At 34.9% G+C, this 144,179-nt stretch overlaps 1 pseudogene; it reads right to left on the minus strand.

The window, feature by feature from the left end:
- Positions 1-33,070: 33,070 nt before the first annotated feature.
- On the minus strand, positions 33,071-110,015 carry LOC134761093 (uncharacterized; annotated as a pseudogene).
- Positions 110,016-144,179: the final 34,164 nt, after the last annotated feature.

A 144,179-nucleotide genomic window follows, 5' to 3' on the forward strand; every position in this document is an offset into this window, starting at 1 on the left:
TAGAACTTAAAGTATAATACAAAATTAAATAATTAAAAATTAAAAAAACATCACTTTGCACTGTGTCTGATGGTTCTATAAGGTTGGTGCAAAAGTAAATGTCGTTTTTGCCATTACTTTTCAGGCCAAAAAAAGCAACTACTTTTGCACCAACCTAATAGATTGTCTCTACATAATGGTTTTCATATTAATGGTCTAAATTTCATTTTTCATTATTACAACATAAAATAATATCAAAATTATAATTTTAAGGCTTTTACATTTGTGGAAATATATATTTTTATTCTATCAGTTATTTTATTTGTGTTTATGTCAAAACGTCTAATAGGTAGAGGTAACTCTTTTTATTTTCCTTAGGTAAGAATTTTGCCTTATGAGAATCTGTGAATCAATTGTTCTAATTTCCCCTTTCTCATATTTTGACAGAGTTAGCCGAATACCTACCATTTATATGAAGCTTGCCGTGAATAATCAACATCCTTTGAATAATCCAATTAGTCTGTCTTCTCTATTCGTTTTAGAATAGTTTTTTTCCAATAATCAACATTTTTATTGTTATTTCATTGACACTCAACAGATACAAAGACAAAATAAACAGAAGATCTGTAAACACTTTTTCCCACCCTTGGAAAGTAGATGCAGTATTTTTCATGTATAGGTTGTAAATTCAAATTGGAGGTTGCCCTGGAAGGTAAGAAGAAGTTGAAGCATTTTCAAAAATAAAGTTTGTTATTGAGCCTTGTGTCTAAAAGTATTTAAGTGCAGAATATCATCATTAGTGGTAGTACTATTATTTTAATATGTGCTAGCAACAACAACAATACATTTCCATAAGCTTAAATCTGCCCTTAGTTATTGTATTAGTCAGCTGGGGCTGTCATAGCAAAATACCATAGACTGGGTGGCTTAAATAACACAAATCTGTATGTATACAGTTTTAGAGCCTGGAAGTCCAAGATCAAGGTGCTAACAGGGTTGGTTTCTAGTAAGGCCTTTCTATTTGATTTATAAGCTGCCTTCTTGCTACCTCCTCATATGAACTTTTCTCTCTACGCATGGAAAGAGAGATCTGGTATCTTCTCCTCCTTAGAATGATGCCATTTCTATAAGATTAGGGTCCACTGTATGACCTAATTTAAAATTAATTATTAATATCTCCTCAAAGGCCCTATCTCTAAACACAGTAACATTGGGGGTAGGCCAACCCTTAATTAGTGAATACCTTGCTGCAAAATTTATTTTAAATCAATGTTGTACTGTTAAACAAGACCAAAATAGAAAACAAAGTTTAATTTATCAAATGTATCGTGTTAAGTCACCTAATTTAGTAGAGTCAATAAGAGTCTGTAATTTCTGACACTGTATTAGGGAAATGAGACTTCAGTTTGTTCTAAGGACAACAATCAGTTGAGAGGAGCCCCATAAACAATCCAAACCTTGGTCAAAAGTGACTGTGTGGCATACATCCATCCTAAGTGGGCATCCTTAGAACTACCTCTGGTTCTCTGGCTTTGAGAAGGATATTAGTATGGGACCCTAGGCAGCTGATCAGAGGCCCCGTGATATTTGGCCCTGTAATAAGATATACCCTTCCTATGTGGAGGAGTTGAGGTAGTTAGTACAATTTCTTTTTTTTTTCTTGTTTGTAGAACTTATAAGTCACATTTTCCCTATTTTAACTGCCTCGTATTAAAGGATGCTTAATTTGACATCACGGTATGAGTGTGCTAGGAGGAATAGAACTAAGAACTCTGCAACCCACTTTACAATAGCCCATATGTCTGCTACTACAATAAATCGACATGGACAGAGATACACAGGAGTGGATTTTGTAGATAGAGCTATGAGGCTTGGTTCTACTGCTCACTACTTGTGTTATCTCAGTTCTATATCTGTAAAAACAGAATATCATTACATCCACCTGATTAAATTGAGGATTAGAAATAATGTCCAAAGTACAGTAGGTTGACAAAGACAATAATGGTTGTTATTATCCTTTATGTGGTATTATTGTGAATCAGAGTATCATTTTAGAATTGTACTCTAGACTAGAATTTTGAGGGTAAGCGATGTGCTTAAGTATTTTTCATTCTACATTAGTCTTGTTATGATCTTATTCAACTTGATAAATACAGTAATCACGCAAAAACAAACTAAAAAATTCCTAACACATTGGTTTTCTTTCTGCATGCTTCATCAATTGTATTTTAGGTGACATTACTGCTTTTTTTTTTTTTTTTTTTTTTTAAGACAGAGTCTCACTCTGTGTTGCCCAGGCTGGAGTGCAGTGGCACTATCTCAGCTCACTGCAACCCCCGCCTCCTGGGTTCAAGCTATTCTCATGCCTCAGCCTCCCAAGAATCTAGGATTACAGGCGCCTGTCACCATGCCTGACTGATTTTTGCTTGCATTTTGTATAGGTGATTCTAGGCCCTGGAAAAAGGAATAGGACCCTACGGTAGTTGAAGAAAGTATTCTGAGACAGAGAATAAAAGATAGCCCTATTGTAAAATTTGGTTTAAAAGGAATTAACAAGTAATCACATGACAAAATATAATGAGTCACTATTGACTATTGAATCTAATATGTGAATAAAAATGCTCTTTATCTCAGGATCAAGCATCAGGTTTCAACTGTCATTAGAGTTAGCGTGGCAAGTGGATGAGAACCAGGATTAAAATGTTTATATGTTATTTCGTTCCTAATACTAAAGAATACATATCCTAATCTTTAAATTAATCCTTCTTAAGTATTTGTGGTTTACTTGATTCTTTCCCCCTAAGTCATTCTTTATCTTTTAATGGAAGATGATGAAATAGCAGTAATTGGCTAATGAGTTTAAGTGCTGTGTTAGCAGTGAAAAGTTTTGGCTGCCTTAAGGGCTCCTCCTGAGCATATTATTACATACCCATAGTGATATTCAGGCTGGTTAGCAATTTCAAATGCTTTGCTGAATCTGAAAATTGGTATATAATCCATCACATGCCTTTGTGTATTTTTTATTCCACTTCAGTAAGCCCAAAGCAATTTTTATGAATAGCCAGCTCTAGTGAAATTGTAAAAATGAGTTGAATTTTCTTGGTACTTACCAACTATTACTTTCTTGTCTTTTTACCTAGTTATACAATTCCCCAATTACCCAATATTTTATCTCCTGAAGGCTCTCTCCTGAGGTCAGTGTTTGAAGGCTGACCAGGTCCTAATCTTCTGGACATCACTCTTTTCTCTTTAGTGAAAAGCATGAGCTTTGGATTGAGACAAAACTGGATTTACACAACATTTACACTTACCTGTTATGTGTCCTTGGGCAAGCCTCCATTTACTTCTTTGTGAAATAAGTATATTGTTAGTTCAGTCACAAGGGTTTAGTGTAATGTACTAATATCTGTAAAGGGAACAAGATACCTGAGAAAGAGTAAATTTTTTTTTTTTTTTGAAGTTGGTCCTGTAGAAGCACTTATGGATGGTGGCTCAGCAAACAAGGAGCTCAGCAAAACTTCCTTCCATAGAAACAACCCTAAGTGATGAATATAATAAAATAAAGCATTCATTTAAAATCTCTATAAGTTGTCCTAAGGGCATAAATAATACGGAAACATTTATTCAAGAAAATGTACTAAATCATGGTAAGAACCATGAGGATGTGTGGCAACCTCTTTTCCCATCTCCCATCTCCTGAGGTCTATATGACGGAAGGTCTCCCATAGGCTGTTGCAGCACAAAACACTGAATTATCTTCCTCCAGCTCCCAGTTTAGGGCTATAACATCTCTCCAGAAGATGCAGGCTACCAGTATGCCTTATCTTCCCCAGTTCCACACTGCAGAAATTTCACACCAGGCAAGAAAGGCTGAGTGATATGTAGCTCTCATCATCCATCCAGTTCCTGCTCACAGGGAAGTTCTACTCAAGTAAGGCTGGCTAAGAATACGGGGTCCCCAAAAACCCTTACCCAGCTAACTCATATGGCAGAGACTTGAAGCTGAAGAAGAAAAACTGAGAAGACTACAGGCTACTGCTCCCACCTTGAGGCCTGCTTTTGAGTCAGGGCATTACTTTGAGAGATGGAAGCCACTGTCCATGGACACCACGGCATCTCAGTGGCTCACAGATTCTACCCATGAGAGAGGCAGGCTGTGAGAAAAGAGTTTCATCCCTAAGGGACCTGACTATTTGAAACAGAGTGCCAGGAAGTTCAAGCTTAAGAGTGTTTATGAATAAAAACAAAAACAAAAACAGAAGAAAAAAACAGTGGAGATTATAGTGGTAAACAATTAAGAAGAGACTGGCAGCTACATGATAGCAACACGCAAAACCATAACCAGGTAAAAGTTTAACAGCACAAACTAAGGGAAAAGACAGCTAAGAAAAGCCCCACTGGTGATAGAGCAAGTCTCAAGGTCCAGCCTCAATGACTGTCGTTGCAAAGAAGTCCCAAATTGCTTGGATCATATGTAGAGTATGTTATGCCTCAGGGACTTGTCAAAACAATACTACAATCAAGTAGTAATTAATGGATACTGGATGTGATATCAATGAGGAAGTTTTGCCAGAGGTTATTGAGAAAAGTAGAGTAAAAAACACTGGAAAAAATGTAGTTAAAACCATTGTCTTTTCTAAGGGCAGGAATTTATGGTGACTGTGTGTATGTCCATGTTGGTGCCGTCTGAAAACTGACACTAGAGTCTGCAGACTGCCGGAGAACTAGACTTTAGTGAAATAATGTAGCCAAACAAACACATACATAAACATAATAAATTTTAAAAAATGTATATTGAAGCAAATAACAATAACAAGTCGCTCTGGAGTGGGAGTAGGACCACTTACATAGAATTGTAAAAATTTGAATCTAAAATTTTCATGTTTCAGCACAAAAATAAGAAACCATATATATATGATATACGATATATAATATATATGATTCATAATGTATGATTATGTATTCTATATGATATATATTATGTGATATATATCATATATGATATGTGATATATATCATATATGATATGTGATATATATCATATATGATATGTGATATATATCATATATGATATGTGATATATATCATATATGATATGTGATATATATCATATATATCATATAGAATATATAATCATACATTATGAATCATATATGATATATATACACACATATCATATATATGATTACATATTGTATGTGATATATATCATATATGATTACATATTGTATGTGATATATATCATATATGATTACATATTATATGTGATATATATCATATATATGATTACATATTATATATGATATATGTCATATATATGATTACATATTATGTATGATATATATCATATATATGATTACATATTATGTATGATATATATCATATATATGATTACATATTATGTATGATATATATCATATTATATATAGTATGATATATATCATATATATGATATATAATTTAATGATATATATCATTATATGATTATATATAATGATATATATCATTATATATGATATATATCATGTATATGATTATATATGATATATGATATATGATTATATATGATATATATGTATGTGTATGTGTGTGTGTGTGTATATATATATATGATCCAGGCAGAGGAAAAAAAAGCAGGTAACAAAATAGCCAAAACAATATTGAAAAAGAACAGTTTTGGAGGACTTACTCTTCCAAATTTAACAGTACAAATATACAGTAACCAATACAATGTGGTGCTGGTGTAAGCACAGACATACAGTTCATTGGAACAGAATTAAGAGTACAAAAAGAAATCTTTATACTTATGGTCAACTCCTTTTCAATAAGAGTGGCAAGAAAATTTAGTGCAGAAAAAACAGTTTTTACAACAAAGGATGCTGGAATAACTGGTACTGGAATATCCACATGCAAAATAATAAATTTGGACCACTTCCTTATATACCATCTGCACAAATTAACTCAAAATGCATCAAAAATTTGTGTAAGAGTTAAAACTATACAGTTTTTAGGAAAAAAAATCTAGGAGTAAATCTATATGAACCTGTGTTAGGCAAATCCTACTTATATATGACACCACACATACAAACAAGAAAAGATAAAAATAAATTAGACTTCATTAAATTTGAAATCTTTTTGTGCAGCCAACAATGTCAAGAAAATAAAAAGACAACTCATAAAATGGGGGCAAGTATTTATAAGTCATATAGCTGAAAATAAACTTGTATTTAGAAAACATTTTTAAACTCATATAACTGAATGATAAAAAGATGAATATACCAATTTAAAGTTGGGCAAATATTCTAAATGTATATTTTTCCTAAGAAGACATACAAAACTAAACTAAACTGCATATGAAACTATGTTCAACATCATTAGCCACTAGGGAAATGCAAATCAAAACCCCATTCACACACATTAGGATGTCTATAATGAAAAACACCAAAAAGTATTGTGAATTGTGGAGAAATTCGAACCCTCAATACGTCTCCTTTAGAAAATGGTTTGGCAATTCCTGAAAATGTTTAGCAATTCCTGAAAATGTTTAGTGTAGAGTTAGAACATAATCTAGTAATTTCACCCAAGAGAAATGAAAACATATGTCTGCATGAAAATTTGTACATAAATGTTCATAGCAGCGTTATTCATAATAGCAAAAAAGTGAAACAATCCAAACATCCATAAGCTGATTAATGGTTAAGCAAAATGTGGTATATCCATGAAATGGAATGTTGTTCAGGCCTAACAAGAATGAAGTCCTGATACATGCTCTAACACGCATGAACGTTACAAATATTATGTTCATAAAGAACTAGTCACAAAGGAACATGTATGATAATATTTCATTTATATAAACTATCCAGAATACGAAAATGTACTGAGACAGAAGGTGGAGGCCAAGCGTTGTTGGAAGGGGATAGAAGGTGACTTTTTTTCCCTTTCGTTGATGATGAAAATGTTCTAAGCTTAAATTGTAATGATGGTTGCATAACACTGTAAATATACTAGGAAAAAATTTAAATGCATACATTTTATGGTATATAAATTATATCTTCAAAAAGTCCTAAAGGACTGGTGAGACTGGTGATGCTCTTCTCTAACAATAAACTTGACTTTCATCTATTTTTTCAAAGTCTTTGATAATAAATTACTTCAATCAAGTCTTTTTTTTTTTTTTTTTAAAGAGACAAGGTCTTGGTCTGTCACCCAGGCTGGAGTGCAGTGCTGCTCACTGTAACCTCAAACTCCTGGGTTCAACCTCTCACCTCAGCTTTCTGAGTAGCTAGGACTACAGGCTCGCACCACTACACCTCGCTAATTTTTAAATTTTCTGTAGATACAGGGTCTCACTATGTTGTCCACGCTAGTCTCCAAGTCCTGGCCTCATTGATTCTCCTGCGTAAGCTTCCCAAAGCACTGGGATTACAAGCATGAGCCATTGTGCCCTTCTCAATCAAGTCTTAATATGATAAAGTAACTCTTCATAATAACTCATATGCAAAATACAGAAGACATCTTTTTTTCACTTTACTCTGCATGCAAATGAGAAAAAAAATCTCTGTAAGATAAAATGTAATAAAGTACACAATAATTTTGTTACCAAAGAATACTTACTGATGTATTAAAAAATTCAACACCAAAGTTGATGTGAAAATAGATTGGGTAGTCTATAGGCCTACACATACAGAAGCATAAAAAAATGAAGCGATATACATCAAAATATTAAGTACTGTTATTTTGTTGGTAGGATTACATGTGATTGTTTAATTTTTATTATTTTCTGTATTCATATTTCTACAACTACACATATTCTTTTTTGTAATTAGAAACAATATTATTTTTTGTCAAAAGAGTAAAAAGAAAGATGTAACTTTTTCAAAAAGGTCACATAAGTAATTATTAAAGGTTTTTATAACTTACCTATATGTAAGAAATGATACTAGGTGATATAAAAAATTTAAAGATATATAAAACTGTGGTTAGTCTTCCAGGAATTTATCATTTAGTAAAAAGCCGAGTTCTCTACATAAAGCCACAAAATTTAAACCTAATATATGATTGATTTTACATATGTATAATATATGTCTTATATATGCATATTAGTAGCCACAGTGCTGGGGTAACTTTTTGAGGAGTATCCTTTTCTGACAAGGAGATTCCATGGAAAAGGTGATTTGCATTGTGTCTTTCAACTTGATTATGCTATTAAGTTGTGTAAGGACAGATGTTATTCTTGGCTAAGGGCATAATGTGAATAAATATCCTGAAATTTAAAAACAATAATGATTGGCTGGGTGCAGTGACTCACACCTGTAATCCCGGGACTTTGGGAGGCTGAGGTGGGCAGATCAGGAGGTCAGGAGCTCGAGACCATCCTGGCCAACATGGTGAAACCCTCTGTCTACTAAAATACAAAAAAAAAAAAAAAAAAAAAAAGCTGGATGTAGTGGTGTGCGCCTGTAGTCTTAGCTACTCAGGAGGCTGAGGCAGGGGAATCTCTTGAACCTGGGAGGCAGAAGTTGCAGTGAGCCGAGATCATGCCAATACACTTCAGCCTGGCGACAGATCAAGACTCCGTCTCAAAAAACAAACAAACAAAAACCATAATAATGTTTGAGGTCATAGAATAGAAGGTATAAAGGAGAAGTGACAAAGACTAAGAAATGATGTAGAGGATGAAAAGTGAGGTCGAAGGTGATGTTCTGAATTTATCATGGATTAGTTTTGATGAGTAGAAATTAAATCAGCAGGGAGTATGTAGGAGAACACTCCTGGGAGAAAGATTAAAGAAGAGAAAAGGATTTTCTGAATTTATATGAAGATAGTGACTAGGGCTGGAGCTTACATAGAATGTTAGAAGAAAGCAGTAGGACTTGGTTATCTCAGGAAGGATTTCAAAGTTTAATTCATAGGTGGTGGAGCTCAATCAAAATTTTCAAAGAAAGAGAATAATGATATGAGCAACCATAATGCACTTTAAAAATTTTATATAGAACTAAGCATGTCTTATTTTAATGTGCTATTCATTTATGTTTTCCACCCTTTTTCTGTAAACTTTTGGGATGCAAAGACTATAACTAAGTGGCTTTCAATAAACATTTGCTTAATAAATGGATAGATGAAAGGGAATCTGTAACACAAGCTATTATTTTAAATAAAAGTACGACTATAAAATTAATGTTAAAGAATAAATAGTGCCAGCCTGGGCAATATTATAGTGAGACCTCATCTGTACAAAAAAATTAAAAAATAAAACAATAGCCAAATGTGGTGGTGTGTGGCTGTAGTACCAGCTACTTGGGAAGTGGGAGGATTGCTATAGCTTGGGAAATGGAGGCTGCACTGAGCTGCTGAGATCATGCCACTACACTCCAGCCTGTGGAATAGAATAAGACCCTATCTCAAAAACAAAAAACAAAAAACAAAACAAAACAAAACAAAACAAAAAGAACAAATAGTGAATGACAATAATAAGAACTTAAGTCACTGTAATTAATTCAAGTTACTTCTCTTGGTATTCAAATATAGGCCACTAATTGTGCTTTAGTATACATCAGAATCACCTTATCAAAACACAGATCACTGCTTCACCACCAAATTTTATTATTCAACAGATTTTATTGCCAAAGACATTTTATTACCAAAAAAATTACAGATAATGCCCTTAATCTTGACCTGAGGACATGCTTTGAGAAACCCTGAATTAGAATATTTTCTCCACCATCTTAATCTGGTTATTCTTATTAGGAATTTTTAACAACCACAGACATACAATTTTCTATATACTAGATTTAAAAAAAGCCACATCAGTGATGAATAAATATTTTCATGTGCTGAGAGGTAGTGTAATACAGTGAGAAGAGCATAGATTTTAGTTCAGTACAACTAACGTTGGATTTTGGCTTCATATCTTACTTGTTGTTGGCTTTGAGCAAGTCACTGACCTCTGAGTGGATGGCACATAGTTGTACTCAATCGTAGCACTATAAGAGAGTGGTTAATGGCAAGAGTTTAAAGGTCAAACAGAATTCTTATTATTTTCTCGCTTCCTGTTACATATTCTAGCATGTGACATTGAAAAAATTTAATTTATCTGAACCTCACCTTTCAGATATATAAAAATATTTATCTTATAGTGTTACTGGTAAGGATTATAAAAGATAATATACAAAGAACTTCAAACCTTACTTAACACAAAAGTACTCAATATAGACTAGAATTATTTTTGTTATTCATTATTTAAAGTACTTCCTCTTTGAAAGAAAAAGAAATTTTTACATCAACATTATTCTTGCTTACTGAGCTTTAAAGTTTGTTCGTTTGTTCATTTGTTTATTTCCTTTCTCGTGCACCATATTAGTTGGGAACTTGCTATATGTATTCGTACACAATATTATTTATCTTAAATGGTCCAATACAATAACAGGGTTTTGTTGTTGTTGTTCAACAGGATGGTATAATGTTATATACATTTGGATGTATTACGTGAAAATAAGCAAAGATCAATCAAATCAGAAAAAGCAAAGAGTATTCATTCAGAGCTTGTTCTAGCAAGGGTGTCAGCCATCATGACTTGCATTTTGACAGAGATACAAAGGCAAACGGAGGTGGGAAAATTATAGAGTGAAAGAAAGGGAAGATTTTAAGTATGCCCTGATTGGAGGTTTGGTGTAGGGAAGCTGTAGGTGGGCTAACCAGAAGTGAGGCCTTCTACATGCTTGGCTAGGGGTGCATATTTGACTTTCTCTGATTGGTCCTAAGTTTGAAGCAAAGACAAAAATTAAGGAAGCTGTCTGTTATCAATCAAGTTTTGGCCTTTTTGTGCCAATTGTTCTAAGGATATTGTTTGGCTTCTTGTATTTACTGCTAGAGCTAGCAGTATGAATTTCTACAAGTCTGGCTTATTGATAGCAGGCTAGCTTCTGGGCTGGGTGCAACAGATAATGGCTTGGTTTCCTAGGCTGATTCCTGTAGATTGTTTATTCAGAGTTTTATTTGTATATATAATCTAGCCATCATTCATTTGTACATTCTATTTCTCAGTAAATGGTTTACTTAATAATAGCACCTTTGTATTTTAATAAATGCCTAGGTTGACTTTCTTATCTTTGTAAATATGGTTATTTAAAAGTAACAAGACAGTGGATAATAAAAAAAAAACCAATATATACAAATTAAAACTTATGGTGGGCTGGGTTCCTTAGCTCACGCCTGTAATCTCAGCACTTTGGGAGGCCGAGCTGGGCAGATCACGAGGTCAAGAGACCAAGACCATCCTGGCCAACATGGTGAAACCCTATCTCTACTAAAAATACAAAAATTAGCTGGGCATGGTGGTGTGCGCCTTTAGTCCTAGCTACTTGGGCGGATGGGGCAGGAGAATCACTTGAAACTGGGAGGCGGAGATTGCAGTGAGTCGAGATCGTGCCACTGTACTCCAGCCTGGCGATAGAGCTACACTCAGTCTCAAAACAACAACAACAACAACAACAAACAACAACTTATGGTGAAGGCAATTGGATATACCTTTAAAAAATGGTGAGTTGGTGTTTTGTTGTAATTTCCCTTTCTTTTTTTTATGATGTATGTATGGATACATTTTACACAGGGTTAGTGTAATACAGTGTCAAAAAAATATTTCCTTTGTTTTGTTCTTCTTTTTCATAACATTGTCAAAAACTCACAGAAATTTATTAAGAAATTTTAAAAAATGAGATAAAATCTAGCATATATCAGAAAATACGTGGTATAATTTTTTTTATTATTATAATAATGGTGTTTTTTCCAAACATGTTATACAAATTTGTAGTCATATAATAGCAACGTTTTTTCTAGTAACCTTTTTTTCTGAATTTCAAGAAACCAAAACGAATAAAACTGATTAACCATTTTCAAGAAAAGTTTTAAGTGTACAGAACAGAGTTTCTTTAAAATTCACATATTTAGAATATTATTTTTTAAATTTGTAGCTAATTAGTTGATTTTCACCCATTTCATTGTGAAATTAAGTTATTGCATTGGAGATTATTGGCAATGTCAAGTTTGGTTTAATTTTGCGATCTGTAGAAACATCTCTAATTGACTTCATTTTTAGAATTAAAGTAATTTATTGAAGTTATCTATATCTAAATTTAGCTTGCAAAATTATTTTGAAGTATTAATGCCAAGTTTTCTAAATGTGTCTGTTTTCTTGCTAATTAAAGTTACATATGTTTAAATCTGATTTATCCTTCACTTTGTGACCTATTGAGAAAAAATGAGAGATAAACTGAGTCACTAATATTTTATCATTTTAAGGTCAGACTGTCTAGGTTGGAATTTTGTCTCCAATCTTTACCAACTGTTGACCTTAAAAATGTCACTTAACATACCTATGCTATAATTTTCTTGTCTAAAAACAGGCATAATAATATTACCTATCTCATGCTATTTTTGAAGAGGAAGTTAGTTAATGTAAGCAAAACAATGAGAACAGTGCCTAGTACAAAGTAAGTACTGAATAAATGGTAGCTGTTTTTCTGACATTATCTATTTTACTGAGAAAGATTAATTCAATGAATGGTTATAGTAATTGTCCTGAGTTCCACTTTAAGCACTATACTATTTCCTGGTATTTCAAATATAAGTAATACAAGGATTAGAAACAAATCTCAAGTAATATTTTCACCATAAGGATATTTTTAACAAATTTGTGGGTTCTAGTGTGTTATTTTTATAGTTGTATCAACTCCTCTTCCTGATCCTAATTATTTATTTGAACAAAGATAAGACTCGGAGGTAGTCAGTGTTGTCATGAATGTAGGGACCTCCACGAGATATTCATGAGGGTTCAGAGAAAAGTCCAGATCAGCTCGGGACTGAGAATATCCAACACTGAGAATATAGAGAAATTCAGCATAGCAGCACAGAAAAAGCACTGTATTTGGAATTATAATAACCAGTTTCAAATCTTTTCTGTGACAGATAAATGTATAACATTGACTTAATTTTTATCTTCAGATGTCTTGTAAATTGAAGTAACAACATATATTTCATGAGTATTTTGAATACATAATGAGTTAGTTTTTGAAGAATTGCTATCTGCAAGTTTTGTGGTTGTTTTTATAGAAAAGTAGTTTTTACATATTTTGTTACATAGCAGCAAGAACTATACTTTGGAATGATTTTTTTTTGAAGTTCAGCCTTGCAAAGGAAGGACTTGGATCTTTCTCTGAAATGTACTGAAAACTAAAAACACGTGAAGACTAAACTTATTGCTCCAATAACAATAGAAAATGCCACAATTCCAAAACCAAATATAATAAAATTTGGATAAAACCAAAAAATGATTATAAGATTAGTGTGTGTGTGCGCGCGCATGTGTGTGTGTGTGTGTGTTAACTGATGTTGATTTCCCAGTGAGAAAATGAAAGAAAATGGAACTAAGTACTGTGGTTCTTACACCTAATTCCTGAAATTTAAAAAGAGCAAAAGCAAAAGGAAAATAAAAATGTTTCTTAGTAGTAAAATTTCTCAATGGAAAACAAAAAAAAAAAATGAAATACATGAGTTTCCATGTTTTCAGGAAATTGATGTGAACATGAACTTTCTAAAAGCAAACATTCAGTTCAGATTACTTCATTTTTCTATACAAATTTTGCATTACTTTTGTTTTATCTGTATCCTTGTATATTTTATTTTTTTTATGACTAATTTTCAACATTCTGTATTGTTTACTTATTTATTACATTTTTGCCCTCACCTCGCAGTCCCCACTAAAATGTAATTTACACTGGGCAAGGATCTTAGTTTGTTTTGTTTATTGATATTCCAAGCACTCAGTTAAATAGCAAGTGGTCAATAGATCTCATAAATGAATAGATGGATAAATGAATGAAGTAATAATTTGAAGAAAAAGTATACAAACTAAGTTACTTCTAGAAAAACAGGAGCCAAGAATATTGAAAATTAGTCATAAAAATTAGTAATAAGAATTAATACATTCTTCTATACAAATTTTAACTCAAAATAATTGGAATGACTTATTTGTTCTCGGATATCATCTTCTACTTTTCGCTTTGGTCACATAGTTCCAGCCACACTTGCCTTCTGGTGTTCCCTGACACAGAGTATCCTCCCCTCAGGGCTTCACACTGGCTGTTCCTTCTGCCATTTCTGAGGTGGGTGCTTGATCAACTCTTTCACTTGCTCTCAGTTTTGGCTCAAATATCAGTTTCTCAGAGACCAACCCCAAACCTTCATTGGATTTAATTCCCAACTTCTGGGGCCCCAAGTATGAACATGGCCTCTATCGTACTTGCTATTTTTTGGTCATTCACTGATTGAATTAATGTTATTAACATAATGGAGAGGAGGATAATTAACATAGCCTTTGGGTAAGCATATGTGTGCTGTTATCCTTTCCACATAGATACAAGCTGCTTTTCATTTTTCTTAGAGGAGATGAGGAATGTATTGCTTAATCAACAGCTGCATACCATATACATGAGGCTGCATTAACCTTCTCCATGAATATGCTACATCAGACACAATGTTAGAGTTAAAATTATTACTTGGTTGAGATGAATTAGTCTACTGTTCTTCATTAGGTTTCATATGAGGAGACAGCAGGGGAATATTGGGAACCATCACTATTCCATTCTTGGTTTTTATGGAGGCATTAATCTCTACTGTCTGCCCTATATGCAGTATTTTTTATTTAATATCTTAGCTAAAATAAGGAGGCAGTTTCATAGACCTTTGCTTGTCATGCTTCATTATTATATCTTTTATTTTATTTATAAGCCAATAAGCCAAAGTATGAGTTCTGCCAACTACCAGTATGCTAACTCTGTTTGTATTAATATATTAAAGGGCCAGAAATATAACCACCTATATCTGTGGAAGCAGCAGACCCACTGTGAGCCAGATTCCATTTATTATCTGATTCCTAAACACCTCTAATTTGTTTTTATTTATTTTTGAGGCAGGGTGTTGATCTGTCACCCAGGTTGGAGTGCAGCAGTGAGATCATTGCTCACTGAAGCCTCAACTTCCTGGGCGCAAGTGATCTTTCTTCCTAGGCCTCCCAAGTAGCTGAAACTATGGATGCACACTACCATGTCTGGCAGATTTTTAAATTTTTTTCTTGAGATGAGATCTTGCTGTGTTGCCCAGGCTGGTCTTGAACTCCTGGCCTCAAGTGATCCTCCCACCTTTGCCTCCCAAAGTGCTGGGATTACAGGTGTGAGCCACCACACTCAGCCAACACCCCCAATTTGAATAGCAAGTCACGATGGAACTTTGAGTTCCTGGGTATCAATGTCAAATTTGACCATATGTTCAACTGTCCTAAAAGTGTTTGTGTGTTCCCCATTTTAGTGTATTCAGTCCCCTTTATAAATGGTCACAGGTCACAATGGGAAAGAACTAGGGAAATCATTGCAGTATTAATTTATCATAGTATTCTGAGGGTCTCTTTCTCAATGGAATGCTGGGACCCATTTTCTGTTTTTCACTTAATGAATTCAGCTGTGAGAACTGGATCAATCAGAAATTGGACAATGAATCTTTACATTGCAGTCACCTAAAAATCTGTTATTGATTTCTTTGGTTGTACAAATTGAGGAATACCCTTGTTATCAGTCCATCAATCTTATTCTTAGAAGTGTCTATACCTATCGTCATAGCTCTCTGTTAGCCAGGCCCCCTGACAGTCACTTAAACCTTTAGCTCATTACATTTCAAAGTTAAGCACTGCCACCTGGTCTCTATTATTTTTAGTTGTTATATCTCCCTTGCTTTCAGGAAGTCCAATTCTGTAATAGTACTTCCTACCCTGGGCTACCATCAACTCTAGTCTACAGAGAATTCCCGTCTAGTTTACAGAGAATTGATGTGTCTTTGATGGCATCAAAGAAATGTTAGTGCATAAAATGTCATATGGTCATTGAATTTGGATGTGCAGCAGGGGTGTGGCATGTTGTGCAGAGACATTGTTTGTGAGGGAGACCTGGACAATGTAGGGCATGATGGACTCACACTGGATCCAAGAACAGTGGTCCAGGATGATACTAGAAAGTGTAGCTAAGAAATTTCATAAAGATCAAACAATTCACAAATGACGATCTTTATCTTGATTTGATTTTTGTATAAGGTGAGAGACCTGAAACTATAAAAATTCTGGAAGATAACATCGGAAAAATCCTTCTAGACATTGGCTTAGACAAGGATTTTATGACCAAGAATCCAAAAGCAAATACAATAAAAACAAAGATAAATAGCTGGGACCTAATTAAACTAAAGAAGTTTTTCATGGCAAAAGGAACAGTCAGTAGAGTAAACAGACAATCCACAGAATGGGAAAAATTCTTCACAATTTATACATCTAACAAAGGACTAATAACCAGAATCTACAATGAACTGAAACAGTAAGAAAAAAACAATCTCATCAAAAAGTGGGCTAAGGACATGAGTAGACAATTCTCAAAAGAAGATATTCAAATGGCCAAGAAACATATGTAAAAAAACTCAGCATCACTAGTGATCAGGGAAATGCAAATCAAAAGCAAAAAGCGATACCACTTCACCCTGCAAGAATGGCTATAATCAGAAAATAAAAAAACAGTAGATGCTGACATGGATGCGGTGAACAGGGAACACTTCCACACTGCTGGTGGAAATGTAAACTAGTACGACCACTATGGAAAACAGGGTGGAGATTCCCTAAAGATCTAAAAGTAGAACTACCATTTGATCCAGCAATCCCACTGCTGGGTATCCACCCAGAGGAAAAGATGTAATTATTCGAAAAGGATACTTGCATACACATGTTTATAGAAGCACAATTTACAACTGCAAAATTGTGGAACCAACCTAAATGCCCATCAGTCATGGAGTGAATAAAGAAACTGTGGTATATACATATAATGGAATACTACGCAGCCATGAAAAGGAGTGAATTAACAGCATTTGCAGTGACCTAGCTGAGATTGGACACTATTATTCTAAACAAAGTAACTCAGGAATGGAAATTGAAACATCATATGTTCTCACTGATATGTGGGAGCTAAGGCATGAGGATGCAGAGGCATAAGAATGATGCAGTGGTCTTTGGGGACTTGGGGGGACGAGTGGGAGAGGGGCAAGGGATAGAAGAATACAGGTAGGTGGAGTGTATACTGCTCAGGTGATGGGTGCACCAAAATCTCACAAATCACCACTAAAGAACTTATGTAACCAAATACCACCTGTATCCCAATAACTTATGGAAAAATTTTAAAAAAGATAAAAACAAATGTCAGACCTAAATCTTTAATCTTAAAGTTCAGGTTTCAAATCCCATCTACGCATTAGCAATGCCAGTATGCTCTAGACAATGCAGAGCTTCCTTCTGCAGTAATTATTGTGGACATCCTCTTTCTAAATTATTGACTAATCTAACTGCCAGTGAGTTCTGTTAATTTAGAACTGGATCTGCTTCACAGTAATTTCTAACCTGTAATCCTTGTTTGACTCCCCAGAGCCACACAGAATAACACGATTTGCTTATACTGAATTATATTTCAGGAACTCTGGTATTCGTTATATGTCATGTTTTCCAGATGTTTCCCAATTCTGGAGAAATCACTGTTTGAATAAACATCTGAGAAGGATTTCAGGGCAAAATATTAACGATCCTGCTATAAGATATGCTGCCAGTGACTGTGGTGAGATCAGTCAATGCTCTCCCTGAGCAGGTTCTCATTGTGAACATGTATATCAATTGTGCTTTGCTGTTTCAGATGTGCATATTACTGTTACAAAAGTATAGGTAGGAAGCTTACTATTATAAAAATAGCCACTATTCATTTTAAATTTGAAGGTAATTTTGAAAATGCTATGCCTTTTATGAGTTAGAATAATCAGGCCCAAAAATGTGTTTTCTTTAAAAAAAAAAAAAAAAAAGCTTGAAAAGAGCACATATTTGTGTTTCCAGTCTTCCCTGCAAAAGAGCTAGGAATGACTTTGGGTTCTTCTGTTTTTTTGTTTGTTTGTTTGTTGTTGTTGTTATTCCTAGCATATGAGCTTCTGAATTATATCATGCATCAAGACACTTAAAACCTGTTACAAAGCCTGCTAGTGATGAAATGCAGATGATATTGATTACATAAAATTCACCTCCTAGACAAGGTCTTCAATATGGGAGAGTTCATTGTCAGTGCAGCTCATCTAATTTTATAAATCGTATGTTTGTGTGATTTTTTAATTGAAAATAAAGTGCACCTGGGAATAGTGATGGCATACAGCACCACAGTTTAACTCAGCAAGTATCATCAATATTAATATCATTATTCTCGTTATTGCAATCAATTGATGTACTTACTGAAATATCTTATTTCTACTTAGTGGTTATATAAGTTTGATGGTTTTAGGTCTGCAAATATTGTCATCTGTGGTTATTAGAAAACTTCATTGGTATGTTTGTACCTGTGTGTTTTCACACATAAAATTTATAGGATTGTAATAATCAGTAGATCCTCATTTAGGATCTAGGCTCTAGGCTTCATAAGACAGAAAATTATTTGTTGCTAAGCCAAACACCTTATACAGAAAGTAGAACTAGGAAAATACGAATTTTTAAAATATTACCAAGGATAGCACTAAAAGCCACTCTGACGTATGGGTATCATATTATGTAATAGCTTATTGGAGTCTTTCAAGTGAAATTTCTAATTAAGAATAGATAAGAGCTTATAGAACAAACTTTTCTCCCCTAGAGGATAGGGACATTTCTGCAAAGTGTTTGCTCCAGGTATACGAAAGGCCAACAGAAAGTAGAAGTTTCCTAAAACAGAATGTGTTGTCATGGGGTCGTAATTAAATAGAACAGCTAAATAGGCACGAAAATTTATTCTAATTTCCACAAATTGAAAGAGCCCAGTGGCCCATCTAAAGTTCTACTCTCATTTACCAGTTTAGTCTCCAACCCAGGAATGATATTCCAGGATCACTTCAATTGCTATACATACTCAACTTTTCAAATTCTCTTTAAATTCATTCTATTATATTACTAACAGTTTGACCAATTAGATTTTTCAAAAGTAATCTTAGGTGTACACTCACAGAAAAACAGTCCTATTCTGTTATCTCCTAGCCCTCGGAAATGTTATGGTCAAAAAGACAAGAACACCTTAAGATATTTGATGTACTACAAAGCAAAATATAAAATTTATCATGTAGTCAAGTTTGTCATAATTCAGCAAACTATTGCAAGGACAAAAAACCAAACACCACATGTTCTCACTCATAGGTAAGAATTGAACAATGAGAACACATACATGGACACAGGAAGGGGAACATCATACACCGGGGCCTGTTGTGGGTTGGGGGGAGGGGGGAGGGATAGCATTAGGGATATACCTAATGTTAAATGACAGTTTAATGGGTGCAGCACACCAACATGGCACATGTATACGTATGTAACAAACCTGCATGTTGTGCACATGTACCCTAAAACTTTAAGTAAAATAAAAATAAATAAAAGAAAAAAAGAGAAATATAAATGTCAAAGAGGGATTCTCCAAAACGCTGAAATAATACACAGAATTAAGTAACCAACATTATTATTTGCTTTAACACATTTTCTCCCTCCAAAAAGTAAAACAGTGCAATACCAAAGCTCTATAAATTGTTGTCTTTTAAAAGGTCTCCTAAAATTAAATTTAAAAAAAATCTCTCAAATTCCCATTATTATTTCCTTTTATATAAAATATGGTTATTTTTAGTTGGTAGGATTGTGACCTCTAGGCATTTTACACAGTATAAGTTATCTCTGCAGGCTTCTGGCATTTCTTCCACTTCTAGAGATTAATGCAAAATCATTATTAATCCGAAATATTTGTATTTGCCAACTTGGCTATTTCTTTGTCTCTCCTTTATATTCCTTCCCTTAACCCGTAATATTCGAGTTTAATACATAAATCTTAGATTTATCAATACTAGAGAGACAAAAATGACAACTATTAAGTTTGAATGCATCTCTCAGTAATTGATAAAACAACTAGAGAAAGAAAAAGTGGTTGTCAGATGATATGAATAGTGCTATCAACCATTTTGGTCTAATAGGTATTTTAGAGCACTTCAACCCACAGCTGCAGAATACATATTATTTTCAAATTCACATGGTGTATTCACCATGAAACACAATATGCTTGTCATAAAACAAAAATAAGATGATATATTTAAAACGATTTAACTCATACAGAGTATGATCTCAGATCAGAAGGGCATTGAATTCGAACTGTGACATCATTTCAACCTATTGGAAACCAAACCAATTATACGCACACACACACACACACTCACACATAAATATATGTGTGAGTGTGTGTGTGTATATATGTATGTATACACATGTGTAAGTAAAAATATCTAGAAACATCTCAATTATCTAAAAATTAAACAGCATACGTTTTAAGAACCTATGGGTCAAAAATAAATCTCAAGGAAAAATAGACAAAATTTCAATCCAAAATGTTATATGCATGCACACATACACACTCACACATAAATATATGTGTATAAATATATATACACATGTGTAAGTAAAAATATCTAGAAACATCTCAATTATCTAAAAATTAAACAGCATACATTTAATAACCTATGGGTCAAAAATAAATCTCAAGGAAAAATAGACAAAATTTCAATCCAAAATGTTATATGCACACACACACACTCACACATAAATATATGTGTATAAATATATATACACATGTGCAAGTAAAAATATCTAGAAACATCTCAATTATCTAAAAATTAAACAGCATACATTTTAATAACCTATGGGTCAAAAATAAATCTCAAGGAAAAATAGACAATATTTCAATCCAAAATGTTAATAAAAATATAATACAAAATTTGTGAGGTGTATCCAAGGCTTATAGTGGGTCATAATAAAGATCAAAAGTGGTGCACATAATATTAACTCTCAATATTCTGTGATCTTGGCCCCTCAAGGTATGGCTGGCTTGGGAGACTCGTAATACCCTTAAAGAAATTGGTTCTTTAAAATATTATCTAGCTATTCCAGTTGTTCTCCAAAGCCATTTGTTTACTAACAGCTACTCCATCATATCCGTAAGTGGAAATCTGAGCAATTCACCTTCAATATCTAAAATTAGAAAGCAACTGTGAAGCAGCAACATTTGTAGTAAAAAGATTAGCTGAACTAAGGTGGGTCTTATTCATATCTCATATTTTAGCACAATTAAATATTGTAAACATTTAGATGTACTAGATCTCAACTCCCTTGATCTTAATGACTCTGCTTTTGGATTGGTATTTTAATCCAATGAGACATAGATTATTTCTTCATAAAGCTGCCAAGTAATACTATCACTGGATTTTACCTCAGCTTTTCAGATATAAGTTATGGTTTCTGTAGCTTATATTACATTCTAATACAACCCTAAACTACAGATTACTGAATTTAAATGTTGATACATTATTTTGTAATGATATCAGAGTCAGTGTGGTGTCTCTCACATGTTATTAAATTTGTTAGGCAGATGTCTCAATTTGATCTAATATGAATGTATCATTTTATAACATTGCTGCTATAATTAACTGTAAAAACAAATTAACAAAATAATCAGCAAATAAAGTTCAACTTCCAGATGAACCAATATGGAAAGCAGCAAACACAAATATCAATAAAAATGCCAGTTCAATAATAACTATCTTTAAATAAAATGAATACTTGTTAAAATATTAATCTGGAATTCATAATAAAGTATTCCTTTTAGGCAGCTATAATTGTAAATTCAAATGTTTTCTTGGAAACTATGTATCTATTTTTTGTTATAATTAAAATATTGTGAAAACATACTTTGAGTTCTGTTGTTAGTTTAATTACAGTTCTAATAAACAAAAAGCTTCATGGGCTAAATTGCAAAGTTATAATTGAAAACTCAATGATTATCCTAATTCACCAGTAAGTGTTCCATAATAAATACCTTTCTCTTAAAAATATGTTTCTGCCCATCATCTCATGAGTTTGATGACCTCTCTTGATAAACTTTTAAATTTCATTTTAAGCTTAAAATTGTAGAAAGACATTTTTTGAATTTTTATTCTAGATTGTTTCCTCTGTTTAATTTCTTGAGGATTATACTAGCATTTGAAGACACATTCTTCAACCAATACAGTTCAGAATTCCTTTAAATTTTCTAGTTTTTTGTTGCCACATGACTTCATTTTTCTTTAGTTTTCTTATTAAAGTCCTAGAATAGCCTATACTTTTCTTTATTAGCACTTGAATAATTGGAAATCTCTATATAAATATAAGAAAATGATTATTTTTACAGTTCTGGAGAGAGGATAATTGGCAATAAAAAATGGTTGGAGCCAAGATTTTCTTTTTTCACTCGGTACATGGAAACGACGAAGCTAATTGTTGCTGAGTAAAACACTAGAGAAGAATTGATAGTGAAGTCTTTTCCTATGCTTTTCTGTAAGAAAAATTATTTTATTGTCAACAAAAATAGATCTCTGGAAGACGTTTTTGGTAAAACAAACAAATCACTTTTGCAATTGTTGGCTAAACAGTAAAGAATACCTTCTTTGTTGGTTCAAGTATTAGCAGTTTATCATACTATTTAAAAATCAGATAATTTTGTTGTAAAAGAAAAATGACTGAATTTACTCTTCAGCCTTGGTGGATATAGGTCTTCTTTTATTATTTACCTTTTCCCTACCTTTGAAGAAGTCATCTTTGACTTTGATGAACACCTAACTTCGGTGAACACCTACTATATCCTAGGCATTGTTCTAAGTGCTGCAAAAATGGCAGTGAACTCTGTGTCCTCATGCAGCTTACATTATATATGTAGTGACTGGCAACTGGCTGAAATAATTTCAGATATTAATAAATGTTATGAAGTAAATAAAACTAGCTAATAGAATGCAGAGCAGCTGTAGGAGGGATGGTATTGGTCAATGTTCGAGGGAAAGTTTCTCTTAAGAGGTGACATTGGAACTGAGAGCTAAATAATAGAAAGTGAACCTGTGGAGATGTGAGGAAAGAGCATTGTTGGTGAGGATGAGCAATTTAACTGGAAAGAACGTGGACATATTTGAGACATTGAAATAGGCCCAAATGTTAATAGATTTAGTTAATAATTTTTTTTTTTTTTGAGATGGAGGCTCTCTGTCGCCCAGGCTGGAATGCAGTGGCGCGATCCCGGCTCACTGCAAGCTCCGCCTCCTGGGTTCACGCCATTATCCTGCCTCAGCCTCCAGAGCAGCTGGGACTACAGGTGCCCGCCACCACGCCCAGCTAATTTCTTTTTGTATTTTTAGTAGGGCCAGGGTTTCACCGTGTTAGCCAGGGTGGCTACGATCTCCTGACCTTGTGATCCACCCGCCTCGGCCTCCCGAAGTGCTGGGATTACAGGCGTGAGCCACCGCACCCGGCCGTTAATAAAATTTTTGAAATCTCAGTCTACCATCACAAAAATAATTTTGATAAACTGTTTACATTCCCCCTCAACAGTAAAGTAGATTTTGTTGTGGATAAAATATTTTTCCATATATTCCATTCAATATGACAAATTATTACAAAATAATCTAGAAGCAGATGTTATACCCATTTTAGTAATCCTTTTTGAATATAGCAGGTAACAAAGTAACAATGTATCTTTTTGGCAAATCACATCCAAGTACCCAAGCACCCAAGTACACACTTCTATTGCAGTGACTGTCCAAAATAATTCTATATAAAAGGCTTCACCAAGGTCATTCATTTAAGAACCCACTGGGAGGGGTACTTATTCTAGCATTTGCTAGAAGCTGTGAGGATTGCCAAAAGGGCATCCAAATTTGTTTTCACTTACCATAACGCATTTGGAGAGACCTGGAAAATCATTAAAGAAAATTGACATAATTTTAGATTGCATGGGTTTCTGATACTTCCATATATGTATCTTCTTTTTTCTCAATATTTATAAGCAAATAGCCAACTCAATTCATTTTTCCCAGGGCATATTACCACTGAAATCTCAGAAGTACTTAAAGTTTTCTTTTTTTCGAATTTCTTCTCTTGGCTTCTGATTGTTATTCTTAGTTTCCTCCCTCAGTAACTGTTTTGGTTTTGTCCCTTAAACTTGAGCATTCTACAAGATTTCATTTACAGATTTCTGTTTTCCCTCTGTATGAACGTATGGTGCTTCAGAAACTTTATCTTCTATAAAGGCTTACCATTTTATCTCTAAGTAAGATTCTTGACTGTCTAAATTATTTAAACCTGCCCTCACATTTCACTTCATATTTACACCCTGTTTTTAGGACTTTATGTTACATGTCACATCACCTAAATTCAGAATGTCTAAAATTGAATTTTTCATCTTTTACCCAATGTGAATTTAAGTATTACCTTTACTTCTGCATGCTTTATATAGGCAAATATTACTATAATTCTTCTGAAAACCCATATGAAAGACTCTTATTGACTTTTTCATTTTTTGTTTATCCTAGGCCTCATTTCAATGTTTACTGTTATTTCAACTGACCCTTAAACTTGATCTTATATGTTCACTGGAAAAATATTCCTTCATAGTTCTATTCCTTATTACTGGCAGCCTTGTTTCATTGTGCTTTGCTTAGCTCTATGTTGCAGATACTGTGTTTTTTATAAATTCAATATTAGTGGCAATCCTGTGTTGAGCAAATATATGGGCACATTTTATCAACAGCATGTGCTCATTTCATGTCCCTGTTTCACATCTTGGTAATTATCACCATATTTCAAGGTTTATTATTATTATATCTGTTATGTGATCTGTGATCAGTGGTCTTTGATGTTAATATTGTAATTGTTTGGGAGCACCACAAACCATGCTCACATAAGAAAGCAAATGTGTGTGTTCTGACTACTCCACTGACCAGCAATTCTCCCATCTCTCTCCCTCTCCTCAGGCTTCCCTTTTCCCTAAGAAATAACAGTTTTGAAATTAGGCCGATTAATTATCCTACAATGGCTGCTAAATGTTCAAGTGAAAGAAAGGATCGCAAGTGTCACATTTTAAATCAAAAGCTAGAAATGATTGAGCTTAGTGAGGAAGGCATGTCAAAAGCCAAGATACATTAAAATATAGGTCAGTTGCACCAGTTAGCCAAGTTGTGAATCCAAAGGAAAAGTTTCTGAAGGAAATTAACAGTGCTACTCCAATGAATACATACATGATAAGGAAGGAAAACAGACTTATTGTCAATATGGAGAAAGTTTGAGCAGTCTAGATAGAAGATCAAACCAGCCAAAGCCTAATCATGCAAAACAGATATGCAAAATAGAAATCTGTGGACTAAATCTTGGTAATATTTAAGTTTAAGAGACAAAACCCAAATGGTCATTTAGGCAGAAAACTAAGAATAATAGCAATCAAAAGGCAAACAAGGAAATTTGAAAGGAAGAAAATCTTTCAAGTACTTCTGAGATTTCACTGGTAATGAACCAAAGCCTAATCCAAAGCAAGGCTCTATCTTTCTCTAATTCTAAGATGGCTGAGAGAGGTGAAGAAACTGCAGAAGAAAAGTTTGAAGCTAGCAGAGTTTGGTTTATGAGATTGAACAACAGAAGGCATCCCCATGACATAAAAGTGCAAGGTGAAGCAGCAAGGAATGTTGGAGAAGCTGAAGTGAGTTATCCAGAAGATCTAGCTAAGATCATTTATGCAGGTGACTACACTACACAACAGGTTTTCAGTGTAGAAAATTAGCTTCATATTGGAAGAAGATGCCATCTAGGACTTTTTGAGTTATGCCAGAGAAGTCAATGCTTGTCTTCAAAGCTTCAAAGGACAGGTTGACTTTCTAGTTAAGGGCTAATGCAACTGATGAATTTAAGTTGAAGCCAATGCTCATCTACCATTTTGACAATCTTGCAGTTCTTAATAATTATGCTATGTCTACTCTGCCTATGTTCTATAAATAGAACAAAACCTGAATGATAACACATTTCTTTACAGAATGATTTACAGAATATTTTAAGCCCTCACTGAGAACTTATTCTCAAACAATAAAGATGTATTTCAAAATATTACTGCTCATTGAAAATGCACCTGTTTGTGATTCATCAAAGGAGATCAAAATATCATTACGAACAGGATTTTGAAAGAAGCTGATCCCAACTCTCATAGATGACTTTAAGGAATTCAATACTTCAGTGGAGACAGTGATTGCAGGTAAAGTAGAAATAACTAGGGAATTAGATTTAAAAGTGGAGTCTGAAGATGTGACTGAATCATTGAAATTTCATGTTAAAAGTTGAACATAGGAAGAGTTGCTTCTTAATGAGCAAAGTGTTTTTGTTTGTTTCTTTTGTTCATTTGTGTGTTTAGATAGAATCTTCTGGTGAAGATGCTATAAACATTGTTGACAACAAAGTTTTACAGTATTACATAAACTCAGTTGATAAAGCAGTGTCAAGTTTTAAGATAACTGACTCTAATTTGGAAAGAAGTTCTACTGTGGATAAAACACTATCAAACAACATCATATGCAACAGAAAATCTTTTGTGAGTGAATTGATGCTGCAAACATCATTGTTATCTTATTTTAAGAAATTGCCCTACCCAAGCACCCCAATGTTTAGCAACCAGCTCTCTGATCAGTCAGCCAGCCATCAACATCAAGGCAAAACCCTACCCCAGCAAAAAGATTATAACTCTCTGAAGGCTCATATTATCACTAAGTTTTAAAAATAATTTTTTTAAAGTATGTATACATTTTGTAGACATAATGCTACTGAATACTTATTAAATAGACAATATACTGTAAACATAACTTTTATACTCACTAGGAGGCCAAAAAATTATGTGAATTACGTTTTTGTGATATTTGCTTCATTGTAGTGGTCTGGAATTGAACCCGTATTATCCCTGAGGTATGCCTACTCTAGGAACTACATAAGTTATTTCTGGGCTTCCAGAATCCTTCACTAACACATGTAATAATTCTTTCCAAATTATAACATTAATATTTTTCTTGCCTTTTGGTGGTAGGGCATTTTGGGGTACATTTAATTTCCTAAACCATCCATTGAAGACAAATGACCACCAATTACTTCTTGAGTGTTAAGGGTAACTCAGTTCTTTTTTTTTTCATTTTAGAGACAAAACAAAATGAGGGCCAAAAAAAGTAAAACACCTTGCAAACTTATTCATATGCTTTTTGCTGTGCTTTTGTGTATTTTTATCTCATCATGTAACATCCATACAAAAAAAATTTGAGGAAGTATATTATTATCACATAAAATTATGGTGAATTATATATAAGAATGTGAAGCTTCAGAACCATAAAAAATATGAATTAGGGAAATGTAGAATAAAGAAAATACAGATTTATCTGTAGTCCATATGGACTTACATATTTATGGTATTTTGATTTCATATATTATTCTGATCTCATAATTTTTCATAATTTTCTGTACAATTTGAAATGATGTTGACCTGAATTTTTCTTCTCTTGCTAATGTTATAATGAAAGGCTACAGTCATCTTTATATTCAGTTAATTAAATTAATACATGTGTACATGTTGTATGTATACATATAGATTTTGCAAAAATAGTAAATATCTATACATACATATGAATATAATACTTAATGAAATGATGTTTATAAAATTGTTAATATCATCTCTAGTGCTTCTTTTGTTATGATTTCTTATATGTTCATTTCTTATTTTGGGTGAGGAAGTTGCATAATTTTATAATAAACATGCACTGTAATATACATACCTTTCACATATATATCATTACATAGGTATATCAGCTCACTGTACATAAATAACTTTATTATTAAGGGCTTGTTTCACTGGTCTATGTGTTTGTTTTTGTGCCAGATCCATGCTGTATTGATTGCTATAGTCATGTACTATAGTTTGAAGTTCAGTAGCTTAATGACTCTAGCTTTGTTCTTTTAACATAGAATTACCTTGGCTATTCAGGCTCTTTTTTGTTTCCATATGAATTTTAAAATAGTCTTTTTAAATAATTCTGTGAAGAATGTCAATGATGGTTTCATAGGAATAGCATTAAATCTATAAATTACTTTAGGCATTGAGGCCATTTTAATAACATTATTCTTCTTATCCGTGGAACATTTTTTTCACTTGATTTTGTCATCTTTGATTTCTTTTAGCAGTGTTTTGCAGTTCTGCTTGTAGAGATCTTTAATTTTCCCTGTTAGCTGTATTCCTAAGTATTTTTAAAATTCTTTTTGTGGCAATTGTGAATGAGATTGCATTCCTGATTTGGCTCTTGGCTTGACTGTTGTTGGTGTCCATGAATATTAGTGATGTTTGCTCATTGATTTTGTAGCCTGAGACTTTGCTGAAGTTGTTTATCAGCTTAAGGAACTTTTGGGCTGGGTCCATGGGGTTTTTTTTAGATACAGGATAATGACAACTGCAAACAGAGATAGTTTGACTTTCTTTCTATTTGGATGTGCTTTATTTCCTTCTCTTGCCTAATTTCCCTGCCCAGGACTTTCAGTAGAATGTTGAATAGATATGGTGAGAGAGGGCATCTTTGTCTTGTGCCTGTTCTCAATAGGAATGCTTCCAGCTTTTGCCCATTTATTATGATGTTTGCTGTAGGGTTTGTCATAGATCCTCTTACTATTCCTGGGGTTTTATTGGTTGATAGGCTACTTATTACTGCCTCATTTCAGAGCTGGTTATTGGTCTGTTCAGGGATTCGACTTCTTCCTGGTTCAGTCTTAGGAGCATGTGTGTGCTCAGGAATGTATACATTTCTTCTAGATTTTCTAGTTTATTTGCATAGATGTGTTCAAAATATTCTTTCATGGTTATTTTTATTTCTGTGGTGATATGGGTTGGTCATGTCCCCACCCAAATCTAATCTTGAATTGTAGTTCCCATCATCCCCACATGTCTTGGGAGGAACATGGTGGGAGGCAATTCAATCATGGAGGTGGTTTCCAATATGCTATTCTTGGGATAATGAGTACGTTCTCACGAGATCTGATGGTTTTATAAGGAGCTTCTCCCTTTGCTCTACCCTCATTCTTCTCTCCCCTGCTGCCATGTGAAGAAAGACATGTTTACTTCCCCTTCCACAATGATTGTATGTTTCTTCAGGCCACCCCACCCATGCTGAACTGTGAGTCAGTTTAATCTCTTTCTTTTCTGAATTACCCAGTCTCAGGTATATCTTTATTAGCAGCATGAGAACTGACTAATACAGTAAATTGGTACCACAAAGAGTGGGTTGCTGTTGTAAAAATATCTGAAAATGTGGAAGAAATTTGGAACTGGTTAACAGGTAGAGGTTGGAACAGTTTAGAGGACTCAGTAGAAGACAGGCAAGGGTGGAAAAGTTTGGAACTTCCTACAAAGTTGTTGTTGAGCTATGTGGTCAAGCAGCAAGGCATTCAAGAGGAAGCATAGCACAAAAGTTTGGAAATTTTGCAGCCTAATGATGTGCTGGGAAACAAAAAACATTTTCTGGGGATAAAGTCAAGCTGGCTGCAGAAATTTGCATAAGTAACAAGGAGCTGAAAGTTAATCACCAAGACAATGAGAAAAATGTCTCCAGAGCATGTCAGAGACCTTCACAGCAACTGTTCCCATCATAATCCAGGAGGCCTAAAAGGGACAAATATTTTCATGTGCCAGGTCCAGCCCCCACCCTGCTATGTGTAGTCTTAGGACTTGGGGCCCTGCATCCCAGATGCTCCAGCTGTGGCAATTGTTTCAGAAGATGCAAGTCCAAGCCTTGGCAGCTTCCATGTAGTGTTGGGCCTGTGGGTGCACAGAGGTCAATAATTAAGGTTTAGGAACCTCTGACTAGATTCCAGAGGATGTATGGAAATGCTTGGATGTCCAGGCAGAAGTTTTCTACAGGGGTGAAGCCCTAAGGGAGAACCTCTGCTAGGGCAGTGCAAAAGGAAATGTGGGGTGGGAACCCCACAACAGAGTCCTCACTGGCTCACTGCCTAGTGGAGCTATGAGAAGAGGGCCAGCAATCTCCAGACACAGAATGGTAGATCCACTGACAGTTTCCACCATGCACCTGGAAAAGCCACAGACACTTGATTCCAGCCCATGAAGAAGGCAGGAGGCATACTGTACCCTGCAAAACCACAGGGGCTGAGCTGCCAAGATGCTGGGAGCCCACCTCTTGCATCAGAGTGCTCTGGATGTGAAAAATAGAGTCAAAAGAGACCATTTCAGAGCATTAAGATTTGACTGCCCCACTGGATTTCAAACTTGCATGGGGCCTGTACCATCTTCATTTTGGCAAATTTGTCCCATTTGGAATTGTTGTATTTACCCAATGTCTGTACCACACTGTATCTAGGAAATAACTAACTTTCTTTTGATTTTACAGGCTCATAGGCAGAAGGGACTTGCCTTGTATCAGATGAGATGTTGGATTTGGACTTTTGAGTTCATGCTGGCATAAGTTAGGACTTTGGGGTACTATTTGAAGGGCATGATTGTGTTTTTAAATGTGAGGACATTAGATGTGGGTGGTGCCAGGGGTGGAATAATATGGTTGGGTTGTGTCCTTACCTAAATCTCATCTTGAATTGTTATTCTCATAATCTCTACATGTCGTGGGAGGGACCTGGTGGGAGGTAATTGAATCATGGGGTGGTTTCCCCCTTGCTATTCTCATGATAGTGAATAAGTTCTCACAAGATCTGATAGTTTTATAAGGGGCTTCCCCCTTTGCTCGACTCTCATCTCTTTCCTGCCACCATGTAAAGAAGGACATGTTTGCTTCCCTTTCCACCATGATTGCAAATTTCCTGAGGCCTCCCCAGACGTGCTGATCTGTGAGTTAATTAAACCTCTTTCCTTTATAAGTTGCCCAGTCTCAGGTATGTCTTTATTAGCAGCATAAGAACGGACTAATACATGTGTTGTCAGTGGTAATATCCCTCTTGTCATTTTTGGCTGAGAACCCAGAAATAAAGTCACAAATCTATGACTATCTGATTTTTGACAAAACTGACAAAAGCAAGCAATGGGAAAATAATTCCCTATTTAATAGTTGGTACTGGAATAACTGGCTAACCAGATGTGGAATATTGAAATTGGATCTCTTCCTTACATCATATACTAAAGTTTACTCAAGATGAATGAAAGACTTAAATGTAAGGCCCAGAAGTATAAAAACTTTGGAAGACAACCTAGGCAATACAATTCTGGGCATTGGAATGGGCAAATATTTCACAGGAATAGACAAAGACACCAAAAGCGATTGGAACAAAATCAAAAAATGACACAACCAATCTAATTAAACTAAAGAGATTCTGTACAGCAAAGGAAACTATAAACAGAATGAATAGACAACCTACAAAATGAGAGAAAATTTTTGTAAACATTGCATCTGACCAAGGTCTAATATCCAGCGTCTATAAGAAACCTAAGCAAATTAACAAGAAAAAAAAAAAACTTCATTAAAAAGTGGGCAAGGGAGAGGAACCCAGGCAAATTAACAAGAAAAAAAACAAACAACTTCATTAAAAAGTGGGCAAGGGACATGAACAGACACTTTTCAAAAGAAGACATACATGAAGCCAACAAGTTAGGAATAGAAAAACAAATATCGCATACTCTCACTTATAAGTGGGAGCTAAATGATGAGAATACATGGACACATAGAGGGAAATAACAGACACTGGGGCTTAATTGAGGGTGGAGGGTGGGATGTGGGACAGGATCAGGAAAAATTATTAACGGGCACCAGGCTTAATACCTGGATGATGAAATAATCTGTGCAACAAACCTCCATGACACATTTACCTATGAAACAAAGCTGCACATGTACCCCTGAACTTAAAAGTTAAATCAAAATGTATAAAACTGATTTTTCAAGAAAAGAATCTTTTGTCTTAATTTGAGTTCTTGCTGTTTATCTCATAATAGCGGTCATTTAGTTTTAATTTCTTCAATTTTTAGACTTGTAGTTTCCTTCAATTCACCTACCATGAATATGTATTTTGTTTTATCTAATCACAGATTATTTTACATTATTTTCATTGTTGTTTTACAACTATTTCACTAATGACCTTTACACATTCCTTTTCCAATAACTCCATAGCCTCATTTTCATATATCTCCATCTCTGATTTTACCATTTTTCTGGTGTACTCCTCTATTACCTTATTTAAACAGTCTCTTTGCCTCGCCAGAAATTACATATCATTCCCTAATAACCTTTTCACTGGCTATAATATACTTAATGTCCTCACATCTTTCCATGTACAGTTTATGTTCTGTGATCAAACACTGTAATCACTCCTTTGCAGGCACTCTTAGCTCTCTCAAAATATTTCCTTATATTTTTTTTGCTCACTAACTACTTTGGATTCTATCTCTACCATATTTGAAACCTGTAGCTCATCTCGGATGAAAAAATAACTCAACAATTCTGACATGCTGCTAATCAAATTGATGATCACTAATTGGAACTGAATCTCCTTTAACACCACCTGTTACTTACACTGTATTTTTTTCTAGTTCAGTAATGTATTCATTCTCCCTAGATTCCATCCTTTCAATCATCTAAAGTCATCACTCTATTAATTATTATGTACTGAATTATCATTCCCTTTTATTTGTCTAATTCTCACCAGAATACAAATGTGCTTTTATTTCTCTTGTCTTAAAACAAGCAAACAAACAAGAAAGCATGTTCTTGACTCTTTTTGTCTTTCCAACAGCCATATAATTTTCCTCCTTCCTTTTATGGTAACTCACCTTGAAAAACTGTCTTCCAATTTACTTTTAAATTTGCTTAGTGAATTCACTGATCTAATTCTCTCACCCAACACTCCATCAATATGCTCTTATTGTTATTTCAGCAGCATCCTACACACTGTCAAATCCAAAGATCAATGTTCAATTCTAAGTTACTTGATCTATCAGTCACATATGACACTGATAATCCTAGTACTGTTGGACTTTCTCCTTAGTTCAGCTAAAAGCTGGGTTCTTGTCACATGACCATGAAAGATTAGGCTTGCAGACACTTTGAAGAATGAGAAGGACAGGGTTCATTGGGTGAAAAGGGGAAAAAAATAGGAAAACAAGGACTCTCAGCAAAGCGACAGTTCTGCTAGTAGGCTTCCTGACTCACAGATTGAATCCCAGTTACCCCCCCGGAACAGGAGCCATCGGGCTCCTCCCCGCTGCAAATGGCACAAACTTCCCAAGGCTCCACCCCAGCGCACACTCCTACCAGCGTGCAGGCGGGTTGGAGGGTCTTTGGTGATCCCTTTATGCTTGGCTCTCTCAGTATCTTCCTTGAAACTTTTCCCACTTTTGGCTTCCAGGGCACCACACTTTCCCTGTCCTCTTTCTAATTCTCTGACTACTCTTTCTAAGTAAATTGTAAAAGATGTTTATCATCTCAATGACCTAAAAATGTTGAGGGATCCCCAGCACTCAGTAATTGTACTTCTTACCTATCTACATTAGTTCACATAATGATGAGGTTTTAAATACCATCTTCAGTTAAATGTAAATCTCCTAAAATCTAGATGCTGTACTCAACAAAAACCACTCAGTGACCACATTAAAAACAAGCAAGAGCATCTGTATCTTGAGATCAAACCTCTTAAGCAGTTTTACATTTTAATAAAGATATAGGCATCATCCTTAAAATGGTCAGTATCTACCTCATCCAATTTTAAGCATGTTAAGCTCTTTCTTCTCAGTTGAACATTGCAGCACATCCTATGCCAAGGCTCAAAATTGATTGTTTTTTCTTTCTAGAGTCTTCCTTTCAGTCCCATAACAAACTTGCACATTTGTTTTAGATGTTGCCTTTTCTATAAGCTCATTAGCAGCAACTAAGCCTGAAATCAAAACTCCTACCCCAACCAACATTTTCTTTTTCCCTATGTTTTCTTTATCTTTAGTGTCAAAATTAAATAAAACATATTTAATTTTCTTCTTAAACAATTTTAAAATTATTGATCACACTCCATATTTTTAATGTAAGATCCCAAAAGCCATAGCTTTTTGTTTTTAGCATCTCCAGTATGGAGAAGAATGCTTGGCAGGTAATGGTTATTATTGAAGGAAAGAATGAATAAATGAGTGATATTTTTCCCTCAGGCTGACTCTCTCATGGTTGTAAGTTAGCTACGGCAGTTCCATGCATACACAGACACAACAATATCTGGAAGAAAAGGATAAATTTGTGCATATGCTTTGTACACAATATATTTGTTTATCTCTTTTGGAATTGAGAATTAACTTCCCTGAATTTTCTCAACAGACTAATGGGTTTCTGGCCAACATTCATTTGCATGACTGTATCTAAGTTAATTTTTACATTTTTTAAATTGTTGAGAAGATACCACTAAACATCCCTTCTGATAATTATAAAAAATTCAGATCATAATAAATGACAGAGAATGGATAAGAAGTAGAAATATTTTAAATGGAAAAAAGCAAAACCTCTGGAAATAATTTGTAAAACATAGTAAAATTCTTTAGCAGTATATAAACATTTGGAGAATTCCTCCATGATCCATAAATATTGCAATTACATTTTAATATAAAGTTTTTTGGGAGGTGTCAAATATTGTGTTTATCATATAGGTATTTTATATGGGTTATGAAACATTCTAAATACAAATATATTTTTAAGATGAAGCATATTCAAGATGAGATGGGTGGCAGTGGAAAGTTTTCTTCTGCAGAGAGAAATATTTTCTCCTTGATATGATGTAGAATTGCAAATATGTAATGATAATAATATACAAACCACATTTTAGTTGGTTTTACTATTCCTCCTGTGTTCTCAGCTGGCAAGGCACTTCTTTCTTGTCTGTGCTTCTACAGCTACTCTGCCACCATTAGTACCTTCCTGAGTTATTGTGAAGACCTGGAGCCAATACATGAACAGTTGGCACATAGTAAGTGGGGTCTTCAATAACTATTAGCTATTGTTATAAGGATAATTATGTTTAGGCAACATTTATATCAACCAAATTGATCTTGGCCTAACATTGTGTGTGTGTGTGTGTGTGTGTGTGTCTGTGTGTGAGACTATATGTTATTTCTCTGGGGCCTATGATGTGGACTTGGCAGAAGTAAAATTGATACATAAGTTAAAATTAAAGAAATTATTAAGTTGCTATTCTGGAACAATTATTTTCTGAGCCTTTTTATTTTTCCAAATAACCATCTTGGAGTTAATTTCCCATGTGGAATATCTAATAACTGACCTGGAGCCTCCTCAGATTTGTGAAGAGTGACATGTCATTTCTTCCTCTTGCCTCTCTCTTCACTTAGAATACTAATTGGTAATGATGATGAAACAGAAGAGAAACACATTAAGAGAATCTTTTAATTTCATATGCAGTGCTGCTGAGTTCACTAGGATAGTGCCTATGTAGAGATTTAGTTTGTAAAAACACATTCTCAGTATGACAGCTAGTGTAATATAATAGGCGAGAGATTTGTCCCTGGGGTAAGATGGATGCAGTTTTATGTCATGGTTCAAGATTTGATTCAAATACCATGTGACCTTGAAAAATTTACATAATTTTTCTGAGCTTGTATCTTCAATCAAAAAATGAATAAACAAAATAAATAGCATATGAAAATAACTTGACAGAGTATATAGCACATAGTCAATTTTCAACATATGTTAGTTTTTCTTAAAGTTTTTCACGTTTTATGAAATTGCTCCTCTATGATTTTTTTTTCTCAAACCGAATTTGGGTAAGTTTCACTCCACTCAGTGAACATAAAAACAATTTGATGTTTATGGATCTGGGATATCTTCATGGAATCAGGATTAAGATCTGCTTTTCAGTATATTTTGTTAAAAATACAACTGCAGTTAAAGACAATTTCAAGCAGACAAAATTGTGCGTCAAATGTGTCACCATCTGATTGTACAGTTTGATTCAAGGCTAGATAGATAGATAACCTATTTATACCTAAAACACTTTTCCAGTAAATATTTCTTCAGAATGTGAAGAAAAGAAAATTTGAGTATTTACTGATTAGTAGCTAATATGCTGCTGTTCTGAATTGTTCATTGAGTACCAATTCAACTATTTATAAAAATATCCCTGTATCTGTCCTGTGTTTCATTTCAAAAGGTGAAATAAACTATAAAATTGCAGTTTTCTTCAATGATATTCACAAAAAAGAAAGCAACTATATGTACTTTGGAGAGACTGAAGAATCAGGGGTTCATAACCCAAGCTAGGTGCTGTCAGATATGCCCAAACCAATTTTTAAGCTATCACTGCACTAGTAAGCATATCAATACTTCTTACAGAATGAAAGAAAAATAAAAAATTGAGTCTTTTCGGTTTAGTAAGGTATAGTGATTTCTTGATATATAACTCTGCTTTTCTCTGTTTGCATGGGGTCAAGAACATGAAATAACACTTAGTAGCCAGGATCTACCCTCTGGAAAGAGTGTCAGGAGAAATTTTAGTAAAGTATTAATCACAGGTTTCTACATAAGAGCAGAAAGGATGCATACATAAAGAAGCATGAATTGTATTTCAGAAATAGTGTAGAACTATGAATTTTTGCCTGAAGATTTAGATGATCTTTATCCCCTGAGAATTTGTGGAGTGCTTTTTATTGATGAGACAGAATTGAAAGTGTTCATTAACTTGTGCAACACTGAAAATAGTACATGAATGGGGGAAGTGAGCACAATGTATCACTCTGGATAGTAATGAAAGTTAATATATGGCTTTGTGACACTGACTTACCAAGAATATCAAGTATCATTTCATTACAAATTTAAACTCTTCCTGCATTTCTCAATGGATCATATTCAATGACAAATGATAAATTCAGGTTACTGTGGAGATTCCAGATTCTAGATTACATGAAAATCTGAAACTATCCATGCTCTATACCTGAACTATAAGGGGTTACTTGTAAATAAAAATTGCATAGTTAGTTATCTGATTTTCTTAGCACTTGCATTTTGGATATTTAAACTTGTGTAGCAATAAATAGAAGAGCAAAGAGATGATAGGTACATCTTTTTTTTTTTTTTTTTTTTTTTTGAAAGGGAGTCTCCCTCTGTAGCCCAGGCTGAAGTGCAGTGGTGCGATCTCGGCTCACTGCCACCTCCGCCTTTCGGGTTCGAGCAATTCTCCTGTCTCAGCCTCCTGAGTACATAGGACTAGAGGCACATGCTACCACGCCCCGCTAATTTTTTGTATTTTGTATTTTTTTTTTTTTTGAGACAGAGTTTCAAAACTAAAGTTTTGAGGCTTTAGTGCAATGGCAGGATCTTGGCGCACTGCAACCTCTGCCTCCTGGGTTCAAGCAATTCTCCTGCTTCAGCCTCCCAATTAGGTGGGATTACAGGCACCTGCCACCACGCCCAGGTAATTTTTTGTATTTTTAGTAAAGATGGGTTTTCATTATATTGGACAGGCAGGTCTCGAACTCGTGACCTCAGGTGATCCACCCACCTGGGCCTCCCAAAGTGCTGGGATTACACGCGTGAGCCACTGTGCCCAGCTGCCCTAGATGCATTTTTAGAATAATTTTAAGTTATTTGTCATAACTAAAATATTGAATATGTAGATTATATAGAAATTGATAACAATTACTTACAACTAAATTTCATTGTGAAAAAAACATCTATTTCCAGACAATCCTGGCTTTCAGGACAATTGAGGTCAAATAAAATCTAAGGTTGATGAAATACAGCTTTGTTGAAGATTTAATGAACTTACAGAGAAGTGTTTGTGAGAAGAAGAAAAAGAGGTTTATAAAGACAGTTATAAATGAATTTGTGGAAGCACCGATTCAATCATATCAAAGAAAAACTTTCCTTATATAATCTAAAGTAAAGAGATTCATCTTCTCTCTAGAATTACTAAGGGTGTATTAATGATCCACATAAAGGAATATCTAATAATTGACCAAGTTTATGCAAACTAACATATATTGCAAATAAGGTAATCAATTTATCATATTTCATTGCTTTTATCTATTATTTAAAAGAATGCTATAGTATATACTTGTTTTTTTAATGGTTAAGAACATATATTTCAAGACTTATTCATTATTTGATAATTATTTTGGCCTTTTGGGGAAGAATAATTTCTAGAATAGGAGAGTTAGCTGTTGAAAATAGAGATTGGCCTGGCGCGGTGGCTCACACCTGTAATTTCAGCACTTTGGGAGGCTGAGGCAGGTGGATCACCTGAGGTCTGGAGTTTGAGACCAGCCTGGCCAACATGGTAAAACCCCGTCTCTATTAAAAATACCAAAATCAGCCGGGCGTGGTGGCGTGTACCTGTAGTTCCGGCTACTCAGAGGCTGAGGCCCGAGAATCGCTTGAACCCAGGAGGCGGAGCTTGCAGTGAGCCGAGATGGCGCCATTGCACGCCAGCCTAGGAGACAAGAGCGAAACTCCATCTCAAAAAAAAAATTAAAAAAAGGTTAGTGATAAATTGTATCAATGAGGAGTTTCTTAATTGAATCAATTCAAAACATAAATATAATTGAAATAAATTGTCTGTTATATGGATTCAGAGAAGGGGTACCACTGGATTCTCTTATTAATCTGGATGCCAAACTGGTTGATAAGTGAGTTAATAAAAAGTTTTTCCATTTTCTTTCTCTAATAATTCATTTTGAAAAAAGGATTCACAAATACATAATTCAAGTCATTTCTGTCACACATCTTTATTATGTTTATTAAAAATTTGATATTTGTAAATATATGCATATAAAAACATATATAGTCTAATTAGTTTGTGCTATTACATTTAGATAATCAAGATAACCTCTTAAGCCATATGTGTTCATTTATTTAACTTTTCTGTTAATGTGTTTTCTCAGTCATAATTATATATGTGTACACATTTACATTTATAGCTCAAAAAGTGGCATAGATTAAATTGACATAAATAGTCATTGCCTTCAGCTCATAGAAATATAACAAGAATTCTATCTGGGCTGACAGTCTGTTCCATAGCCAAATTGGGTATCATGTCAAATGTTTATCTTCTTATTTTAAATTGAGAGCTAGTGTTCTCTTTTTTCTAAAACAGAATACATGCTAAAATCCACCTCAGCCTACTCACATCAAGGATCATTTTCTCTTTGCATGACAACCTTATAATGTGGGGAGATGTCCCAAAGGAGATGAAAGATTGAAAGACGGGAAATGATGCTCCAAGAAAATTTGATTTAGAATATATATAGTGAAAATAGAAGAGTGTAGAAAGTAGTTTGGAACTGAGAAATAGAGAAGAGTTTTAATTATTCTAGGAAATAAAAGGGAAACGTAATTATAGAAGATGCAGGATTTAAGCAAATTAAATATGCACAGATAAAATTCACTTTCAAATTTTATTAGGGAATCAGAAGATGAGGTGCTAGAACAACAATAACAAATACATAGATATCTATTATACTCATTTTACTGAAATAAGTAGAAAATAGGTGTGACCTACTGAAAAGAGCTAGTATGTGAAAAATCATTCATGTGGATTATCATCCTAGTTTTATGATTCCTAGATATACAGTTGAACAGTTTATTTTGGCAGTGCTGGTAGTGGTACTTATTGAACACTCAATACTTTCTAGGACAAAAATACACGTTTTCTATAAACTCAAAAGTTCTTTCAGCTTTCAAATTTTAAAAATGGTAAAAGGACACTTGCAACATAAAGGGACAAGAAAAGCGACTATGGTTTTTGTAAGTATTTATTGAAGACTATTGAGAGAATGAAAATCTACAAATAATGCTCATCATCATTGGCCATCAGAGAAATGCAAATCAAAACCATAATGAGATACCATCTCACACCAGTTAGAATGGCGATCATTAGGAAACAACAGGTGCTGGAGAGGATGTGGAGAAACAGGAACACTTTTACACTGTTGGTGGGACTGTAAACTGGTTCAACCATTGTGGAAGACAGTGTGGCAATTCCTCAGGGATCTAGAACTAGAAATGCCATTCGACCCAGCCATCCCATTACTGGGTATATACCCAAAGGATTATAAATCATGCTGCTATAAAGACACATGCACACGTAGGTTTATTGCGGCACTATTCACAATAGCAAAGACCTGGAACCAACCCAAATGTCCAACAATGATAGACTAGATTAAGAAAATGTGGCACGTATACACCATGGAATACTATGCAGCCATAAAAAATGATGAGTTCATGTCCTTTGTAAGGACATGGATGAAGCTGGAAACCATCATTCTCAGCAAACTATCGCAAGGACAAAAAACCAAACACTACATGTTCTCACTCATAGGTGGGAATTGAACAATGAGAACAATTGGACACAGGAAGGGGAACATCACACACTGGGGCCTGTTGTGGGGTGGGGGGATGGGGGAGGGTTAGCATTAGGAGATATACCAAATGTAAATGACGAGTTAATGGGTGCAGCACACCAACATGGCACATGTATACATATGTAACAAACCTGCACGTTGTGCACATGTACCCTAGAACTTAAAGTATAATAATAAAAAAAATAAATATATAAAGATTAGTAGAATTTAATGATGAGATGCCAACAGGCTGTTATCTAAATAAATAGGTCAAGTACATAAATGAAATTGCATCTCTGGTGAATTTAAATGGACTAAAACTCTCATTCTAAATAAAATTACTGTATCATTTTTAAACTCTGAGTTCTAAATTATCTAGATTGGAAATTCACTTCTTATATTGAATAATCAATTGCTGAGTTTTTGCTTTTCACCCAATGTGCTTATTAAACTAAATACTCATGCAAAGACTTGAGTAAATATAATGCATATCCTGGGGATTTGAATTTTAAAAGAGCCACATTTTTATACTGAATCAGGTATCAATAAATTGTGGAGGAGTACTCAAAAACTCAATGCATTTTTAAGGTAAAACTTGTAATATAAAAAACACCTATTGTCTTATGGTCTAAAGCTCCCTGCAGTTTCAGTTTGAGAGACAGGATGTTGATTTAAGTGTTTGGAATGTGTCTGTTTAGGAAGGAAGAGCTTTTCATGGCATAGCTGTATTCTTTTTACTGTTCCCTATTTAACAGTCAACAAATATTTATAGAGTACTCAAAACATCGAGTTATTCTTGCCTTTCTGGGCTAGTAGGAGAACACAATTTAAAGCTTTCTTACAATCAGTCAGTATCATGTGGCTAGTTCTGATCAATCAAATATAAAAGTGAAAAATGCCACTTTATGCTGAAGCTATGAAAATATCCTTCACAATTATCCAGGAGTCTATTCTTTATTCAGGAATGGAGGAGCTCAAGAGTTTCTGTTGCTGTGGCTAAACGTCATCTTGCAGAGCAGGGTACCACATTGATATGTATAGGACTGATGGAATAAATGAAAAATACACTTTTGTTGTCTTGAACCACTAAGATTTGGGGGGTTCAGATAAGGCACTATAACCTAACAGATGCAAATGCTATTATGTATGTGGCATAGTTCCAGGTCTTTGGAACTCATTGGATGACAAAAGGAAATAAAGAGCCCTACCCTGCTGAAATTTACTGTATACAGGATCACAACATTTGTAATAAATATATTGGAAATAAGTAAGCAGTTAGCGAAGGGGAATGAAGAGGAGCATAAGTAAATAATACTTAGGTAGAATAATGCCCCTACAAATATATGATGTGGTAATCACTGAAAACTATAAATATTTTACTTTACATATCTAAAGGGACATTACAGATGTGATTAAATTAGGGACTTTAGGTGAAGAGTTTTTCGTGGATTACCCAGGTGGGCTAAATGTAATGATGCTGGTTCTTATAAGAGGGATGCTGAGGAGTCAGACTCAGCTAGATGTGGTAACGGAAGCAGAGGTTGGAGTAATGCAAGCACAGAAGCCAAAGAAATTGGTGGCCTCCGGAAGCCAGAAAAGGTAAGAAAACTGATTCATTCCCAAAGCATCGAGAAGAATGAAGCCTTGCCAACCTATTTTAGGCTTCTGATTTCCAGAAATTTAAGATAATACATTTGTGTTGTCTTAAGCCGCTACATATGTGGTAATTTGTAATAGCAATAGAAAAGTGATGCAATGGTATATCTAAAAATAAATGTTACAAAACCAGGTAAACTCACCTTCTTGACAAACTTTGCAGTTTTCAAGAATGGATAATATCATTGACTGACCTTGCAGTTGATGTGATAAAAGCCTTGGATGTGTTGTAAGAAATACCAGTAGTTCTTTCTACTATTCAGCTACTTTACCCTTAACATACGCAGGAATGTTTCTTACAGCAAGGCCATCAAGCTCAGTCTACTTTGCCCTGTTGGTATTTGCTACCTCTCATTTATACCTCAACATTTTTCTCTTTCCTCCAACACCAAACTGAATTTGTACAAGATAGTTTTTCTGCAACTGTTTAATTCCATTGCAACTTTTAGACAGAAAAGGACCAATTTATGGGTTTTTCACTTGGAGAATAAGCAAATAAATAACAAAAGAGGTTACAAATTGTTGAAATTTCTTATAGGCTGAGTTACAGGTCTATTTTTAAGGGATCTCATTGGCATGGTAGCTAAAAGATAAATTAAGCTTTTGTCCTTATAAATGAACCCTTTCATTCAAAATTGATTGTCTTCTTAAGAAATTAGATTTTGTCTAAAATTAGATTTTGATATGTACGTGAATTACAAAAAAGATCCTTAATAGGCCTGACATTTATTTTTTTTATTCCTGCATATATTTTTGATAATGCTATTTGTGTTTGGATGTACATATGTACCAGGATTGACAGCAATCACAATTTGCCATGGAACTATTTACAGCTTGTTTTTGAAGATGCCGTGGGGTTTTTGGTTTAGTTTTTAAATTCATTTATTTTACAAGGTATGAAATGTTTAGGCCCCAAAGACTGACTATATGAATAATAAAAACGTAGAATCTTGTAACTTGTAACATCCTGAGAAACATTCAGCTTATAAATATGTAAAGAAGATTCAACAACCACAGCAGTCTTACAGCCTTACCAGATGTCCTTTCAAAGGACTATTTGGAGGCTTTCTTTTATGCTTTCCCCTTTTTATTTTCTACTGCCTGAAGTATCAGGGAAAGGGCAAGTGATTACTTCACATAGTTTTCTTCTACATATGAAATATGCATGAGATCTGTTCTTACTGAAAGTTTACATTTGCTCAGCTGGTTTAACATCTTTCTGGGGTCTTAGCCTTAGTGGCTTCATTAGATCTCCTGGAAAGAGATTTACTTAGGAAATAGAAACTCAATTTAAATAATACATATGTCTTATAAAAGCCCTTTATAGAAACAGTGCTCTTCTTTCTTAACTAACATTCAAATAAAAGTAAATTTTAACACTTTGACTGAAAATTAGCCTCTTCTCACAGAAAAGTCCTTTTATTGTAAACAAATATTAGAATTGTTTTCTCTTAATTCTATACAGTTAAATTACGTGAATCTTTCTCTGTCTTATACATTTATAGAAATCTTAGAAATTACCTTTTTATTCCACTTTTTGTTTAAAACATTAACAAAAATTTATGTTTATATGCTATGAGTTGTATATTTATGTGTAGTATAATGGCATAAGATAAAAATATCAATATTCTAACATGTTTAAATGTAATATCTTTAGTAAGGGACACATCATCTATGTCATATGCAAGATGCTACCTATTTCATAGTAATGTTGAAAATTGATAGACTTATAAAAATCTTACTTTTTATATAAAATATGTTATTTTAATTTTAATTACAAATATTTTCATAGTAAACTCTCTGCCTTGCAAACTAAAATTGTATACGTGTATTTAACCATTTCAAAAAGGAGTTGGTGAACTTTTTCTCTAAAGAACCAAACAGTAAATAATGTAGGCATGCAGGTCATAAGGTCTCTGTTGCAACTACTCTGGTCTCTTACAGCACAAAAGCAGCCATAGAAAATAAGTAAATGATTGGGTGTGGCTGCGCTTCATTAAAAATGTATACACAAGAAAGAATATGGTTCTTGGACATAGTTTGCTAGCTTCTAATTTAAAATCATGTCAAATATATACTTAGTATCTTCTAAAAATATTAATAAATTTCAAATAACCGTATTTACGTTTAAGAGTAGATTGACAAAATGTAGTACAATGCCTCATAAAATATATAGGCTTCTGAGAATTTAAACAGCATGCTTCCACATAGCCTAATATTAAAAAATAAAATCTTAGATCGTGTATGTCAATATGATTTAACCATTTGTTCTAAAAAATTTTTCTCCAGGAATATTATGCTATAGGCCAATAAATTCACTCTTTGCATCAGAAAATTGCTCTATACCTATATATAGAGAGATAAATATTCTCATATAAGAACAATAGATTACTAACATAACATAAACAGCTAACTAAACAAGTTTACTTATTAATATTCTATTTAAGAGCTTCACTCTGCTGTATTCCCCAATCTTATATTATTATGTCACAAAATTTACCCAGTCCCAATCAGTGTACTGCCTAGAAAAACTTGCATTAGGCCACCTGAGTCCAGGATCTAAAACTTTCTAAATATCATTCCCTGATTTTTTTTCATACTGAGATGCTTTAAGACTGTTTCTAATGCTCTCTCTTACTATGATAGGTCTAATAAATTTAGCTCTACTTTACCAACATGTTTTTTGGTGGCGTTTTGGGAATTAATAGTCAATACTTCCTACATATGAAAAAAAACTCTTTCATTTAAACTCCACACTAAATTACTAAACTTGAGTTTATCTTTCTACTAAGAACCTCTAAAGTGTAAAAGATAATAAATAGGAGCTTTCCAGTAACTTTCTTTCTTCTTAGTAAAAGAAAATTCTATGGGAGACAAAGATGGGCGGATCACAAGGTCAAGAGATCAAGAGCATCCTGGCCAATATGGTGAAACCCCGTCTCTACTAAAAATACAAAAATTTGCTGGGCATGGTGGCACACACCTGTAGTCCCAGCTACTTGAGAGGCTGAGGCAGGAGAATCGCTTGAACCCAGGAGGCAGAGGTTGCAGTGAACCGAGATCGCACCACTGCACCCCAGCCTGGTGACAGAGCAAGACTCCATCTAAAAAAAAAATAAAAACAGAACAGAAAAAGAAAATGCAAAGCATCAGAGGGTATGGTGTCCTGGGATCTAAGATAATTTTTACTTTATTTTATTTTTAGTAGAAGGGAGAGGAAAATATGCAAATACCAATGATAGTTCCACAGTGACTAAGAACTGAATACTGGAATTAGCAACATGTGTAATTTGATGACCTTAAGAAGACTGGTTTTAAATAATTGGTGGGATAAAGTATTGGCTGGAATGAGTTTGAGAGAAAATGGTATGAAAGTATTTGGAGAAAGAATGGTAATACACTGTTAGGGCAAGTGTAATTTCCTTTTAGTGGCAGAAAAGACATCATATTTATATGCCGATGGTAAGTTAAATTAAAAAAAGCCATGATATAGGACTGAGAGAGATATCCAGAGTAAGAACTTCAATAAGATGAGGGACAATGAGATCCAGTGCAGAAATGAAGATATACGCCTCAGGTAGGAGTCCTATGAGTCCACTTATAGCAATAGGAGGAAAGATAGGTATCTTTTTGGGTTTAGATATGTGCCATGGAGGAAATGTGCAAGGTTTTTTTTTTTCAATTGCTTTTATTTTTTCAATTAAATGGGAAGTGGGTATATAAGCCAAGAGGGAAGAAGACGGGAGGAAATGTTGGAAATTTGATGACAGTGGAGACAATGTCAGCAGTCTAAAACAGTAGAGAAATGAGTAGACCAAGAAAATAGACTGTAATTGCTGGGCAGGTGTGTGAACATGAATTTAATGTGACATTAGTTATCATATTACCCAAACTCTAATGAGGCAGTTGGCGCATAGGAAGTCATGATTAAAAATCTGATTAATAAATGAAAAAAAAGTTTGACCAGATATCAAATTGGTATCATAGAGATGATCTTTACATATCATATTTCCTACTTATTCTTGTCATTCTAAGGCTCATTTTTGCTGCTAATCGTGGAAAGAAAAATAACTATTCTATTATAGTTGTCCAGGAAGCAGACTCAGAGATCTCAGTAAAAGACTCTTAACTGGGAAGTGTTTCTGAGGAAGCAGGATTGAGCTTGGGGCAATTGAATGGGGATGATTTCCAATGGAAGGTTCAATTGATTCTAAAAGGAGCTGAAATGTACCTTCAAAGTTGTGGCAACTGGGACAAGGTCAGTGGAACTTAATACCCCTTTATTAATCAGTCATTGGATATGGAATGCCCAGGAATGTGTGTAATCTTGTTCAAGGCTACACTCTTTGGCCTAGGATAATTTATGAAGAAGGACTTAGATATCAGATAAAGATACATGTTAGGAAACTTATCTTAGATACATTTCACTTATTAGAGTCTCCACTGTCTTTTATTCACAACACTTTGTAATATAATTTCCTCTTATTCTAAAACGGTGACACTTAATACCAAACTTTAAATATATATTCAATCTAGGGTCTAAAGTATAAGAAAAAATAACAGTAGCTATCAAGTCAGATAAGGATGGTAAGACGCTTACTTTATCTGTCCAACAGTTGAAAGCAAATAGTCCAAATTTCTGATTCTAGTTTTTCTAATTCTATTTCTTAAAATTATTATAATAATAATATCTAGTTGTGATCTGCTAACTTGATTTCACAAACCCTTAGTGGATTTCATTTGCCATTGGAAAAATAATGACTACAAATGACAGAAAGAACACACTGACTCTATTCATTTACTAAGAATTTGAGAAATTTTCTGTGCACAGATTTTGTCCATAAGTAAGGTGATCATATAAAGTATCCTCCAATTTCAGATCTTTTTACTGTAAACAAGCACAAAACAGGACTGTTCCATAATCTAATGAAATTCTTCCTTAACTAAGCAAAGTCAAGAGTCAAAGCAGAGGAAGTCACAAGTAGAGTCACAGCAGTTGTTTATCCTTCTCCCTTGCTTTTATGTTTTGTTTCTTGTGTTCAAAGTAGTAGGATAATAGAGAGTTTAGGGATACTTGACATTTAGTAGATGCCACTAACCTATGCCTTCTACTAGCTCAGATAAAAAGAGGAAAAAACATTGATTTTAACAAAATAGTTCAAATCAAGCCTAACATAAAAAGTGTCAACCAAATCTAAACTGGAAAAAGCCACACTTTTCACTAAAATAATGTGCAAAGAAGCACTGTGTCACTGGGTTATGGTGCTTTACACAAAGATATATATATGATATACACAAGTATATGTCACATATATACACACATACACATGTATGCATACGCATGTGCACACATACATAGAGAGTTTCAGTGGACTATCATATATACATATGTATATATATATACGTGATATATGATTCCAGCTTTTCTAATTCTATTTTTTAATTACATATATGTATGATGTCCCATTGAAACTGAAGAATTTGCAAGTCACATAGAAACTATCTTCATGAATAATTATGGAACAAAAAAGTGACCAAGCAATTTAATTTTATCTTATTTCTCAAGCTTCTGGTTTGACTGTTACTCATTTTCCTAATTCCTTATATAAATCTTCCATACTTATTTATTATTTTGTTAATATAAAGTAGGTTTAAATTTTTTACATATATTTATTTTTATTATACTTTAAGTTCTAGGGTACATGTGCACAATGTGCAGGTTTGTTACATATGTATACATGTGCCATGTTGGTTTGCTGCACCCGTTAACTCGTCATTTACATTAGGTATATCTCCTAATGCTATCCCTCCCCCCTCCCCCCACCCCATGATGGGCCCCGGTGTGTGATGTTCCCCTTCCTGTGTCCAAGTGTTCTCGTTGTTCAGTTCCCACCTATGAATTTTAAGCCACTTTATTTGGTTATTAAACATTTCACAGGAATTAGTTTGAACACAGTAGGGTACATCATCATCCTCTCTCCCACAAGACCATTTAACTTTGTGTTTCTACCTAAATGTTTTCAAAAAGTACTAAAATCTTTAATATTGGACTTTTCTAATTTGAATGTAATTTAAATGGAACTTAAAGTGAAAAAAAAATCTATTTAGTAGAAAATAATCAAAACCAAAACCAAACATATATTTTAGGAAATGGTATAACTACTCATCAAATAGGCAATTTAGACCTTTAAATTCAGCACTTTTAGTCAAAATAAGAGAGATGTAAAATGAGTTTCAGAAGAATGTTCTGGAAAAATTAGAGTTTTAAAAACTAAAGCACCTCATATATAACATGAAGTAGTAAATAAAATGAGCATTCAGTCACTCTACTGCTTTTCTTTACTGTGAAAGCAATGATTTTCAGGTGTCTTTCATATTTGATGAGACCAGATTGAGGTATGAATTTATTACATATACCTCATGGTTACAACTATTTAAACGTTTTCTTTAAACAACAGTAAAGAAAACTGGTGAATTATATCACTTCCATAATGGGGTAAAGTTTTACCATATATGTATGTATTTACACTACACATTAGCATATAAACACTTCCAAAAAATATTCCCACTTACAGCCTTTTTGCATAAGAAATAAAGATGATTTAGTAATTCATTGTGCATACCTTAAACATTTTAAAAGTTAGTATGCTCAAGTTCACAATTAAACATTTCTGGTTCATTTCTATTCTCATGGTGTAAATTATCATCCTGAGAGATGTAATATCTGTCACTTTACTCTGCACAGTGGCTACTCTTTTAATAATTAAAAAGTATTGAATAATGTGATTTTTTGTAGAACAAGATAATCTATTGGAGGAAAATAATAAATATCTGAGGGGTAAGGATTACAGAAAATTACGTACCTTATTTTGTAGTACCTATTATAAAATAGAGTAGAATTGAATAAGTTTTTCTCTCATACTTTTTCAGATACAATGGATCCTAGAAATAGGGACTTGTCCTCATTTTGTATAAAAGGGTGCAATAACTTTGCATTACGAATCTCTATCATAAATAATTTTTAAAAATCAGTGTGCCTTTCAGAATTTATTCCTAATTTCCTCTTAAATAAATGTTAGTGCTTAAGGAAATTTAAAAGCAAATTATTAAATATTAAAACACTCAAATTAAGGCAGTTCCCCTAAATTTTGGAGAGGAAACTGTAAGTAAATCATAAAACTAATATTAAACCTATTTAGGAATCTTTCCATTTTTATACAAAGCTCCTTTTTTTAAAATAAAAATATGAAGCAAAATTTTTGTTGCTGCTTTTTCTTATATTATTATTATCATACTTTAAGTTTTAGGGTACATGTGCACAACGTGCAGATTAGTTACATATGTATACATGTGCCATGTTGGTGTGCTGCATCCATTAACTCATCATTTAGCATTAGGTATATCTCCTAAAGCTATCCCTCCCCCCTCCTCCCACCCCACAACAGTCCCCAGAGTGTGATGTTCCCCTTCCTGTGACCATGTGTTCTCATTGTTCAGTTCCCACCTATGAGTGAGAATATGCGGTGTTTGGTTTTTTGCTCTTGCGATAGTTTACTGAGAATGATGATTTCCAATTTCATCCATGTCCCTACAAAGGACATGAACTCATCATTTTTTATGGCTGCATAGTATTCCATGGTGTATATGTGCCACATTTTCTTAATCCAGTCTATCATTGTTGGACATTTGGGTTGGTTCCAAGTCTTTGCTATTGTGAATAGTGCCGCAATAAACATACGTGTGCATGTGTCTTTATAGCAGCATGACTTACAGTCCTTTGGGTATATACCTAGTAATGGGATGGCTGGGTCAAATGGTATTTCTAGTTCTAGATCCCTGAGGAATCGCCACACTGACTTCCACAATGGTTGAACTAGTTTACAGTCCCATCAACAGTGTAAAAGTGTTCCTATTTCTCCACACCCTCTCCAGCACCTGTTGTTTCCTGACTTTTTAATGATTGCCATTCTAACTGGTGTGAGATGGTATCTCATTATGGTTTTGATTTGCATTTCTCTGATGGCCAGTGATGGTGAGCATTTTTTCATGTGTTTTTTGGCAGCATAAATGTCTTCTTTTGAGAAGTGTCTGTTCATGTCCTTCACCCACTTTTTGATGGGGTTGTTTGTTTTTTTCTTGTAAATTTGTTGGAGTTCATTGTAGATTCTGGATATTAGCCCTTTGTCAGATGAGTAGGTTGCGAACATTTTCTCCCATTTTGTAGATTGCCTGTTCACTCTGATGGTAGTTTCTTTTGCTGTGCAGAAGCTCTTGAGTTTAATTAGATCCCATTTGTCAATTTTGGCTTTTGTTCCCATTGCTTTTGGTGTTTTAGACATGAAGTCCTTGCCCATGCCTATGTCCTGAATGGTAATGCCTAGGTATTCTTCTAGGGTTTTTATGGTTTTAGGTCTAACGTTTAAGTCTTTAATCCATCTTGAATTAATTTTTGTATAAGGTGTAAGGAAGGGATCCAGTTTCAGCTTTCTACATATGGCTAGGCAGTTTTCCCAGCACCATTTATTAAATAGGGAATCCTTTCTCCATTGCTTGTTTTTCTCAGGTTTGTCAAAGATCAGATAGTTGTAGATATGTGGCGTTATTTCTGAGGGCTCTGTTCTGTTCCATTGATCTGTAACTCTGTTTTGGTACCAGTACCATGCTGTTTTGGTTACTGTAGCCTTGTAATATAGTTTGAAGTCAGGTAGCATGATGCCTCCAGCTTTGTTCTTTTGGCTTAAGATTGACTTGGTGATGCAGCCTCTTTTTTGGTGCCATATGAACTTTGAAGTAGTTTTTTCCAATTCTGTGAAGAAAGTCATTGGTAGCTTGATGGGGATGGCATTGAATCTATAAATTACCTTAGGCAGTATGGCCATTTTCACGATATTGATTCTTCCTACCCATGAGCATGGAATATTCTTCCATTTGTTTGTATCCTCTTTTATTTCATTGAGCAGTCGTTTGTACTTCTCCTTGAAGAGGTCCTTCACGTCCCTTGTAAGTTGGATTCCTAGGTATTTTATTCTCTTTGAAACAATTGTGAATGAGAGTTCACTCATGATTTGGCTCTCTGTTTGTCTGTTATTGGTGTATAAGAATGCTTGTGATTTTTGCACATTGATTTTGTATCCTGAGACTTTTCTGAAGTTGCTTATCAGCTTAAGGAGATTTTGGGCTGAAACAATGGGGTTTTCTAGATATACAATCATATCATGTGCAAACAGGGACAATTTAACTTCCTCTTTTCCTTATTGAATACCCTTTATTTCCTTCTCCTGCCTAATTGCCCTAGCCAGAACTTCCAACACTATGTTGAATAGGAGTAGTGAGAGAGGGCATCCCTGTCTTCTGCCAGTGTTGAAAGGGAATGCTTCCAGTTTTTGCCCATTCAGTATGATATTGGCTGTGGGTTTGTCATAGATAGCTCTTACTATTTTGAGATACGTCCCATCGATACCTAATTTATTGAGAGTTTTTAGCATGAAGCATTGTTGAATTTTGTCAAAGGCCTTTTCTGCATCTATTGAGATAATCATGTAGTTTTTGTCTTTGGTTCTATTTATATGCTGGATTACATTTATTGATTTGTGTATATTGAACCAGCCTTGCATCCCAGGGATGAAGCCCACTTGATCATGGTGGATAAGCTTTTTGATGTGCTGGTGGATTTGGCTTGCCAGTATTTTATTGAGGATTTTTGCATCAATGTTCATCAAGGATATTGGTCTAAAATTCTCTTTTTTGGTTGTGTCTCTGCCTGACTTTGGTATCTGTTAGAAGGAAAACTAACAAACAGAAAGGACATCCACACCAAAACCCCATCTGTACATCACCATCATCAAAGACCAAAAGTAGATAAAACCACAAAGATGGGGAAAAAACAGAGCAGAAAAACTGGAAACTCTAAAAAGCAGAGCGTCTCTCCTCCTCCAAAGGAACGCAGCTCTTCACCAGCAACGGAACAAAGCTGGACGGAGAATGACTTTGAAGAGTTGAGAGAAGAAGGCTTCAGATGATCAAACTACTCCGAGCTACAGGGGGATATTCAAACCAAAGGCAAAGAAGTTGAAAACTTTGAAAAAAATTTAGATGAATGTATAACTAGAATAACCAATACAGAGAAGTGCTTAAAGGAGCTGATGGAGCTGAAAGCCAAGGCTCGAGAACTACGTGAAGAATGCAGAAGCTTCAGGAGCCGATGCGATCAACTGGAAGAAAGGGTATCAGTGATGGAAGATGAAATGAATGAAATGAAGCGAGAAGAGAAGTTTAGAGAAAAAAGAATAAAAAGAAATGAACAAAGCCTCCAAGAAATATGGGACTATGTGAAAAGACCAAATCTATGTCTGATAGGTGTACCTGAAAGTGACGGGGAGAATGGAACCAAGTTGGAAAACACTCTGCAGGATATTATCCAGAACTTCCCCAATCTAGCAAGGAAGGCCGACATTCAGATTCAGGAAATACAGAGAATGCCACAAAGATACTCCTCGAGAAGAGCAACCCCAAGACACATAATTGCCAGATTCACCAAAGTTGAAATGAAGGAAAAAATGTTAATGGCAGCCAGAGAGAAAGGTCGGGTTACCCACAAAGGGAAGCCCATCAGACTAACAGCGGATCTCTCGGCAGAAACTCTACAAGCCAGAAGACAGTGGGGGCCAATATTCAACATTCTTAAAGAAAAGAATTTTCAACTCGGAATTTCATATCCTGCCAAACTAAGCTTCATAAGTGAAGGAGAAATAAAATACTTTACAGACAAGCAAATGCTGAGAGATTTTGTCACCACCAGGCCTGCCCTAAAAGAGCTCCTGAGGGAAGCACTAAGCATGGAAAGGCACAGCCGGTACCAGCCACTGCAAAATCATGCCAAATTGTAAAGACCATCGAGGCTAGGAAGAAACTGCATTAACTAACGAGCAAAATAACCAGCTAACATCATAATGACAGGATCAAATTCACCATCACAGTATTAACTTTAAATGTCAATGGACTAAATGCTCCAATTAAAAGACACAGACTGGCAAATTGGATAAAGAGTCAAGACCCATCAGTGTGCTGTATTCAGGAAACCCATCTCATGTGTAGAGACACACATAGGCTCAAAATAAAAGGATGGAGGAAGATCTACCAAGCAAATGGAAAACAAAAAAAGGCAGGGGTTGCAATCCTAGTCTCTGATAAAACAGACTTTAAATCAACAAAGATCAAAAGAGACAAAGAAGGCCATTACATACTGGTAAAGGAAACAATTCAACAAGAAGAGCTAACTATACTAAATATATATGCACCCAATACAGGAGCACCCAGATTCATAAAGCAAGTCCTGAGTGACCTACAAAGAGACTTAGACTCCCACACAATAATAATGGGAGACTTTAACACCCCACTGTCCACATTAGACAGATCAACGAGACAGAAAGTTAACAAGGATACCCAGGAATTGAACTCAGCTGTGCACCAAGCGGACCTAATAGACATCTACAGAACTCTCCACCCCAAATCAACAGAATATACGTTTTTTTAGCACCACACCACACCTATTCCAAAATTGACCACATAGTTGGAAGTAAAGCTCTCCTCAGCAAATGTAAAAGATCAGACATTATAACAAACTGTTTCTCAGACCACAGTGCAATCAAACTAGAACTCAGGATTAAGAAACTCACTCAAAACCACTCAACTACATGGAAACTGAACAACCTGCTCCTGAATGACTACTGGGTACATAACGAAATGAAGGCAGAAATAAAGATGTTCTTTGAAACCAACGAGAACAAAGACACAACATACTAGAATCTCTGGGACACATTCAAAGCAGTGTGTAGAGGGAAATTTATAGCAGTAAATCCCCACAAGAGAAAGCAGGAAAGATCCAAAATTGACACCCTAACATCACAATTAAAAGAACTAGAAAAGCAAGAGCAAACACATTCAAAAGCTAGAAGAAGGCAAGAAATAACTAAAATCAGAGCAGAACTGAAGGAAATAGAGACACAAAAAACCCTTCAAAAAATTAATGAATCCAGGAGCTGGTTTTTTGAAAGGATCAACAAAATTGATAGACCGCTAGCAAGACTAATAAAGAAGAAAAAAGAGAAGAATCAAATAGACGCAATAAAAAATGCTAAAGGGGATATCATCACCGATCCCACAGAAATACAAACTACCATCAGAGAATACTACAAACACCTCTATGCAAATAAACTAGAAAATCTAGAAGAAATGGATAAATTCCTTGACACATACACCCTCCCAAGACTAAACCAGGAAGAAGTTGAATCTCTGAATAGACCAATAACAGGCTCTGAAATTGTGGCAATAATCAATCGCTTACCAACCAAAAAGAGTCCAGGACCAGATGGATTCACAGCCGAATTCTACCAGAGGTACAAGGAGGAACTGGTACCATTCCTTCTGAAACTATTCCAATCAATAGAAAAAGGGAATCCTCCCTAACTTGTTTTATGCTTTTGTAATAGAATAATTGTTTTAAAATGCTGGCCAAATATTAATTTGGAGAGAAAAAAAAAGTAATACTGAGTCACAGGTAATTTAGCTTATAAAGTCTTTCTTTCTACTGTAGTTCAATAACGATACATTTTCACTTTAAAAACGTGCCATAAAACTTTATAACAGGAAAAATCAGTAACTCCTATTTCTAATAAGACAGATTTTTAAAATATCATGAGCCTAATAAAAAGCTATATTCTAACAATTCTTTAGGAAAAAAAGTGTTTATATCAACATTTATTCAGCTTAAATACAAAAGCCTAAGTATCCATCAGTACCCATATACTAAAACTAGTATTTTATTTTATTACGTATTATGAAAGTATATTTTTATACACATCATGAAAATAATAATTAAAATATAATATTATAATTTAAAACATACACTGAGACCTATTTCAAAACTTATGAAATTGGCATCATAGGTGAACAAGGGTACTGGAACATTTATATTTTTACTTTTGTATTCATATACCTAGCTTTAAAATGTGTTGTCTTCTTGTCCTAATTTTTAGCCAGTTACATTAAATCAAACAGAGAAGATATTAAGATGGAAATTATAAGATTTTTCTTAACCATTAAAAAGCAATAGTTTTGTCTCTTGAGGCTTTTTAAAATTACCCCCAGAAAAATGATCATCTTAGCAATGGAAATTATTTTCTAAGATAACAGAAATTTCAGATATGTCACTGTGAGATTTATAATTTGAATAAGTTTGTATATTGCTAATATCATTTATAAATCTTTGTTTACTATTTGCAAAAAACTTTTCAGAATAGTTCGTGGCTAGCTTAACCTGTGATAAAAATCAGATGACTAAGAAATATTAAAGATTCACTATCTTTATCTTAATTCTGAATGATGTAAATATCATTCCCATAGATAGAATTATTTTTTATTCACATCCTTTTTATATTTTTAGTAAGTATAGGCCATTTATTTTTAAAAAGTAACAGCCTGTGGTACTGAAGTTTCCATGGAAGTTGAAGAAAGTTGTAGACCAGAACAATTGCAGTTGACAAACTGTCCCACCAGGAACAATTAGAAAAGTTGTATCTAAATCCCAAATCACTAATTTAAAGATATTAAAGTTCTACTGGAAGAAGGAGAACAAATGAGTCTAAAAATTTTTTAAAGCAGAGATAGAAGCTGACAATTTTAAGCTATTTTCTCACTGGGACATTTGCAGATTCTTATAATAGTCTAGAATCAGAATAGTGGCTATACTTAGGCCTAAGCCCAAAAAACTATAAATGGATTATGGATCTAAATGTAAAGTCAAATAAACTTCTAGAAAAATCTAGCTAAATAGCTTCATAATCTTGGATTAGGCAACACTTTCTCAACAAATTCCCAAACAATAATAAGACAAAAGGAAAAATAAATAATAATAATAATGTATAATACATTGAAATTTATATTTCCTAAAATATAAACATATTTCTATTTCACAAGATGAAATTTAGAAAGAAAAGCAAACAATGGGGTGAGTAGAGTTTTTTTGTATTACAAAAAAAATCCATTGTATAGATAAATAAGAGAAAAGAAGATATCTACTATGAACATTGCAAAACACATGTGAAATATGCTAAACTTTATAAAAACCAACCAGAATGCCTGAAGCAAAAAAAACAAACAAAGCAAAACAATACAAATGAACTAACAATACATCTTGGCAAGGATAGGAAGCAGCCAGAATCCTGATGCACTCCTGATGAGAGTGTAAATTGTTAAAATCCCTCTTGAAAATTGTTTGGTAGCATTTACTAAAGCTGAGTACGCACATTCCCTATTATCTAGCAATTGAATTTTTATGCATATACCTACACAAAATCCATACAAATGTGTACCAAAAATTGTAAATAATTATTTCCATAATAGCACTTGCAAAACATTGGAAAGAACTCAACTGTTCATGAGTAACAGGATATATTGTGGTATATTCACAAAATACAACACAAGAAACAATACAAATTAAACTACCACCAACACATCACAGAGATAATGTTGAGAAAAACAACAGCAGCAACAGAAAACCAACAAAAACAACAAATCAATAAGGCAGCAGCCATGCAAATTACATCAATGTGATTCTATTTATTTCTACTTATTTACATATAGAAGTAGATCTATTTAATTGATATGTTAGAAGTAAGGATCATGGTTATCCTTAGAGGAGATACGATGGAAAGGGTTACAAGGGATTTTCTGGGAGTGCTAGTAATATCCTGTTTCTTGATCTGGACAATAGTTACAATGTGTGTGCATACTTTATGAAACTTTATCAAGCTGTGTACATGTGATTTTGGCATCTTTTGGTGTGTATGTTATACTTCAAAAGGGTTTACAAGAAATAACTACTTTTATCATGTGTTTATTTCTTGCAAATAAACACACAGACACAGAAACACACACACACTACATCTAACAATATATAGCCTGTAGATAGCATTCTTAATAATTTTAAATAGTTGCAGATGATGCACTAAGGAAATGCTGAACACTCCCTCCCAGAAAGAATGCTCATGCTTCTTTTATCACTTCAGCAAGTGAACAATTTTATTTGGTATGATAACAGGCGATGCAGATATAAAAGTGAAAGGGAAGTGAGAATGTTGACACTCAAAATTTCTACCGTGTTACATGGACAAAAGTTCATTTGGAATACAGATATTTGTCTAACTTGGTGGTTATCTAAGTGTGTCCCCAGGCCAGCAGCTTCAGCATAAGTGTACTACTCCCAGACCTACTGAAACCTGAAAACTAAGCTCTGGGTGTGGATCCCAAGCATCTGTGTTATAACAAGAAATTTTGAGGCATGCTTACTGACTTTTAAGATCCAGCGATATGAAATAAAATGACAGGGACACTACTTGTCCTTTTCCTTTTCCTTTTTCTTTTTTTTTTTTTTTCCATTTAACACATACTCAGGCACATTGTTGGTTATCAGTGAATAGTCATTGAATGGATAATGTTTGTATTAAATGGTGCATAATTGTTGAATTGCATTTAGTTAATTGTATCCTACATGGAGAAATGGGACTCACACAATTTGAATAATTTTCATGTTTTAAAATTTTACTTTGATAATCATGTACCTACATGAGTAAAGGAATGGAAAGAGAAAAAATCTAATTTTGGGGGGCATTTGAGTAGCACATTCTCATAGAGATCCTGATGCAATTCCTGACATTTGTAAAAGAACTCCTGATGGGACTTACAAATCATGGATCGTTGATTTGGACACGGATAAAATAAAAGTGAAAAAAAAAATTCAGTTACTCAAACTCTGACTTGTGAGGGAGTAAATATGTATTAAGAAATAAACTTTAAAAACCATTCTATTATAATGAAAAGTTAAAAATGTCACAAAATATAGAATATCTTACAACCATCAATTAAAGCAAAATACCTAAGGTTATAGCAGAGAACCAAGCTAGTAAAATCAGTGAGAAGTGATCAGTTTACATACATATCAATGCCTAGCACTATGCAGTTTATAAATAACTTCAGATGTTGCATCAGTCTCACAGAATAGAGGAACAAGCAAAGGTTAAATGATCTAATGTATCATACTTCATGAATACAGGAAAGTTTCATGAGCACCAAGAAATGTTATCAATGAAATGTTTTTTATTGTGTTGTCTGGGTCCCAGATCATTAAGCAGCTGTTTAGGTACAAACTTTGCAATTAAATACATCAGAATTAGTATGTGGCTAGAGAATCCCACTTAGTAGTTGGATGTTAATCAGAATTTTGGTTCACTGTTATCAAATTACACATTTTTGTAAAAATATTTTAATTCTCTTTCACACACCGTGGATGATGATTTGTACTCAACACAAAATAGAAGTGAACATATTTAATGACATCTGAGGGAAAGAAAAATATTTAATAAAGTAACTTTTCATAATTCTATTTATTTAAACAAAGAAGACACCTATTAGGTGGTGCTTACTTTTTCCTACCAATCACTTCACATGTTAGTTAATGTTATAGAAATGCAAAAAGATACCTATACAGAGAGATTTTAGTTTGTGTACCTGTATCATTTAATAAGTTATCATTGCAAGATAAAACAATTACTATAGTTAATCAGTTGATTGGTCAGTTGGTCTATCTACCTATTCACAGTTTAGTCGTAAAAATGCAAAAGTTTAAACCCAAATCTTAAGGTTTTCTATGCTGAAATTGTTTCCTATTTATTAATAAAGTTATGTTTCTATTTTTTTTCAAGTAAATTATACTTCAAATATTATCTCCATGATTTTTGTAATATGTAACTTCTGGTTAGGTCCTGGCTCTTTTGGGTAATCTATTAATAGCCTATATTTAAAAAATTATGAGAATTATCAGCATTAGCCACAAGTGTTAGGAGTTTAAGATTGTGTTTGAAGGATTAATTTGTATTATTTTAAAATGTGAAATAGCCTTAACTTCCATATTTTCATCCTCAGAGACCCTTTCTTGCATTATTAACGGAATATCCTAATCTGTTCTCCTCTTCTTTGTTGTAATAGAATTTGAGGTTGTTGCCTTGGAAGCCAAAACTACTCTTTTAAGGGAGAGTATTCTCCTAATAGTAGGATGATTTATACAAAGTTGCTATATTGTAGATCAAAACTTATTGAACGTGATTATTTCCTATCATTCAGCCTAATGATAAGCATGATAGTTATCAATTAAATTGATAGCAGTTTAACACATTTTTTAAGAACATGCAGTATGTGTTAAGAATTGTGTTAAATATTAAGAATACAATGTGTTTTTTTTTTAAAGGAAAAGTATCTTCTATTAAGTAGAGGACATGGTTCTATAAACAAAGTTCTCATTCTAAAATATTTTATTTTTGTTTTTAATATTTTAATAACTCCATATGTGTTCAGAGCTAGTACAAACCAAGAAAAAGATAATTTGTACTCAAATCAGAAAAGCCTGCATGAGGGGCATAGAAAAACAAATCTAATGTGACTGTGTGGTCCAGGCTCAGGTGTGATTCTCCACATGCCACTCTAACATGCCCAGAAATCTTTCACTGCCAATTATTGACATTGTTTTACAATATAATTTTTTATTTATCTTTCTATTGACACTTCTACCTCAAAATATAGATACAAAAAGCCTCCTTAAACTTGATGTTCAATCTTTGCTTATTTTATTATCTTCCCATTACAACCAAAGTACATCGGGGGTATTCTATATTATTTTTACTTTTACCATCTTCAAAATACAATATTAAGCATACAAAAATGAGTATATAAAACCTATATATGTATTATAAACATGATGGCAAATGTACAATTGTAAATTCATCTCATAACTCAAGAGCCATAACTTCACTGGTATTTTCTACAATGTGCTCCTTTCAAATCCTTCACCTTTGCCTTCCCTGCAGGTATAACCTCTATCTAGAATTATTAGTTGTCATTGTTTTGATTTTTAAAATTAGTTTTTATTGTAGTTATGTGCTTCCTTAAATATTATATTGTTTAATTTTATTGTTTGGGGGTTTGTTAAAATTTTATTATATTTTGGATGATCTTCTAAGGCTGGTTGTATTAGTCCATTTTCATGCTGCTAATAAAGACATACTTGAGACTGGGCAATTTACAAAAAATACCATTAATTAGATTTACAGTTCCACGTGGCTGGCGAAGCCTCACAGTCATGGTGGAATGCAAGGAGGATCAAGTCCCATCTTACACTGATGGCAGGAGACAAAGACAGAATGAGGAAGACACAATAGTGGAAACCCCTGATAAAACCATCAGATCTCATGAGACTTATTCACTACCGTGAGAATAGTATCGGAGAAACTGCCCCCATGATTCAATTATTTCCCACCGGGTCCCTCCCACAACACAAGAAAATTATGGGGGTACAGTTCAAGATGAGATTTGGGTGAGAACACAGCCAAACCATATCATTCTACCCCTGGCCCCTACCAAATCTAATGTCCTCACATTTCAAAACCAATCATACCTTCCCAAAGTCCCCCAAAGAGGAACAAGGAGAGCTAGTCAGAGTTCAAAAACTGAAGAAATTGCAGTCTCATGTCCAAGGGCAGGAAGCATCCAGCACTGGAGAAAGATGTAGGCTTGGAGGCTAGGCTAGTCTCTCTTTTACATTTTTCTGCCTGCTTATATTCTAGCTGTGCTGGCAGCTGAGTAGATTGTGCCCACCCAGATTAAGCATGGGTCTACCTTTCCCAGTCCACTGACTCAAATGTTAATCTCCTTTGGCAACACCCTCAAAGACACACCCAGGATCAATATTTTGTATCCTTCATTTCAATCAAGTTGACACTCAGTATTAACCATCACAAGTTCATTCCTTGTCAACTTGAACCCATATACATCTCCTGAGGTCATAAACAATTTTCCAGTATGGACAATAATAAAGTGAAAATTATGCCTAACATTATATAACTATTCTTCATACAACTGGAAATGCACCAATCCCAACCCAAATACTATTACATAAAGTTAACAGTACTTAAATGCTGATATGAAGTCAATAAATCTATGAATCATGATAAAGGAGAAAGAACATAAAAGGAAGATATTTTCTTATTTCAAGTATATGCATGCACAAACATATTTTTAACAAAAGAGTGAGGGGCTGGGCATAGTGGCTCACACCTGCAATCCTAGAACTTTGGGAGGCCAATGCAAGTGGATTGCCTGAGCTTAGGAGTTTGAGACCAGCCTGGGCAACACAGTGAAACCCCATCTCTACTAAAATACAAAAAATTAGCGGGTCGTGGTGTCGTGTGCCTGTAGTCCCAGTTACTTGGGAGACTGAGGCAGGAGAATTGCTTGAACCTGGGAGGCGGAGGTTGCAGTGAGCCAAGGTCACACCACTGCATTCCAGCCTGCGCGACAGAGTGAGACTCCGTTTCCAGAAAAAAAAAGAAGGAGGAAATAGTCATGACAAGTATAGTCCTCATTTCTGCAGCTGGTCAAGTGGTCATAGCTGGTATTGATGACTATCTTCTTCAACTACCCATTCTGTATTCCCTTTCCTTCAGCAAGCATCTCAGGAGGTCATGGTTTTTTCCCTGGTGGAGTGACCCAAACCTTCATTCCTGAAGGGTCTGAGTCATTTTTAGTCCTGCCTGGATTGGGCTGTTGTAGTTTCCCATTGACCTTAATCATAGGGCATGGTAATACCAAGAGATGCCTTAATGGATCTCCTGTATTCCATGCATACTCTTCTCCACCTCCTTTGTGGAGTAGTAGAGTGATTTCATCTTGATAGTCTCGGTCAATCACCTCAGCCAACACTGTAACTCCCTTCTTAGCCTGTTGACTTAAAGCTAAGAGGAGCCCAAGATGTCCAGGTAGCAGTCTGAACTTCCAGTTTAATGGAATCATTGTTGTGTTTCCTGGTAGCAGCATTCCTCCCTCTGGAACTAATAACTCTAGGTCAGCAAAACATAATGTTGAGGGAGCACGAAACAAAAATTTTGCTAGTGGATCACTAGTGGTAACGGTAAGTGGTGCCACTTTCACTTCCACCCCTTGATTCCTGGACCCGTGAATCCTGGCTATGGGAGAAACAGTGCCATATATTGGATGCTGATTCAGCCCACACACAGCCTTCTTTGCCCTAGTCCTGCAAAGTATTGTCACCTAGTTGTCACTGTAATTGTGACTTCAAAAGGCCTTTCCACCATTCTATCAATCTAGCTGCTCCATGATTATGGGGAACATGGTAAGACCAGTGAATTCCATGAGTATGAGCCCACTGCCACACTTCTTTAGCCATAAAGTGAGCGCCTTGGTCAGAGACAATGTTGTTTGGAATACCATGAGAGTGGATAAGGCATTCCATGAGTCGATGGATGGTAGTCTTGGTAGAAGCTTTGCGTGCAGAATAGAAAACCCCATATCTGGAATAAGTGTCTATTCCAGTGAGGACAAACCTCTGCCCTTTCCATGATGGAAGAGGTCCAATATAATCAACCTGCTACCAGGTAGCTGGCTGATCACCCTGAGGAAGGGTGCCATATGGAGGGCTCAGTATTGGTCTCTGCTGCTGGCAAATTGGGAACTTGGCAGTGGACATAGCCAGGTCATCCTTGATGAATGGAGGTCGTTGTTACTGAGTCCATGCAGAGCCTCCATCCCTGCCACCGTAGACACTTTGTTCATGGGCCCATTGGGTGATGTCAGGGAGTGGCTGAAGAAAGAGGCTGAACAGTATCCGCAGAATGAGTCATCCTACCCATTTGATGATTAAAATTCTCCTCTGCTGGGGTCAGCCTTTGGTCAGCACTCACATGGGACACAAATGTCTTGACAGTTTTTGACCACTCACAGAGTTCCAGCCACATACCTCTTCCCCAAATTTTGTTGTCACCAATTTTTGAATCATGCTTCTTCCAAGTCCCTGCCCATCCAGGAAACCATTGGCTACAGCCAATGAATCAGTATGCAATCACACACCTGGCCATTTCTCTTTCCATGAAAATGCAAAGCCAGGTGCACTGATTGAAGTTCTGCTCACTGGGGAGATTTCCCTTCACTGTTGTCTTTCAGGGGTGTCCTAAAAAGGGGCTATAGTGCTGCAACTGTCCACTTTTGGGTGGTGCCTGCATATGGTGCAGAACCATCTGTAAACCAGGCCCTAGTCTCCTCTTCCTGTCAGTTGATCATAGGGAACTCCCCCTGAGTCCATCGGTGCATGCTGGGGGAGAGAAGGCAGGGAGGCAGGAGTGGAGACCATGGGCATTGGAGCCACTTCCTCATAAAACTTACTTGTGCTTTCAGGACCTGCTTGAGCTCAATCACATGCATACCACTTCCGTTTGATGATGGAATGCTACTGTGAATGACCCACTTTATGGCTAGATGGGCCAGAAGGCACCCAGTTCATGATAGTCAGTTCAGGTCACATGGTGACTTGATGACCCATAATCAAAATGTCAGTTTCCACCAAAGCCCAGTAACAGGCCAAGAGCTGTCTCTCAAAAGGAGAGTAGTTATCTGCAGAAGATGGCAGGACCTTGCTCTAAAATCCTGGAGGCCTCCTCTGTGGCTCTCCTGTGGGGGCCTGCCAAAGGCTCCAAACATCATCCCCATCTGCCACTGACACCTCAAGCACCATTGGATCTGCTGGGTCATATGGCTCAAGTGGCAGAGCAGCTTGCACAGCAGGCTGGACCTGTTGCAGAGCCTTCTGTTCTAGAACACACTAAAAACTGGCAGCCTTTTGGGTCACTCGATAAATGGGCCAGAGTAACACACGCAAATGAGGAATGTGTTGCCTCCAAAACCCAAATAGGCCTACTTGACGTTGTGTCTCTTTCTTGGTTGTTGTGGGGCCAAATGCAGCCACTTATCATTTACCTTAGAAGGAATATCTTGACAGACCCCACACCACTGGAACCCTAAAAATTTTACTGAGGCAGAAGGTCCCTGAATTTTAGTCGGATTTATTTTCCATCCTCTAGCATGCAAATGTCTCACCAATAAGTCCAGTGAGTTTGCTACTTCTTGCTCACTGGATCCAATCAGCGTAATTTCATCAATGTAATGGACCATTGTGATATCTTCTGGAGGCAAAAAGTGATCAAGTTTTCTCCAAATAAAATTATGACACAAAACTGGAGAGTTGATATACCTCCTGAAGTAGGACAGGAAAGGTATATAGCTGGCCTTGCCAGCTGAAGGAAAATTGCTTCTGGTGGGCCTTATGGACAGGAATGGAGTAAAAGGCATTTGCCAAGTCAATGGCTGCCTACTAGGTACCAGGAAATGTGTAAATTTGCTGCAGCAATGAAACCACATCTGGTACAGCAGCTGCAATTGGAGTCGCCACTTGGTTAGGCTTATGATAATCCACTGTCATTTTCTATGACCTATCTGTCTTCTGCACAGGGCAAATGGGAGAGTTGAATGGGGATGTGGTAGGAATCACCACCTTTGCGTCTTTCAAGTCCTTGACGGTGGCACTAGTATCTGCAATCTCTCCAGCAATGCGATATTGTTTTTGATTTACTATTTTTCTGGGCAAAGGCAGCTCTAATGGCTTCCATTTGGCCTTTCTCATCATAGTAGCCCTCACCTTACCAGTCAGGGAGCCAATATGGAGGTTCTGCCAGCTGCTAAGTATGTCCATGCCAACTACGCATTCTGACACTGGGGAAATGACCACAGAATGAGTCCAGGGATCCACTGGACACATTGTAAGTTGGATCTGTGCTAAAACTCCAATAATTACCTGACCTATATAAGCTTCCACTTTAACTGGAGGACCACAGTGACATTTTGTGTCCCCTGGAATCAACGGCAGCTCAAACCCAGTGTCCAGCAGTCCTGAAATGGCTGATCATTTCCCTTTCCCCAATACAGAGTTACCTCAATAAAAGGCCAAAGGTCTCCTTGGGGAAGGATGGGAGAAAGGTTCGTGGCATAAACTGTTGGTAATGTAGTGGGGTCCTTCCTCAAGGGGACCTGGCATCCCCTTAATTCAGGGGGTTCTGTGTCTGTAAGCTAGCTCACATCTGGAAATTGATTGAGGGGCTTTGATTCTGTTTTCATAATTCAAAGTAATGTTTTGCCCATTCAACCTAGAAGTTTTCTGCTTATATAAATAAGTAGGAACACAGTAGGCTTCCTATCAATTTCACTTCTAGGAAAACTGTGATTAATTAGCCAATGCCAGAGCTCTACAGGAGTCAGGCTATTCTGATTGCCACTTTGCCTCTGCTGTCTATTACGGTAGCTATGCTCACCATGTCTTTAAAGGTTGAGTGCCATCACTTGGCCCCTGCCACTTTGGGATCCAATTATTCCCATTGTATTTAAATTAGTTGAGTGACTGTGGTTGCCACTGTTAGGTCTGACATACAGAGAAGGGCAATTACAGGGCTCTTCAAAGATGCAGGTGCTGCCTTCACAAGTCATTTTGCAAGGCATTGGTCAAGCGTATATTTTCTGGATCCTCCCAGCTGGGATGAGTAGGTCTAAAGTGATTAATCCACTCCACCATCCCAATGTCCCTAATAAATTTATATATGGGAGTTTATTAAGTATTAACTCACATGATCACAAGGTCCCACAATAGGCTGTCTGCAGTCTGAGGAGCAAGAAGAGTCAGTCTGAGTTCTAAAACTGAAGAACTTGGAGACCAATGTTCAAGGTCAGGAAGCCATCCAACATGGGAGAAAGGTGTACGCTGGGAGGCTAGGCCAGTCTCACTTTTTACATTTTTCTGACTGCTTATATTCTAGCCATGCTGGCATCTGATTAGATTGTGCCCACCCAGATTAAGGTGGGTCTGCCTTTCCCAGCTCACTGACTCAAATGTTAATCTCTTTTGGCAACACCTTCACAGAAACACCCAGGATTAATAGGTTATATCATTGAATCCAATCAAGTTGACACTCAGTATTAGCCATCACACTGGTTATTTACTCACCATTTTATATTTTAAATGAACCTCTGTTTTGTGAGCGACTGTTGTTTATTTGTGTTCACTGATCTATAGCATTCCATTGTGTAAATATTTCAAAATTTCTTTGTTGATTTGATAAATAATTGGCATATTTTTTATCTTTATCATTTTTAAAACAAATAATGCAGTCCTTGGGCATTCTTGTACATCTGTTCTGTTAGGATATGTATAAGAACTTCTCTGAGATGTATGCTTAGGAACAAAATTAATGCATCATATTTAAGCCTTCAACTTTACTATCCAATTCAATTTGGGATCCAAAGTCATTATCAGTGCTATCCTTGAGAAACTGTGACTTAGATGTCCCTAGAAGGCTTTATTAATGAAGTAAGACTGGGTTACTCATTCCTTCTCTCTCTTTCTCTCTCTCTCTGTCTATCTCTTAATTTTTAGATATGTCCTCATCTACCTATTTGAAAAATCATAGGGATTTTTAAATATAAGAAAAATAGAGGTTTAGGTATGGGTATACATTTTGGTATTATTTATATTTTAGTGTTATGAGCATACATTTGTTAATTTAAATCAAGGAGTGAATTAGAACAAAAGGTAGATCTCAAAGATGCTATTACTTGGGTATAAAGATGTTTTATTTACTCTTAACTTTCAGTAAAGACCACTGCTTTATATGGCTTTATATCAAAGAGATGGTACCATAGTTGCTTGCCAGGTATCTATTTTACATCCATTCAAACATGCACAGATGGAAAAATAAATAAATATAGTTGATTAAATGGCAATTACTTATTTAAAAACAATAAAAACATCCTTGAGCAAATTTATAAAGAATCTCTTCCTTCTGGCTGCTACACTTTAGTGGTAAGAATCACATCTAAAAAAATTAACATAGTTTTCAGTAAACTATGTACTTTGTTAGAAAACATAAGTTCTAAAGATAATAAATTGACATGACACGGTGAAGGGAATTGAGAGTGTAGGGGATGAAGTTTGGTTGGAATATTAGAGAGTCATTGTCACCTTGAAAAGATAGCATTTGAGCAAAGGCTTGAAAAGGTGCAGCTTCTGGTTGCTCCAGCTAAAGGGATCAAGAAGGAAGTGATTTGTCTGAGGATCTCCAAGGAGATTTTATGGCTAGAGTAAAAGTAAGATGAGATGCGGGACAGGCTTGGTCCTACAACACTCATCTTTTTTTCTTTTAGTATTTATTAATGTTTTCATGTTATTACCATCATAAATACAGTGTGATTATTGTTATTTTTTGCTTTCTGCTCTAAGTTCTGGGTTTTTATTATTGTCTTCCTTGCTCTAGTTACATAAAATGCATTTATTCAATTAAAAAATTCTAGAAATACAGAATCTGATCTTACAGTGGTTATATTTGGCATTCTGTCTAGTGACATATATACTCATTTTTTTCAAAAATTACTGAAACTAGGTGGAAACATTTAAAGTTAGATGCTGGATTATAAACTTAAAAGTAGAAATGCATCCATTTAAATGACTCTTTAGCCTCTCCCACTATTCACATAGAGAATCTAACAGCATTGAGAGTTCGGGATGTGGAAGTACCTTTGGAGACTGTTTTTCTCTAGGGCTTACGGATTGTGCTGTGAGTCTCAGAGGGGATGAGAACCAGAGAGAGGCAGCAGTCTAATAGAACTTTAAATAAGAAAAATGATGGTCTGAAGAAACCAAGTGGAGCTCTTCATTTGTGTTCCTCTGCACTTTAGCAGACATCTTAAATTATTGTCTGATTTACAACTGAGACAGAGTGAGAGATGGGTGGGGTAGTTTAACAAAGCAGAAAAAGTTGGCTTTTTGGCTATTTTGCCTTTCCACAGTTTTTGGGCAAGGTATTGATAGCATTTTTTTTTTTCTTTTTTTGGTCATGAGTCAACCCATGAAAGATATTCAAATATGTGTTACTTTAGATTTTGCGCAGGCTGAGGAACTAGATCTCAGCAGAGAGAAGTGGAAAATATTCCTGGGAACTGAGAATAAATGAATATCTAGCAGGCATTTCCTCTCTACAGGACATTGCAGATGGGAGGTCTTCAGTACTGGAGAACTTTTCTCAAGATAACATGTTAGACTTAGCTATCTGCCAAGTTCAGGCTTGTCTGAATGCATCATGGTAGTATTTCTGAAGTAAGATCTTTCTCAACTTCCTTTATTCTGTTGACCTAAAGAAATAAGTTGAGGATAAAATATAATTTTAAAGAGTTTACTTGAGCCAAAGTGAGGAAAGCTGCCTAGGATATACTTCCTAGTTGCCTTGGGGAGTGCTCAATTGAGCCTTTGTTAGAAGCAAGTTTTTAAAGGCAAATGGGAATAAGGAGGTGGCTGATGCAGAGTTATTCGACAGCAATTATCATTGGCATACATAAATAAATAACATTGATTAGTAATTGACCATACATTGTTGAAATATAGAATATGAGTTATGGTGTTTGGTATATGGCATTGTAGAGCTACTGGATATCAGTCACTCTAGAGCCAACATAGCAAATGGCATCAAAGGGTAATTGTTTGGCCTAAGGGAGGAGAGAGATTTGACTGCTGTCACATTTCACTGTCTCTCTCTGGACCTGATAATTTAAAGGGGCTTGAATTCCTCAGATAAAAAGCTTATCTCCTTTCTCACTTTGCACCGCTATTCCCTAACTCCAATTTCAAAATGGCCAGAAGCAGCTGTTACTTTTCTATGGAGGAGAAGAAGTATTACGTAGAGGAAAGGAAGAGAAATCTGATCATAACTACACTTTCTTTTACTTTAAAAAAATATATATATATATTTATTATACTTTAAGTTCTAGGGTACATGTGCACAACGTGCAGGTTTGTTACATATGTATACATGTGCCATGTTGGTGTGCTGCACCCATTAACTCGTCATTTACATTAGGTATATCTCCTAATGCTATCCCTCCCCCCTCCCCACGCCCCACGACAGGCCTCAGTGTGTGATGTTCCCCTTCCTGTGTCCAAGTGTTCTCATTGTTCAATTCCCACCTATGAGTGAGAACATGTAGTGTTTGGTTTTTTGTCCTTGCGATAGTTTGCTGAGAATGATGGTTTCCAGCTTCATCCATGTCCCTACAAAGGACATGAACTCATCATTTTTTATGGCTGCATAGTATTCCATGGTGTATATGTGCCACATTTTCTTAATCCAGTCTATCATTGATGGACATTTGGGTTGGTTCCAAGTCTTTGCTATTGTGAATAGTGCCGCAATAAACATACGTGTGCATGTGTTTTTATAGCAGCATGATTTATAATCCTTTGGGTATATACCCAGTAATGGGATGGCTGAGTCAAATGGTATTTCTAGTTCTAGATCCCTGAGGAATCACCACACTGTCTTCCAAAATGGTTGAACTAGTTTACAGTCCCACCAACAGTGTAAAAGTGTTCCTGTTTCTCCACATCCTCTCCAGCACCTGTTGTTTCCTGACTTTTTAATGATCGCCATTCTAACTGGTGTGAGATGTTATCTCATTGTGGTTTTGATTTGCATTTGTCTGATGGCCAGTGATGATGAGCATTTTTTCATGTGTCTGTTGGCTGCATAAATGTCTTCTTTTGAGAAGTGTCTGTTCATATCCTTTGCCCACTTGTTGATGGGATTGTTTTTTTTTTTTTCCTGTAAATTTGTTTGAGTTCTTTGTAGATTCTGGATATTCGCCCCTTGTCAGATGAGTAGATTGCAAAAATTTTCTCCCATTCTGTAGGCTGCCTGTTCACTCTGATGGTAGTTTCTTTTGCTGTGCAGAAGCGCTTTCATTTAATTAGATCCTATTTGTCAATTTTGGCTTTTGTTGCCATTGCTTTTGGTGTTTTAGACATGAAGTCCTTGCCCATGCCTATGTCCTGGATGGTATTGCCTAGGTTTTCTTCTAGGGGTTTTATGGTTTTAGGTCTAATATTTAAGTCTTTAATCCATCTTGAATTAATTTTTGTATAAGGTGTAAGGAAGGGATCCAATTTCAGCTTTCTACATATGGCTAGCCAGTTTTCCCAGCACCATTTGTTAAATAGGGAATCCTTTCCCCATTTCTTGTTTTTGTCAGGATTGTCAAAGATCAGATAGTTGTAGATGTGTGGTAGTATTTCTGAGGCCTCTGTTCTCTTCCATTGGTCTGTATCTCCGTTTTGGTACCAGTACCATGCTGTTTCGGTTACTGTAGCCTTGTAGTATAGTTTGAAGTCGAGTAGTGTGATGCCTCCAGCTTTGTTCTTTTGGCTTAGGATTGACTTGGCAATGCGGGCTCTTTTTTGGTTCCATATGAACTTTAAAGTAGTTTTTTCCAATTCTGTGAAGAAAGTCATTGGCAGCTTGATGGGGATGGCATTGAATCTATAATTACCTTGGGCAGTATGGCCATTATCATGATATTGATTCTTCCTACCCATGAGCATGGAATGTTCTTCCATTTGTTTGTATCCTCTTTTATTTCCTTGAGCAGTGGTTTGTAGTTCTCCTTAAAGAGATCCTTTACATCCGTTGTAAGTTGGATTCCTAGGTATTTTATTATCTTTGAAACAATTGTGAATGGTAGTTCACTCATGATTTGGCTTTCTGTTTGTCTGTTATTAGTGTATAAGAATGCTTGTGATTTTTGCACATTGATTTTGTGTCCTGAGGCTTTGCTGAAGTTGCTTATCAGCTTAAGGAGATTTTGGGCTGAGAAGACTGGGTTTTCTAGATATACAATCATGTCCTCTGCAAACAGGGACAATTTGACTTCCTCTTTTCCTAATTGAATACCCTTTATTTCTTTCTCCTGCCTGATTTGCCCGGCCAGAACTTCCAACACTATGTTGAATAGGAGTGGTGAGAGAGGGCATCCTTGTCTTGTGCCAGTGTTGAAAGGGAATGCTTCCAGTTTTTGCCCATTCAGTATGATATTGGCTGTGGGTTTGTCATAAATAACTCTTACTATTTTGAGATACGTCCCATCAATATCTAAGTTTTTGAGAGTTTTTAGCATGAAAGGCTGCTGAATTTTGTCAAAGGCCTTTTCTGTGTCTATTGAGATAATCATGTGGTTTTTGTCTTTCGTTCTGTTTGTATGCTGGATTACATTTATTGATTTGCGTATGTTGATCCAGCCTTGCATCCCAGGGATGAAGCCCACTTGATCATGGTGGACAAGCTTTTTGATGTGCTACTGGATTCAGTTTGCCAGTATTTTACTAGGAGTTTTGCATCGATGTTCATCAAGGATATTGGTCTAAAATTCTCTTTTTTTGTTGTGTCTCTGCCAGATTTTGGTATCAGGATGACGCTGGCCTCATAAAATGAGTTAAGGAGGACTCCTTTTTCTATTGATTGGAATAGTTTCAGAAGGAATGGTACCAGCTCCTCCTTGTACCTCTGGTAGAATTCAGCTGTGAATCCATCTGGTCCTGGACTTCTTTTGGTTGGCAAGCTATTAATTATTGTCTCAATTTCAGAGCCTGTTATTGGTCTATTCAGAGATTCAACTTCTGCCTGGTTTAGTCTTGGAGGGTGTATGTGTCCAGGAATTTATCCATTTCTTCTCGATTTTCTAGTTTATTTGCGTAGAGGTGTTTATAGTATTCTGTGATGGTAGTTTGTATTTCTCTGGGATCAGTGAATAGAAAAGATAAGGAGACTGCCCAGCTTTTCATCCAGGGGCAGGAGAAAAACAAACTAATGCTACAACACAGATCCCAAAAGACAGTAGGAGAAAATGATTTACCATTAAAATCAATTAGTTATGTTTTTTCAATTAACCAGATACACATACACACACACACACACACACACACACACACACGCGCGTGCATCCTTGCAAGCAGACACTCACCTGAAACTTTATTGTTAATGGCAATGTAAAGAATAAAAGAGTAGCCCATCTGTAAAAGATGGATATTTAAATTCTAAACACTTTCCTCATATACTCCATTCAATTTGCTTATTAAATCAGAGATATTTTGGTGCAGGTAAATATTCATGTTAATTTTATATTATGTATTTTCTTTCAAGATTATTCTAACTGATTTTTTTTATTTGTAGAATAATTATGTGGACTTGACTCATATTTAGCTAATTTAATTGACAACAGTAAACTTTTTGTACAGTCATATTTTTCAGCTTGTGTTTTACTTCATGTTTTGTTCAAACAATTATATCTATGTAATTTATTTAAGAAATTACATAAGTGATATAATTACTGAACCCTTGTTTTAATGACTTAATCAGAGAATAATTTGTAAGCATCTACTGAGTCAGGAATATCTATTTTCTTTATGCATAAAAAGTATTTTGGCTGATTGGAGAATTCTTGTATTTTAAGTCTTTGTCTACTTCTTACCTTCTCCCTCCCCATAAAAGATCTTTCCTTGCAGCTTCATTATCAATATCCTTTGATGTTTCCAGGCTGAGTTATTTTCCTTTGTTTTCCCTCATCTCCTTCCTGTATTTGTGTGTTTGTATTGTTTTTGAATATTAAAACTCAAATATTTCAATGAAATGACACTTGATATTAGAATACTTAGATTTTGTTTATACATTCATGTTAAGCTTCAGTTTAAGATTTTTTTTTTTTTTTTTTGAGATGAAATCTTGTTCTAGTCACCCAAGCTGGAGTGAGCAATGGCAAGATCTTGGCTCACTGCAATCTACAACTCCTGGGTTCAAGTGATTCTCCTGTCTCTGCCTCCCAAGTAGCTGGGATTACAGGCATGCACCACCACACCTGGCTAGTTTTTTGTATTTTCAGCAGAGACGGGATTTCACCATGTTGGCCAGGCTGGGCTCGAACTCCTGTCCTCAGGTGATCTGCCTGCCTCAGCCTCCCAAAGTGTTGGGATTACAGGCGTAAACTACAGTGCCCGGCCAAAATAGTTGTGATTATTGTTATTATTATGTTTTTTAGAGACAGGGTCTCACTCTGTCCCCCAGGCTGCAATGACACAAACTTGGCTCAATTCAGCCTTACCCTCCTGGGCTCAAGCAATCCTAATACCTCAGCCTCCCAAGTAGCTGGGCCTACAGGCACATGCCACCATGCCCTGCTAATTTTTGTAATTTTGTAGAGATGGTAGTCACTCTGTGTTTCCCAAGCAGGTCTCAAACTCCTGGATGCAAGCCATCCTCCCATCTTAGACTCCCAAAGTGTTTGGATTACAGGCATGAACCACCATGCTCAGCTTATCACTTATTTGTGTAGTACATAATTTGTATTTTTTCTGCTTTTTGTTTTTCTGAAACAGGGTCTCACTCTGTCACCCAGATTGGAGTTCAGTGGTGTGATCACATCTCACTGCAGCCTCTAGCTCCTGAGCTCAAGCAATTCTTCCACTTCAGCATCGTGATTAGCTTGGTCTACAGGCACATGCTACCGTGCCCACTATGTCATTCTTTTTTAGCTTGTTTTTCCTAGATTGAATTTTCTGTGACTTTCACATTTTCTTATAATTACCTTCTCTTATATTATTTTGTCAATTGTCATGAATTTAGTTTGTTGGTTGGCTTTTGAAGACTCGGTCATATATTCTTTGCCTAGGCCAATATCCAGAAGAGTTTTTCCCAGGTTTTCTTTTAGGATTTTTATAGTTTTCAGGTATTATATTTAAGTCTTCAATCCATCTCAAATTAATTTTTGTAGATGATAAGAGGAATGGGCCCAGTTTCATTCTTCTTCCTGTGGCTATCCAATTTTCCCAGCACCATTTATTGAACATGGTGTCATTTCCCCAGTGCAAATGCTTGATAACTTTGTTGAAGATCGGCTGGTGGTAGGTCTATGGCTTTATTTTTGTGGTCTGTCTTCCATTCCATTGATCTGTGTGTTTATTTTTATATCAGTACTACACTCTTTTGCTTACTACAGCTTCAATTTAGTTTTCTATAATTTCCAATAGGTTGTTTTATGCATTCTTAACAAAATAATGTTTATCAAATCAAAACAATGTATTTTCATCTTTTTAGACTGTTTGTTCTTTATGACTGCTTGCTCTAGCTTTATAGCTGAGATATGTTCTTTTGTATCTAGAGAACAAAATTAAACTAAAGTTCTGCTTTGTTTATAGCAACAAAAGTGTTTTGTGACAACAACTCTTTGATTAGCAATAAAAGGCCCTGGCTTTTGACCTCTTGTGTTTTTACATGGTTTTGACACTTTTCATTTTTGTACTCAGTTAAAAGAAAACCTTAAAAATAGTTATCTGCTTACAGTAACTACTCACTCTGAAAAAGAATCCCTTCTAATGTTGTTCTTTGTATATGTGACAGCCACACATCAAAAGAGCTTCCAATACACTGTAGCTACTCATTCTAAAAAAGATTTCTACTGCCCAAATATTATTCTTCTCTAGGGTTGCTTTTCAATCAATAGCAGTTAGTCATACCCAATATCATTTAATGAATATAGTTATACAATAGGAAATAATGTTCAGAAGGAGATGTTCTCTGCCTTCACAGAGCTAAGAACATGCCAATCACTGCCCTCATCTTTGGGGTTTATCAGGATTCCTCCATTGAGCACCTAGTTGTCTTTTTAACTGTAGAACATTCTATTTTTGAAGCCAGAAAAATCATATGTCTTCCTTCTAGGTCAAGTGTTTGTTTCACTTTTAATTGCATTTAGCCAAATCTCTAGTGACAAGTCTGGTAAGAGAGTCAAGTTTTAAGCAGCGATGTGGCTTTACTCAATTAATTAATTAATTAATTAATTTATTTATTTATTTATTTATATGTTGGTCATAAATTTGGTGTCTTGTGGGATAAGAAAAAGTTGAACACAATATTTATGTTACTTGTGAGTCAAATTGTCACTATTGTCTTAGGGTTTCTAAAACTATTTAGACTTTCTTCTTTGGCAAAAGACCTCTCCGTTATAGAATCTCTTTGTCTCATAAAAATTAATGTACCTGTATCAATTAATTCAACCATTTTGGAAGACAATGTGGCTATTCCTCAAAGACCTAGAGGCAGAAATAGCATTTGACTCAACAATCTCATTACTGGGTATATACCCAAAGGAATATAAATCATTCTATTATAAAGGTACATGCATGCATGTGTTTATTGCAGTACTATTCACAATAGCAAAGACATAGAATCAACCTACATGCCCATCAATGATAGACTGGATAAAGAAAATGTGGTACATATACACCATGGAATATTATGCAGCCATAAAAAAGAACAAGATCATGTCCTTTGCAGGGGCATGGATTGAGTTGGAAACCATTCTCCAGCAACCTAATGCAGGAACAGAAAACCAAACACTGCATGTTCTCACTTATGAGTGGGAGCTGAATGATGAGAATACATGGACACATGGTGGGGAAAAACAACACACACAGGACCTGTTGGGGTGGGGTTGAGGGAAGAGCACCAGGAAAAGTCGCTAGTGGATGCTCGGCTTATTACCTAGAAGGTGGGATGATCTGTGCCACAAATCATCAAAGCACACATTAACTTAAGTATCAAAACTGCACATCCTGACCATTTATCCCTGAATTTAAAATAAAGGTTGAAGGAAAAGTTAAAGAAAGTACGAGATGTGTTTGAGCTAAAAAGCAAGTCTTTGCGTCAATGGACATGCCCATGCCATACATGTCATGTCTCAACATGTAACACTATCAAAAATTAGGCAAAATGTTTCATTTTCCTGGTGTCAAACACCTAAAATTATTTTTGGCATTTTAATTACTGTTTTTATTCCATTAGGCCTTCTGTGAGTAGTGATATTTTGTCTAAAATTCTAATGATCACTTATACTTTTTATGAACAGATATATTGCTTCATTAAATCTGATTGTTTATAGCTAATAATAAAAATTTTACCAAACCTAAAAAAATTAATGTACCTAATTTTTATATGAATTCTTATTTTATTTATTGAGAGGAAACTCTAGATATGTGGATAGTCAATAAATGTAGATTCATGATTTCTTGCAATTTACAACTTTAAATATCAATAATGGTCATACTTATTATCAAGCATCAAAAATTTGATAAACCTATCCAGCAGATGGCGGTGTTACCATAATGTGGTGTGTGTTTAAGATTATTTTAGTCTTAAAAGTTTTAGAAGACAGGTGCTATTTGCATTTAAATGGAACCATTGTTCAAGTATTTAAAAAAATGATACCATCCATGCGACAATTTGGTAGTGTGTGTGCACTATATCAAGAAATTATGTGTAGAAGTTATCAATTAACATAAGAAAATCATTAGAAATATATAAATTATATATAATTCATTTATAGTTATAAACTTTATAAATTATAATTTTACCTTATATTTATATGTAATTTATATATGATAAACATAATTATTCAAAAACAGTATGAGTGGATTTAAAAAATATTTTAGTAATATTCTATTATGTGAATTTTATATACATATATGTACGAGTAATTTATTTTAAAATTTCATGGGCTTTTTTGAATAGAAGTAATTTATAAATCTATATATTTGATTTTTCTAAAATACTTTGTCCCAATTCTGTAGTAGCAAAATTAAACTGTAGTTATTTAACTTATTGAATTCATGTAAAAGATTTTAATTTAAACAGTTACTATGAGCAAAACAAACAAGTTAACAGTTCCTCGTACCTATTCAGAACTGAGAAACTGTAAGATCTTGAGCAGTGTCCAGAAAAATGGTAAGATACTGAGAAAGAAAGGCAATGTCAGCATGACAGGATAAGGGTATTAGCTAAGAAAGTATATATCTCACTAGAATTTAGAAGGACCACAGGTACTTCCGTGTACAAATATTTATTTTGTTTTTATACTATGATTTTCCTCTGTCATTGGCCATTATTTTTAATTTGTGGGAAAAAATGTACAAGACCTTACATGTAGAAGGAATTACATTTGATATTAATGTTTTTCCTAGCATAACATTCAGTAGACTTTTAATAGCTACTTAGTGAAGTTAATATGGTCAATCAATTTTTTATGTTCTAACCAAAATTTTTTCTATTTACTTTGCCTCTAAGAGAGAGGAAGAAAGTGACATTCTTGGGCATGGATCAATGGCACCACAAATCCTATATTTTGAATTTGAATATTTATGCCAATAACTCAAGTATTTATTTTTGATAGTGAAAGGGTGATTGTAGTTACTTTGATAAAAGTTTTCAGTGGTAAATAATTAATATGCATTATGTTATATTGCATTTGGTTATGTGCAATAATTAATACATATTTTGTATATTATTCTTACTTTAAAATAAATATGTATTTATTTTCAAAGAATAAAGCTTACAGAATGACAACTAAAAATACTCCTTTCAAAACTTTTGTTGTATCCAGCAGAGGTAACCACTGTCATCAATATTGTATATAATTGTCCATATATTTTAAATATATTAGCCAATACAGATATATTTTTATCAACTTGTATCCCACTATAAATATTTATCTATAATAGTTTTCAGGATATTTAATACATATTTTTATTAATTTTTATACCATAAATTTATATGTTTTCTTGGTTCAGAGCTAAATAATACAGAAACATGATAAAAGCAGGTTTTCTTTCTTATAGCACACCTCCTAAACTCAATATCAATTTCATTCCTGTTAACAATTAGGTATAAATTCATCATGTGTTTCTTTTCTATTAGTGTTTCACTAGATCTGAATATTTTTTCTACTTTTTGGAGTTCTTTCTATAGTAAGAAAATACATTCTTAGTCAACTATTAATAATATTTTTCAGTTTTATTTCTTCTTTAGACTTGATTTATTTTGTTTTACTTAGATTTTAGCAATAGCAGTTGAAAAGTTTATGTAGTGAAATATATCAATTTTTATCTTTGGAGATTCTGAGTATTATTATTTCAAATTAAGGCATTCGTTCCCTATGATTAGAATTGAAAAATATTCACTTATATATTTTGTTGTCACTTTTGTGACACTGTTAATTTTTTAACATACAAATATTTTATCCATCTAATTGTTTTGTTGTATGAAGGAGTTAGAGTTTTTTTGCTTTTCCTAAATGGTTAGTTTTAACATTAGAGGAATGGCTTTCTGGTGATCTTTTCCAGAGAGTACCTTTTAAATAAGAACATTTCAACAAGTCTGATTTCATATAAAAATATATGTCATGCCTTTACTTGAAAATTTGATCTAGTGGTGAAACAGTAAGCAATATTTGTTTTAAAAATAATGCTTTAATTTGTGTTCTAAAATTGAGGTTATGTTGCCTGGGAGTCAGATATCACTGTTATTTGGGGGCTTCTAAAACAGTTTAGGGTTTTTTCTTTGGCAGAAGACCTCTACATTGTAGAATCTCTGTCTCATGAACAAAATTTAGACTAGAGCTAGGAGTGATAGTGCCTCTTAAAAGTTGTTTATTTCTACCATCCATTTGCTAGAATGATCACTTGCATAAAAATCCTTGACTTGTGATTCTGTTCCCTTTAATTTGTGACAATGGCAACCAATTCAGAGATTCATTAAAGATTCTATCTCAGTTTTAGCAAACACTATTAAGAAAACCAATATGTTGTATTACCTTCTTATAGCTTCTCATTTTGTTCTAAATCTGTCTTATGTTAAAGGAGGATTAGTTAAATTGTTTACTACAAAATATTGTCTAAATGATTAGAAAGATTCCTTATTCTGGTCACCTCTCCATCAAGGTTGTTTTTCTTTCTGTGGTATATCTATGAGCCTCTTGAAATCTAGTACTCAGAAATAAATTCAATGTATCAGATATAAGCTGAGCAATAGAATTTACAGTTTTCATATCAATAGCACTACACTTCTATATATGCAGGTCAACAAATAATCACTTAATTTTTGTAGCTATTTTTTTCAAATGATTAAAATATAAGGTGACTCTTCAAGCTTATTGTCAACTAAAATCTCATGAATAAAATGTTAATTTGGTTATCACCTTTAAACACACTTTAAGCTTAAATATAAGCTATTCCATTATTTTTATTAAACAGAAAACTGTGGAATCGAGACAAGAATTTTATTTTAATTTATTAATTTATAAAAGTATTAATTTAGAGATTAAAATATGCCAATTTCCTGATTATTACAACAAAGGAAGCTAGATCAAACAAAGTTTCTGCACTTCTCCAAACATAGAATCTGTGACACAGATTTAGCTCAAATTAACTAAATAAATGAACCATTTAGAGAAAAAAGCTAAGGAAGCACTGACCAGAGAGAAAGAAGGAGGCTGCTTGTGCAGTAATTACACTTAGCTGCCTAAAGGCTTGTTCAATAATATAGGGACCTGTACTTGTCAGGAGGTGGTTAAGATTGCTGGGTAAAAATTCTATATTATAGAATTTGTCTCTACTACTACAGCAATACATTCAATACTTTCCAAATTTAAATATTAGTGACAATGTTAAAAGATAAGCAAGTAAAAAACAGGCATGAAGCTTAAATGAACTTGACTTATTCTTCATAAACGTATACAGACTGAGCATTCTCCATATCCTTCTCAATTAAACTTGAAACAGCACTAGAATATTAAAATGTGTTGTTACAGTAACAATACATATACAACTCTAAAATGTGCCACTATAGAATATAATAGAACAAACACACAAAAATGTCACATGTAATTTACCCTAACTACCCAAACCATTTTAATTTTCTAAGAATATCTTGAATACAATCGTTTTCAACATCTGGTCTTTGGATTAGCTCCATTGGTGTCACCTGGGAAGTTATTAGAAATATAAATTGTTTTTGCTTTTTTTAACTTTCAGTAGGTTTTGGGGGAACAGATGATATTTGATTACACGAATAAGTCACCTTATCCATGAAACATTTGGTGGTGATTTTTGAGATTTTGGTGCACCCATCACCCATGCAGTGTACACTGTACCCAATGTGCAGTCTTCTATCCCTCGGCTCCCTCCAACCCTTCCCTCCAAGTCCTCAAAGTCCATTGTATCATTTTTATGCCTTTGCATCTTCATAGCCTAGTTCCCACTTATAAATGAGAACATATGATGTTTGGTTTTCCATTCCTGAGTTATTTCACTTAGAATAATGGTCTCCAATTCCATCCAGTTTGCTGCAAATGCCATTATGATGTTCCTTTTTATGGATGAGTAGTATTCCATGGTTTGTGTGTGTGTGTATATGAATATAACTATATATATATACACACACGTGTATATATACACACACATACATGTGTGTATATATACACACATACATATGTATATATACACACACATACATGTGTGTATATATACACACATACATATGTATATATACACACACGTGTGTATATATAACATTTTGTGATATATATATATAAAAAACATTTTGTGATATATATATATCACATTTTCTTTATCCATTCATTGCTTGCTGGGCATTTGGCCTGGTTCCATGTTTTTGAAATTGTGAATTGTGCTGCTATAAACGTGCATGTGCAAGTGACTTTTTTGTGTATTGACTTCTTTTCCTCTGGGTAGATACTCAGTAGTGGGATTTCTGTATCAAATTACAGACCTAATTTTAATTCTTCAAGGAATCTCCATGGTTTTCCATAGTGGTTGTACTAGTTTACATTTCCACCACCAGTGTAAAAGGGCTCCCTTTTCACTATATCCATGCCAACATCCATTATATTTTGATTTTTTAATTATGACCATTCTTGGAGAAGTAAGGTGGTTGGTACGATTTGGCTGTGTCCCCACCCAAATCTCATCTTGAACTGTAATCCCCATATGTTATATGGAAGAGGCCCAGTGGGTGGTAATTGAATCATGGGGTGGTTTCTCCCATGCTATTCTCATGATAGTAAGTTCCCGCAAGATCTGATAGTTTTATAAGGGGCTTCCTCCTTTGCTCAGCTCTCATTCTTCTCTGCCCTGTCACATGTGAAGAAGGATGTTTTTGCTTTCCCTTCTGCCGTGATTGTAAGTTTTCTGAGACTTCTCAGGCCTTGTGGAACTATGAGTCTATTAATCCTCCTTCCTTTATAAATTACCCAGTCTTGGGCAGTTATTTATAGCAGCATGAGAATGGACTAATACAGTGGTATTGCATTGTGGTTCTGATTTGCATTTTCCTGATAATTAGTGGTGTTGAGCATTTTTGTCATATGTTTGTTGGCCATTTGTATATCTTCTTTTGAGAACAGTCTATTCATGTCCTCAGCTCACTTTTTGGTGGGATTGTTGTTGTTGTTGTTGTTTTCCTTGCTGATTTGTTTGAGTTCCTTGTAGGTATTGGATATTAGTTCTTTCTCAGATGAATATTGGTGAAGAGTCTCCCCCACTCTGTGGGTTGTCTGTTTACTCTACTGATTATTATTATTATTTTGCTGTGCAGAAACTTTTTAGTTTAATTAAGTCTCATCTATTTATCTTTCTATTGCGTTAGTGTTTGAGTTCTTGGTCATGAAGCCTTTGCCTAAACCAATGTCTAGAAGAGATTTTCTGATGTTGTCTTCTAAAATTTTTATTGTTTCAAGTCTTAGATTTAAGTCTTTGATCCATCTTAAGTTTATTTTTGTATAAGGTAAAAGATGAGGATCAAGTTTCATTCTTCTACAAGTGGCTTGACCATTCTCCCAACAACATTTGTTGAATAGGTTGTCCTTTCCCCATTCTATGTTTTTGTTTGCTTTGTCAAAAATCAGTTAGCTGTAAGTATTTGGCTTTATTTATAGGGTGTCTATTATGTTCCATTGGCCAATGTGCCTATTTTTATGACAGTACCATGCTGTTTTGGTTACTATAGTCTTATAGCTTGAAGTCAGGTAATTTGATACCTCCAGATTTGTTCTTTTTGCTTAGTCTTGCTTTGGCTCCTTTTTGGTTCCATATGAATTTTATAATTTTTTTTTGTTCTGTGAGGAATGATGATGGTACCAATATCCCCAATGAATATAGATGCAAAAATCTTCAACAAAATACTAGTTAACCAAATCCAACAACATATCTAAAAGATAATTCACTATGATCAAGTGGGACTCATACCAGGGATACAGGGATGATTTAACACACAGGTCAATAAATGTGATACACCACACAAACAGAATTAAAAATAACAATTACATGGTCATCTCAATAGATGCAGAAAAATAATTTGACAAAATCCAGTATCTCTTTATGATTAAAACCCTCAGCAAAATCAGCAAAGAAAGGACATACCTTAAGGTAATAAAAGCCATCTATGACAATCCCATAGCCAACATTACACTGAATTGGGAAAAGTTGAAAGCATTCCCCCTGAGAACTGGAACAAGACAAGGATGCCCACTTTCACCACTTCTATTCAACATTGTACTGGAATTCCTAGCCAGAGCAATCAGACAAGAGAAAGAAATAAATGGCACCTAAATTGGTAAAGAGGGAATCAAACTGTGCTGTGCACTGATTATATAATTGTATACCTAGAAAACCCTAAGGATTCACCCAAAAAGCTCCTAGAACATATAAACGAATTTAGCAAAGTTTCAGGATACAAAATCTATGTACACAAGTCAGTAGCACTGCTATACACCAACAGCAACCAAGCTGAGAATCAAATCAAGAACTCAACCTCTTTTACAAGAGCTGCAAAATAAAATAAAATAAAATAAGTAGGAATATACCTAACCAAGGGGGTGAAAGACCTCTATAAGGAAAACTACAAAACACTACTGAAAAAATTTTTAAAAGACACAAACAAATGCAAACATATTTCATGCTCATGGATATGTATAATAAACATTATTGTGAAAATGACCATACTGCCAAAAGCAATTTATAAATATAAATTCTTAAGCTTCATCCCAGACTTAATGAATTAGAAACTCAGGGGTTAGGACTGGGCCCAGAAAGCTCTGTTTTAACTACTTCTCCAAGTGACTCTGAAGCCACTAAAATCTGAGAACCATTGTTTTTGTACAGTAGTTTCATAAACTTGCAGTGGCATAGAATCATCTGGAGACGTTTTTCAAGTGGCATTGACTGATTTCCCCATGAATTACCCATGTTGATTTAATAGGTTTCATAAGTTTTTAAGCTTTTATATTTCTTGCACAATTGTACTTTGTAATGTGTTACTGATCCAATATTTTGCTCATTCCACTTGCTTTTTTTCTCTCATTTTTCTTTTACTCTTTTTTTCTTTTGTCATGGACTACTCTTTCGGTGTGTGTGTGTGTGTGTGTGTGTGTGTGTGTGTATGTGTATGTGTAGTTATTTAAATTTTTAAGCTTCTGTCCATGAATTTTGAGAATTTAACAAAAGACATGTTGAAAATGAGCCATGTGTGTCAGGCTCAGTTCTTCTCAATCTTCTTATTGAGCTCACATTCTTCAAAGTCTCTAATTTTGTCTTCCTGAAACAAGAAGGCCACCAAAGCAACTCAATGCCTTTCTTCTTGAGCAATCTTCCTCTCCCTCCATGAAGCTCTGATTCAAAGCTTCTTGTCCTACATGGAGAATTTAAAAAGTGGCTGTAGAATGTCAGCTCACTTCTCTGTGAATTCTCTGGCTCGATTCCTGTCTCTGCTAGTCCTAGCTTCTTCAGAGCTCTCTTATTTTTTTAAAGTGGATTTAAATGTTTTAAATCTGGTTCTTGTAATTATTCTCAGTAGGAGAGATGGATTGCTTCAAGCTACTCCATCATAACCAGAAGCAGTATAATGTTATTTTTATATTTGAACTTGTTATTTTTTAACAATTACTTTTTGTGTGTAATTTGTATTTACTGTACTTTAATATGTGTTTGTTTACGTGGAAAGTATATTTACTGTTACTTCTTTTTTCTATTTGCATTTTAAAGTTCTTATTATGAAGCATCCTTAATACATATCCCAATTATTTAATTACTACACATTATTTTATAAATATGTAGCTTTTCCAAAAATTATATAGGTTTCTTTAATATTGTAGCATGCATAATTGCCTTGGAAAAGTCTGAATTTAATAAGTAGTCTTATATTACTCCTAAATAATAAAAGAAACTGCTTTCACATTGATAACCTCCTTTCTGGTTATATGCTATTTTTTTCTGTTTATTTTCTACTGATACCTAATAGTTGTACAAATTTATGAGGTACATGTGCTATTTGGATAAATGCACACAATGTGTAATGATCAAATTAATGTAATTGGGATATCCATTAACTTAAAAGTTTATCACTTTTTTCTGTTGTGATCATTCCACATCTTATCTTCTAGCTATTTTGAAATACATGAGAAAATATTGTTAATGACAGTCCCCCTGCTGTGCTATCAAACACTAGAACTTATTATTTCCAACTATATTTTTGTATCCAGTAACTACCTTCTCTTCATCTGCCCGCCACCCCAAATGTCTTCCCAGCTTCTGGTAACCACTATTCTATTCACAGTCCTCATGAAATCAACAAAGTAAAGAAACAACCCACAGAATGAGACAAAATATTTGCAAACTATTGATTTGAAAGGAATTAATAACCAGAATACATAAGAAATCCAAACAGCTCAATAGCAAAAAGACATAAATAATCCAATTTTAAAATGGACAGGTGATCTGGATAGACACTTCACAAAAGAAGACATACAAATGGCCAACAAACGGCCAACAGATATATTAAAAAAATGCTCAACATCAGTAATCATCAGGAAAATGCAAACTGAAGACATAAGATATCATCTCACTCGTGTTATTTGCCAATATATTTGATATTTTTAAAAGATAAAGTATTTATTGCATCTTCTTTCAGTTTCCACTTGCTTCTTTTAGAAATACTTTCTCTATTAGAATTGTAATGAAGAACTGTGAATAACATCAATTAATGTTTGATAATACCAAATTCTTTGCATTTATCTCACTCAACATATGAGATAAAATTGCTTCTGGTGGTTAAACTATTTGGAGGTTTAATAGTTAATAATGTCTCGGGATACTTAGGGTGTTTCTTTTCTAGATGGAAACCTCTGTGGCTGATGGAGCCTTTGCCCAAGTTTTGTTCAGGCCTGCTTGTCTCATTCCTCTGACTTAGCCAGGCAGGCTGCACTCCTCTCATGCTACCAGCCCAGATCCCACACCTGCCAAGGGTGAGCTAGAGAGGGGCGCATAAGTAAGTAAGCATGGGGATTGGTTACTGAGCACAGCCAGGCATACTTGCTGCTGTGGCAGGGTGGGCAGCTCCAGATGCTGGCACAGGTGCTGGCTCCATGCAAGCCTGTACCTAGATTGGATGCCCTGCAAGTGGCTTCCACTGTGGGCACCCACTTCTGGACAAGGGGAACATGATGGTGGCCTAGAATCTTGGACAGGCCAGATACCACAGAGTCCTAAAGAGGGTGTCACAGCCCTGGCTCAGGGAGTCCCTAGGTATGGGCTTCCCAAAGGGCTGCAGCTGTTATATCCTTTTCATAACCCATAATGTGGCAAGTGGAGACCCAGACATTTCAGCTGTTTGTGTTATGTCTCTTTCAGTCCCATCATTTGGCAGGTCCCGAGTTCTTGTCCTGCATCCAGGAAGAATGAGGTACATCGACAACTGGAGGGTGGGCAAGGTGGAGAGGAGCTTCATTGAGTGAAAGAACAGTTGTTGGGAGACCCAAAGTGGGTAGCTCCTTTCCACAGGTAGGTTATTTCAGTGAGTGTCCAACTCTGAGCAGAGAGGAGATCCAGAACGGGTAGCTGCTTTTCACAGGCAGGTAGTCCTGAGAAGTGCAGCCCTCAGCAAAGAGAAGACCCAGAATGTGTAGCTCCTATCTATAGGCAGGTTGTCCCAGTGAGTGTCCAGCCCTCAGCAGAGAGGAAACCAGAGTAGCTCCTTTCTGCAGGCAGGTAGTGCTGATGAGTGCAGCCCTCAGAAGAAAGGAGACCTGGAGTGGGTAGCTCCTATCCACAGGAAGTATCCAGAAAGTATCCAGCTGTCAGTGGATAGGAGAACTGGACTGAGTAGCTTCTTTCTTTAGGCAGGTCATCCCAATGAGTGTTCAGCTCTCAGTGGAGAGGAGACCCAGAGAGGGTAGCTCCTTTCTGCAGTCAGGTTGTCCTGACGAGTGAAGGACATCTAAATTGGGTAGCTGCTTCCCAGAGCTGGTAGTCCTGAATCTCTGTGAGTCTGGCTGGATCTGAGGTTTTTATGGGCTCATAAGGGAGGAAAGGTGTGCTGATTGTTCTATGGGCAGCCATGGGTGGGCCCAGAAAAACCACCGTAAATTCTCACTCTGGGCTATAGACTCCACCCGGAATTGATAGCCGGGCTCCCAGGCTTCAGGCCATCCCTGGCTTAAAGGTGGGACTATGTTGGGGACCCACCCCTTTCCACTCAAGAGCCTGTCTGCCTCCTGCCACCATCAATCACATCATCCACAGCACCCAGGATGTTCCTGCCCAGGGCTACCTGCAGGCATTCACCAATCTGCTACCAGCCCCCCTCCCACTTCCTACCAAGTTTATTGGTGCCCAAAGCAAAGTTCAGAGGAGGCCAAGGTGGCAGAGGGCTGGTGTGTCAGTGCCAGCTTGATTGCATGCACATGTGGCCAGTTTGTGACAGTGCCCAGGCTTGGCCACAACTTTGCTCCGACCCAGAGTGGGCACTGGGTATGGGGAGAGGCCAGGCAGCTGGAGCAGGTGCTTCTGAGCCTGAGGCTGCTTGAGGACTTCCTGGGCCCCCAAGAGTGCAAGGATGACTGGGTCTGCAGCTACAGCTGCGTGACTGCAGCTCTACCTGGGAGTACCCGGCTCCTTCCCCACCAACTCAGAAGGAGGCGGGGCTCCTGCCTGTTCCCAGCTCCCTCCAGCTCCATGGAGTACACAGGCCAAGCTGCACCTCCCTTTCTGCAGCCAGTGCCTTCACAGTGGCCACTTCAGATGGGCCACTGCTGCCATCAATAATTGTAAACTTATATTAACAGGTCTTGCTTTCACTCTGAGGTTCCCCGTTGGATTAGATGGCAGAACAGCACCATGAAGAAGGGTATTCTTTTTTCAATCTTCTTTGTTAAGATCTCTCTCTCTATATATATATATTCAAGATCACTTTGAATTAAAATCTCTAAGCTATGAAGTATTCCACATTTTATATGAAATGCAATTTTTGATTACTTTTGCTCCTGAGAGAAAACTTTTCCATGCAGATCCCAGAGATTAATAAATACTTTAAATTTTCTATTTAAAATGATACAGAACATTTTGCTTACTTTAATATTTCATACTGAGTCTCTCTCAAGTTTTCAATTATAAGTAGAATCTCAGTTCTAAATTTCTGCCTCACAAGAACCTCGATATTTAATCTACTGCCCTCACATACTTGTTAATATATTGCAAGTTATATATTCCTGGATGGTAACCATCATCATAGAAACCTGCAACTCAAGCCTGTTTCTTATCATATTTATATATATACAATGATATGTACATGGATATGTACAGTTTGATATATACTCATATATATAAATGTATATATGCCATATATACATAAATACATCTTACATATAATTGGGTAATATTACATACAAATATATATTACATATGTAATATTACCCATATATATGTAGTGTATATTTATATTATACACCTATGCACATATGGGTATATAGGTAAATATAGCATATGTATTGATAAATGTAGTATATATTTTTATACACAAACACATATCTAAATGTATACTTTTATATCATATATATTTTTATTCATACACTCACAAGTATATTGAATCCACCAACAGAAACCCTTTTATTTATCCTCTTTTTCTTCAATTTCAAAGCATTTGATCCTACATAAACATTGTAAAGTGTAAGGACTAGAAATGACACTAGATCCCTAGATTTATGTTTTATCACTGTGTAATGGAATTCTTCTTATAGTATTTTTGACAGATGGTTATCCATTGCTTGTGTTAGGCAACTCACTGTACATATTAACTGTTCATTTCATTCCCCAATTTCTCTAGTTGCTGAAATAGCATATAAAATTCACTGATTTATTATTATTATCTCTATTTTCTTTTTTTTAGCAATCATTATTTTCAAGAAAATGCTATAGTGAGTGACATGGAACTATAAATAGATACAGCTAAAAATTCACTTCTGCTGATAACAAATTCAACAAACAAATTTGGAAAGAACAACTTTAGGAGGTCATTGTACTTTTCCCCAAGTGGAAAATAATGTCTTTATTTCTAAATTAGTAGCTAAATACATTTATTTCTCCTTCCAATCTACCGCATAGAAAAGAAGTAATATATCCTAGCATATCATAATATATTGATTCAGAGTGTAAACTTTGGAGTCAGACCTCCTTGGGTGGATTCTGACTCTACACTTACTAGCTTTACCTGTAGATCTTGAGAAAATGACGTACACATTTTATTTACCTGCAAAATGGGATAAAATGGTATTTTCATAATGGAAATAAAATAAAGTAGTTCATACAAAAGATTTAGGCCAATGCCCAGCTGTTGTTGTATTGATGACAAGGAAATTTATATTTAAAAATATTAAGGAGAAAGAAACTAGTCTACCATTTTTGTAAGAACATCTTACAGAAGAAAATTTGATTGGCAGGGAGTGGATTGCTTAGGACAAAGCTTATGACAATGGCATATGTTTTGGATTTGTTGCAACAGCCATATTTAGCTACTAAACTCTATGCTAGGTATAATACAAGCTCAGGATGCTGTAACAGATTTCCAAAAACAACACTGGCTTAAACAAGATGGAAGCATTCTATAACTGTAAAATAATTTTATCATACGCAGTTCAGGGCTATAATTGTGATAGCATTGAGTTAGGGACACAAGTGTTTTCTGTTTTGTTACTCCGCCATTCTTCACATGTGGCTTTGATGCGTTTGCATAAGGCAAGTGTATAATATCTTTGCATAAGGCATCATATTTATATTTCAGGTAGCTTAAAAGGGAGAAAATGAATGAAGGCCATGATTTCTTTCTTTAAGCCTGAATCAGTAATTTGTACATATCACCCACTCTGTTAGCTAGAACATAGTTATATGCACACATCTAACTGCAAAGGAAGCTGAGGCATGTAGTATTTATCTTTGCAACTAACAGAACAATTAAACTGACAGAAGCTCTATTTAATGAAATGGGAGAAAGTAAGTGTTGGAGGGTAACTTAGAATAACTTTCATTATTCACCACCTCTGCCATCCAAATATAGCTTTTTAAAATAATTTCAACTATATTTCAAATTAGAGAGTACACATGCGACCTGCTACATGGGTACACTGCATGACACGGAGGCTTGGGATATAAATGGTTCTGTCACCCAGGTAGTAAGCACACTAACAAATAGTTTTTCTACTCTTGTTCTCCCTTCCGTTTACCCTCTCTAGTTGTCCTTATTGTTTATATTTCTCATCTTTACGTCCATGTATACCCAATGTTTAGCTCCCACTTATGTATATGTGAGAATATATGTATTTGGTTTTCTGTCTCTGAATTGGGTCACTTAGGATGATGGCCTATATCTGCATCCATGTTGCTGCAAAGGACATGACTTTGTTCTTTTTTATGACTGCATGCTACTCCACAGTGTATATGTACAACATTTTCTTAATCCAACCTACCATTAATAGGCAGCAAAGTTGATTTCATGTTTTTAATATTCTGAATAGTGCTGTGATGAACATATGAGTTCCTGTCTCTTTTTTGTAGAACAATGTGTTTTCTTTTGCACATATACCCAGTAATAGGCTTGCTGAGTTGAATAGTAGTTCTGTGTTTTAGGTCTTTAATAAATCTCCAAACTACTTCCCAAAGTGGCTAAACAAATTTACATTTCCCCAAGAGTGTATAAGAGTTCCCATTGCTCTGCAGCTTTGCCAGCATCTTGTCTTTTCAGTAAAAGCCATTCTGACTGGTTTGAGAAGGTGTCTCATTGTGGTTTTAATTTACATTTCTCTGATGATTAGCGATTTGACCATTTTCTCTATTTTCGTTGGCCACTTGTGTGTCTTAAGAAATATCTGTTCATATCATTTGCCCACTTTTAATGGAGTTATTTGGTTTTGTCCTGTTGAGTTGTTAAGTTCCTTATGGATTCTGGATATTAGACCTTTGTTGGAAGCATAGTTTGTAAATATTTTCTCCAATTCTGTGGGTTGTTTGTTTACTCTGTTGAAAGTTTCTTTTGCTGTGCAGAAGTTTGTTCATTTAATTAGTTCCCACTTGTCAATTTCAATTGCTTTTGAGCACCTAGTTGTAAGTAAGCCAAGGTCAGTGTCCAGAATGGTTTTTCCTAGGTTTTCTTCTAGAATTTTTATCATTTGATGTCTTACATTTAAACCTTTAATCTATCTTGAGTTAATTTTTGTGTATGGTAAAAAGTAGGGATCCAGTGTCATTCTTCTATTAATGGCTAGCCAAAGTATCCCAGAACCATTTATTAAATAGGGTATCTTTTTCCCATTGCTTTTTTTTTTCTTTCTCCTTTCCCACTGGCCTACAACAACTTCAGTCCCAACACCAGAAGCAGAGACAACTGTCTGGCCTAGACTTCTCCATCAGTTCCCACAATTGCTTAAGGCCTAATCCACATTTTAAAAGAAATCTGTTGCTCTGCTTCCTGCATGACGATTACACTTTTCTGAATGAGCCCTGCCTTATACAATGTATAGAGCAAGGCCACCATGATAGATCTGGAAAGATAATGTGAGTAAATGACAGCTAATCATGTCGAACACTAATTTTAGTCATTAGTTTGTTGCCTGCTTTCTCAGTGGAGGCTTTCTGGAAGATTGCTGCCAACAGGTTGATAAATTGACTACTTTTAGTACACTATCCTTTTATTTCCTCTTCTCCCTTTCTGCACCATAGGTATTCCAAATGATTTCCACTGCTCTGAGATCAAGGCCAACCGTGCAAACCCGTATACTTCAAAATGTCCTTGCGTTTTTACCATTGCTTATTTTTGTTGATGTTGTTGAAGATAAGATGGTTGTAGGTTTACTGCTTTATTTCTGGGCTCTCTCTTCTGTTTCTTTGGTCTACATGTCTGTTTTTATACCAGACCGTGTTGTCTTGGTTATCGTGGACTTTTAGTATAGTTTGAGGTAGGGTAATATGATGCCTCCAAGTTTGTTCTTTATGTTTAGGATTGCTTTGGCTCTTCAGAATCTCTTTTGGTTCCATATAATTTTTTTTTTTTTTTGAGACAGAGCCTCTGTCACCCACGATGGACTGGCACAATCTCAGCTCACCGCAACCTCCGCCTCCCAGGTTCCAGAGATTCTAATGCCTCAGCCTCCCAAGTGGGTGGGATTATAGGCACATGCCACCACATCAGACTAATTTTCATATTTGTAGTAGAAACGGGGTTTTGCCATGGTTGCCAGGCTAGTCTGAAACTCCTGGCCTCAAGTGATCCACCCACCTCGGCCTCCCAAAATGCTGGGATTACAGGCTTGAGCCACTGTGCCCAGCCCATACGAATTTTAAAATAATTTTTTCCTAGCTCTGGGAAGAATGCCATTTATAGTTTTAATATGAATAGCATTGAATCTAAATTGCTTTTGGTGGTATGGCTGTTTCAACGATATTGACTCTTCCTATCCATGAGCATGTATTGTTTTTCCATTTGTTTGTGTCATCTCTGATATTTTTGAGCAGTGTCTTGTAATTCTCATTGTTGAGATCTTTCACCTCACTGGTTAGCTATATTCCTAGGATTTTTACTGGCGGATGTGAATAGGACTGTGTTCTTGATTTGGCTCTCAGCTTAAATGTTATTGGGGTACAAAAATCAGTAGCATTTTTATGTTTTGATTTAGTATCCTGAAACTTTATTGAAGTCTTTTGTCAGGTCTGGGAGCATTTTGGTGGAGTTTTTAGGGTTTTCTAGGTATAGGATTATATCATCAGTGAAGAGGGATAATTTGACATTTTATTTTTCTATTTGGATGCCTTTTATTTTCTTCCTTTGCCTTACTGTCTGGACAGGACTTCCAGTACTATGATGAGTAGGAGTGGTGAGAGTGGGCATTGTTGTTTTGCGACTGTTCTTAACGGGAATACTTCCAGTTTTTGCCCATTCCGCATAATGTTGGCTGTATGTTTGTAATAGCTGGCTCTTGAGGTATGTTTTTCCAATGTGTAGTTGCTCGAGATTTTTTATCTTGAAGGGATTTTGGATTTTATCAAAAGCTTTATTTGTGTCTATGGAGGTAATCATATGTTTTTTGCTTTTAATTCTGTTTATGTGGTGAATCATATTTACTGATTTGCATATGTTTAACCAACCTTCCAGCCCAGAAATAAAGCCCACTTGATTGTGATGAATTAATTTTTGATGTGCTGCTGGATTCAGTTTGCTAGTATTTTCTTGAGGATTTTTGCATCTATGTTCATTAGGAATACTGGCCTATAGTTTTATTTTTTCATTGTGTCTTTGTCAGGTTTTGGTATCAGGGTGATACTGTCTTAGTAGAATGAGCTAAGGAGAAGTCCCTCTTCCTCAGTTTTTTGGAATAGTTTCAGTATTAGTAGTACCAGCTCTTCTCTGTACATCCGGTCAAATTTGGCTATGAATGCATCTGGTCTAGGGCTTTTTTAGTGGGTAGGTTTTTTATGACTGATTCAATTTTATAACTCAGTATTCATCTCTTTAGGGTTTCAATTTCTTCCTAATTCAATTTTTGGAGGTTGTATGTTTTTAGGAATTTATTTATTTCCTCTAAGTTTTTTAGTTTGTGTGCATAGAGGTGTTCTTATGGTCTCTGAGGATATTTTGTATTTCTGTGGGATCAGTTGTAATGTCAACTTTGTTATTTCTGATTGTGCTTATTTTGATTTTCTCGCTTTTTCTCTTTGTTATTCTAGCTGTCTGTCAGTCTTCTTTATCCCTTCCAGTAACTAATTTTTAGTTTCATTGGTCCTTCATATGGAATTTTGGGTCTCAATTTCATTAAATTCTGCTCTGATTTTAGTTATTTCTTTTATTCTGCTAGCTTTGGGGTTTTTCCCCTTTTTTCTGGTTCCTGTAGGTGTAATGTTAGAATGTTAATTTGAGAGCTTTCTTCTTGATGTGGGCATTCAGAGCAATATTATTATTGCTTTTGCTTCATCCGAGATATTTTGGTATGTAGTGACGTTGTGCCTCTGTTTTTATTTATTTGAAGTATATTTTAGATTTCTGCCTTAATTTTATATATTACCCGAAAGTCATGTAGGAGCAATTTTAATTTCCATGTAATTTTTATACAATTGTGTGGTTTTGAGAGAACTTCTTGGTATTCACTTCTATTTTTATTCCACTACGGTCTGAGTGTGTGGTTGGTAAAATTTTGATTAAAAAAATTATTAAGACTTGCTTTATGGCCAAGCATATGGTTGATGTTAGTGTATATTTCGTGTGGAGATGATAAGAATGTATATTATATGGTTGATGGGTGGAGTAGTCTGTAGATATCTATTAGGTCCAGTTGGCCAAGTGTCAAATTTAAGTACAAAATTTTTTTGCTAGTTTTCTGCTTTAATGATAAGTCTAATGCTGTCAGCGGGTGTTGAAGATCCCCCCCACCATTATTATATTGCTGTTTAATTTTTTGTATGTCTAGAAGTACTTGTTTTATGAATATTGTTGCTTCACTATTGGCTGTGCCAAATATAATTTTTCTCACTATCTCACTTTTCTTCTCTCACTCACTCTTAAAATGAGATAATGACAATGGTATGCCCTAATGATTCACTTTATTTTCCTCAAAGTCAGGACCTTTGGTTTATGGGAAATGGTCTACATAAAAAAAAAATGATCTGTTCTTAATACAAAATGTAACGTGGTGAATTAGCAAACAATTACCATAGTTAAATACTTCTTTTTAAAATGGGACTACATAAAATATAAATCAATTACTAGTTCATGATAATGAACAAATTGCAGTAATTATAAAAATTTCCTTTCCTAAACATTGAAAAAATGTATGCCCAAGTGACAACGCCGATTCTCGTCTCTTGCTCATTGTTCTCTGTGGCCCTGGCCTTGATCTCTGGAGAGTGCTTCTTGCCCATTACCTTCTCTGGAGACAATCAATTTGAACACTGGAGTTGTGCAGTGCTGTATCCCATTATTTTCTATAGGTGTATTTGGGGTTCAAAGTTTTTTTAAGGGTCAAACACTGGAGATAAACTACCTTTAAAAAGTAGAAGACTATCAGTTTGTTGAAATAAAATTCCAAATACTAATAAGTACAATCAAGGGTCTCACTTTGACACTTTGTTTATTTTTACCTAGTTGTTTTTTTTTTTTTTTCCGATAACAATGGACTTCTGGTTTTTGTTCTCTGTGTTCCTTGCATCATCCTTTCTCTTCACTGATGGAAGGAGTTTATTGAAATAGTACTTTAATCTCATTTTTACCATTTGGCTGGCTCCCACTGTACATCTAAGATTACAGAAGAAGCTTCTTAAAAAGGGGGCGAATATAGAACAGAGGTATTTTGTAGCAATATATCAAAAGTTGTCTGTATCACTTTTCATCAGTGAATGTTGGCTGAAACAATCACATGGCCACATGTGGAGGTAAAGATGACTAGGAAATATATTTTGTATATGGGGAGCCAAGATGGTACCAAGGTTTCTGTTCCTAAAAAAGGAAAGAATTGATATTGGGGAATAATTGGTCGTCTTGGACACAGAAGGGAGAGCATGTGTCTCGAAGCACAGTGCTTGCTTTATTAGTTACATGTAAATCAATTAAGTTATTCAAAATACAAATAATCTTTACTATGCTATTCACAAGATCTATATCTAAATCATGAGGGTAAAATATTAAGTAACAAACCATTTATATTAAAATTTTGATTCAGATATATTAATATTAGCAAATCAGTATTTAAGACAAAAAACAAAACAAAACAAAGCAAAACAAAAAAAACAGTATCTGGGAACCAATTGTGGATAGCCAGGCAGATCATGCACCAGACCTTATGGAACAATGGTTATTAAGGAAAAATCCTAGAAGAGCAGCAGTGGCAAGTATATGGGTTCCCTGTTGCCCACTCAGGATTAATATAGAGCAATCTAGTGATCTATAAATTAGATCCCAGAAAAGAAAATTTGACCATTGAGTGGTAGGGCTTTTAAGATATAGAATTAGAGAGCCACAAACACCTCCTTATATTGTTTGGCTGTGTCCTCAACCAAATCTCCTCTAGAATTACTGGTCTGATAATTCCCACATGTCATGGGAGGGACTCAGTGGGAGGTAATTGAATCATGGGGGCAGGTTTTTCCCATGTTGTTCTTGTGATAGTGAATAAGTCTCACAAGATCTGATGATTTTATAAAGGGTAATATCCCTATACACACTCTCTTGCCTGCCGCCAGGTAAGACATGCCTTTGCTCCTCCTCTGTCTTCCGCCATGATTGTGAGGCCTCCCTAGCCATGTGAATCTGTGAGTCCATTATACCTCTTTTTAAAAAATAAATGACTCAGTCTCGAGTATGTCCTTTTTAGCAGCATGAGACCAGACTAATACACATCCCTTGTTGAGATTAGGGCTGAAATAAATTAGCAATACAACATGTTGTAAATTTAGGTGCAGTTTTGTCTAGTCAGCTCATATTTGTTGTTGAGTAGCATCATTTTCTCCCAGGACTCAAACAGTAGGCTGAGTCCAAGAAGCCCAGTTGCAACTGCATGCCATGAGAAGTTAGTAAAAGAGTGTATTAACTTTTAATGAGGAGTTCCAAACCCTACTTTAGAATGATAAAAGATTCAGATTTTACTTTTATTGTTGATCTACATTGATTTTCATAATTGCTAGACAAATGTATGGAGACTTACAAAATTCCCACTATTTTCTGGAAAGTCAAAAATATACATGAGCAAAGTAGAAATAATCTTGAACATTACTAAAACTTTTATCTGAGTCTATGGTAAATAATATACCATTTATTTATTTATTTATTTATTTATTTATTCATTCATTTATTTATTGAGATGAAGTCTTGCTCTGTTGCCCAGGCTGGAGTGCAATGGCACAATCTCGGCTCACTGCAAGCTCCTCCTCCCGGGTCCAAGCAATTCTCCTGCCTCAGCCTCCCGAGGAGCTGGGATTACAGGCACCTGCCACCATGCCCAGCTAATTTTTATATTTTAGATACAGGGTTTCACCATCTTGGTCAGGCTGGTCTCGAACTCCTCACATTAGGAGATCCAACTGCCTCGGCCTCCCAAAGTGTTGGGATTACAGGCGTAAGCCACCGCACCTGGCCCGATAATATGTATCTTAAATTGTGGTTTATTTGAAAAATTATCAGAGAGACTAGCCTCAAATATATACATTAGAAAAAAATAGCAAAAATTAATGACCTTTACCTCTATCAAATGAAAATGCATGAAAGTCATCATAATAAACTTGAAGAGAAGGAAAGAGCGCAAGTATGAATAAAAATTAGTATATGAGAGAAAAATCAAACAATAAATGAAATCAACATGGTCCAAAAACTTTTGTAAATACTAATAAAATAGATAAACCTCTGAAGAGACTGACAAAAAAGAAAAATAGAGAAAGCCCGGATAATAAATTCGAGGACTGAAAACAGAAAATCACTACAGATTCATAAATATTAAAAAGATAATATGGAGATAAAATGAATATGAAAATTTATATTCACATAAAATGTTTCTTATCAAACTTACCAAATTATATCATATTAATAAAAATGCATCTCACATATAAATTACAGAAATAAGTGGCTTTACAAATGAATTCAGCCAAACATTCAAGGGAAAATACTAGCAATGTAATACAAATACTTAAATAAAATAATAAGAGAAGACTTCCTAGCAGATAAAAATATTTTGATACCAACAATATGGTAAGCCTGAGAAAATAAAATTATAGGCCATTTTTAGTCATCAGCAAAGGTGCAAAAATTCTAAACCAATACTTACCAAATCAATCCCAGAACTATATAAAGAAGAAGATACATTATTACCTAGTAGGGTATGTCCCAGGGTTCATGATTTGGTCAAATTAAAAAAAAAAAAAAATCAGTTGATACAAAGCAACACATATACGAATCAGAGGTGGAAAAGTACATATTTATTCAGATAGATACAAAAATAATAAGTCACAACATTTTCTTGATTAAAATGTCTCCAAGTTAAGTATTACTGTGGAGAAATGTGTTTAGCTAATAAAAATTTCCACAAAGACAAGTATTTTTATTAGTGGATTGAAAGCTTACCTTTTGACAAGAACAAGACACCAATGCCTGCTAATACAACTGCTATGTATCATATAGTAGTTCTAAGTGCACAGGATAAGAGGAAGAGTAATAAGCAATGTCAGGATCAACAGTATGAAAGAAAGCCTTTATTACTGGGCAATTTCACGTATATATAATTCATATACTATATATTTATATATTTCAAAATAAGCTACATATAAATTATTATAATAAGGGAGTTTGGCAAAGTTTCTAATTATTATTTTATTACTAATATGATTCCTTTTTATCTCTACATTCCAGGAACAAACAAGAAATAGCATAAAACTCCAAGATAAATAGTAATAAATCTAAAAAATAATGTAAGAAACTCTATAAAAAATTGTAAAAGTTTATTGAGAGACATTAAAGAAACTAAGTAAATGCTGTTATACTTTATATTTATAGTTATATTTACAGGTTGTAAAAATTGAATATAATACAAAAATCCAATATTTTGAATTTATCTTTCAGTGTAATTTAAATCAAAGTACCACAAAGGGGGCATGTGTGGGGGGTGGGGGGCAGTGAGAGAGAGAGAGAGAGATAAAATCTGATAAGAAGAACAAGTGAAGAATTACCAAAATCTGAAGATGACAAGAGAAAATAAAGAGAAGCTTGCTTTGCATAAATCAAGATACAGATCAATTGACAGAATATAAAAGAGGAAGTCTCACAAACATAGAGGTTATCTTAATGTATAAGTGAGATCGTTTCTCAGATCAGTGCGTTAAAGGTTTCATTTTCTGTCTGTTTTTTTAAATAAGAGTGCTGGGAAAATCAAACAGCTATGTAGAATAACATAAATAACTACTAACTCCCATTATGCAAAAAATATAGATAGGTTAAGAAATGTGAAAGAAACATTATTCAATCTTAGTATAAATGTCAACATTTTAATTTCAATGTAGGAAAGAATATATTAAACACAATGTTAAAAGCATAAAAGAGATTCACAAATTTGACATTTAAAAAAACTTCTGTTCATCAAATGACACCATAATGAGAATAAAATGTAAGCCCTAAAATATGATAAGTTCTTAAAAATAAATAGGAAAAAATAAAAATAGCACTCCACCATTAGCAAAATAATTTAGTAGGGATATCACATCACAAAGAAGAAATCCAAATTCCCACAAAAGATCTGGAAACTGTGTTTGTCCTAAGAGAAATGTACATTAAAACCACAGTATGATAGATTTACACTCCTTATATATTGGCCAAAAATATTTAATTCTGAAAATCCTAAGCATAGGCGTGGAGTAGGGGACAAACATGCACTTTGCCATGAATGTAATTGTCCAAGAACTTTGGGAAAATATTTAACATTGTCCAGTAAAATTAAAGTTACATAAACTTTAGGCCGGGTGCCGTGGCTCACGCCTATAATCCTACCACTTTGGGTGGCCAAGGCTGTGGATCACCTGAGGTCAGAAGTTCGAGAACAGCCTGGCTAACATGACAAAACCTCATTTCTACTAAAAATACAAAAATTAGCCAGGCGTGGTGGCGGGCACCTATAATCCCAGCTACTTGGGAGGCTGAGGCAGGAGAATCACTTGAACCCTGGGGACGGATATTGCAGTGAGCTGAGATCGTGCCACTGCACTCTAGACTGGGCAACAAGAGGGAAACTCCGTTCCCCCGCTAAAAAAAGATACATAAACTGGCTGGGCGCAGTGGCTCACGCCTGTAATCCCAGCACTTTGGGAGGCCGAGGCAGGTGGATCATCTGAGGTCAGGAGTTTGAAACCAGCCTGACCAACATGGAGAAACCCCGTCTCTACTAAAAGTACAAAATTAGTCGGGTGTGGTGGCCCACGCCTGTAATCCCAGAGAGGCTGAGACAGGAGAATAGCTTGAACCCGGGAGGCGGAGGTTGCCGTGAGCCGAGATGGCCCCATTTTATTCCAGCCTGGGTAACAAGAGTGAAACAAACACAAACAAACAAAAATTAACTCTAAAGATCAGTGATTTACTCTTAAGTTCACACATTTGAGAAATTCTTGCATATGTGTGTCAGGATTTAAGTACAAGCTTGTTCATAGACATACTGTTTTAATTGCCAAAATGGGACTTAAACTGTCAACAAATGGTAACATTGATAAATAGATTATGGTAGAGTATACAGAAATTAATGAATTAAATAAAATAGAGCTCTAGGCAACATGTATGAAACTCAAATAATATTTAATGAAAATATATGAAATATGATTACATTTATATGAGGGCTGAAAACCAAGAGTATGCACACATAGTTTATGAATGTACATTTAAAATTAAAAATATGGTTACTATTAAAATCAGCAGAATATTTCCTCTGGGAAATGTAGGGCTTTACATTTGGAAAAGATCATTTGTGGGACTTCTGTAGTAATGGTAATACTTTACTCTTTGAAATGAGTGGTGGATACATTGCTGCTTGCTTTTAATTATTCTGGAAACTCTACATATATTTTATGCACATACATCAAAATTTGTGAACAAATATAAATTTTATAAGTCTTAATTACAGATACTACAAGCCTCATGGGCACACAATACTCATTATTTGTGAGACAGATTATGATATGGTCTTTCATTATTTTGAGTAATAACTCTGGATGAGATCCATAGTGAAAACAAATCTATAATGACTCCTCTTTATGCTCCTTGTCTAATTAAACAATTTAAACAAAAGCAAAAGCAAAAAAATTATAGCATGGATTCTTGAGAAATAAATTAAAATGGTTTATAAAAAGAACTATGTTTGTATAAGAAGATGAGTTTATTTTGTAGTTGTTGAAATTGATATATACATTTTCTCTGAAAAGAAAGTTTTCCTATTTTATTGTTTAGTAAATGACTACTCCCAAATCAAAATGCTGATACCCAAGATTTAAAACTGGTTGTAGAATTTGTGTTTATTTGTGTGTGAGAAGTGTCAAGAGGGTCATTTGATAGTACTAAATTTTTATGTGGGTGACTTTTAAATACAGTTATTAAAATTTTGCCAGTTTGGCATATTCTATCTCATAACTCCATTTACTTCTTATGCTAAAGATGATCATTCACTAGCACTAGGTAGCCTCACCAAATGACTTAACTTTACGGTATAATGTAGAGGATTATTGTCTATAGTAGGAAGCTACTAATGTTAGAATAGTTTGATGTTGTAAGTTTTTTTAGTACAGTACTCTATACACCATCTAATTTTCCCATTTTGCTTTTCTCATCAAAAAGCTTAATCAATTGTCTTTATTATATTCTTATAAATACCCTCAGGAAAGGTGAGGAATCATGAAATAGAAAAAGGAGCCAGAGAGGAGGAAAGAGAAAAGGAAGAGAAATAAAGAGGAGGAGAAAATCAAAAATGGAAGAAAGGAAAGATGAAGGAAGACAGAGAAGGGGGGTCAGAGGGAATGAGGAAAGGAAAGAAGAAGAAAAGAAGAAAGGAAACAAAGGAGGAGGTGCAAATGGAGGTAAAAGAAGGATGGAGGAAAAGAAGGCAGTTGGGCAGGGAGGAAGACAAGAAGGAAAGAAGGAAAAGGAAATTGCATCAGTGTTGCTTGTTAATGCTTTATATTACAATGAAGAAAATATTACCTATAAGCTACTCAAAAATGAAAGTTGATTTGAAAAAAATCAAAGGGACATGGGTAATATATATCTGAAAAGTATATTTATAATAAATAGAAACACTCAATATACATTAGAATGACTTAAGTAGCACACATAGATGAGAGAAATATATAAAGATTCACAGCAGAAAATAATGATAAAAAGAAGTGGAAAAAAGCATTGGAAATTTTATTTGCTGGATTGTTGGTTTCCTGATACAAAACACTGCGAATAATGTTGTGGGACTGACGATGGGGATTCATCTTTAAAGCTCTTGTTGTAACTTTGTGTACATAAAAATGAATTTGATTATGGAACAAAGAATTTCATGACTAAATTAAGAGATAAGGCTCTTTTCTGTCAGAATATACTTGCATCATTACTTTAATCTTTTTTTATATTTTTGACAAAAACAAAGGTAATATATCAATGGTAGAAGTTTACATCTATAAACAGTGTAACAATTGGTAAGTTGTTTACTTGGCTATTGAAAATAATCTTTCAGAAGACAAATAAACAGCCAACAAATAAAACTGCTAATCTAGACAACAATGTGGCAAATAGAAAATTCTTGGAAGTAATCTAAGCACCAAGAAACATGAAAAAAAGCATCTAAGTTTGAAAGTCACAATAAATAAGGAACACTGAACATAAATGGTCAGTGCCTTAGGCTAGTAATCTAAAAATTGTCATTTCACACATTTTGTGTTGTCATTTTTATCATCAATTTAAATAACTGCTACTTAATGTGTCAACTTACAAAAACGAAGAGAGATTTAAAAGTGTAATAAGTACTTTAGGAAGTCATTTTATTTCTAATAATTTGATACTATATATTTAGTTGCTATTTATTTGATGACTATATGTATTTTATCTCATATAATATTTAGTTTTTGTCTGTTGAAAATTTTATTTTTTCAATTTCATTTTAGGTTCAGCAGTACATGAGCAGGTATGTCAGACAGGTAAATTTTATGTCATGGGGCTTGGTATACAGATTATTTCATCACACACAAAATAAGCATAGTACCTGATAGGTAGTTTTTAATCCACATTCTCCTCCCACCTTCTACCCTCAAGCAGGCCCCAGTGTCTCTTGTTCCTTTGCTTGTGTCCAAGTGTACTCAATGTTTACCTCCCATTTTATGCCTGAAGGCATGTGATATTTGTTTTTCTTTTCCTGCATTAGCTAGCTTAGGATGATAGACTCCAAATCCATCCATGTTGCTGCAGAGAATATGATCTTTTTCTTTTTATAGCTTCAAAGCATTCTGTGGTGTATATATCCCGTATCTTCTTCATCCAATCTGCGTTGATAGGCATTTAGATCAATTATACGTATTTTTATTGTGAATAGTGCCCTGATGGATGGATGTGTGCATGTGTCATTATGGTAGAATGATACATATATCTTTGGGTGTATACCCAATAATGGGATTGCTGGATTGAATGTTAATTATTTTTTTTTCAGTTCTTTGAGAAATCACCAAACTGTTCTACAAAATGAGTAAACTAATTTACATTGCCACCAGCAGTATATAAGCGTTTCCCTTTCTCCACAATCTTTCCAACATCTGTTATTTTCGACTCTTTGGTAATAGCCATTCCGACTGCTGTAAGATGGAATCTCATTGTGATTTTGATTTGCATTGGTCTGATGATGAGTGATTTGAGCATTTTTTCATATGCTTGTTGGACATGTATTTATCTTATTTTGAAAAGCATTTGTTCATGTCCTTTGCCCATGTTTTAGTGGGGCTACTTGTTTTTTCTTGTTAACTTCCTTAAGTTCCTTGTAGACTCTCGATATTAGACCTTTAACAGATACATAGTTTATAACTATTTTCTCCCATTCTGTAGGTTGTCTGTTTACTCCATTAATAGTTTATTTTGCTGTGCAGAAGTTTTTTTTTAAAAATTTAATTCAATCTCATTTGTCAGTTTTTCCACTGCAATTGCTTTTGGCATCTTCATCATGAAATCTTTGCCAGGTTCTATGTCCAGAATGGCATTTCCTAGATTATCTTCCATGATTTTTATAGTTTTGCATTTTTCATTTAAGCCTTTCATTCATATTGACTTGATTTTTATATACAGTTTAAAGAATGGATTCAGTTTCAATTTTCTGCATATTGCTAGCCATTTATCCAAGCACCAGTTATTGAACAGGGAGGCCTTTCCCTATCCCTTGTGTTCGTTGACTTTGTCAAAGATCAGATGGTTGTAAATGTGTGGCCTTATTTCTGGGCCCCCTGTTCTGTTCCACTGGTCTATGCATCTGCTTTTGTAGGAGTACCATGCTGTTTTGGTTACTCTGGCTTTTTCTTTAGGATTACTTTGTCTATTCAGGCTCTTTTTTGATTCCATACAAATTTTTAAATAGTTTATTCTAATTCTGTGAAGAATGCCATTTGTAATTTGATAGAAATAGCTTTGAATCTCTAAGTATGGCCATTTTAGCAATATTGATTCTTTCTATCCATGAGTATGGGATGATTTCCATTTGTTAGTGTGTCTCTGACTTCTTTCAGGAGTGTTTTCTAGTTCTCATTGTAGAGATCTTTCACTTCCCTGGTTCGCTGTATTCCTAGGTATTTTATTTTTCTTAGGTTATTGCAAATAGGATTGTGCTCTTGATTTGGCTCTCAGCTTGGATGTCATTGGTATATAGAAATGCCATTCATTTTTGAATGTTTTATTTTTCCCTGAAACTTTGCTAAAGATGTTTATCAGAATCAGTAATTTTGAGAGGGAGAATATGGAGTTTCCTAAGTATAGAATCATATAATCTGCAATAGAGATGGTTTGACTCTTTTTTTATTTGGGTGCCTTGTATTTCTTTTTCTTGCCTGATTGCTCTGGCTAGGAGTTCTAGCAATATGTTGCATAGGATTGATGAGAATTGGTACCCTTGTCTTATTCCAGTTCTCAAGGGGAATGCCTCCAGGTTTTGCCTGTACAGTATGATGTTGGCTGTGTGTCCATCATAGATGGTTCTTATTATGTTTAGGTATGTTAATTCAATACCTAGTTTGTTGAGAGTTGTTAACATGAAGAAATATTAAATTTTATCAAAAGCCTTTTCTGCATCTATTGAGACAATAATATGTTTTTGTTTTTAGTTCTATTTATATGATGAATTACTTCTACTGATTTGCATATGTTGAGTCAACCTTGCATCCCAGGAATAAAGCCTACTTGATCATGATGGAATAGCTTTTTGACGTGCTGCTAGATTAACTTTGTTAGTATTTTGTTCAGGATTTTTGCATCTATGCTCATCAAGGGCATTGAATAAGGTTTTCTTTTTGTTGTTGTTGTTGTGTCTTTATCAGATTTGTTATCAGAATGATGCTGGCCTCGTAGAATGAGTTAGGGAGAAGTCTTTCCTTCTCAATTATTTTTGGAATTGTTTCAGGAGGAATTGTACCAGCTCTTCTTTATTTATACTGTAGAATTTGGTGTGAATTTATCTTGTGCTGGGCTTTTTCTGCTTGGTAGGCTTTTTATTACTGATTATATTTTGGAACTCATCTTTGGTCTATTCAAGGATTCAGTTTCTTTATGGTTCAATCTTGAGAGGTTGTATGTTTCCAGAAATTTATTCATTTTTCCTAGGCATACTTACTGAGTCTTACTTCTTTATCCAACTTGCAAGTGTATGCCTTTTAATTGAGTCATTTAGCTCATTTACATTTAAGGTTAATACGGATACGTGTGAATTTGTTCTTGTCATCATGTTGTTAGTTGGTTACTATGCAGACTTGTTTGTGTCATTGCTTTATGATACAAATAGTGTATATCTGTATTTATTTTTTTTTTAATTGCTGGTAATAGTCATTCTTTTCTATACTTAGCACTTATTTAAGGACCTCATGTAAAGTATGTCTGTTAGTAATAAATTCCCTTAGAATTTGTTTGTCTAAAAAGAATCTTATTTCTCCATCACTTAGAAATTTAGTTTGGCTGAATATGAAATCCTTGGTTGGAATTTCTTTTCTTTCAGAATGCTGAATACAGGTCTCTGTCTCTTTTTGCTTGTAGAGTTTCTGCTGAAAAGTCCACTGTTAGACTGATAGGGCTCCCTTTATAAACGACCTGTTCTTTCTCTCTAGCTTCTTTAACATTTTTTCTTTCATTTATTTTTCTTTCAGCACTTTGAGATTATCAGCCCATTTTCTCCTTGCCCATGAATTTTCAGCTGAATAGTACACTGTTAGTAAGATGGAGACCCTTTACAGGTGACTAGATGCTTCTCTCGTTGTTTCTCATTGTTGTCTAAAATCAATGACAAAATTATCTCTTTGTCATTGACTTTAGACAATTTGATTACAATATGTAGTGTACAAGACCTTTTGGTATTATATCTGTCTGGAGATCCCTGGACCTCTTGTATCTGCATGTCTAAATTGCTTGCTAGACTTCAAAAGTTTTCATCTATTATTTCATTAGTTTTTTTTCAAGCACCTACATTTTATCTTCACCTTTGCAGGCCAATAATTCCTATATTTGATTGCTTTATGGTGTCCCATTTATCACAAAACCTTTGTTAATTCTTTTTACACTTTTTTTCTTTATTTTTATTTGACCGGGTTCTTCAAAATACTGTCCTCAGGTTCTGAAATTCTTCCTTCTGTTTTGTATAGTCTGTTGTCGAAGCTTTGAAGTGTACTTTGTGTTTCATTCAAGGAATTCTTTATTATAGAACATCTGTTTGATTTTTTATGATATCTATCTATTTGGAAAGTTTCTTATTAATATCTTGAATTGTTTTTACTTCCTGCATTTTTGTTTCAGAATTCTCTTGCATTGCACTGAACTGTAGTACATAACTTTGAATTCTTTTTCTGGGGTTTTGGGGATTTTCTTTTGTTGGAATCTAGATGTACCACACCTACTGAAGGACACATCGGTTGCCTTCAAGTTTTGGTAATTATAAATAAAGCTGTTATAAACAATCACATGCAGGTTTGTGTAGACATAAGTTTTCAACTTCTTTGGGTAGGGATCAAAGAGTATGACATCTGTGTCATATGATAAGAGTATGTTTAGTATTGTAGAAAATTGCCAAACTGTCATCTGAGATCACTGTACTATTTTACATTCATACTAGCAATGAATGAGAGTTCCAGATGCTCCACATGATCACAAGCTTTTTTCCTGGCATAATCAGGGATGTGGGCTCAAAATTTGCCCTTGCAAACTTACATAACATGGTAGAAGAATAACCTGATTAGAATCCTCAGAACTCTTCCAGGATTTAATATCTTCAACAGTTAGTAATAGCCAGTTTTCATGGAGTTTTATAATAAGTCAACTTGCAAGGTATCAATCTAGGACAAGTTAATATTTATATCACCATATCATATAAGGTCATTGTGAAAATTAAAAAGGTTATATGAAGAATGCTGAAATAAAAGTGCTTAAAATAGTTCCTGGTGAATACTAAGTGTATGTAAGTTCTAGCTAGTTGTAGCAGTAATATTAGTACTTGTAGCAGGAGCAGCAGTAGTAATTCCTAGCACCCTGGGCTATGCAAAAGTCCTGTGTCTTTTGCAACTATAAAAAAAATGATCTTGGCCGGGCACGGTGGTTCACGCCTATAATCCCAGCACTTTGTGAGGCTGGGGCAAGTGGAGTTCAAGACCAGCCTCCCCAACATGGAGAAACCCCGTCTCTACTCAAAAAAATACAAAATTAGCCGGGCCTGGTGGCTCATGCCTATTGTAATCCCAGCCACTTGGGAGGCTGAGGCAGGAGAATCGATTGAACCCAGGAGGCGGAGGTTGCGGTGAGCCGAGATCACGCCATTGCACTCCAGCCTAGACAACAAGAGGGAAACTCCATCTCAAAAAAAGAAAAAAAAAGGATCTTCTGCTTAGTGGTCCACCTCAGAGATACCTGTGCGTCCCAACCTTCCTGCTTGTTTCAGATCAGCAGCTTTGATTGTCCATGACATGTTTGGAGAACGGGAGCATTCGCTGGGGCTCACTTTCTATTTTGAAGAGTTTTGCTTTTTTTTTTTTTTTTTTTTTCCCTGAAGTCTTAGTATCTTCATGTGGTGCTCCTGTGAAAAGATTATTTGTCCCCTAAAAACCTGGTCATTCTCGGGAGGCTGAGGCAGGAGAATGGCGTGAACCCGGGAGGCGGAGCTTGCAGTGAGCTGACATCGGGACACTGCATTCCAGCCTGGGCGACACAGCGAGACTCCGTCTCAAAGAAAAAAAAAAAAAAAAAAAAGGTAGACGTATTTGGCCTACATCACATGACTCAAAAGTTATGATCTAGGAATCACTCTATCTGACATCAGAAACCAAGAAGAACTATTTTGTAAATATAAGTGTTACTTTCTTTATTGCGTTTCCAGGGAATGCTGTGACTTCCAGGGGCTATCCCAACTCACAAGTTGACTGCTGCAACCTTGGCGTTTTGCTTCTTTTCTTCTGTTCTTTCCTTTACTAAGGGCATACATACCAACTTGCAGACTTCTGAAGAGATGCTTAAAGTCCTTTTACATTAAATCAATGCACAAGATGTACCTGGAAAATTAGCCTCTCATAAATTGGTCATAATGTAATAAGCCCAAATCATGCAGGACGTTAAATACTATAAACTAATTTTTATCACCTAAATAAAGTATTGGTAAATATATATTATATTTGAAAAATGTGTACTTTCCTATTTTGGTAAATAGGAATGATGTGAAAATTAATTTATTCTTATTTTTAGATGCTATGTTCTAATTCCTCATTGGGTTTAACTCCTATCAATTGTCCCCATTAAACACCTTTATATCTTATTTTTATTTCATGTGAAATATTCACATATGTTCACGTATACTTACTGCAATTATTTCAGAATGCTTTTTAATATCTTAGCACCCCTTATAAAATTGTCTTTGTTTTGCTTATGTTATTTTTATCATCTGGAAAATTTTCTTATTTCCCATTTAACCCATTTGTTTTTCCTTTTAAGAAATTTCAAACATGTATAAAAGTTAAAACATGAGTATAATGATCACACATTTCCCTATCATTTATCTTCATTTTATAAACATACAGCCATTTATCATGCATAATATTTATGTGTGTATCTCTAAAGGAGAAGACTTCTTTTAAAATATATTTAGAATGCTGTGATACTATTATGCATAATTTTAGTAATTAAGTTTATATGATTATTTCATTTTATCAATACCTTTTCATTTATTTTGAAATATTGAGTCAAAATTTTAACATTTATAGTCGCATCAGCCTGGCATGTTTCCATTGCTGGTATTTATGTGAAATTATTTACCTGAAATTCTAAGCTGGAGAGATGTGTCGGGACAGTTCTTCTGCCTTAGTAGTTCTAGGTCTTGCTCTTCTCTTACTTTCATAAGCAATGTAAAAAATATGGTCTTATTCTTGTGAGAATTTCCTCTTCATCCCCTTTTCTTCCTTTAGCTGTCTATTCTCTTTTCCTTTCCTCTATTTTCCTTGTGGTGCTCAATCTGGTCTTAGCCCTCAATAGTCTTTCCTCACTGTGAGGTTTTGTCCTGGTTAGAAATTCTCATTTCTTAAAGAACTTACAGGACCCCAGCTTTCTCCAGCCTTTTCAGTATTTGCCATGAGTCTCACAAATGTGAGTGCTGTAGTTCTTCTATTCTTTACATGCTGTTGACCCACTGTTTTCCCCTACACAATTTCCAAAATGCACTTGTTGCTTATTTACTGGTGTTCCTGTTTTCAAATTGATCAGATGCCCTTTGCTTCCGTCCACTTTTCTCAAACAGATTCTGATACCTTGTGAGACCGCAAAGCAGTGTTTTCTCTCTATCCACTTATATTTGTGGGTTCTTGGATATATATTTTCAGCTGGTAATTGGATAATTTTTGTTTTATTGGCTTATATGCCCTGACATCATTCTTCACCAATTTCTTATTTCCCACTTACACTTGAATGACAGTTTAGCTGAGCAAAAAATTTAGACTGTTAGATTTTGTTTGGTTTGTTTGGTCTAAGGATTCTAAAGATACCTGTTACCTGGTGTCTGTTGTTGTTAGTGAAAATATGTTAACTCTGTTTTCATAATTTTATTTTCTTAATATTTAATAAATGAGATACAAAAAGAACACACAAAACTATTAGCCATTTTTATAGCATGCTTAGAGTTTCATTTAAAAATTAACTATATTATTTCTTTATTTAACATTTTCACATAATGTAATGTTTTTATTGTTTAAAGAAATCATTTATGTTTTCTTCTGGACATACCATTTTGGGAATAAATTTTTTATATACTTGGAAGAAGTGAATTATGAGTTCCAAAATGCTAGAACTTAGAAGTCAGGAGATAAATTTTTGTCTTTGCTATTAATTAAGTAGATAATTTTGGAATTTACACTTAATTATTATTTGTTAGTATACTATGTCTTTGATGGGGCTAATAGTGTATTATCCCTACTTTGGAGGAGGCTTCAAAAGACAATATTACCTTTTAAATATGTAAAGAGAAAAAATAGCTCTATCAATTAGAACATTATTTGAACATTCGAATTTTTTAAATGATATAAAAGGATGAAAATGTCATAATATTTACCTGAAAATAAATAAATATCATAGTGTAATTATATGCATATGTAGGCATATAAAATCTGAAATACAGCTTTTTCAATGTTAGATACATTTGAGGAGAAAAAATGATACAATGTTTTGATTGCACATTATTCAACATCAGTATAACTTCAAATATTTCTTGTATATTCCTATAAAAATAACATAAGTAATTCTACAAGTTAAAAAATATTACATAGGATAAAATATAGAAAGTATATAATATTATTTACCATAGTAAAGCAGAAGTAAGCATAGAACTAGGAGAATACTCACTCATGAATGGGAGTTAAACAATGGGAACATATGGGCACAGGGAGGGGAACATCACACACTAGGGCCTGTTGGTGGGTGGGGAGCAAGGGGAGGGATAGCATTAGGAGAAATACCTAACATAGATGTAGATGACGGGTTGATGGATGCAGCAAGGCACCATGGCACAAGTATACCTATGTATACTCACCTGCTCACTAAAGAGCCCTTGGGCTTTTAAAAATAAACAGTGGTAGCCAGGCAGTACTTAACTGTGGGTCTTGGGTGAGGCTCAGAGCCATGCTGGATTTAGGTGTGACCCAACACATTCCCAGCTGCGGTGACTAAGTGGAGAGACCCCTTATGCTTGAGGAAAGAAGAGGGAAGAATAAAGGGGACTCTGTCTTGCAGCTTGGGCATGAGCTTGCCCACAGTGCGACAGAGCAGGAAGCACGTTCCTGGCATCTGTGATTGTGGGCTTTGACTCCTGGATGACATTTCTGTACATGCTCTGGGCCGGAGGGGAGCCCATTACGCTGAGAAGAGAGAATCAGGACTGGCAGTATTCATCACAAAGTGACAGAAGAGCACTTAGGCCTTGGGGGAACATTAGTAGTAGCAAGGCAGTAGTCACTGTGGGCCTGAGGCAGTAGGGGCCGCAGAGAGCAATGTGTCTGCTTGAGGAAATGGGAGGGATTAGTAGAAAGGACTTTGCCTTGTGGCTGGGGTGCCAGCTCAGCCACAATAGAATAGAGCACCAGGTAGATTCCTAAACATTCCAACTCTAGGCCCTGGTTCCCAGATGGCATCTCTGGTCCTTCCTGACACCAGAGGGACCTTGCCACCCTGAACAGAAGAACAAAAGCCTGGCTGGATTTGCAACCTGATTATAGAGCCCTTGGGCATTGAATGAACATAGGCGGTAGTCAGTCAGTGGTCACTATGGGCCTTTGGTGAGATCCAGTGCTGTGCTGGCTTTGGGTCCAACTCAGCACAGTCCCAGTGATGCTGGCCACAGGAAATTGGTGTAGTGTCCCCCCTTCCCCAGCTCCAGGCAGCTCAAAACAAAGAAATAACTCCATTTCTTTAGGGGAAAGTAAGGGAAGAAAACAAGGGTCTCTGACTGCTAATTAAGAAAATTCTTCCAGATCTTACACAAGACCACCAAGGAAATATCTCTATGAGTCTACAAGAATTACAGCATTACTGGGCTTGGGTCCCCCTATCACAGATATGGCTGCAGTGACCAAAGACTTAGATCATAGAACTGAGGTCCCTTTGAATACCCAAGAAGGATGGGTACAAACATGCCCAGACTGTGAAGACTACAATAAATACCTAACTCTTTAAAGTCCCGACACCTATAAACATACACAGTCATTAAGATCATCCAGGAAAACATGACATCACCAAACAAATTTAAAAAGGTGCCAGAGACAAATCCTAGAGATACAGAGATATTTGACCTTTTGGACAGCGAAATCAAAGTAGCTGTTTTGAGGAGACTCAACAAAATCCAGGATAACGCAGACAAGAAATTCAGTCTTACCAGATAAGTGTAACGAAGAGTTGAAATGTTTTAAAATATCAAGCAGACATTCTAGAGCTGAAATATACAATTGATATACTGAAGAATGCCTCAGAGTTTCTCAGTAGCAAAATCAAGCAGAATAAAGAATTAGTGAGATTGAAAATAGGCTACCTAAAAATATACAGTCAGAGGAGACAAAAGAAAATAATAAAAAAGTCTGAAGCATGCCTACAAGATCTGGAAAATAGCCTTGAAAGGGCAAATCTAAGAGATCCTGACTTTAAAGAGGAAGCAGAGAGAGAGATAGGGTAGAAAATTTATTCAAAGGGTAATAACAAAGAGCCTCCCAAACCTAGAGAAACATCAATATTTATGTATGTGAAGGTTATAGAACATTAAGCAGATTTAATTCAAATAAGACCACATCAAGACACAAAATAATCACAATCCCAAAGGTCAAGGACAAGGAAAGGATCCCAAAAGCAGCAAGATAAAAAGAAACAAATGACATAAAATGGAGCTCCAATACATCTAAAAGCAGATTTCTCAGTGGAAACCTTATAGGTCAGAAGATAGTGATATGAAATATTTATAATGATGAAGGAAAAAAAATTTCATTCTGGAAAGTGTGTTCAATGAAAACATCCTTCAAACATGAAAGTTAAAAAGGGCAGGGGTAGCTATAATTATATCAGACAAAACTATAAAGTGAGACAAAAAGTTTATTTTATGCTTTAAAAAGTGGTCAATTCAGCAAGAGGATATAACAATTGTAAATATACATGCACCCAATACTGGAACATCCATATATAAGAAGAAAATACTGTTAGAGCTAAAGAGAGAGATAGAACCCAGTACAATAATAACCAGAGACTTCAACACTCCACTTTCAGCTTTGGACAAATCATTCAGACAGAAAATCAATGAATAAACATCAGACTTCATCTGCACTCTAGACCAAATGGACTTAATAGATATTTACAGAATAGTTCATCTAACAGCTGCAGAATGCACATTCTTCTTAGCACATCAATCATTCACAAAGATAAACCAAATGCTAGGCCACAAAACAGGACTTAAAAAATTAAAAAAAAAAAGTATCAAGTATTTTCTCTGACCACAAAGGAAAAAAAAATGTATAAATAAATAAGAAGATGAATTTTGGAAAGTATACAAACACATAGAAATTAAACAATATGCTCCAGAATGACCACTGGGTCAATGAAGAAATAAGAGAATTTAAAAATTTCATGAAACAAATGAAAATGGAAAGACAATATAACAAAACGTATGGGACACAGCTAAAGCAGTACTAACAGGAAAGTTTATAGCAATAAGAACTTACATCAAAGAAGTAGAAAAGCTTCTAATAAACAAACTAATGATACATGTGAAAGAACTAAAAAAGCAAAAGAAACCAAACTCAAAATTAGTTGAAGAAAATAAATAATAAAAATAAGAGAATAAATAAATAAAATTGATACAAAAAAGTAATACAAAAGATCAACAAAATGAAGAGTTGGTTTTTTGAAAAGATAAAACCAACTAATCTTTATAGCCCAGCTAAGAAAAATAGAGAGAAGATCCAAATAAATAAAATCAAATATGATAAAGGGGACATTACAATCAATACTGTGGAAATTTAAAGCAATGTTAGAGGTTACCATGAGCAATCATATGCCAACAAATTGGAAAGCTTGGAAGAAATGGATAAATTCCTACTCACAAACAACCTACCAAAATCGAACCATGAAGAAATCCAAAACTTGAAGAATAACAAGTAGTGAGATCAAATCGATAATAAATGTCTCCCAGCAAAGAAAAGCCCAGCACCTGAGAGTTTCACTGCTGAATTTTACCAATCAGTTAAATAACTAATATCAATTCTACTAAAAATATCCCTCAAAATAGACAAAGGGGTAATACTTTCAAACTCATTTGATGAGACTAGTATTAGCCTGATAACTAAAACCAGAAAAAGTCACATATCAAAAAAAAGTAAAGACAAATATCTGTGATGCAAGTTGATGCAAAAATCCTCAACAAAGTACTAGCAAACTGAATTAAACAACGTATTAAAAAGATCATTCATAATGACTAAGTAGAATTTATCTTTATCCCACAGATGCAAAGATGATTCACCATATGCAAACCATAGCAATAGAATGAAGAAAAAAACCTTTATGACATTTTAATTGATGCTAAAAAAAAGTATTTGATAAAATTCAACATCTTTCAAGTGGAAAACACTAAAAATACTGAGTATAGAAGGAACACACCTCAACACAATAAAAGCCATATAAGAAACATTTAGTATCATACTGAATAGTGAAAAACTGAAAGCCATTTCTCTGAGATCTAGAACATTACAAGAATGCCCACTTTCATGACTGTTATTCAACCTGGTACAGAAAGTCCTAGCGAAAGCAACCAGGAAAGGAAGAAGTCAAATTTTCCTTGTTTGCAGAGGATATTATCTTTTATTTGGAAATACCTAAATACCCTATCAAAAACTAGTAGAATTAACAAACAAATTCAGTAAAGTTGCAGGATACAAAGTCAATATTCAAAAATTAGTAACATTTCTATATGCAACAGTAAACAATCAGAAAAATATTTAAATGATCTTATTTACAATAGCTACAAATAAAATAAAATACCTAGGAATTAACTAAAGAAGTGAAAGGTCTCTGCAATGAAAACTATAAACCATTTATGCAAAAAATTGAAGGGAACACAAAAATGGAATGATATTCCAATATTCATGGATTGACAGAATCAATATTGAAAAATGACCATACTCCCCAAAGCAATCTATAGATTCATTGCAGTGACTATCAAAATACCAATGACATTCATCACAGAAACAGAAAAATAATCCTAAAATGTATATGCAGCCGCAAAGGATTCACAATAGCTGAAGCTATCCAGAATAAAGAAGAGCAAAACTGGAAAAATCACGTTACCTGACTTCAAACTATGCTGCAGAGCTATAGCAATCAAAACAGTCTGTAGGTTGTATGTTTACTCTGTTGATAGTTTCTTTTGCTTTGTAAAGTGTTCTTTATGGGTGAGCTACAATAATCCTAAAAAATTCTTTATTATTTTATTAATGAGAAAATTGAGATTCAGCTAGAATAAGATAATACATATTTCATTTATTCATAATGTCAGGACATGTATTATTAGTCAGAGAGTTCAAGTAAATTGGTCAAGACACAACTCAGGTAGGTAGTAGAGCCAAAGTTTCCCTCAGACCTTACTCACCATAACATCTGGCTGCTCCCATTTGTGCTGCATATATAAGCAAATGCGTAAAAGTAAAAATCAGCAGGATGGGTGACACGTAGTAAAGGAATTACCTGTGTTAAAAAGCCACCTTTCTGGGAGAGAGCTTTAAATGGCATTATAATTGTGAATAGAAAATAAAAGATTTTGAAACCTTAGTTTAGTTTTTATGTGTGCACTTTCAAATTAGATTATTTAAAAAATAACTATTTTGTCTTAAAGCTCTACAGTTCTATGTTAAAATTAAAATTGAAGCAGAGAACTAAACTAATAGTCGTTTATCAAAGGGTATAATTACCCTCCAAATTGTAATTAATGTATGAGATAACTTAGTCCCCAACCAAATTCCAAAGGCAGAGATTCTCACATGTTTTAATTTTAGGACCCATGTTATACTCTTCAAATGAAAAACTTAAAAAAGTTTTGTTTATGTGGGTTTTATATATATGTAAAATAATATATAAGTAAATAATATAATTTTTAATAAAATAATATATAAGTAAATAATATATATTTACTTATACATTTATATATTTTTATATATTTTATATATTTATAAATTTGTTAAAATTTATTTTCACATAGGAACAATGCTCATCAATGCTGACTTTAGGTATCATTTTATGTTGTAAATTGGTAAATGAGGATTGAAATCTGACTGTCTTGCTCAGACTATAGCTTTGCTACTGAACAGGTTAGACCAATAATCATCACCAGCAGCTTGTTTAGCAATGCAAAATCTCAGGTCTCACAATTCTCCTGAATCAGAACCTGCATTCTAATTTCGAGGTGACTCACATGCACTGTGAAGTTAGAGAAGCATAAAACTATGCAATGATAGAACAGATACTATTGGCATCTTTTGAAAGAAAAGACATTTTTTAAAGTTTTCATATTACATAAACATTTTACTTTATATCAAACATTTTAAATGGATTATTCTCCCAGGTATTTCACTGGGAAAATTAAAAAAATATTCACTATATATATAGGCAGTGTGTGTATATACATATATACACACACATAAAATTATGTATGTATGTGTATGTGCAACACATATGTGTGCGTGTAATATATATACACATATAATGGTACTTGTACATTATGTTATAATAAACATATTTTGCCTATGTGATTTGGAATAAATGTATTTTAATATAGGGTAAGTCACATATGTGTATAAACAGAAAAAAATGCTTCCTAGTGTATTATTGATCTTCTTTTTTCTTTTTTTTTTTTTTTTTTTTTGAGACAGAGTCTCACTCTGTCACCCAGGCTGGAATGCAGTGGCGCGATCTCGGCTCACTGCAAGCTCCACCTCACGGATTCATGCCATTCTCCTGCCTCAGCCTCCCGCGTAGCTGGGACTACAGGCACCCGCCACCACACCCGGCTAATTTTTTGTATTTTTAGTAGAGACGGGGTTTCACCATGTTAGCCAGGATAGTCTCAACCTCCTGACTTCGTGATCCACCCACCTTGGCCTCCCAAAGTGCTGGGATTACCGGCATGAGCCACCACACCTGGCCTAATGATCTTCATAGAGTGAGATGGGTAGCAGCTTCAGGATGGCTGAGAGGCATCAGATATTCACTGCATCCACAAAGAAGAACCAATATAGCAAGCAGATAGCCACACCTTGAATAAAGCATCTACGATAGAACACTGTAATTTGATAGAGAAATGACGGAAAACACCAGAGTCGCAAAAGAAGAGGGAGGAGAAGCAGCTAGCTTGGACCAGATTGGCTGGGACCCTGGAGAGGACCCCCAGTGCAAGGAAAGGCTAAATGAAAGAATCCCAACAGTTAACATTCTCACTCTGGCCCCTGCAACCCTACCTACAGGAAAGCACCTAAAAACTCACAGGCCCTCATGCCAGTATAGGGAGATGCCTGGAGACCATGTGATGGTGTTGCTCCAGAGATGGAGCTCATGCTAGGTCCCACACATTCTCTGAGTTCATCTTCAGCACAGTTTTAAAGGAATGATTATATGTAATATAGATTCCCAGGAATTGTCTGTAGTCTCATAGGAGGCTTTGATCTTATATACAGTGTGGACTGATGACTAAAGTAATTTCATTTAAAGCAAAAAGACATTGTGTCTTCAGCTGATTTTGGATTATAGGCCACTTTTTTTTTTTTTTTCTGACCTCAGCTCCTGAATTTTTTTCTTATTTCTGTGACACTGTTATCTATAGAGAACTTTGATGCTTTTGTTCTCCTGGTTCTTGCAGTTACTTGCCAGTCTGTCTAATTTTTGTGTACTTAAGCCCTTACTGTTTTCACCAGTTCATCACGGACCTGAAATTTTGCATGCAAAATCTTCTAAAGGGTTGGTTTAGCTGTATGCCTACAGAAAAAATTGTAATACAATTATATTTCTTATTTTTATGAGACTGTGACTTCTTAATGTATGTTACACTAAGTGAATAGTTATTAATTATGTTATTGCTGTTATTATACAGACATTAAGAAATTCTGTATGGAATATGACTAAAATGTAGGAAGAGCTCCCCTAAATGGATGGCAAGGTTTGGACTCAGGCTGATATGAGGTTCAAATCTCAGATCTGTCATTGTTAGCATTCTTTATCTCTAAAAATATTACATTATTTAATAAGCTGATATTTTTATAGTGCTTAGGACCTTACTTGTCATGACCAACTATTAGTAGTGCTTTTTATTTATTTGTCAATTAGTTCATGTGTTCTGTTTACATTACTGTAACTGGTAGCTGAGTTCATGTAATTTTGACAATATTAAAAATGATGCTAGTGAATATTGAAGGAATTGGAGAACCTTTATTTCCTTCCACTCCTCATATTACTCTATGAATAGACATGAGTGTATTTTCTGTAGTTGAAACTTCAAGGGAGCCTAATTTGTACAGTTACAGCTTAAAACATATTTTGATCCTTTGAAAGCTGTAAAGACAAAACATCTAGGCCAGTGTTTATCAACAGTGGTGTGTGGATACCCATAGCTGTCTCCAAGACTCTTTCAGGAGATTTCCAAGGTCAAACTGTTTTCAAAAGGCCACTCACATGTTGTTTAATCTTTTCACTCTTTTTTTCATGAATATATAGTGGTGTTCTCCAGGGACTGCATGACATATGAGATTGCAATTGATGGAACATAGAAGTAAATACAAGAATCCAGTTTTCATCTATGAAGTCAAATATTAAAAAGATTTCTGGAAACATAAAACATTGCAACTCTTCTAATTTTTTCAAAAATAGTTATTTTTAATAATGTTATTAATGTTTACATATGCTCTTAAAAATGAATTAATAAACACAGTTTAACCTTTGTTATGATTTCTAATATAGTAAGTATCAGTAAATAATCCACTCAAAGGAACAAAGCTTTTTGTTGTTCTCAACTTTGTTATCCTCAGTCATTTTTCAAGAATCTAGACAGGTCTAAAAATAAAATTTAAGTAGAAAATTTTTATTCAAGGGTTAACACTGGCTATTACAAAATTAAAACTTATGGCTAATTACAGTAAGAACAATTAAGGGAAATGCAGAAAAGCAAGGTAGTTCTCACAAATATGGACACCAGAGAAAGGAACAAGTGGAGATAAATGGAGGAGAGACAGAATCTGATCTGCTCTACAACCCTGTTATTTTGGCAGGTGTTACTCTGGCAGTACCTAGATTTCTACCCTTATATGCTGCCACATTAATGCAAACAATTATCACTGGAAAGGCAGAAAATGTCATTGTTAAGTCTGCACAACCAATTTTCTGTTGTGAAGAAGGGTGTTTCTTTGTATTTAGTATTGGCTTACCTCACAAAATTATATTACTATATTTTAGACAGAGTGCTTTGCATTATCATATTTGTCTCAATATCTTGGATATGGTTTAAAGCCTTCATTTTTAAATTTATTATATATTCTTATATAATAATTAACTTGATAGCATGTTGTTAATATAAGCATATTTAAAAGGTAATAAAGAGAAATATAATCATGACATACATTTGTTTTGTCATGTAAAAATTAGAGATTTTTTTCTAGTTATTCACACTGAGCATAAGTGCAATTAAGTTAATTATTATTTGTAAATAGTAAAAATATTGTTTTATGGTAAATTTAAGTTAAATACAATCACTTGATAAAAGAAAACCTACCATTTTCTTTTGCAAATGATGATTCAATAATGAAAAAGAGAGCTTATGTTGAATTACACTATTAACAAAGATATATTTATATTATTATCTCATTAAATAAAATTATAAAGGCAGCAGAACAGACAAATAAATTATGATCTCAACTGTCTTTCAGTGTTTCTGATCTTGGTGGCAAGATTTTTATATACTGTTTAAAAAAATCCTATTTAGCTATTGATTTTTACTAATAAAAAAACAAGAGGTCAAGTTAGTTACATTATTATAAATAATTAATATTATCTAGCTTTAATCTTACCTAATTTCAAAAATCAAATATGAAGCAAGCACTACTGCCTTTATAGATGATAGTATTTGTTTAGGTAACTATACAAGAATGTTCCAACATATGGCATATAATGATACAATTTTAAAATGTTTATTTCAGGCCGGGCGCGGTGGCTCACGCCTGTAATCCCAGCACTTTGGGAGGCCGAGGAGGGCGGATCACGAGGTCAGGAGATCCAGACCATCCTGGCTAACACGGTGAAACCCCCCCTCTACTAAAAATACAAAAATTAGCAGGGTGTGGTGGTGGGCGCCTGTAGTCCCAGCTACTCAGGAGGCTGAGGCAGGAGAATGGCATGAACCCAGGAGGCGGAGCTTGCAGTGAGCCGAGATAGCGCCACTGCACTCCAGCCTGGGTGACAGAGAGACTCCGTCTCTAAAAAAAATAAAAAATAAAATGTTTATTTCATATAATAAACAGGTACTTGTAAAATTTTGCAAAGTGCAGAAAATTCTAATTAAGCAAAATCACGTATAACCTATCATATCAACATGGCCAATTTCCTGAATAGTGTGATGAAGCCTGTTAATTTAGGGAACATTTAACTTTAAAACTGTAAATCAGGTTTTCTCATGTCAATGTTCAACCTGAGGAGTACATGAAATTTAAGACTCACCATACAGTTATTAACTACTGTTACCTTCATTAACTTTCCTTATACAAATCCATCAAAGGTAATACCATTCTTTTCAGCATTAATTGACCTAACGTTCTTACCAAATTCTTGTTAAAAAAAAATTCCCAGAAGTTCTTGCTTAACAAAACTTTTGCTTTAAAAATTCTTCAGGAGTTTATTTTTCAGTAAACCACTTAAACTATTGATCTATTTCTATGAATTGGAGCTCTATCGCAATATCGTAAAAACAAGAACTGTGATTTAACTAATGTGTATGTATTTGTCATGAAAATATGCTCTGGTAAAATAGAGCAAAGATAGGAAATTCAAATTAGTTGGATCTTGTAATGAACAAAATATGCCGAGACATAGGGGAAGGATTGTGAGTAGAGAGTGTGTGTGACTCAGCTAAGGGGACATAGCAGTCAATTCAAACAGATGGCTGCCTATGGCAATGAAGGCTCGGTATTGCCATTGCCAAATACTCTCATTTGTCAAGAAAAGTGGAAAATCTGGATTTTTATATGGAATCTTATATTTTATATATTTTGGCACAAACAAAAAACAAAACAACTACTTTTGCTTCAGAGGGCATGTATCTTCTACTAAGGCACCTGGCAGCGACATCTGGTTTAATTAAGTGTTTACCATTGAGTGAATATTAATCAACATTACAATGTTTGTAGGGTGCAGCTTTAGAGATAAAACATTGCAATTATATTTGAAGTGTATATTTCCAAAATAATTTTAAGTCTTCTTTCTCCTAAAAACAAAAAACAAAATCCTACCTGCAGACTGCTTCATTAAACCTTTCATTATTATTACACTTCTGAAAATTTACTTGTAGAAACAGGGTCGTAAACTAAGTTTTCTTAATACCTCTTATTCTTGAGTAATAGAAAAAAATACTATCTTCTTTTCAATTTAGGTCAGAAAAGAGAGGTAGTGTTACACTATGTAATTTCTGCAGTTATAGATTTTATAGATATAGGTACAGGAAATTCTGAGATAGAAGGGAGTTATTTTTTATCCATAGACTAATAGTATATGTGTTTGCTTATTTTTAATGTGTTTAGAATGTTTCATAAAGATGAATTCTAGCCAAACTTGTCATTTTTAAATAAATGTGCCTTGACTTTTTTTTTTTTTGAGATAGAATCTTGCTCTGTCGCCCAGGCCGGAGTGTAGTGGCACCATCTCAGCTCACTGCAAGCTCTGCCTACCAGGTTCACGCCATTCTCCTGCCTCAGCCTCCGGAGCAGCTGGGACTAAGGCACCTGCCAGCACGCCCGGCTAATTTTTTTTTTTTTTTTTGGTATTTTTAGTAGGGACAGTGTTTCACCATGTTAGCCAGGGTGGTCTCGATCTCCTCACCTTGTGATTCACCTGCCTTGGCCTCCCAAAGTGCTGGGATTACAGGCGTGAGCCACCGTGCCCGGCTGACATTTTTCTTGACTTTATTTACTGTTTATGTGAGTAAAGGAAGAATTATTTCCGAAAATAAAAGTTGAAAGTGGCTGCAAGATGATACCTTATGCACTTAGTGTCTGGTATATAGTTAGTTAACTACTGAGCCTCTGCTCAACTGAAATAGGGTTTTCTCAAACCTTATCTCTTGTGTGGTATCTGGCTACACAAAGGGTAGTGTTTACCCCAGTTGCTCTTAGTCAGGTGGCAATTATTTAATTATATGGCTAAGAAATATATGCACTGTTCCTTGCACTTATATTAGGAAATTGCTTATTTTATTGAGCCCTATTCTAAAATCTTCGAATACATGTAGAAATAAAGTCCTTCATGTTTGATTGAATGGGCAAGATGTAGCTCTGAAGTCTTGTAAGGCATAGAGGTTGATTATTCTAGTTGTGGGGACAATGCATGAAGAGGCTTTGATCAAGCAAGAGCTGAGGGTAGGGGCATATGCCAATGGAATAAATATCTTCCCATGTTCCTAGATGTCTTATCCAAGCTTTTGTGAACCAGAGTGAAGAAGGCCCATGTCAGTAATTACGTTTTTTAAATTAGAGTATTTCTGATCACAGTACTTTCTAGAAACACCTTCAATATGTGTGTGAAAATTGTTATCTATTTTATTTAGATTCCAGTGTGGATTTAAGTTATAAAAATTTTTACCAATGTATTCACAGAAAATAGTATAGGGCATAAAAAAGGAGCACTAGTCTGACCACATATTTATATGGAACTTAATATATTTCATATTCCATAGTCTGGCATTCTTTCTGGGAGATAAAATTTTTAAAACATAGTTATAGAAATAAAAATTAATAATAGTTAATATACACTGAAATAGAGGGAATATAACTAGTTAAAATTCATAAAAACATAATTCATAAAACTAAAGTATGGTTTAAAAATTTCCTCTGACCAAGAGATTACAAAAAAAAAAATTGCTGTCATTTTTATGCTACGGGTTTCCAGTAGAACTTTCCTGACTCAGGTCCAATGACTAACAAGTAGACTAATCTAAGTTTAATATTTCTTTGTTCATCCTTTATTAGAGGTGTGAAGAAGCACTAAAAAGATCAAAAGTCAGGCAACGAGAGAGAAATATTATAATAACGTGCTGATAATCTATATAAAGAAAGAACTCTAAATATCTGAGAACATATAGGCTTCAATTATCTTAATCTTGAGAAATCTACTCATGGAGCTTGAGTTTTAACCTACCTAGTAATCTAATGCTGTGTATAATTAAATAATTAACTCTGGGTAAATAACAGACCAAAAATACTGTACTTAGCCCACATTTGTTCAATCTTTAATTACTTGGAACTACAGAAAATTGTATTGCAATAATGCACTCAGCAGCATTACAAACCCATTGGCAGATTAATTTAATTGTCAAATTATCATCATTTCTAAGTGACTGTGTTATGATGTATGGAATGAAAATATATTTAGTAAACTTGTATAAAATAAACTAATAAATAATTTTAATTTTCTTTTTAATAAAAGTACACTGTGAACTAACAAGTACAGTGGAAGAAACAATTTTAAATTCAGCCAAGTTACAAAAGAAATTATTCCTAAGACTTTTTAGTCTAAAGATGGAAACCAGGAGACTTGTTTACCCTTTTGCGTGTGAAATTCTAATGAGTAATGACAACAGCTTCTAGGCAGATGATTCGAGTCTGTTAAGAATGTTTGTGTCATACAGATGAAAAGGAAAGGGAACAACTATAATTAGGAAAGCTATTCTGATCACTGGTTTAAAGATCAGCAGTACTTATCTGTTGGTCTTGGGATCAATGATTCTAAGACAACTTGACTACTGAGAGTACATGTGTTGTCAGACTAATTGGAGAAACTGGCACTGATGCAGCAACTTGGAGTGAACTAGAGCAGCTTCAAAATGTCAACACTTCTATAAAACAGAGTTTTGGTTAAAAAAGAAAAAAATCCTTCATATTTGATAAATAAGAAGCATAATAATACTATGATTGATAGACTGCCCCTTACAGTTATAGAAGGAATGAGCATGTATACAGCCTGTGGAATCATGGTTGTGTCACTTAATTTTCTTGAGATTATTGTCTCACTGATAAAAAGGCAAAGGAATATTTTCCTCTCAGGTTTGGAATGAGGATAATTTTTTTGAAGATCACCAAAATTATAAACCACTATTCAAATTATATTTTTTACCAGAATATTTTCTCAGGACTTTATACATAAGAATACCCCAATGTGCATTCATGGAAATTGTGGCAAATTTTCCAGAAGGTTGATAGTTACTATTCCAGGGGTTCTGTTGATCAACATTTGGAAAATGTGGATATAAGCACATGCAAAGGTATTCCTTTACTTAAGGATTTTTCAGAGTCCTGTTCATATGCTGGTTTCTTTGACATTCCAAGGTTCTGTGGGAAATAAAATCTGAAGGATCCCAAATATGCTTGACCACAGAACCTTTCATTCTACGGAGTGTTTTAAGGGATTGATATGCAAAGCTGACTTTGGAGTAGTTTTCAGAGGCCCATGTACCAAAAAGCAGCTGTATTGTTTTGTGTAAATTGTGATGAGGGGCAAGGTTTATTAAGACAGTCTACATGGTTTTGCATCCTGGTGCCTCCACTTACCATGTGTCTCTTTTAACTATAAGCTAGTGATATTTTTCTTTTGTTATATTATGTCTATCTTGTTACATTATATATTATATATGTTATATTGAAAGATGTAAAATTTTTCAAATAGCACCTTGTATAAAATGCATAGTATAAGTTAGCAATTATTTTTAACCCATTTGAAAATAAAACCCTGGGTGAAGTATTGTGTTGCTTCTTTTTACTCATGTATAGTTTTATGTAAATGCCAAGAATACTTTTTGTCATGAGAATCATTTGTCCAGCGATATTAAAACATATGTTTTACTTTTATTTTAAAAGCACGTGTTGAGCTCCCTCAATTGAATAAATGTCTATTCAAGGCCTCTGCCTAGTTTTTATTTTGGGCTCTTACATTGCAATTGAGTTGTAGGAGTAATTTATATATATTTTTACTGAACCCTTAAAAGATCCATAGTGAGGCCTGGTGCGGTGGCTCACGCCTGTAATCCCAGCACTTTGGGAGGCCGAGGCGGGCGAATCACAAGGTCAGGATATCAAGACCATCCTGGCTAACACGGATGGTTAGCCAAAAAAAAAAAAGAGAGAGAGAAATTAGCCGGGCGTGGTGGTGGACGCCTGTAGTCACCGTCCTGAGGCAGGAGAATGGCGGGAAGCCAGGAGGCGGGGCTTACAGTGAGCCAAGATCGCGCCACCACACTCCAGCCTAGGGGACAGAGACTCCGTCTCAAAAAAAATAAATACAAATAAATAAAAAATTTCAAAAAAGATCCATAGTGTGCAAATCTTTTTTTCCTGTTCTTTAGGTTGCCTTTTCTCTATATTGTTTGCTGTGCAGAAAGTCTTCAGTTTGATGCAGTCCCACATATATATTTTTCCCTTTGTTGCTTGTGTTTTTGATGTCATATCCAAGAAATAATTGCCTAGAACAATGGCATTAAGCTTTTCCCTAGAATTTTTCTTAAGGAGTTTTATAGTTTCAGGCATAACCAGTAAATATTTAATGCATTTTGAGTTTATTTTTGTGTATGGCATAATATAAGGATCCAATTTCATTTTTGCATGTAGATATCCAGTTTTCCAAACACCCCTTGTTGAAAAGACTATCATTTTCCTCTTGTGTATTCACCTTTGCCAAAGATTAGTTGACTGAATATACATAAGTTTATTTCAAAACACACCAAACTATACTAGCAAATATGTGGAGAAATTGGAACTTGTACACTATTGATAGGAATGTAAAATATTGCAGCACTATGGAAAACGGTATGGAACTTCCTCAAAGTTAAAAACAGAAATACCATAAGATCTAAGAATCCCTACTCTGGGAATATCCCAAAATATTAAAGTCAGTGTTTCAAAAAGATATATGCCCTGTTCATTGAATCAGTCATAGTAGCCAAGACATGGAAACAACCTTAATGTCTGTCAGCCGATGAATGAATAAAGAAAATGTGGTATATACATGAATAGTATATTATGAAGATTTAAAAAATAAAGACATCCTTCCATATGCAACAACATGTATGAACATGGAGGACACTATTCTAGAACAAATAATGCATGATTACACTCATAGGAGAAAAATAATGCATGATTACACTCATATATCTAAAATCGTCAAATTTATAGAAATAGAAGGTAGAGGCTGGGCACTGTGGCTCACGCCTGCAATCCTAGCACTTTGGGAGGCCAAGGCAGGCAGATCACCTGAGGTCGGGAGTTTGAGACCAGCCTGACCAACATGGAGAAACCCCATCTCTACTAAAAATACAAAATTAGCTGGGCATGGTGGCACATGCCTGTAATCCCATCTACTAGGGAGGGTGAGGCAGGAGAATCGCTTGAGCCTGGGAGGTGGAGGTTGTGGTGAGCAGATATCGCGCCATTGCACTCCAGCCTGGGCAACAAGAGCAAAACTCCGTCTCAAAAAAAAGAAAGAAAAAAAGAAATAGAAGGTAGAATGATGGTAGCGAAGGAACAGGAGGAGCGGGAAATGGGGATGTGTTAGTTCAGTTTTGCAATGCTATGGAGGAATACTTGAGACTGAATAATTTATAAAGATAAGAGGTTTAATTGTCTCACTGTTCTGCAGGCTATAGAGGAGGCATGGCATCAGTGTCCGCTTGGTTTCTGTTAAGGTGTCAGGGATTTTTTACTCATGGTAGAAGGTGAAGCAGGAGCAGACATGTCACATAGCAAGAGAGGGAGCAAGAGATGAGGAGGGAGGTCCCAGGCTCTTTGAACAACCAGCTCTCATGTGAAACAACAGAGCAAGAACTTACTCATTACCATGAGGCAGGCACCAAGCTGTTCTTGAGGGATCTGCTCCTTGACCAAAACATCCCACACTAGGTCCAGTTCCAACATCGGAGGTCATGTTTCAACATAAGATTTGGAAAGGTGACAAACATCCAAACCATATAATTATTTCCCAGACTCTCCAAATCTCGTGTTCCTCTCACATTGCAAAATACAATTATCCCTTCCAAATAGTCCCTTAAAGTTTTCACTCCTTCCAGTATCAACTCAAAAATCCAAAGTCCAATTACGTCTCTGTGACTCAAGACAAGTTTCTTCAACCTATAAGCCTGGAAAAAACAAAACAAAAAAAAACAAGTTATTTACTTCTAAGATACAATGGTCGTACAGGCATTGTGTAAATATTGCCATTTAAAAAACAAGAAATCAACTAAAAGAAAGGGACTACAGACCCCAAACAAGTCTGAAACCCAACAGGGAAGACATTAACATTTTAAAGCTCCAAAATCATCTTCCTTGACTCCATATCCTGCATCCAGGGCACACTGGTGAAAAGAGTGGATCCCCAAAGCCTCTGGTAGCCCCTCCCCATGTCTTTGCAGGGTGCACCCCTGTGGTGCTCTCAAGGGTTGGAGTTTAGTGCCTGTGGCTTTTTCAGGTGCAGGGCGTAAGCTTCCAGTGGGTCTACTATCCTTAGATCTAGAGAGCAGCAGCCCACTTCTCACAGCTCTACTAGGCAGTGCCTTGGGTAAGGCTTTATGTGTGGAGTCCATCCCCACATTTCCCCTCAGCACTACCCTAGTAGAGTTTCTCTTTGGGCCTCTGCCCTTGCACCAAGTTTCTACCTGTGCACCAGGTTTTCCAGTGCATCCTCTGAAATCTAGGGGGAAGCTGCCAGCCTTTTTTATGTTTGCATTCTGTGTGCCTGCAGAGTTAACACATGTGGAAGCCACCAAGGCTTACAGCTTGTGTCCCCTAGTTGTACCTGGAGCCCTTTGAGCAGTGGCTGTAGCTGGAGCAGGTGGGATATGGGGAACACCCGTGAGAAGGGGGACACTGCACTCCAGACTCCAGAATGGTAGATCTTCCAAAGAGTAAAAACATTTCAAAGCAGCAAAGTGTTCAAGAAGTGATATGGCTATTTCTAATAACCTATGCTCAGATGCAGGAGCAAATAATAAGTTGGAACTTATATTAAAAAGGGAAGCAGAGCATAAATGTTTGGAAAACTTGCAGCCTGGCCATGTGAAAGAAAAGGAAAGCCCATTTCCAAAGGAGGAATTCAAGCAGGCTGCAGAAATTTGCATAGCTAAAAATGAGGCAAGTAACCACAGCCAAGACAATGGGAAAAAGGCCTATTCAGAGACCTAAGACACAGCTCTTCCCATTACAGACCCAGAGGCCTAGGAGGGCAGAATGATTTCCTGGGTCAGATGCAGGGCCCAGCTACCTTGTGCAGCCTTGGGACACTGCTCCCTGCAACCTGGCTACTCCAGTTCTAGCTATGGCTCAAAGTGGCTCAGGTACAGCTCAAGCCACTGCTTCAGAGGGTACAAGCCCTAAGCCTTGGCAACTCCATGTGATTTTAAACTTGCAGATATACAGTGTACAAGAGTTGAGGCTTGTGAGCCTCCACCTAGATTTTAGAGGATGTATGAAAAGCCTGGATGTCCAGGTAGAAGCTAGTTACAGGGGCACAGCCCTCGAGGGAAACTTCTATTAGGCCAGTGTAGAGGTGATATATGGAGTTGTAGCTCCCATATGGAGTCCCTGCAGGGGCACTGCCTAGTGAAGCTGTGAGAAGAAGGCCACCATTGTCTAGGTCTCAGAATGGTAGATCCAACAACAGCTTGTACCCTACACTTGGAAAAGCCACAGCCACTCAATATGAGCATGTGAGAGAAGCCTTGGAGACTGAACGCTGTAAACTCACAGGGATGGATCTGCCCAGGCATTGGGAGCCCACCCCTCACGCCAGTGTGCCCTGGGTTTGGAACATGGAGTCACATGAGGTTTTTTTGGAGCTCTTTTAATAACTGCTCTGCTGGGTTTTGAACTTGCATAGGGCCTGTTGCCCCTTTCTTTTGGCTCATTTCTCTCTTTTTTAATGAGAATATTTACCCAATGCTGGTATCCTCATTGTATGTTGAAAGTAAATAAATAACTTGTATTGATTGTATAGGCTCGTATGCAGAAGGAATTCATCTCCAGATGTGATTTGGGATTTGGGACTTTGAGCTAATGCTGAAATGAGTTAAATCTTCGGGGGACTGTTGAGAAGGCATGATTGCATCTTGCAATGTGAGAAGGACATTGGATTTTGGGGGCCAGAGGTGGAATGACATGGTTTGGTGTCCCATCCAAATCTCATGTTAATTTGTAATCTTCAGTGTTGGAAGTGGGGCCTGGTGGGAAGTTATTGGATCATAGGGTGAATTTCTCATGAGTGGTTTAACACCATCCCCTTGGTGCTGTCCTCACGATAGTGAGTGAATTCTTGCAAGATCTGGTTATTTACAAGTGTGTGACACCTCATGGGTTCTATCTCTCTTGCTCCTGCTCCCACCCTGTGAGCCACCTCCTCACACCTTTGCCTTCTGCCATGAAAGGAAGCCTCCTGAGGCCTCCACAGAAGCAGCAACCACTATGCTTTCTGTATAGCCTGTGAACTACGAGCCAATTACACTTATTTTCCTTATAAGTTACCCAGTCTCAGGTGTTTCTTTATAGAAATGAGAAAATGGACTATTACACTTCATCGGCATGAACTTCACTGTCCATATTTCTAGCAGCATTTTTGTCACAACCATCTTACCAGTATCTATGAAGTTCCAAGCTTTCCCTCATCTTCCTGTTTTCTTCTGAGCCCTCCAAAGTCTTGCAACATCTGCCTGTTACCCAGTTCCAAAACCTCTTCCATATCTTCAGGTACCTTTATAGCAATGCACCACTCCTCTGTACCAATTTTCTGTGTTAGTCCATTTTTACACTGCTATAAAGAAATACTTGAGACTAGGTAATTTATAAACAAAAGAGGTTTAATTGGCTTCTGGTTCTGCAGGCTGTACAGGAGGCATAGCGCTGGCATCTGCTTGCCTTCTGCTGAGGCGTCAGGAAGCTTTTACTAGCGGTGGAAGCTAAAGCAGGACCAGGCATGTCACAAGGCAAAAGAGGGATAAGAGATAGGGAGTATGAGGCTGTGAGGGAAGAGGTTCCAGGCTTTTTAAACAACCAGCTCTCTTGTGAACCAACAGAGCAAGAACTCATTCATTACCACAGGGAGGACAGTAAACCATTTATTAGGGAACCTGCCCTCCCACTAGGCCTAAATACCTCCCATTAAGCTCATTTCCAACACTGGAAGTCACATTTCAATATGAGGTCTGGAGAAGGGACAGATATTCAAACCATATCAGAAGGAAATGATGTTCAGTGGGTATAAAGTTTTAGTTACACAAGATTAATTTCTTTATTTTAGAGATGTTTTGTACAAAATTGTGCATGTAATTAACAATACTGTACGGTAAACCTAAAAATTCACTAAGAGGGTAGATCTCATGTTAAGTGTTATTACTATAGAAAAAAAATCAAAAAATTGTTTACAAACATATCTGGCGCAAAATTGTGGAGAAAACTAAGTTTACCTCAATTTTCTCTACTTCATCTGTATCTTTAACAACACCCTAGCCAGTTTGACAGCCCCAACATCATCGCCATGTCTGAATCTGCTCTGTGAGATAGTGCATCCTACTTTAGACTCCTCAAATTTAACTTCCTCCAGGCCCTAATTCCTGCTAGATAATGAATTAATTAATGAATAATGAGTTTATGTACTTCTCTTTCTGGATCAAATAGGCACTTTATCATTATTGTTTAAGAAGTACTTTATTTAAAATAATGCTAGTGGCAAGAATTCCAGAATTACAAGTTACTTTTGAGGGTGTGAAGTTTCTTTTGTCATCTCTAATTTACTAGAGTAATTTGAGCCAGTGAATGCTATGAAACAAGTATTGATAACTCAGAGTAATAGTATCAATTTTAATGGTAACTGCCCACTGAATGATACACAGATTAAATAAAATATAAGGAAATATAATTCAATGGATATTGATTAATTGATGTTTCTTTATTTTCTGTTTAATCTGCATCTCAGATTTGATAAAAAGCCCATTAAAGTAATTATATAATTAATGGGATATTTTAATGTAGACAAAACCTTTGGCAAATTGTTTTTTCTTAAAAATTAAAATATTACAGCCTTAAGATTTGAAATGAGCACTAATGGATATTAGTGAAACTACTTCTACCTAAACAAAATTCTACTTTATATTGTGTGATTGAAAGTAGTTACGTAGATAACCTTTGGTTAAATATTACAGATGATGGACTAAATTGTTAGATATTAATTTAATATATAAGTTAAAATTTATCTCATTGATTCATCTAACCTTTTATTCTACTTTTGCCCTCCAGCATAAAATGAGAAATCTTCTTCTTCTTTCACATGACAGCCCTTCAAAGCCATCTACACTTTGATGTTGGGATCAATGATTCTTAGACAACTTGAACAGAAACACTGCGTGTGTTGTCAAATAATTAAAGAAGTGGTTATTGTTGCATTGAATAGCAATGAACTTAAGCAGTAGGAAAATATTAAGACTGATGATGTCCCTATCTCACCCTCCAGGTCTTCTTTTCTCTTTGCTAAAGATATCTAATTCCGACAATCTTTATTTATATGACAGAGTTTATAATTTTTTCACCATTCTACACCGCCTGTTTTATTTCAGCATCTAGTACAATATTTTAGCAAACTCATTAAATTATGCTACTCACACACACAGTTATGGTAAGTCTCATACAAAGAGAATTATTCAGATTGTCTACTTTGAGGTCATGTGAATATATTTGTCTTATGGTGAGATAATAATTAAGATAACTTTTTTACATGAACTATTTTCCAACATGGCTAAGGAATTGTAAAATTGGTCAACTCATTATTTCATACTAGATGAAAGGCATGATGAAAGGTATTATATTTAAGTTTATATTCATAATTTTATTGCTCATTTCATATTAGTTTTCTATTTAATAAAGATATTGGCTGTATTAATTCTTTCATTCCATTTGTTGGCTAATTCCAATATAGCATCTTCCAATTAGATTGACCTTACTTGAATAATCAACTTTTAAAAATGTAGTTACATAGAGAGTTCTAATTGCATCTATTTATTGTCAAATTTTAATTACCCAATTATTTTCACAAAGATAACATGCGAAATTGTGTCCAATGACCTACTGAACTCAAGATACAACAAAACTGTTATTTTTCCAGAAATCTGAAAGAAACTTTTGAGACCATAAAACTAATCTTCCCTAAGGCGGAGGGAGTTACAGCAATGAAAAGATTTTAGGGTTTCAGGGGAGTGGGGAAAAGACAAAAAGAGACATTATGTTAGATAAACTGATTTCTTCAAATTTTTTTCCAGACCTGACTGTAATTTAATGCACTCTTGTTCTACTATGGTTCTTGATACTTTGCATGATTAGCCTTACTTGATCCACTGTTTGACTCCTCAACCCCCAAATTATCCATTTTGTTTTCTTCCTACTTTTGGCTCTTTGATCATGCCCAAAAATTTAGTTTCATGATTTGTCTTTCATGATATTCTTGTAGTAAAACTCTATCTTTTGAACTGACTCCAGCCACAAAATTAGATCCTCTTTCCTGATTCTCCTAACCTCTTCCTATGCTTGTTCTTGAGGAAATCTAACCCTAGGTAGTTGTAACTACATATGGTGCATTGGAATTCTTATTTTGACATATTTTGAAGGTAGTTTTAAAATACTAAATCAAATACATATCAACAGGTACAATATCAGAATTTTTGATATTTCAGGCAGTGATTAGTAAAGGTATCTTTTTTATTATTTTTCCATAGGTTATTGGGGTACAGGTGGTGTTGGTTACATGTGTAAATTCTTTAGTGGTAATTCGTGAGATTTTGGTGCACCCATCACCCGAGCAGTACACACTGCACTGCACCCTATTCATAGTCTTTTATCCCTTGCCCCCTCCCATCCTTCCCCTCAAGTCCCCAAAGTCCATTATATCATTCTTATGCGTTTGCATCCTCAGGGCTTAGCTCCCACCTATCGGTGAGAACATATGATGTTTGGTTTTCCGCTCCTGAGTTATTTCACTTAGAATAATAGTCTCCAATCTCATCCAGGTTGCTGTGAATGCTGTTAATTCATTCCTTTTTATGGCTGAGAAGAAGTCCATCATATGTAAATACCACACTTTCTTTATCCACTCGTTGATTGATGGGCATTTATGTTGGTTCCACAATTTTGCAATTGGACATTATGCTGCTGTAAACATGTGTGTGCAAGTATCTTTTTCATATAATGACTTCTTTTATCTACCCGGAGTATAGATATCTTTTAGCTGGAGTGATTATCCAAGTTAATGTGACTCCAAACCTCTGTCATAATTGCTTAATAAATTCTAGCCTCTTTCCTAGTCACTCCTGGCACAAACACCTATTTAGCTTCAGTGTTATTTAAGAATTCTGAGACTGTTTGACTTAAGAAAGTGCAGGGTGCTAATATCTGTAGTCTGTAAATTTTTGGGAGACAATAACTTCTATTTCATCTACTTCCAATCATTTCAACAAATGAAACCATAATATAAAAGTTATTTAGTTGCCAATCTTTTCTAAATTAAGGTATTGAAAATTATGTATTACCGAGCCAATGAGACTATCACTACAAGCATTTGCAAGAACTATTAGATAAGAAAACTAGGATGAAATTGTTTTGGAACACTTATTTACAGCAATATTTCTCAAATTTTAGAATTACCCAGAATGCATGTTTAAAATATAAAGAACTCAAACAAATTTACAAGAAAAAAACAACCCCATCAACAAGTGGGCAAAGGATATGAACAGACACTTCTAAAAAGAAGACATTTATGCAGCCAACAGACACATGAAAAAATGCTCATCATCACTGGCCATCAGATAAATGCAAATCAAAACCACAGTCAGATACCATCTCACACCAGTTAGAATGGCGATCATTAAAAAGTCAGATAACAGGTGCTGGAGAGGATGTGGAGAAATAGGAACACTTTTACACTGTTGGTGGGACTGTAAACTGGTTCAACCACTGTGGAAGATAGTGTGGCGATTCCTCAAGGATCTAGAACTAGAAATACCATTTGACCCAGCCATCCCATTACTGGGTATCTACCCAGAGGATTATAAATCATGCTGCTATAAAGACACATGCACACGTATGTTTACTGTGGCACTATTTACAATAGCAAAGACTTGGAACCAACCCCAATGTCCATCAATGATAGACTGGATGAAGAAAATGTAGCACATATACACCGTAGAATACTATGCAGCCATAAAAAATGATGAGTTCTTGTCCTTTGTAGGGACATGGATGAAGCTGGAAACCATCATTCTCAGCAAACTATCGCACGGACAGAAAACCAAACACCGTATGTTCTCACTTATAGGTGGGAACTGAACCATGAGAACACTTGGACACAGGAAGGGAAACATCACACACTGGGGCCTGTCGTGGGGTGGAGGGAGCGGGGAAGGATAGCATTAGGAGATATACCTAATGTAAATGACAAGTTCATGGGTGCAGCACACCAAAATGGCATATGTATACGTATGTAACAAACCTGCCCGTTGTGCACGTGTACCCTAGAACTTAAAGTATATTTTAAAAAAATTAAAGAAAAATGCTATGGCAGCCACAAAACCAAGATGTGGCAGAACAGTGAGCTGATGTGGAGCTATTGCAAACCAAGCGAGTAAAAGAAATAGCCTGTGAATTCTAGCCTCTAGCTATGGAATTTTGACCTAAATAATACTGAGGAAGAAGATAGCCAAGCATGGTGTACTATGCAGTGCTGGGAACCTGGAGGTAAGGCTCCATGTGAGCAGGCGGATTCAGTTTACTGATAATCAGACGGGATGAATCATATCCAGGAAATGACCCACAATCCAAAAACAACAGGATTTCCAGATAGATGATCCATTTGGAATGCTATAAATGAAATGCTACCTCACACTACATGAAAACATGTGAAAAAAAAAAACAAATGGATTAAAGAAGTCAATAAAAAAATAGAACTATGAAAGAATTATAAGGAGAGGTGAATACTTTTTATCTTACACAGACTTCTATATTACTGGATTACTTTCTAATAATAAGCATATATCAGATTTAATTAGAAGTTCAAATAATTTAAAAATAAAATTGTGTGAAAAATCAAAATAAATAAATACATAAATTGGTCCCTCAAATCAGAATTATTAAAAGATAATCTCAATGAATAAAACTCATTAATCAGATTTAATATTTTCCAAGTGATAACTGATTACTGTTTATCAAAATTTGTGTTCCTTCGATTCAGTATTTTTACACATAAAAAGATCAACATGTATAAAGAAATTAGAGTTGAATAAAGATCATTCAATTTATAAAGAACTAGAGGGAATAGAGTCTAGAAAAGAAGACAAGTATATTGGTAGAGAGTTTTAGTCTCAATTTTAAAAATTAGGTAAGTATATACTCTGCGGTCCCAAATAAATACTTTGGACACAAACTGAAATTAAGGCATAAAAGTTGGTTACTTTAGTTGATTAAGGGATAAAAAAGCTGAATGTGAAAGGATTTGTAAAAAATATACTTATATGAGATATTTTGATTATTTTGTTAAATAGAAAGTGTAACTCCTAAACAATACAACATTGTCATTTTAGAGAAAGGAATAACCATGAATTGAAATGAGAAGTCTTTAGAGTTAGAATCTTGAGAATGTATCTTGTTCAACATTATGTTTTGTGTTGAAATAGCCATTTCATTATATTGCTGAAATTTTTCAAGGATCTTCTGAATACTTTCCATAAAAAGGATATAACAATCTTTTAAAGAAAATTGGAAAAGGGGTAAATCTGGCTTTTAGAAAGTTAATTTTACATTTATTCTATGTCCTTTTATATTTCACATTAGTAATTTTTGTTACATTAGTAGTATTCTGCACAATGCTTTAAAAAATTGTCTTCCTATGTATTGCCTTTGAAGAAAGTTTTGTACAAGAAAAATTTATATATAATGCCAATCTTAGCTCTTTTCACCTTAGATTTTTCTCATTATTATAACATTTTCCATATTGTTTATAAAAGTTACACCCTATCTACTCATCCTGTAATGCATTAACAATATTTTCTTGACTTATATGGTCCAAGTGGGAATTTTTTTATTGTTAAATATTATTTTTAATTGTCAATATGTTTTGTACTTAGCTGGCAATTCTAATTTATATGTTACTTGTCTTATTTCATTACATTGTTATATTTATATTATCTCTATATTTATATTATCTTCACATTTATATTATTTTGTTATAATTTAATTATACTTCTAAAAGTGTATTATATTTACTTCATAACATTTTTATAATAAAAACTCTCACAAATATAGCAAACTCAAAAGAATTTTGAAGTGAACATCTATATACCCACCATCTGCATTCTATCATTAATATGCCCGTCTATCAATTCATCTTATTTTTGGATGCATTTTAAGAAAAACTGCAGACATCAGCAAATTTTCCTCTAAATACTAAAGCATTTGTGTTATTAATTAGAACTCAACATTTCCTTTTCTTCTTTTCAAATAATATAAAATCCATAAATATTAAGTGCATATTATCTAACTTTTGGCAAATGATTTTACCTGTATAACCAAATCCTCTATTCATATATAAAATATTACCATTATCTTATAAAGGAAATTTATATTCCTTTCTAATCAATCCCAATTCCAACCTTCCAGTGGCAGCCACTGTTCTGATATTTTTGCCCATTCTAAAACTTTATATTCATGAGATAATACAATATGTATCCTTTTGAATAAGGCTTTTTATCCATGTCATCGTTTGTTGCATTTTAATTACACTCTATGACTTTCACTATGATAATAAATACATAGAAATTTCATTGAAATTCATTATATTCCATTACCAAGACACTGCATATTAAAAAAAAAAAAGATGTTTAAAACTGTTTCAAAACAAGATATGCTAAATTATGCTAGTTACAAAAATAATTTGGGGAATAATATTACATTAAAAAATACTATACGTAAATTTTTCAGAATTTGAATTTAAACTCATGTGTTGATGAAATTTAATTTTTCAAAGTTTTTTTATTGTGCAGAATCTTATCAATAATATATTATAAAATCAATCTTTTTCTCCAAAGCTAAAATCTTTTAATAATAATGGCAGTATTAAAGTTTATGAGTATTTTGAGAGTTAATTGAAATATCATGAAATAGATTTTTGATTAGCATAAATGTGGTTATACAAGAGATTTTAAAGTTCCATTGATTGTCTTAATGACATTTAAGAGAGTTTCAACACATTAACTATATAAAATAGTGGTAGCATAATAAATATTTTAAAATACATATTATTTGATAAGAATTATGAGCATTCCAGGATATTTTAGGATAAAACTATGGTATGAAGGGTTATAGACAGGTAACACTAATCATGCATATTGTAGATATATAAAATAAGCTTTGTTGGTGAAAAACATACATAAAATTTATATAGAAGAATATCACATTCTGAAAAAGTTATTCCTGAGCTCAAAGCTAGGCCACTATAGATGAACGGCACCCACTATGGCCAACTTCTTGGTAGAGAAGTTCCCACTCCATTATACATGATTTATATAATATATAATGATTTAGATCAAAAGATAGGGACAGTTATGCAAACAAGTAAAAATAGTTCTCTGGCTTAAAAAGCTGGACTGATAGAAGGTGGCAAGTCCCATGATCAGTGGCTGATATCATTCTGTTCTTCCATGGGGCCAACTCTGACCTGCTAGTCAACTCTTTACTAGTCTACCAAAAGAAGAGACAAAATGAGCCTCCAGGACAATCCAGAACCATCTCTCCTTAGTGTGAACATCAGTTTTTACAGGATTATTACATGTCTCCCCTTCGATTCTGTGTCATTTCAGGCCATAGAGGTATTTGAAACATTTCCTGGAATATGAGAATCAATGAGATCTCATGCAGGTGGATCAGATGAGAAGGGACATAGACAACATTGCAAAAAAGTTATTTGATGAGCTTCCACCTGAGAAAACCATAGAAAGTTGATTGGAGCTTCTTGTTCCCATCGCTAAGAAAACAAGAGAACTATTGCCTACCTTCCTCTGCTTTCCTAATTTGTTTTTCAGGATTGGATGTCATGCCCTCTCATGCATGAGCAAGACTGCCCCTTTTCCTTTTCTGGAGTAATGAGTTCCATGTAAATCCAATTATTATCATTTTTTCACCATGCATAACATCTAAAGGCAGAGTATGGTGGCTGTAGAATCACCTAAGGCAAAGTTTATATTTTTGCTGATGTTTATCCTAGTGTCCACCATCTGAGCAATATTAGCTACCTATCTACTGAAGTTAAAACAGAGGCACTAAAAAGTTGCTTTAGTACTTTCTATTTGCTTTCACAATATCTGTTTCCTTCCACTCTTGGGTGCATAAAAAATTAGCTAAGCATGTATGTTCATAGGTATCTTCAAATAGCTAACTAAAATGTGACAAGTGGTCTTATAGAGGTGAATATTGGGAAGGTTGGCAGAGCTGGCAATTACATAAGTCAGAAAAAATTATGTTCGTCATTTCAGTCCTTTTGGTGGTTCCATTATCATGATGGGTTACAACATGGCTTTAGTAATCTATGGAGGACATGATGGGTAACATGCTTTACTGGCTTTCCAAGTCTAATATTTTTTCTCTAGCCATGTTACTTCATATAGGCATTTGCAAGTATAATATGAAGACCAAATTCATGAATATATTCTTCCACGTGTATCCAAAGGAAAGAAACCAAGTACTGTGCCATATCAGCTTGGGTAGACCAATAATCTTACGCAGATAAGTGATTAGTAAAGGTATCCCCCAACACCTCCAGAAATAACACTGAAAAAGTAGTAAATGATATATATATATTTAGTCACTTTCAAGGAGGTATGCTCTATAGCAGCAGTCCCCAACCTTATTGGAACCAGGGACAGGTTTTGTGGAAGAAAATTTTTCCACGGACACGGTGGGGCAGGGTTTGGGGATGAACTGTTAAACCTCAGATTATCACGCATTAGTTAGATTCTCATAAGGACTGTACAACCTAGATCCCTCAAGTGCACAGTTCCCAAAAGGGTTTATGCTCCTATGAGGATCTAGTGCTGCCACTGAATTGACAGAAGGCAGAGCTCAGGTGGTAATGCTCATTCACAGGCCACTCACCTCCTGCTGTGCAGCCCAGTTCCTAACAGGCCAAAGGCCAGTAATCCGGAGGTTAGGGACCCCTGCTCTATAGCCGTGGTTCTCAACTGGGAGTTATTTTGCCTGTAAGGGATAGGTGGCAATGTCTGGAAACATTGTTGATAGTCACAATTGGCAATGAAAAGGGATGTTATTGGCACCTCATAAGTAGAGGCCAGGGATGGTACTAAACATTCTACAATGTCCATAATAGTCCCCCAGTGAAACAATTATTTGTTCCAAAATATCAACAGTGCCCACTCAAGAAATCTTACACTATAATTATGAATACTATAAAAAAATACACTTAATAGATTGAGATAGCAGCAATTTATCATCATTATGATGGATAGCTATAATATTCTATTTGCTTTATCACAGTCCAGAGGTGGGCTGTTTAGAGTCAAGTATGCTATCAATTTAGGTGCCAAGTATTACAAGCAATGCCTTATTAAGTCTTTTTTAAACATTATTATTACTATAGAAAAGCCTTTCCTGTGTCTAACTGGAAGCAGTTATTGGTTTATGGTCTTGGGTGCATGTTCGTCTTTAATTGGGACTATTATTTCGATTTAACAATAGAACTATCTGAATCTTGTCCACTTAGTTTTGCAAGGACCTACTGCAGAATGAGAATGATTGAGTCATGACTTTTCTTTCAATAAGTTGATTTCTCTTCTATTATGGTGCAGTAACAGGACAGCTGTAACTGCTCAGAAACAATCCACAGATTCAGGAATCTCACAAAACACAAAATAGATTAAATACAAAGAAAACCATGTCTAGTCACACTTTGCTCAAACTTCTAAAAACTATAAATAATAGAAATCTCAAAAATAACCCAAGATAAAAAGTCATATTAAGTATAGAATATCAAGACAAAGAGCAGACTAATCAGAAAAAATGGAAGCCAAAATAAAATAGCATAAAGTGCTGAAAGAAAAAATAAAAACAAAAACTATCAATGAAAAATACTCTAGTCAGCGAACATATACTTAAAAATTAAAGTGAGAGAAGATACTTTGAGATAAATGAAATGTTATGCTAATGACAAAATATGAACTTGAAATATAAGGACACATGTGAGTTGAAAATGAGAAGATGTAAAGATAAAATGCTCAACACAAATTATTAAAAAAGCTAGAGTGGCTGTATTAATATCAGATAATGTAGAGCTTGAGACAAGAATATGTTAAAATATAAAGAGGAACATACTATGTTTATAAAATGATCAATACATCAAAAAGGCATAAGAAGTCTAAATGTGTATGGATTTAATAACAGAGTTTCAAAATATGCAAAGCACCAATGATTAAAATTAAGAGAAATAGAAACTTCGGACATTTTGGTAGAAAGGTGAACACTATTAATCTATTTAATCCAACTGACATTAGAGAGTCCTTCACCTGACATTCAAATTATACAATTTTTTTTTCAAATTCACCTGGAACATTTTCCAAGATACATCATATGCTGGGCCATTGAACTTTTTCATCAAATTTCAACTTATTGAAATCATGCAGAGTATGTTTCTTTACCACAATCAATGGAATTTTATAAACTGTAACAACAAGGTATCTAGAAAATCTCCAAATAATTAAGCAACAGACCTTTAATTAATTCATGGATCACAGAAGAAAATACAAAGGAAATTCTTCAGAACTAAAATTTTCTAAAACCAAAATATGCTGAATTTTGTGGGAGCCTCTAAGGTATTTACATTTGTTTCTTCATAGGCTTATATTAGGAAAAAATACCACTCTTTTCTCAAATAAAGACATCACTTTAAAAGATTGCCTGACTACCCATGAGCATTTCACATTGTACTTGAGTTTATCCATTATTTTGATGATATATTACTGATGAGTTCAGAATAGTAGAGTTATATAATATTCCTTGTTGGATGAAGGCAAATTGGTTTCAGTTTTCATCACAGAATAATATAAGAAATAAAAGATTACCAATATCCATTGCTACTTGCCAAAAGCCAGACATGGTAGTAATGCTATTTTGTTGTCCAGTTGCAAGGGAACTGTGGAGGCTACTCTCTCGTTTAAACTTTGTAGTCAACAATGGGATTTTTACTGGTCAGGCAGAGCTCTGAAAACTGGAAACAGAATTGTATATAGTCATGTAGATTCTTCCTATAATACACTTTATGTGTGAAGATCTATATTTGTCTGCTAGAGCTGCTGTACGAAAGTACAACAGGTGGGCACTTAAATTTCACAGAAATGTGTTGTCTCACAATTGTGAAGGCTAGAAGACAAACATTCAGGTGCTGGCAGGGTTGGTTCCTTTTGAAGGCTGTGAGAAAGCATCTGTTTCAGCCTATTGTCTAGCTACTTGTGGTTTGGCATCCCTTGGCTTATGGAAGCACCACAAATTCATCTTCACATGATATTATTCTATGTTTGTATCTATTAATATGCCAAATTTCTCCCTTTTAAAAGGACATTGATTATATTAGATTAGGGCCCACCCTGATGATATCATTTCAACTTTACTACTTCTGTAAAGATCCCATTTCCAGATAGAGTTACATTCTGAGTCACTGGGGTCTAGGACTTCAAAATATAAATTTGGGTGAGACACAATTCAAGCCATAACAAGACTTATTACTTTTTTTTCTTCTGGGATGAGACATTATTAGAATTGTGCAATTTTAAAAGAATTTATGAGTATAGATAATTTGATATCATGAGTTTTAACTTTCATGGTAGCCAAAAGCAGAGACTGTAATGCCAACAGCCAAGCAACATGTCTATGCAATTCATCACTTAGAACATTTATACAATTTTACAGCTTAACAGAAAAAAAAAAGGATAAGCAAGATACAAAAATAACTGAAGAGAAATGTTAGCTCCAAAATCTAGCTTGTTCTAGAATGTTTAAAGCACCTCCCAGGAAAAGAGAAGTGATATGTTCTCTGACTTTGTTCTTGTTCTTGTCCCTGACTTGTTTATCATGTTAATTCTTCAAAGTCCAGAAATTGACTTTTGTAATATTTGCTAGACAGAACAGACAAGCCCATTCTGGGTTTTTGCATTGTATCATCTGTTTGGTTGTGCTTTTCTTCTACATCTCTGTGAGTTCTGCTGGTCCATTTGATTTTATCAGTCCCCTAACTGTCATCCATAAAGCACATGTATTCTTGCAGGAATTTTCTGAGCTCCAACAATCTGGCCTTCTTTCCTCTGCTACTGGTCTTACTAACTAGAGTTTTACTTTGGTAGTAAATCTACCTTTCTTTCGAAGATCCATGTGTTTTGGGAACATTGGTTGCTAAAAGTTTCCTCCACTCTTTCAAATTGCCTCTTGTTTTGGGGTTTTGGTGACTGAGACTACTGCTGCTGCCTCACCACTGTCAGAGCCTCATGCAAACCTCCCTGAGACTTTGATTAGTCCTACACTAGGGCAACATGTGGCTGAGTTTCTTTGTAGCTAGCAGCTATCACATCTGCACTGTCCTCTATAATGTTTGGAACAGATATCTCAGCAGCTCTTCTGGAAGTCTCTGAGCTGGGGTACTTTGTAGCTCTCACTTGGGAGCTAGCAGAAACTCAGGCATCAGCATTTCATATGACCTGCTACTGATCATAGAATGGATGATTTCCACTATGGTGTGATGTGTAGAAGTTAGATGGATAATATTTTCAAAGAGTTACTTTGTCACTTTAAATGGCCTGAGGAATCAGGGTAAGAAATAAAAATAAAGTACATTGGAAATGTTAAGAGAATTTAGAACATTTGGAAATGCACATTTTCTTTGTGTAATTCATGGTCCTTCTTGTTGCATAAGCATATTCATCAATTAACTAAGGCATGTATTATAAATGAATCTACTAGTCAGATTTTCTGGATATCCTTTTATATTTTTCAGATCTAATCCTTTTTTATCTTTGAAGTATGTTTCAATGTTATTTATTTACCTACTTAAAAAGATAAGTCAAACCATTTTATCTTTAGCCACTTAGTGGTAGCAGCAGTGCTTTATTTTTGAAAAATGGTCAAATATTACAACAAATACAAATAATTCATATGTGAAGAAATAAAACAATTCCTGGGAAACAGCTTACAGTTAGAGTAAGGCTGTGTAATATAAAAGTTCTAAATTAAACATGACATCTTGCTATTGGCTTATGTGTCTCCTCCTGTAATTACAAATTTATATTCTAATGACCATAAAATAAAATCTGAAGTTATGCACTAGCAATGGCCTCTCAGGAATCCTTATCTTCCAATCCTAAGTAGTTATTTTTTATAAGTCTTAAATTGTGTTTTTAACTACTTTGATCTAAAAAATATCTTGCACTGGATTTTTATTGAATTATAACTGGTGGTACATAATGAAAGGCATTCTCCCATTCACCTTCTCCTGTTTTCATATTCATGACTATCTTCTACCTGGTCATATATTTATGTCTCAGTGTCCTTTGTAACTCTTGCGGGCTTCATGAATCGTCTGCACTAGTTCTCTTGTGGATAATGTGTTATGTAAAATTTCTTTCGAGTAGTCAGGCCTCTCTCCAGGTGAGGCTATTTTTTTTTTCTCCTGGGAAAAGGGGAAATAATATACTTTATTTGTTTGGTGACTGATTTTTATTTTACCTCTATATATAGCTCTAGCCCTGACTCAACATTTTACTTTCTTGAATCACATCTAGAAATGTGAATAGCATAATAAAATAATTTTTTAGAACCAATTAAATATTTCCACATATTTGGGAGACTTTTAATATTTTCATCTCACTGACATATAGATTTTTTTTTATTTTATGCATAATTTGACACTCCAAAAACCCCTTACAAATAAATTATATATTGTTTTATGCTCACTTTTAAAATGTGTTTGATTTTATTTTATTTTCCAAGTTTATCTGCCACTGACCTCTTAATCATTTGCATATAATTATCCTTGGCTTGGTTATTCAAACCATCCAGTAGATTACAAAAACGTTTACAGAAAATAATAAAATACCAAACCAAAGAATCTCTGCAATTATTTTAGTATAATGAATTGAATTGAAATTATTTACTGTGCTTACTAAACTTCTTGTGCACGTTCTATTATTTCCTATTCCTTTTGTTACTATTGTTCGTGTTTTTTATTTTCCAATCATGTATTGAACATTCTGAAATGTCAATTAAAAGTATGTGCATTTGTTCTTGTTTTTTATGAGTTGGGAACTATGATTCAGATGATGTCAAAAATAATGTCAACTCTATTGGACATAATTCGGGAGATTAGGTTTATTGAAAATATGGCTTGAGACTATTTTAGTTTTTGAAGACATACAGAATCTTGATTTGGCTCTGTACAGGAGGGAGTTTTGGAAGCGAACAACTGAGAACTGATCACCCTGGTACCTAGAGGTAAACCCTACCTCATTCCCTGCTAAAGAAAGAGATAGGCTTCTAAGTCTTTTATTTAATATCAGGTGTTACTGTGGTCATTATTTAATAAATCACACTCTGTTATAGCAAATCCTGTGAGAAGCTAAACACCTGCTTTTGGTGCTAATTTTTTGAATACATGGCCAAATGAGATAAAAGAGAGGCCTAGCATTAGAAAGAGCTAATGCATTTAGTTGAAGTTGAAATATCTTCTCACCTGTATACTGCTGCATTAAATTCAAAGTTGCATTTAATGGATTAGTAGTTCCCATTTTTATCTGTATAAAGAATGAACAATTCTGATGTCTTTTATGGTAGGTAAAAAAAAGTGTAATGAAGGATTGTACAATGGGTTATTTTTTTAAAATATATTCATATGAGGCTTTGAGGGTTTGAAGTCAGTGCCAAAGACCTTGTCAATGCTTTGATTTTCTTAGAGATATATGAAACTCAAACAGTAGTAACAATTAGCTTTAGATTGAGGGACTTTGGAGTAAAAAACAACAAAAAAGTAAACCTAGATAATTTCAAGTTATTGTGTGTTTGTGTGTGTGTTCAGTCTTCAGAAAGAAAAAATATTTTAAATATTTGGGTATTACAGGAACCTGTTCAGTGCTAATTTCAATGCATGATTAATTTCTCTTTTCTTAAATCTAAATTGTGGTGTAAATTCG

Source organism: Pongo abelii, chromosome 2, assembly GCF_028885655.2.
Source record: "Pongo abelii isolate AG06213 chromosome 2, NHGRI_mPonAbe1-v2.0_pri, whole genome shotgun sequence".
NCBI classification, from domain to species: Eukaryota; Metazoa; Chordata; class Mammalia; order Primates; family Hominidae; genus Pongo; species Pongo abelii.